This window comes from Delphinus delphis, chromosome 3, assembly GCF_949987515.2.
Source record: "Delphinus delphis chromosome 3, mDelDel1.2, whole genome shotgun sequence".
Taxonomy (NCBI): Eukaryota; Metazoa; Chordata; class Mammalia; order Artiodactyla; family Delphinidae; genus Delphinus; species Delphinus delphis.
The window spans coordinates 47,324,058-47,468,236 of NC_082685.1; the positions used below are offsets into that span (position 1 = coordinate 47,324,058).

At 45.0% G+C, this 144,179-nt stretch overlaps 3 protein-coding genes and 1 pseudogene across 11 annotated transcripts; 2 read left to right on the forward strand and 2 right to left on the reverse strand.

Moving 5' to 3' along the window:
- The first annotated feature begins 5,959 nt into the window (after positions 1 to 5,959).
- On the forward strand, positions 5,960 to 12,781 carry LOC132422390 (large ribosomal subunit protein uL11 pseudogene; annotated as a pseudogene).
- A 6,481-nt stretch (positions 12,782 to 19,262) lies between these two features.
- Positions 19,263 to 49,622, forward strand: CSF1R (colony stimulating factor 1 receptor). The gene is made up of 21 exons (XM_060008544.1): positions 19,263 to 19,410; positions 23,596 to 23,853; positions 24,288 to 24,572; positions 26,276 to 26,412; positions 27,082 to 27,241; positions 31,438 to 31,624; positions 33,978 to 34,093; positions 34,245 to 34,365; positions 34,461 to 34,648; positions 36,341 to 36,456; positions 41,753 to 41,879; positions 41,995 to 42,099; positions 42,581 to 42,691; positions 43,377 to 43,539; positions 45,554 to 45,645; positions 45,735 to 45,832; positions 46,512 to 46,634; positions 46,714 to 46,825; positions 47,450 to 47,549; positions 48,445 to 48,553; positions 48,649 to 49,622. Exons 1-21 carry the CDS (start codon positions 19,362 to 19,364, stop codon positions 48,775 to 48,777), a joined length of 2,886 nt encoding a protein of 961 aa, XP_059864527.1. The 5' UTR covers positions 19,263 to 19,361; the 3' UTR covers positions 48,778 to 49,622.
- HMGXB3 (HMG-box containing 3) lies at positions 24,867 to 108,188 on the reverse strand. 9 transcript variants are annotated; one of them, XM_060008539.2, is made up of 22 exons: positions 107,773 to 107,869; positions 104,974 to 105,112; positions 103,918 to 104,092; positions 99,848 to 100,345; positions 98,600 to 98,698; positions 92,565 to 92,696; positions 88,038 to 88,456; positions 85,130 to 85,305; positions 84,895 to 84,992; positions 82,600 to 82,698; positions 80,899 to 81,048; positions 76,129 to 76,430; positions 75,497 to 75,624; positions 60,813 to 60,944; positions 59,674 to 59,858; positions 55,876 to 56,095; positions 54,498 to 54,631; positions 53,611 to 53,727; positions 51,909 to 52,118; positions 50,505 to 50,968; positions 43,047 to 43,149; positions 24,867 to 25,262 (listed from the first exon to the last, which is right to left on the reverse strand). In XM_060008539.2, the coding sequence occupies exons 2-22, from the start codon at positions 105,108 to 105,110 to the stop codon at positions 24,933 to 24,935; spliced, it is 4,308 nt and encodes a 1,435-aa protein (XP_059864522.1). In that variant the 5' UTR covers positions 105,111 to 105,112; positions 107,773 to 107,869; the 3' UTR covers positions 24,867 to 24,932. The 9 variants fall into 9 exon arrangements, 6 of the variants coding, with proteins under 6 accessions (XP_059864522.1, XP_059864524.1, XP_059864520.1 ...); XM_060008541.1 differs by lacking the exon at positions 107,773 to 107,869 and having other exon boundaries at positions 88,038 to 88,213; positions 88,310 to 88,456; positions 104,974 to 105,267; XR_009518940.1 differs by lacking the exon at positions 107,773 to 107,869 and adding an exon at positions 26,543 to 26,668 and having other exon boundaries at positions 25,062 to 25,114; positions 104,974 to 105,266.
- Positions 108,189 to 118,812: 10,624 nt separating this feature from the next.
- SLC26A2 (solute carrier family 26 member 2) lies at positions 118,813 to 142,708 on the reverse strand. The gene is made up of 4 exons (XM_060008545.1): positions 142,545 to 142,708; positions 129,423 to 129,602; positions 127,024 to 127,720; positions 118,813 to 125,540 (listed from the first exon to the last, which is right to left on the reverse strand). The coding sequence occupies exons 3-4, from the start codon at positions 127,693 to 127,695 to the stop codon at positions 124,020 to 124,022; spliced, it is 2,193 nt and encodes a 730-aa protein (XP_059864528.1). The 5' UTR covers positions 127,696 to 127,720; positions 129,423 to 129,602; positions 142,545 to 142,708; the 3' UTR covers positions 118,813 to 124,019.
- Positions 142,709 to 144,179: the final 1,471 nt, after the last annotated feature.

The window sequence follows — 144,179 nt, forward strand, 5'->3', positions numbered from 1 at the left end:
GAGGGAAGGCCACTTTCTAGAGATTTGCAGTCCATACACTGTTCTCAGCTCTTGGGTTTGAAACCTGGGATATTGACTAAGACTTTGACTTAGGGGTTGCCTGTTTTCATGCTCTCTCTCCCCAAACATCCATTCTCGGGGGCAAGCTAACCCCTCAGAACAGGCACTAAGATGGAGAGTGGTTGGCGGGGCAAGTGGCCCGTGTGCCCAGGTGCTGCCTATATAGGAATAAAGGTTGCTCGTAGCCACCGATTGGCAAGTCCTGGTGCTTTCCTTCATCTCCCGTGAACGCCCAGGTTTTCCAGGTGCAGCCAACATTGCAGCATCACGCAGACCTGAGTCTCTGATAAGACTGCTGATTGGTGTGCGGCCCCAACCATAAAGGCTGGGAAGAAGCGGCAGGCATTTGGTGAAGGTAGTTGTTCCAGCCTCTTCTGGGGTTTTGCTGGCCAAGAAGTAAACTATCTTGAGCACTGCAGCGGAGGAAACCCAGTCAGCCAGCTGCAGAGCCCAGCTTCACTAAGTGCTTGTTTTTCTTCGAGGAAGGACTCCTGGCTGTGCTACCGTCAGCTCTCTGCCGTGCACTGCGGTTATCAACGTTCCTCAGATCAAGAGTAGCAGGTACGTCTGACCTCCACTGGTTTTTCTAAGTTATTTTGCAAAGTAAGAATTTGTGGAAGAGATGTAAACTTATGGTTCAAGGGAGGACCCTCACTAAAACCTGTTCTCTCTGGTGGATTTTAAGGTGGATTCTTTTTGTTTTGTTTTGTTTTTTGTTTTTTTTTTCCTGCGGTACGCGGGCCTCTCACTCTTGTGGCCGCTCCCGTTGCGAAGTACAGGCTCGGGACGCGCAGGCTCAGGGGCCATGGCTCATGGGCCCAGCTGCTCCGCGGCATGTGGGATCTTCCCGGACCAGGGCACGAACCCGTGTCTCCTGCAGGTGGACTCTCAATCACTGCACCACCAGGGAAGCCCTAAGATGGATTCTTAACCACGGCGCCACCAGGGGAGCCCCACACAGCCTTTGTTGGAGGGCAGTTTAACAGTGCCTCACACTTTACTGGACCCACCCTTGGACCCCAAAATCCGGAATGGGTCGCCCTCAGATGATGGCGCACACGCACAACCATCTAGGTGCTCGGATGTGCACCACAGCATTGTTTACAGTGGAGAAAAATCAAGTAACTAAAGTGTCCATTCAGTAGAGGAATGGTGAAAACAATCATGGTACGTTTATCTCATGAATACAATGTAGCAATTTAAAAACTGAGGTAAATCTCTATGTATTGACATGGAAAGACTTCTAAGATGTGTGATTAAGTGCTTAACCCGAAGCCCCACAGTGCAGTAAATAGCATTTACTACTGCTTTTTAAAACCACACAGTATGTCTGAGTGGACGGATGAATGGACCCGTGGATGAGCCTATAGCTGTGTGGACAGAGGTCAGGAAGGGTGGAGCATATACATGATTCGTACCGGTGGCTGCTGCTGGGAAAGGGGCTGTGGTTGGGAGCAGGGTTTATGGGGGGGACTTGCATCCGCGGGGAGAATAGATCCCTCTGTATGTATGACTATCTTGCAGTAAGCACTGTGGGGCAACAGGGCTATAGCGTGCTGCTGGGAAGGGATTCCTGGCACTACTGCTCTCTGCCTGGGTTCTGTACCTGCCAGTGGCCAGCTAGCTGCTCTGCTAATGGCCTTTGCTGTTCATTTCTTTCTAAATGCCCTTTCTTTTTTCTTCCCTGCCTCTGCCTGGGATAACCCAACCCTCCCCAGGCTTGGCATTTATCCCAGATCAATACATTACCAGTTAGCTTCTCTTCTATAGCATTCAAACAAATAAAACCCCACAAATCTACAATAATAATAAACGACATTTATTTCTCTCTCATCTACACCTTGTGCGGCTGATCCTGTTGGACTCTGTAGGGTTCACTCATGCATCTACGTGGCGACTGGGGATTCTGCTCCAGGCTGGGCTCAGCAGAGGTACCTTAGCTGGTGCAGCTCCGCCTCCCATGTTTCTCATCCTCGCCTTAGGACCAACAGGCCAGCTCACTGATGCTAGAAGCATCTTCTTGTGTCTCTCCAGAGATTTGTCCATTTTATCTAACTTGAAGAGATGTACTTAGAGCGTTTTACAGGATTCCCTTATTATCCTTTTACCTAGAGCAGTTTATAGTATTCCCTTATTATCCTTTTAGTGGCTGGTGATGTTGGGGATGATGTCCCCTCTTTGATTCCCGACATTTTTAACTTGTATCTTTCTTGTTTTGTTTTTCTTGAATATTTTATTGATTTTTTTTTCAATGAATGGGCTTTTGGCTTTACTGATTATTCTCTGACATTTTCTGGATTTCATTCAATTCTGCTGTTACCCTCTTTCCTTCCTTACAGTTGCTATGGGTTTAATTTGTTCTTTTTCTGGTTTCTTAAGGTACAACTCAGATCATTGATTATTTTTTCATTCAGTTAAAAACATTGTCTAATTTCCCATGGGATTTCTTCTTTGACTTGTGGGTTGTTTATGAGTATGTTGTTCAATTTGCATAATTTTGGATTACCCAGTTATTGTTCTGTTAATGATTTCATGTTTAATTCTATTATGGTACAAGATATACTTTGTATGATTTAGATGTTTTAACTTTTGCTTTTTAAATGTTTCATGGTTTTTCATATAGTTAAGAATATGGTACATCTTGGTGACTGTTCCATGTGTCCTTGGGAAGAATGTGTATTCTCTTGTGTTAAGAAGAATATTCTCTAAATATCAGTTAGGTCAAGTTGGTTTGTACTTTTGTTCAGGTCTTTTATATTCTTACTTTCTCTGTACTTGTACCATCTGTTACTGAGAGAGATGGGTCACCAGAGATTTGTCGATCTCCACCAGAGATTTGTCTATCTGTTCTTTCAGTTCTCAGTTTTGTTTCATGTATTTAGAAGCTCTCTTCTAAGGTGCACATGCATTTAGGATAGTTGTATTCTTGGATAATTGACTTCTTTGTCATTATGTAATATTCTTGACTATCCCTAGAGATATTCCTTGTCCTGATGTCTGCTGTGTCTGAGATTAATACAGCCCTCTAGGTGTTTTTTTTTTTTTGATTACTGTTTCCATGGAATATCTTTTTCCATCCTTTTACTTTTTGTCTACCTATGTCTTTATATTTAAAGTAGGTTGTTTTTTTCATTATTATTGAAGTATAGTTGATTTACAATGTTGTGTTAGTTTCAGGTGTAAAGCAAAGTGATTCAGATATATATATATATAAATATAATTTAGATTCCTTTCCATTATAAGCTATTACAAGATACTGAATGCAGTTCCCTGTGCTATAAAGTAGGTCCTCGTTGTTTATATATTTTATATATAGTAGTGTGTAGCTGTTAATCCCAAACTCCTAATTTATCCCACCTTCCTCTTTGGTAACCATAAGTTTGTTTGTTATGTCTGTGAATCTGTTTCTCTTTTGTAAATGAGTTCATTTGTATAATTTTATTTTAGATTTCACGTACAAGTGACATACGATATTGTCTTTCTCTGTGTGACTTACTTCACTTAGTATGATAATCTGTAGGTCATGTTGCTGCAAATGGCATTAGTTCATTCTTTTTTATGGCTGAGTGATATTCCATTATATGTGTTCATATATGTATATATATATATGCCACATCTTTTTTTTTTTTTTTACATGATTTCACTTACATGTGGTATCGAAAAAATAGCACAAATGAAATGATTTACAAAACAGAAAGAGTCTCACAGACATAGAGAACAAATTTATGGTCACCAAAGCAGGGAAGGGATAAATTTAGGAGTATGAGATTAACAGATGCACGCTACCATATTTAAAATAAACAACAAGGATTTCCTGTTACAGCACAGGGAACTATATTCAATATCTTACAATAAACGAATTATAAGAAAAGAATTGAAAAATAAGAATATATGTGTTGAAACAAATCACTTTGCTGTGTACTTGAAACTAACACAATAATGTAAATCAATTATACTTTAATGAAGAAAAGAAAATTTTCACTAGAGTACAGACCATGGGGTGACAGGGAGATGTGGGGCTGAAGAGAGCAAAGGGTCATGGTCACAGAGCGTCTAAATGGTGAGACTTGTATATTCTGATCATCTCCTGCTAACAGTGGGATCTGCAGAAGTGGGACACAGGGGGCCTGGGGTTCAATCAGCTCTAATACCAACCAGCAAACCTGCAGCAGGTTCATCACTTCTGTTCTCATCTTCTCAGTTACCATATTGGTATGATCAAGCTGACACATCTCCTGGCAGCAAAGGCAGGAACTAGAGCAACCCAGGGCCCCACAGGGCTAAGGTGCTGAGGACAAAGCTTGCTGTTCTGCTCTCTCAAGAATAGTCACCTAAACGTCCCTCCCCGAAAGAGGAGGCTGAGCTCTTCCTTCCAGGCTAGTGTGTTTTTAACAAGTTAAGTTCTCCAGGTGTTGCCCATTTCAGATGGGTCAGGGACATGCTGGAAGTTGAGAGGCCCTTAGCCTCTTGCAAACAGGCTGGGAGAGTCTTAGGTCAGAGCCCAAAGGAGAAGGCTGTGAGGTTGTTCATTGGCATCCAGGAGAGATGAAGCTTGTTCCACTAATTCTCTCTGCTCTTAGCTCCAGGCTCTGCCAGAGCACAGGACTGTTGGAAAGTGGGAATCCTGACAGGTTCTGGGAAACGACAGGAGGCTATGCCACATCTTCTTTATCCATTCCTCTGTCGATGGACACGTAGATAGCTTCCGTGACTTGCTTGTTGTGAATAGTGCTGCTATGAACATTGGGGCACATGTATCTTTTTGATTATTAGAAAGTAAAGATGAAATTAGAGTTTTTCCAGTTATATCCCCCTGGAATGGGATTGCTGGATCATATGATAGCTCTATTTTTAGTTTTTTAGGGAACCTCCATACTGTTCTCCATAGTGGCTGCACCAAATTACACTCTAAAGTGGGTTTCTTGTACAAAGAAAATATTGGGTTTTGCTTTTTTATCCAGTATGACAATGTCCTTTAACTGGTGTAGAGCTGACCCTTGAGCACTGTGGGTGTTCATCCACCTATTGCTTATCGTCATCCGTCTGTATCCAAGGTTCCTCCTCATCCGGGGGTCAACCAAGGCAAGGCCCTCAAATCTGTCTCCTTGGCAGCCAACCTCATAATAACGCTCTTCCTTCTCTCAAATGCCAGGCACATAGTGTTGGCTCTTATGCACGTTGGGTAGCGAGCCCTTGCTCAGTAATAATTTTGGACTCATGAAGGGACTCAGTCTTGTGACAGCCTGCCTGAGGCACTGTAGCCCCTGGAGGAGTGTGGCCTCACCACAGACCCTGAGTGGCCACCCAGACCAAAATCATCTAGAGGGTCAGCTGTCGAGTTCCTGCTTCCCGGTAACGCTGTGGCCCTCCAGGCCCCTCAGTGCTCCTTTCACTTTTGAGAGAAGAAACAGCTCCGAAATCAGATGTCTTTGGGGGTGAGTAACCTTGTTAAAATGCACCAGTGCCTGTATTGTTGAATAATGTCATCCGGATTGTGGGTTAGAGTCCCACCTTAAGAGAGACACTCTAAAAGGTTGCAGCCACTGAGGTACCAAAGGATCAATCAGGTTAGAATCCCAGTCCCTGGGTCAGAGTCCCATGCCTTTTGTTTGCCTATGTCTGAGTGTTTCCTTTGTTAGGATTCGTTAATAGGGGTTGGTCCTTGGATTACTATAGCAAAACTTTCTGGAACCAGGATTATGGGGGGGTGTGCAGTCCTCTGACCCAGAAGGTAAAAGCCATTGCTCCCTGACTAGAGAGCTTGCCTTACAGAGCTGTCGGGAGCTTTCACCTGTGCCTAATATAATTACCTGGCGGTATTGATAAAGGTGTGTATTCTTAATGAAACCAGCCCATATTACCTTGTTGGGGTGAGAGGGTAAAGGAGAAATGAGGGAGCATGAAGCAGGTAAGTCTCCACCCCAGAACGTAGCCCGTGTCTGGGTTAAAGGAATTGCATACAATTGGACATTTTGGGTTTTCCTCACTGAGAGTTTTAACCCTCTTTTGCATGAGCCAAACTAGCAGGGAGTTAGCATTGAAATACTTTTCAGTGTGTGTGTGTGTGTGTGTGTGTATGTATGTGTGTGTATGAAAGTTTGCCGGAGAAACAAGCATTGGTGGTGATGCTAAAGGCCACATGCTATATGGAGGTCTTGGGCGGAATGTATTCTACCTGGAAATTTCCCAGGCGCTGAGCTGAGCTTCTCTTTGTTTTCTGCTGGGGAGGTAAAATGTTTCGATCATCTACGTGGAAGGTTAAACCCCAACATGCCCACAAAGGAAGTCAGGGCTTGGGTATTTCAACCTGTATACTCCTGAATTCGTCTCTCAAATTCAGCTCTGAGTCTGACAGCCTCCTCACTTTGGTTTCTTCAAGGTGATCCTGTCATTTCCTCCACCTGCCTCCCCATAATGTATGTTTATCCAGGTGGTGCGTGAGACAGAGCCTGGCCTCTCCCAGGCCCCTCTGCAATAGGCACGCCTGCCCCCCGCTCTAGGGAGGAAACTCTTAGAAGCCTCTGACCACCGTGGCTGAAGCCTCGGAACTGCCAGGACAGATTTCTTGGCAGACAGGTAGCACGTGTGACGTTTAGGCTACAGTGCTTGGCAACCACCTTTAATGGAAACCTTTTCAGTGTTCCCTAAGGGAACCTTCACGTCCAAGCTGGCCATCTTTGACACTCTCCATTCGCCTTTGTTTATTCTCCAGGGAATTCTTTTTTTTAATTTTTAAGTGAATGGTATTTTTTTTTTTTTTTGGCTACGTTGGGTCTTGGTTGCTGTGCGTGGGCTTTTCTCTAGTTGTGGCGAGTGGGGCTACTCTTCCTTGTGGTGCGTGGGCTTTTATGAGTGCCTGAGGGAAGGCCATTTTCTAGAGATTTGCAGTCCATACACTGTTCTCAGCTCTTGGGTTTGAAACCTGGGATATTGACTAAGACTTTGACTTAGGGGTTCCTTGTTTTCGTCCTCTCTCTCCCCAAACGTCCATTCTCGGGTGGGGGCAGCTAACCCCTCAGAAGGGACACTAAGGTGGGGCGTGGTTGGCAGGGCAAGTGGCCCGTGTGACCGGGTGCTGCCTACAAAGGAACAAAGGGTGCTCGTAGCCACAGATTGGCAAGTCCTGGTGCTTTCCTTCATCTCCCATGAACGCCCAGGTTTTCCAGGTGCAGCCAGCATTGCAGCATCTCACAGACCTGAGTCTCTGATAAGACTGCTGATTGGTGTGAGGCCCCAACCATAAAGGCTGGGAAGAAGCAGCAGGTGATAGGGAAGATGCAAGCAATGTTTAACAAAGACCTAGAAGAATTAACAGACACCTAGAAGAATTAAAGAACAAACAGAGATGAACAATACAATAACTGAAATGAAAAGTACACTGGAAGGAATCAATAGCAGAATAACTGAGGCAGAAGAACAGATAAGTGACCTAGAAGACAGAATGCTGGAATTCACAGCTATGGAACAGATTAAAGAGAAAAGAATTGAAGACAGTCTGAGAGACCTCTGGGAAAACATTAAATGCAACAACATTCGCATTATAGGGGTCCCAGTAAGAGAAGAGAGAGAGAAAGGATCCGAGAAAATATTTGAAGAGATTATAGTCCAAAACTTCCCTAACATGGGAAAGAAAATGGCCACCCAAGTCCGGGAAGCATAGAGAGTCCCAGGCAGAATAAACCCAAGGAGAAACATGCTGAGACACATAGTAATCAGTGACAAAAATTAAAGACAAAGAAATATTATTGAAAGCAATAAGGGAAAAATGACAAATAACATACAAGGGAACTCCCATAAGGTTAACAGTTGATTTCTCTGCAGAAACTCCACAAGCCAGAAGGGAGTGGCATGATATATTTCAAGTGATGAAAGGGAAGAACCTACAACCAAGATTGCTCTACCGGGTAAGGATCTCATTCACATTCGATGGAGAAATCAAAAGCTTTACAGACAAGGAAAAGCTAAGAGAATTCAGCACCACCAAACCAACTCTACAACAAATGCTAAAGGAACTTCTCTAAGTGGGAAACACGAGAAGAAAAGGATCTACAAAAACAAACCCATAACAATTAAGAAAATGGTAATAGGAACATACATGTTAATAATTACCTTAAATGTGAATGGATTAAATGCTCCAACCAAAAGACAGGCTCACTGAATGGATACAAAACAAGACCAATGTATATGCTGTCTATAAGAGACTCACTTCAGACCTAGGGACATATTCAGACTGAAAGTGAGGGGATGGAAAAAGATATTCCATGCAAATGGAAATCAAAAGAAAGCTGGAGGGCTTCCCTGGTGGCACAGTGGTTGGGAGTCCTCCTGCCGATGCAGGGGACGTGGGTTCGTGCCCCGGTTCAGGAGGTTCCCGCATGCCATGGAGCGGCTGGGCCCGTGAGCCATGGCTGCTGGGCCTGCGTGTCCGGAGCCTGTGCTCCGCGGTGGGAGAGGCCACAGCAGTGAGAGGCCCATGTACCACAAAAAAAAAAAAAAAAACTGGAGTAGCAATACTCATATCAGATAAAATAGGAATATTAAGAATATTACAAGAGACAGGAAGGACACTACATAATGATCAAGGGATCAATCCAAGAAGAAGATATAACAATTATAGATATATATGCACCCAACATAGGGGCACCTAAGTACATAAGGCAACTGCTAATAGCTGCTGATAAAGAGGAAATTGACAGTAGCACAATAATAGTGGGAGACTTTAACACCTCACACCACTGGACAGATCATCTAGATAGAAAATTAATAAGGAAACAGAAGCTTTAAATGACACAATAGACCAGATAGATTTAATTAATATTTATAGGTCATTCCATCCAATAACAGCAGATTACACTTTCTTCTCAAGTGCACGTGGAACATTCTCCAGGATAGATGGCATCTTGGGTCACAAATCAAGTCTCGGTAAATTTAAGAAAATTGAAATCATATCAAGCAACTTTTTTGACCACAGTGCTATGAGATTAGAAATCAGTTACAGGGAAAAAAACGAAAAACACAGACAGACGGAGGCTAAACAATACGTTACTAAATAACCAAGAGATCACTGGAGAAATCAAAGAGGAAATCAAAAAATAGCTAGAGACAAATTACAATGAAAACACGATGATCCAAAACCTATGGGAGTTGTGACTGGTTAGGTCAGTTGGTTAGAGCATGGTGCTAAGAATGCCAAGGTCGGGGGTTCGATCCCCGTATGGGCTATGGGTGGTTTTACTCCTTACCACCCAAGGTGGTTACACGTCTCTAGCTGAGACTTGGAAGGCACAGGTTACTTAAAGAAAAAAAAAATCAACATGTCAAAACCTATGGGATGCATCAAAAGCTGTTCTAAGAGGGAAGTTTATAGCAATACAATCCTAACTCAAGAAACAAAAATCTCAAATCAACAATCTAAACTTACACTTAAAGGAACTACAGAAAGAAGAACAAACAAAACCCAAAGTTAGTAGAAGGAAAGAAATCATAAAGATCAGAGCAGAAATAAATGAAATAGAAACAAAGAAAAGAATAACAAAGATCAATAAAACTAAAAGCTGGTTCTTTGAGAAGATAAACAAAATTGATAAACCTTTAGCCAGACTCATGAAGGAAAACAGGGAGAGGACTCAAATCAATAAAATCAGAAGTGAAAAAGGAGAAGGTACAATGGACATTGCAGAAATACCAACCATCCTAAGAGACTACTACAAGCAACCCTATGCCGATCAAATGGTCAACCTGGAAGAAACAGACAAATTCTTAGACAGGTATAACCTTCCAAGACTGAACCTGGAAGAAACAGAAAATATGAACAGACCAATCACAAGAAATGAAACTGATTAAAAATCTTCCAACGAACAAAAGTCTAGGACCAGGTGGCTTCACAGGTGAATTCTATCAAACATTTAGAGAAGAGCTAACACCCATCCTTCTCAAACTCTTCCAAAATATAGCAGAGGGAGGAACACTCCCAAACTCATTCTACGAGGCCACCATCACCCTGATATCAAAACCAGACAAAGATACTACAAAAAAAGAAACAGACCAATATTTCTGATGAATATAGATGCAAAAATCCTCAAAATACTAGCAAAGAGAATCCAACAACACATTAAAAGGATCATACACCCATGATCAAGTGGGGTTTATCCCAGAGATGCAAGGATTCTTCAATATATGCAAACCAATCAATGTGATACACCATATTAACAAACTGAAGAATAAAAACCATATGATTGGGCTTCCCTGGTGGCACAGTGGTTGAGAGTCTGCCTGTTGATGCAGGGGACACGGGATCGTGCCCTGGTCCGGGAAGATCCCACATGCCGCGGAGCTGCTGGGCCCGCCTGTGAACCATGGCTGCTGAGCCTGCGCGTCCGGAGCCTGTGCTCCACAATGGGAGAGGCCACAGCAGTGAGAGGCCCGTGTACTGCCAAAAAAAAAAAAAAAAAAATCAAAAGATGGGCAGAAGACCTAAAGAGACATTTCTCCAAAGAAGACATACAGATGGCCAAGAAGCACATGAAAAGCTGTTCAACATCACTAATTACTAGAGAAATGCAAATCAAAACTACAATGAGGTGTCACCGCACACCAGGTACAATGGACATCATCAGAAAATCTACAAACAACAAATGCTGGAGAGGGTGTGGAGAAAAGGGAACCCTCCTGCACTGTTGGTAGGAATGTAAATTGATACAGCCATTATGGAGAACAGTATGGAGGTTCCTCAAAAATCTAAAAATAGAATTACCATATGACCCAGCAATCCCACTACTGGGCATATACCCAGAGAAAACCATAATTCAAAAAGACATATGCACTCCAATGTTCATTGCAGCACTATTTACAATAGCCAGGTCATGGAAGAAACCTAAATACCCATCAACAGACGAATGGATAAAGAAGATGTGGTACATATATACAATGGAATATTACTCAGCCACAAAAAGGAACGAAATTGGGTCATTTGCAGAGACGTGGATGGATCTAGAGACTGTCATACAGAGTGAAGTAAGTCAGAAAGAGAAAAACAAATATCACATATTAACACATACATGTGGAACCTATGAAAATGGTACAGATGAACTGGTTTGCAGGGCAGAAATAGAGACACATGTGGAGAACAAACGTATGGACACTAAGGGGTGAAAGTGTGTGTGGGGGGATGAATTGGGAGATTGGGATTGACATGTATACACTAATATGTGTAAAATAGATAACTAATAAGAACCTGCTGTATAAAAGATAAAATTTAAAAATTTAAAAAACAAAACACAGCTCTCTGTATATGCCTGAATGCCCTGTTCCCTTGTTGGGAGATCTACAAACAGAATTAAATGACTTTCTCACCAGAAAAAGTAGGCCTTAGAGAACTCCCAGATCAAGCGTACGCCCTGCAAACTGTGCAGGAGACAAGCCTCAACCAGAAGGTCCTGAACAAATTCTACAAAAGGTTAAGAGTGGATGTTTGGGCTGATGGGAGGCAGGAAGTGCTAAGAGGGCTGACCCAGTAGTGGTAAAATTCTGTCTAGATGCCAAGGCTCCAAATGTAAAGCAATACCCTTTAAAGAGGCATGTGAGGGAAGATACAAAGTCTCTGCTAACCACCTTTCTTAAGCGCCAATTAAACTGACCTTGTCAGATACAAAAAAACTGGTACTGGAAATTATTGTTTTGTACGGGATTTGCGAGTCACTAACCAAGTTGTAGATATGTACGTCTGGTAGTACCAAATCCTTACACTTTGCGTACAACTTTATTTGGAGACTTTTGCTGGTTTACAGTTCTGGACTTAAAAGCTGCCTCTTACTGCATATCCCTAAGTCCTGAGTCCCAGGAACTGTTTGCCTTTGAATGGGACAATCCGGAGATAATATATAACAACTGTATTGTTGGATGGTACTCCCACAGGATTTAAGAATGCCTCCACCATCTTCAGGGAAGTCTTATCCAAGGACTTAAGTGATCTCCCATTAAATGAGGGAGTCTTACTGTGATATACTAATTACTAATAAAAATAAGGGAGCCTCAGACCAAAATACAATCCTCACTTTAAAGTTGCTGGCAGACCGGGGATATAAAGCGTCCAAGGGAAAATTGCCAATCTCTCAACCAAGTGTAAAATACCTAGGATTTGAGTTATCACAAAGACGGAGACCTTCGGCTTGGAGGGGACCAAAGTGCAACTTATTCAGTCCTCCCGAATTCAGGTTCATCTGACCCCAGCTGCCTCCACCCTGCCGCCTAAGTTGGACCCCAACGATACCAAAGTTGTATACCCGAGGTGTGTCAGTGGGGAAGTTTGTGCCACATCTGCCCTGGCCCCCAAGATCTGCCCCTGGGTCTATCTGCAAAAAAAGGTTGGTGAGGACATCGCCAAGGCAACTGGTGATTGGAAGAGTCTGAGGAGTACAGTGAAACACCAGACAGACCCAGATGCATGTGGTACCTTCTGCCTCTGCCCTGATCATCAAAGCCCTAAGGGAACCACCAAGAGATAGAAAAAAGCAGAAAAACATTAAGCACAGTGGAAACATCACTTTTGATTGTCAACATTGCCTGATAGATGCATCATCAATCTTTAGCTAGAGAACTCTCTGGAACCATTAAAGATATCCCGGGGACTGCCCAGTCTGTGGGCTGCAATGATGATGGCTGCCACCCTCACGACATCATAGATGACATCAACAGTGATGTGGTGGAATGCCCAGCTAGTTAAGAACTGCAAGGAGAAATAATTTAATAATGGGATATTTGATAACCATTTTAAAAAAACATTTAGGGCTTCCCTGGTGGCGCAGTGGTTGAGAGTCTGCCTGCCAATGCAGCGGACACGGGTTCGAGCCCTAGTCCGGGAAGATCCCACATGCCACAGAGCAACTGGGCCCATGAGCCACAACTACTGAGCCTGTGCGTCTGGAGCCTGTGCTCCGCAGCAAGAGAGGCCGCGACGGTGAGAGGCCCGCGCACTGCGATGAAGAGTGGCCCCCGCTTGCCACAACTAGAGAAAGCCCTCGCACAGAAACGAAGACCCAACACAGCCAAAAATAAATAAATAAATTTATTTAAAAAAAATGAAACACTTGACATCCAAAGAAAAAAAAAAATTTACTACTGGACCATTAGCTAGGGTGACTGTACCCACCATCAGAAGGCAATGGCGAGGATTCTCAGGAATGGCTAGGTTTTGTCCTATTTGGATCCCTAACTGTGGTCTCATGGCCAATTCCTATGTTAGGTTCTCAAAGGAAATGACAGCCATTAAGCTGGACTGTGGAATGCCAAATGGAGTTCTATCCCATACAAATAATCAACAAAGTCTATTCTAGCAGATTTGACTGATCAGCCTTTAGAAAATTGGGATATGGAAATGTTCATGGACAGGAGCAGCTTCATGGACCAGGGACTCCGAAAGGCTGGGCATTTAATAGTAACTCATCAGGAAGTCCTAGAAGCAGAAGCCCTCCTCCAGGAATGCCTGCCCACAAGGCAGAGCTCAAAGCCCTCACGAGAGCCCTGCACCTTGGAGCAAAGAAAAAGGTAACCATTTATACCAGTTCTATGCTTTCTCTGTTATACATGAACTTGGGGCCATATGGAAAGAGAGAGGTGTACTATTTCAGGAAGGAAAGAAATTAAACATGCAGAGGAGATACTGGCCTTATGAGATTCTGTTATAATGCCAGAAGAAGTAGCCAAAGTATATTGCCCAGGCCACCGAAAGACATAGTTACATAGCTAAAGAAAGTAATTTGGGGCTTTCCTGGTGGCAAATGGTTAAGAGTCCGCCTGCTAAGGCAGGGGACACAGGTTCGAGCCCTGGTCTGGGAAGATCCCACATGCCGCACAGCAACTAAGCCCATGCGCCACGGCTTGTATCTGCACTCTAGAGCCCGCCAGCCACAACTACTGAAGCCCAGGCACCTAGAGCCCATGCTCTGCCATAAGAGAAGCCACTGCAATGAGAAGCCCGCGCACCACAACAAAGTAACCCCCGCTCGCCGCAGCTAGAGAAAGCCCGCACGCACCAATGAAGACCCAATGCAGCCAAAAATAAATACTTACTTAAAAAAAAAAAAAAGTAATTTGGCTGATCAGGCCACAAAACAGGTGGCCCGAACCAAAAGCCCAGATCCCAAGGCCCTAGCACTCATTCTGAGTGTGGACCTATCCCTTTTTAGCCTTGGTATTTGGAAATGGATCTAGAGAGTACAGACGAATGGGGATTTCATGTCGACCCTTGACACTTAGATGGTGATCAGTACCAAACAACCAAAGAAGGCTGGATTGATAGTGAACAGAGACTAGTGCTTATACCTGAGCATTTAATGGAAAGGAAACCATTATGGGAGGGACTCAGCGTATCACTGGTTACAAAAGCCTGTTGATCCACAAATGCAAAGGACTATCTAAAAGGTAATATAAAATTGCCTGATCTGTGCCAGAAACGATCCGTAAGCTGGGCCACACCCAGCAATAAATGGGGTGCAAACCCAAGGGACAAAACCAGGAGATGACTGGTAAATACTGTTATGCCAAGAGCCATGGGACATAATAGACACTTGCTGGTGTTTGTGGACACCTTCACAGGATGGGTCACAGCTTTTCCAGGCTGGATAGAGAAGGCTTCCAAGAAAACAGTGGCCTTACTAAAAGCATTTTTCCCTCATTTTGGTTGTCTCTTTCAATTCAAAGTGACAACAGAGGAGCTTTCATAGCCACGGTAACTCAAGAGTGTCTGGGCCCACAATGGAAGTTACATGCTTCATGGAGACCTCAGTCTGTGGGAAATACTGAAAAGATGAATCGTACCTACAAAAAGACAATCACCAAAATGTCAAGAAACCAACTTAACTTGGGAAAAGGTCTCACCAGTTGCCCTGCTTAGGCTAAGAGTAGCCCTAGAAGCCAGGTCCAGCTGAGCCCTATGAAATGTTATATGGGAGACCCTTCCTTAAGACTAAGTGTTATTAGTCTTGAAAGTGATCATATTGTAAAATAATTAGATACTATAAAACGTGTACAGTTTCTACGTGTTACTGTATCTGCTATACATAAAACGCTTCTAGGTGATGAATGTTTCCCACAGATATTGCCCTGCTCTGCATAAGCTGGGGGATTGGGTCCTCCTCAAGACTTGGAAAAATCAACACCCTGAGGACAACTGCAACCTAAGTGCAATGGAGCCTGCAACGTTCTTCTGGTTACACATTCTTATCTTGTATTTTTAAAATGGCCTCCCACACTCACATGATGATTGCCCAAGACTTAAGAGTTCAAGGTGGGACTTGCAAATATTTTCAATTTCATTCCTCTTATAAAAATCCACGCTCCTAATCAGCAGAAAACAGCTAGAGCAGCCCTCCCCCTATTTCCCTCAAGGCTGAGGAATGTACCAGAAAAAAGGGGGGAATTGAAACAGCACCAAATTAAACTGGTTTGTGTCCTTAAATAGGTTGTTGATCAAACCTATTTAAGGAGCTGTTTTGCAGACAGAGATGGGAACACACGCCTACAGGGTAACCCTGAAACCAATAATAATTAGTCTGTGGAACTCAAAGAATAGAAAGGTTGCCACCAGAGTCCTTTACAAAGTGCTAAATCCTTCGGAAAATCTGGCTTCCAGCAGCACATGTAGCTTCTATGGACTGATTCAAGACTAGCCAATCACCTTCCAAGCTTGAAATTTCCCCAACCCCTTAAATTTTCCCCAATCCTGGAAAGGAGAGAGAGGTTTGAGAGCCTTGCCTCCTGTCTCCTTACCAGTTGACTGTGCAATAAAACTCTTTGTTTCTCAGAAGCCAGTGCCACAGTATTGGTTTCTATTCATGTCTGGCACTGAGCCTTTGCTCGGTTACACCTAGGAGTGGAATTGCTGGGTCACATGGTAATTCTGTGTAACTTTTTGAAGAACTATCAAATTCATTACCACAGCAGCTGCTCCACTTTAAACTCTCACGAGTTGTACAAGGGTTGCAGTTTTTCCACATCCTTTCCAACGCTTGTTATTTTCTGACTTTTTAAAAAAAATTATGGCCAACCTTGTAGGTGTGAGGTAGTTCACACTGTAGTTTTGATTTGCATTTGCCTAATGACTAATGATATTGAGCATCTTTTCATGTTCTTGTTGGTCATTTGTATATCTTCTTTAGAGAAATATCTATTCAACTTTTTTGCTCACTTTTAAATTGAATTGTTGCCTTTGTTGAATTATAGGAGATAACTCTAGAACATATGGGTATATTCTAGATACTTAACACTTGTCTATGTGGTTTGCAAATACTTTTTGCCATGTTGTCTTTTTATTCTCTTGTTGGTATTCTTTGCACCAAAATGTTTAATTTTGTTGAAGTACAATTTATTTTTTTCTTTGGTGGTTTGTGCTTTTGGTGACATAGCTATGAAACCATTTTCAAGTCCAGGTCATGAATATCTACCCCCATTCATTCTTCTAAGAGTTTTATACTTTTAATCTTTGTATTTAGGTCTTTGATCCATTTTGAGTTAATTTTTGTATATGGTATGAAATAAGGGTTCGACTTCATTCTTTTGTATGTGGATATGCAGTTCTCTTCACACCATTTGCTGAAAAGACTGTTTTCTTCCTGTTGAAAGGTCTTGGCACCCTTGTTGAAAATCAATTGACCGTTGATGTGAAGGTTTATTTCTGAACTATCAAGTTTATTCTAAGAATAAATCTCTGTATCTGTTCTTAGTCCAATAACACACTGTTTTCATTTCTTTAGCCTTGTAGTAAGTTGTGAAATTCAGAAGTGGGACTCCAACTTGGTTTTTTTCCAAGATTGATTTGGCTATTTGGAATCTTTTGAAATTCCATGTGAATTTGAGAATCAGCTTTTCCATTTCTGCAGTTAAGTCCATTGGGATTTTGAAAGGGACAGTATTGAATCTATTGATCATTTTGGGGAGTATTGTCATCTTAACAACATTAAATCTTCCAATCTATGAATAAAAGTCTTTCCATTTATTTAGTCTTCTTTCAGCAGTGTGTTGTGGTTTTCAGTATTTATGTCTTGCATCTCTTTGGTTACACTGGTTCCCAAGTATTTTACTCATTTTGATGCTATTTATTTAAAAAAAATCAGTTTTTAAATTTCTTTTTTGGGTTGTTCACTGCTGGCATAGAGAAATACATGTGAGTTCTGTGTGTTGATCTTGTATCCCGTAACTTTGCTGAATACATTTCTTAGCTCTAATAGATTTTTGAGGGGTTTTGTAGATTCTTTAGGATTTTTCTGAATATAGGATTCTGTCATCTGTGAATAGAGATAGTTTTACTTCTTGCTTTTAATTTGGATGCCTTTTATTTCTTTTTCTTCATGATTGCTCTGACTAGAACCTCCAGTACAATGTTGAATAGAAGTGGTGAGAGCCGCTGTCCTTGCCTTGTTCCTGATCTAAAGTTGGGGAGGGGGGCAGGGTGGGCCGGGAGCTTTCAGTCTTTTATCATTGAGTTAGCTGTGAATTTTTTATATATGCCCTTAATCATGTTGAGGATGTTTGTTTTAATTCCTACTCTTTTGGGTGTTTTATCATGAAAGCATGTGAGATTTTGTCAAAGACTTTATGCATCAATTGAGTTAATCACGTGAGATTCTATTCTTGTTCTGTTGATGTGGTGTATTAGATTGATTTTCATGTGTTGAACATCTTTGCATTTCTGGGATAAATACCACTTGGTCATGGTGTATGATCATGTTAATATGCTGTAAGGTTTGGTTTGCTAGTATTTTGCTGAGTACGTTTGCATCTATGTTCTTAAGGGATACTGGTCTCTAGTTTTCTTGTGATGTCCTTGTCTGTTGTTGGTATCAAGGTAATGCTGGCCTCATAGAATGAATTGAGAGGTGTTCCCTCATCTTCTCTTTTCTGAATGAGTTTGAGCAGGATTGGGGTTAATTCCTTAAATGTTTGGTACAACTCACCAGCGAAACTATCTGGTCCTGGGCTTTTCTTTCTTGGGAGGTTTCTGATGATTGATTCCATCTCTTTGCAAGTTAAAGGTCTGGTCAGAGTTTCAATTTCATCCTGACTCAGTTTTGGTTGGTATTCATGATTACTAAAGGTTCAAAACACTTTGCTAAAACACAAATGTATTTACAATGTTTATATATCTAAGTAGATGGAAAGAATGATCATCTTCCTGGATCAGTGTTATATGGGTTTTTTCTCTTTTTTTTGTTTTTTAGTTTCAAGAAGTAACTTTATAACCATGTGAATCGAAATAAGAAGGAAAATACTAAGAGAATCAACTAAAAGGGGTAAACACAATTGCCTCCAGGAAAGGAGGGGGCAGAGAATCTAATCTTGTTAAGAAAAACAGGCTTCCCTGGTGGCGCAGTGGTTGAGAGTCCGCCTGCCGATGCAGGGGACGCGGGTTCGTGCCCCGGTCCGGGAAGATCCCACATGCTGTGGAGCGGCTGGGCCCGTGAGCCATGGCCGCTGAGCCTGCGCGTCTGGAGCCTGTGCTCTGCAACGGGAGAGGCCACAACAGTGAGAGGCCCGCGTACCACAAAAAAAAAAAAGAAAAGAAAAGAAATACAGCAGCACAATTAGGCTCTTTGTAAAAAATAAACTTAATTAATCCACAAAAAGAAAGTTCTTCAGCCAGGCTGCCTGGATTCAAATTCCACCTCTACCATTTGGTATATGACCTTGGGCAAGTTTACAGTGTTTGATCTCCATGAACCTCAGTTTCCCATCTGTGAAATGGGAATGATAACAGTACCTACTCTATAAAATTTTTGTGGGAACCAAAGGAGACAGTGGAACGTAAAGGGCTTGGCTAGTGAGTGTCCTGTGAATGGAAGCTTCTTGATGCTGTTTATTATCAGGCTTGTCCAGACCAACCTAACTTCTCTTTCAGCTGAGCAAGAGCCACCTGGTCACTCTGGAGACCCCCATTTGTGCAGTTGACTGCCTGTCTGACACTGGGCATGTTTCTTCTCCCAGAGCCCCTCAGAGGTGGCTTCAGAAGGGCCTCAAACTTAACCAGTCCTGCCCCAGACTCTAACCCCTCCCCCTGGGGGTCATGGCTCTGTTTTTTAGTTTTTTCTTTCAAACAAAGATTTCCAAACTCTGTGGTTGCCTTGCCTAGCTAAAAGGGGAAGAGGGGGATCAGCCCAAGAAGGAGGAAGAAGAAAACAAGACAGACAGCCAGTGCAGTGGAGAGGAGCTCATGTCCAGTCGTCCTGGTCCCTGCAGAGCCAGTGTCCAGGAATCTAGCTCCCTGCCCACCCCCAAGCCCTGCGTCGGCCTGCCGCCTTCCCCCTGAGGCCATGGGCCCAGGGACTCTGCTGATCCTGTTGGTGGCCACAGCTTGGCACGGTAAGAGCACACCTGGAGCCTTGGGGAATTGTGGGGGGTGACGGGGATGTGACAGAGAGGGCTCCTGCGGAAGGACTCTCTAACCCCCTGCTCCTCACTGGGTGTCCCCACTTCGTGCTTCCATCTCCCAAGCCCTGGGCTGTAGGTATGTGGGTGTCTGCTTTGGAGAGGCAGTGGGGGGAAAAGAGGGTATGGATGGGGTGGAACTAGCCTGGCCAAGGCTGTGGATCCATCCCAGCTCAGATGTTGACTGTCCGTGTGTCCTGAACACGTCCCTGATGCTCTCAGGGCTCTTCAGTGTCCACTAAATAGTCAATAGCAAGTTGTTGGGGGCGGTGATGGACTAGACTAAATGGTTTTCAAACTTCACCGTGCATCCAAATTCCCCAGGGATCTTGTTACGGTGCAGATTCTGACTCAGTAGGTCTCAGATGTGACTTGAGATTCTGCACCACTAACAAGCTCCTAGGAGATGCCAATGCCCCTGGTCCAGACCTACACTGGGTAGGGAGGCCCCAGAGAACCCCCGATGGCTCTGCTGGTTCTGCCAGCCTGTGAATCACTAGGCAGACTAGGCAGGATCTGACTGGGAGAGGCCTGAGAGGCAATGATCCTTCCTTGGGCGGCTTGGGCAAGGGGTTAGAAGGAGACATAAGAGGCTAGCATCCGGGCTTCCCTGGTGGCGCAGTGGTTGAGAGTCTGCCTGCCGATGCAGGGGGTACGGGTTTGTGCCCCAGTCTGGGAGGATCCCACATGCCGCAGAGCGGCTGGGCCCGTGAGCCATGGCCGCTGAGCCTGCGTGTCCAGAGCCTGTGCTCCACAACAGGAGAGGCCACAGCAGTGAGAGGCCCGCGTACCGCGAAAAGAAAAAAAGAAAAGAGTCTAGCCTTTCTGGCCCAGGGCTCAGAAGAGGTAAATTTGGGAGGAGAGAGTACAGGGCAAGAGGCTTTTCCGGGGGAAGGACAGCAAGGGTCTCCTGGGCTAGAGCTCTCCCAAACACAGGCTGCTGGGGCTCAGGATGGAGAGCTGTGGGGCAGACCCCAACCTAACTCCATCCCTCTGGCAGCAGCAGTGATGCAGGATCTCCACCTAGGAGGGTGCCTCACTGGAGGTGAGGGGCTGGGTGCTTGGCTTGTATCTACAGCTGGCCCAACAAACACATTAAATTTTATTGCTTATTTGGAGGGAGCTCAGGGAAGGATGGGGGCTGTGGGTGGGGTGGGAAGGCAGCCCTCAGCTCTGGCCTCCCCACCATCCTGGGGCTGCAGGACCCTGGGGAGTAGGTGCGTCTGGTCCCTGATGAGGAGATGGCCCACTGAAGGTCTTTTTCTGGCCCAGTCCGTCCCACTGGGCTTGCATGTCCGTTCTCTTTTGTTGAGATGTAATTTACACATAGTAGAAAGCACAAATTCTTAAGTGTACATTCGATGAGATGTGACAAGTGTACACACTTGTGTCCCCACCAACTCAGTTAAGATAGAGACTATTCCCCTCACCCTAAAAAGCTCCGCGGGTTTTATTTCACTGCTTTGTCCTGTCCTCCTGCCCAGAACCTGCCTGTGGGGGACTGTTGGAAGGTGGAGGGGCTATCCAGCATCTAGCCTCAAAGGAAAGAAGAGATGGGGACAGCAGGGTGGAAACCTAAGCTTTCAGCCCAGTAGACCGGTGGTGAGTGGCGGGGGGCAGGGGGCTGCTGTGAGAAAGTTGGGGGACAGGATCAGAGCGCGCTAGCGACCGGGAGAGGCGCGCCAAGAGCCTGGGCTGAGGAGGGAGCTCTGCCCCAGGCCTTGGTCTGTGCTGCGTGTGTGTGTTTTGGGAGAGAGGAGCGGAAGTTGGGGCACATCCTGGGAGCTGATGATGGAGAGGGGTCTCCCAGACAAGTGGGAGGGGGTGGGGAGGTTTGGGGAGATGAGACGGTGGGGTGAAGGGGCAGAAGGGGTCCAGCCCCAGCCCAGGGAGGATGGCCCTACCAGGAGCAGGCTTTTTCTTCCTGTCAGCCAAGCCAGCAGTGGGGAGCTGGGGCGGAAGTTGAGGGTGTCAGCCCTGTCCTGCGTGAATATTTGAGATGACAGGATGAAACAAGAGAGATGCCTCTCTGACTACATTTCCAGGAGGCCGAGGCCAGAGCTAGAGGACAGAGCAGGGGAGGGGAAGGGAGTAGGCACCTGTGAGACCAGGCGGGGGCAGAAGCGGAATACAGAATCACAGAATCTGAGACCAGGGGAGGTTACAGGCATAGGCTGTGATCTTTAAAAGTTAAAGACTTCAGCTATCAGAGTGTCAGGACCAGAGGGAAGGCTAGAAGTGTAGCAGTTGAAGCCAGTAACCCAGGTCAGGAGAGTTGATGAGCCAGAGGCAGCATATCACCTCACTGAATCCTCCTAAGACCTCTCAGCGGTGGGAATTGGGATTCTTCTCATTGGATGGAAGAGTAGCCTGAGGGTCAGAGGTTAAGCAACCTACGCAGCTAGCAGGGGAAAACCAAGTTTTAGACCCAGGTTGGTGTGACCCCACGATCCAAGCTCTTTCCTACGATACAACCCTGCCTGGGGCCCTGCACGGCTGCAGCAGTAATAGGCCAGCACCCACTCGGTTGGGACTTGCCAACAGCCTGCCAGAAATGATGTTTGTCCCCATCCCTGGTGTTCAGCAGCACAGGAGTGCTGGCTACAACCCTCAGGTGTTGGCTTTGGTAGTATTCACTCAATCCTTTATGCCGATCAGAAGCTCGGGCAGAGGGGCTGCGCACCTCTGATGGGTACAAAATGAAAACATAAGCCATCCTGATATCATTTGACAGAGAGGATCTTTCCAGTTCTGTCGTCTATGGTGAGGGCGGGGTGGTGGGGCAGTGGATGGAAAGACCTATTTAAGGAACTTTCGTGCAGGACGACGTAGAGTCCCTGAATTTAACTGGTGCCCTCAGGGCTAGCGTGTCCGTGGCCCCATCGCTGGGACAGAAGGTTTAGACTCACTAGGGGTACCTAGTGGGTCAGTGGCAGAGCCAGGACCCACAGCCTGAGATATGCCAATGCCCAGCAGGTGGTACCCCCTGTCCTCGGGGCGAGGGGTTCTCTCCCCGTGGCCGGGAAGCAGAAGTGAGAGCATCTCTGGGAGAAGGGCTGCAGGCTGAGCGGAAACCGGGTCTGGGCCGGGCGCCAGCAATGTGCTTCCGCCTGCACAGGCTGGAGGGCGCCTGGCAGCCCCTCCAAGGCCTTGAATCAGCTCTCACTTCCCTCCACTGCCCCTATTTTAGGCCCTGGAAAAATGCTGACGCTGCAGAGGCGATGGGCCTTCTTCCCGGAGGGCCTGAGATGAGTTTCAAGTTCTCTTTTCTCCTTCAAGAAAATTTTCCTTAAAAGAGATTGTCTCCCTAGTAAACGCAGCAGTGCTGGGATGTCAGGGTGGGTTGCTGGGGGTGGACTAGGTAATAAACATAAGGGCTAACCTTACTGAGTATTTATATTTGGTGACAGGTGATGTTCTAAAGGCTTTCCATGCGTTTAAATCTCCTGGTATCTATCCCAATAAATGGGTACAATTATGGTCCCCATTTTATAAGTGAGGAAACTGAGACACAGAGCCTCTGAACCATCTTACTGTGTTCTAGACCAGACGTCCAATGATGGGAGTGGGCACGACAGAAGATTTCTGAACCTGTCTAACTCTGCTGGGCTAAGATCCTACACTGCTTTTCTTCTTCCCCGTGTAAATTAACTCAGAGGACTCTGCCATGAACATTCCATTCATTTGTTTCTTCCTTTGCTTGTCTGAAGCCCCTTCTTTGAGCTGGGTGCTGGGCTTAGCAGCAGGGATGCAGCCCACTTTGTACATGGGGCTGAAGGAGTCCACTCCTGGGGAGAATGATGCAGTCATTGCCAGTGAGACTGAGGCCAGAAGCTGGGGGAGCCCCCATGGGACAGCGGCTGGGTTGGAGGCCGAGAAATCTCCCATTACTCTTCCATCAGAGACATCAGTCCATCACAGCAGCTTTGGGCTGGGGACCTGAGCAAGTGACCAGAGAGGGGCAGGAACTTGTTCAAGGTGATCCTGCAAGTCACAGCTGAACCCCAGAACCAACATCACCCCTGCCAGGGCAGCACCCATCTCAGAGGCAGGGTGTGGCCAAGGCGGTGTCACCTCAGGCCTCAATTCTGTTTGCCACCCCCCCCCCCCCGTCACCAGGTCAGGGGGTCCCGGTGATAGAGCCCAGTGGTCCTGAGCTGGTCGTGGAGCCAGGCACAGCCGTGACCTTGAGATGTGTGAGCAACGGCAGCGTGGAATGGGACGGCCCCATTTCCACCTACTGGACTCTGGACGCTGACGCCCCCAGCAGCATCCTCACCACGAACAATGCCACCTTCCTAAACACGGGAACCTACCGCTGCACTGAGCGTGGAGACCCCCTGGGGGGCAGCGCCACCATCCATCTCTATGTCAAAGGTGAGGACTGTGAGCCCGCTCCCAAGAGGACTAGCCAAGCAGGTCCCACCACGAATGCACAGGAGGGCTGGGCCCTAATGTTAACAATCACAATAAGCCAGCTGCACATTTGCTGAGTACCTGCCACGAACAAGGACCTGTGGCAGTGCTTCTAATTTAACGTTGTCCTCACAACAATGCTGTGAGGTGGTTCTGTGATTCTGCCCATTTTCCAAAGGCTCAGAGAGGTTGAGTCATTTGCCTAAGGTCACACAGCATTAAATAGTGGGGCTGGACCTGGCTTCAGAGCCCCAAGCATCAGCTGAGCTTCCCTGGTATAGTGTGACCTCAGGCAAATGATCAGCATCTCTGAGCTTCCCTGTCACCAATGTCCAGGGAACTCTTGGCCTGGTGGAGGGAAGGCAGTTGTAACCCTGTATCCCCACGTTCCCCAGACCCTGTTCGGCCCTGGAGGGTCCTGGTCGAGGAAGTGACGGTGATGGAGGGTCAGGACGCGCTGCTGCCCTGCCTGCTCACGGACCCAGCGCTGGGGGCAGGCGTCTCGCTGGTGCGGGTGCGTGGCCGACCTGTCTTGCGCCAAACCAACTACTCCTTCTTGCCCTCGCACGGCTTCATCATCCACAAGGCCAAGTTCATCGAAAGCCAGGACTATGAGTGCAGTGCTCGGGTGGACGGCAGGATGGTGAAGTCCCTCAGCATCCGGCTTAAAGTTCAGAAAGGTGTGTGGGCCGGGAGGGACAGAGAGCTGACGCCTGGCCTGAGGGGAGGTAATGGGGGAGGGGGGGCAGGGGGGGCTTTGTTTCATCTCTTCCTCCCAATCGCGACAGTGATCTATGGGGCATCTACTGGGGCAAGACGGTAAGGTGTCGGGCACAGAAAGGCAGGGCATACATAAGCCAATAACTCACCAGGCAAGGTGGTCTCAGATCGTGAGACAAGCTGTGAAAATCATTGAGCAGGGAGATGGAATAGAGTGTGTGGGAGTGGGGGGGTGGCTCATGGAGAGAGTGACATTTTATTTGAGCTGAAATGTGAATTACGAGAAGGTGGAAACAGCAGAGGAAACAGCAGGTACATAGTCATGAGCTGGGAACAGGCTTCGAATGTTCCAGGAACGGAAGGAGGGCCCGAAGCTCTTCCACACTCTCAGACGTGGATTTCCCACTCAGTGCCGGTCTGGTGCTGGGTGCTGGGCACAGGAAGGGGGGTAGTGAGCCAGGCGATGGGACATCGTGGTGGCAGGTGCGTGGGACACCTCTCTCTGGGGGGCAAAAATGCTGGTGAAGTCTCACTCCTATTGCCCCTTGTCTCTGCTGGGCTGGTGGACGGGATTCTGGTTTCTGGAAGGATTGGTATGTGTCAGCAGGACCCCAGGCTCGTAACCTGGGCTTGAGACAGGAATCAGGTGCCTGTAATGAGGCCAGGATCAGAGTGGCATGGCTGACCCAAGGCCCTGTGCTCTGAGGCCACGTAACTGTCCAGGAAGTCAAAGGACCCCACCCTGTGGGCAGAGGGAGCCATGAAGGCCCTTTCCCTGCACTTTGCAGAGAGAGCGCTGGGCTCTAGTTCGGCCATGACCCTCTCAGTGACCACGGGTGAGTCCCTTAGTGTCTGGACCTTGAGGAACTGAATTAGGTTATGTTTCAACAATAGCAAAAGCTAGAAATATTCATTCAATTCCTACTATGTTTTAGGCACTGGGCTAGCTGTGAGGGATAGCGTCTTCATGGATCTGACATTTACTGGGGAGACAGACGGGAGAGAAAGTCAGTAAATACCAATTGTGATGATGAAGAAATCAAGCTGAAGAAATATGGGGCGGGGGGGTGGCGGATGAGGCTAATTCAGCGAAACTGTGACAGGAGGCCTCTCCGAGGAATGTCTGAGCTAAAGATCTGAAGGATGAGAAGAGGCAGGCAGTCAAAGCGTGGGAGAAGGCATTCCTGGAAGGAAGGGCAAGTGCAGAGTCGCTGGGTGGGAAAGGCTGTGCGGTGGGAAAGGCAGCTGGGGGAGTGGAGGATGGCAGGTGTACACGGGTCAGGAGCGGGGCCTGGGGAGGCGGGAGGGACTTCGGGTTTTATTCTGACAGTGATGATGAGAAGCCACTGAATACTGTCACGAGAGAGAGGCATGATCCTATTTTCATTGCAAAGACCTCCCTTTGGCCGCTGCGAGGAAGGAGGGAGGCCTCCCAGGTGCCTGAAGGGGTCCAGAGCAGAGAAGGAGGGTGAGACTGGGGAGAGGCACTGGTGATGGAGCAAAGGGGACTTTTCAAGGTCTATTTAAGAGACAGGACTTGTCGTGGGGAAAACTGAGGCGTCGGGGCTGCCTCCCAGGATTTGGAATGGGAGCCTGGCCCATGGCAGGAAGCAGAGTGACAGCTCTGGCCTGGATGTTCATGGGTCCCTTGCCCTGACCTCAGTCATCCCAGGACCCCCGACCTTGACCCTGAAGCCTACAGAGCTGGTGCGGATTCGAGGAGAGGCTGCCCAGATCGTATGCTCAGCCAGCGACGTTGATGTCAACTTTGATGTCTTCCTCCAACACGGAGACACCAAGGTCAGTCCCTGGGGAGTCTGTCCATCCTTCTGACATGCCAGGCCCTGCAGGATGCAGCCCCCAGCCCCACCTCAAGCTGGCTCTCTGGGCTGAGGGCATGGCCCAGACCCAGAGAGGGGAGTGGACTCACCCAAGATCTCACTGCCAGTCAGTAGCTGATCCAGAAGCAGGACTCAGGCTCGTGCCGCTAAATCTTGTGGAGGTTGGTGGGAGGAGGCAGTACTCCACTCCCTTGACCCATGACCTTTGCCCCAGCCTGTAGGCAAGAGCCACATGTCAGCTCACTTCTGACTTAGCAAGGGGTTCCTAGGCCACCTCTGAAGCCCAGGAATGTAAGGGTCCTTTCAGAAAAACTCTGGAGAGAGGACAGAAGAGGGGCTCTTCTCAGGAGGAAATGGCGGCTGCTTCTAAGAACATCCTCCCTCCTTGTGCCTACCGTGTGCCAGGCTAGTCCTGTGCCATTTGCCTGCTCCTTCTCACTTACTCTACAACCCTAAGAGCATGGGGCCAGTGTCAGTCCCATTTTGCAGATGAAGAAACTGAGGCTCAGAGTTCAGTCCCTGCCCAAGGAGAGGCAGATAGTAATTCTTAAAGGCTGAGAATTAGAAACCAAATCTTTCTAATTCCTAAACAACCTCAGTATACTATTTCCATTCCTTCTGGCTGCAGCTCACAATCTCTCAACAATCCGACTTCCATGACAACCGTTATCAAAAAGTCCTGACGCTCAACCTCGATCACGTAAGCTTCCAAGATGCTGGCAACTACACCTGCACGGCCACCAATGCCCGGGGCATCCACTCCACCTCCATGGTCTTCTGGGTGGTAGGTAAGCATCAGGGTGGTGGGGAAGGGTCATCAGGGATCCTGGGGTGAGGGGGTGTATAAGGGGATTGAGAGAGAGGGAGCTGATGGCAGGGAAGGAGGAGACATTGTTAGAACAGCTCACTAGAATCCGCTTTTTCTGGGCCTGGTTAAGGAGCCACGACACTGACAGCCCTCCCAGGTCCCCCGCCCCCCGCCCCAGAATCCCTCCCTCCCGCCTTGGAGGTCCTACAGTGCATGGCTGCATCTCATTCCAGCATCATTAGTTCTGTTTGGGGATTGGTGTCCAGTAGCTCCCTCCTGGGCTTCACTGTTCACTCATTCATTCCTTCCTTCATGCCTGGGAAACTCACATCACAGGGACACGTGAACAGACAATGATCACCCAGTGCGGTCATGGGGGAAGTGTGGGGTGTCCTGGGAACACCAAGCGAGACTCCCAACCAAGGCTTGGAAAAAGTGGCCTCTAAGCTGGGACCAGAAGAATGGAGGTGGGTTAGCCAGGCAGAGGGGTGGAAAAGGAAGGGGAACAGCACTGCTGGCAGAGGGAACAGCATATGCAAAGGCTCAAAGGCAAAGAGAGCAAGAACATGTGAGACATCCAGAGAAGCTGACAACAGCAGGGACATGAAGGGGAGGCAGGGATGGTCACAGGAAAGCAGTGCTGAAGGTAGTGTCTGAGGGCAAATTGGGTGGGGAGTTTGCATCATATCCGGTGGAGGTCGTTAAATGTTTTAAGAGGAGAGTGATGAGATCAGATTGCACAGAGGGTCCACTGTGTGGTGGTCAGGAACCCGCACTCCTGGGGCACATTCCAACCCGGCTCCACCAATGACTTAGGCAGGTTCCTTACTCTGTTTCCCCATCTGCAAAATGGGGATGCTAACAGTAACTATCTCATAGGATTGCTGTGAGAATTAAAAGAATATATGAATATATATATATATTTGAAGTACCTAGAATAGGACCTGGCATACAGCAAATGCTAAGTGTGCATGAGGAGATGTTATCTGAGGAGGCTCAGCCCGACGCCATGTGGATTGGATGGGAGACTAGAGGCTGGAGACCCATGAGGGCGGTTAATGCAGTGGTCCAGGCTAGAGATTGCGAAGGGTGCTGGACCACGGCAGCGGCCCAGGAGAGTCTGTCATCCAGAACGATTTCGGAGGGATAATGGACTTGGTGACTGCTGGGATGAAGGGGTGAAGGATAAAGGAGCCAAGATGACTCCCGGGTCTTTGGACAGAGTGATTGGGTGAGAGGCAGCAGCGGCCACTGGGCTGAGAATCCAGAGCTAAGGGGAGTTTCTTCAAGGTGGGGACAGGCTCTGAGTCACTTCAGTCTGGCCACACCTCATGTGTTAAAAGTTATGGGAGCCCGAGGGGAGGCGGGGAGGGGGGAGCATGAGAATCGCTACCCTCACAGCACAAACAACGCATTAGGCTTACGGAAGAACCTAAGCTCTGCTGTGGGCCCATCCTACGCCGGGAGATTTGAGGGCTAAGGCAGGAGAGGAGAACATCGAACCGTCTCCCAGTTTTGGATTCTAATCCTAACTGTTTTCTAGTGCAGACATACAGTAGTCACTCAGTAGATGTTTGTTTTCCTTCACACATGGCCGGATACTTCTCAATGCTGAGAATACAGCTACAAATGAAAGAGACAGAAAAACCCCTGCCCACTTGGAGTTTGTACTCTTGTTGGGAGAAGATAGCAATAAGCAAAATAAATTATAAAAAAGCAAATCAGTTTGATAGGGTTTTCAGTTTAAAATAGGGTGATCATCAAGGAAGATCTTACTGGGAAGCTGACATTTGAGCAAAGACTTGAGGTGGGTGAAGGATCAAGCCATGTAGAATCTTGGAGAAGAGAGCTTCAGGCAGAGGGCAAGCAATGTTGTTAAGGCAGGTCCATGCTCACCACGTGCAAGGAGCAGGTCAGCCAGTGTGGCTGGGCTGGAGCTCAAGAGGAAGAGCGGTAGAAGCTGAGGTCAGAGGTGAAGGGGAAGGTCCCCGTAGGCCAAGGTGAGGACTTGGGCTTTTCCTCTTGAGAGAGATGGGGTGCCATTGGAGGGTCTGAACAAAGGAGTGACATCATCTGACTTGGAGGTAACAAGATGTAACATGGCTTTCTGGTGCTCTGTTGAGGACTGTCTATAGGGAGATGATGGTAGAAGCAGGGAGAGAGGAGGCTACTGCTAGCCTGAGCTAGAGGTGATGGTGGCTTGATTAGGGTGGTAATGGTGGAGGTGGTGGGAAGTAGCTGGAGTTTGGATGGATGGATGGATGGATTGATGGCTAAGGGGATAAGAGAGAAGAAAATAGCCTTGCCCTAAAAGCTCACAAACTCAGAGAGAGAAGACAGCTACCTAAAGGAGGAACCAGATACATGAAGTAGTGTAGATGTGGTGCCTAATGAATGTGTCATCTCAAAGGGCAGCAGAGGGTACCATGCTAAGTGAAATAAGTCAGAGAAAGACAAATATTGTATGATATCACTTACATGTGGAATCTAAAAAAGTACCACAAACGAATGAATATAACAAAAAAAAAGCAGTCTCACAGATATAGAGAACAAACTAGTGGTTACCAGTGGGGAGGGAGAAGATGGGAAAGGCAGTATAGGGGTAGAGGATTAAGAGGCACAAACTACTATGTATAAAATAAATAAGCTACAAGCATATGTTGTACAACACAACGAATATGGCTACTAATTTATAATAACTGTAAATGGAGTAAAACTTTTAAAAATTGTGAAGCACTCTGTTGTAGACCTGAAACTTATCAAATATTGTACATCAACTATACCTCAATTAAAAAAAAAAAAGCAACAGGAATCCAGAGGAAGGAGAGCTCCCTTTAGCCTGGAGTGGATGGGTGGAGTCTCCCTAATGGGTACAAGTCTTGGAGAATGAGAAGGATCTAAATAGAAGAGAGGAAGAATATGGGGTTCCTGGTGCAGGAAATGACTTGAGCACAACATCCAAGGTTGGAATGACTGTGGTGTGTTCAGGGGACATGAGAACATCGAGATGGGTGGAGAAGTGTGTGTGTGTGTGTGTGTGTGAGAGTGAAGTGGGGACGTGGCTAGATGGGCATAGGGAGACTTGAATGAGAAGAGCCTTGAATGCCAAGCTGAATAGTGGAGGTGATGGGGAATCACAGGGAGCTTTTTGAGCAGGAACAACACAGGGTAGAAGAGTGAATTTTAGATGTCATAGAATTGAGTAAGAAGAGGAGCCCTGAGAGATCATCTGGTCTTTTTGCAAAGCCTTGGGATTTTAAGAGGGTATTAGAGTAGCTTCCATGAGAGGCAAAGAGAGGCTGAATGGATGGGGGTTTTTGCACCTCTCCTTTGCCTACAATTCAATCAGAGCAGCTTGATTTTAATTCATGCATTTACTTAGAAGAAACCAGCCAAGACTCTTTCAGTTATAGGTACTAGAAATCAACTCAAACTGGCCTAATCAAAAGAGGAATTATAGCTAAAACCCCCATGGATATGAGCTTCTGGTATCGTTAGATTTAGGTGTTCAGGTGTGGACAAGAATCTGTTGCTTCCCAACTCTTAGCTCTTTATTTTTCTTGCGGGGCAGCACCAAGTTTGGAAACCCCAGTGGAATGAAAGCTTCTCTTTCCCTCGAGTTCCAACAAAAATCATGGAAATTAGAGTCATGGACTCACATGCCTGGCCCAAAAACCAATCACTGGTCCCAAGGGGACAGATTACCCTGATTGGCTGGCCTGGATCACGTGCCCACTTTAGAGCTGGATAGGGAAGCTGCATTGACTATACTACTACTGAAAAAAGGGGAAATGGGTGAGAGCGTATGGAAAAAAAAACACCTGACTTTTTTTTTTAACTGCTAGAAAAATTTCCATAAAGTTATAACAACATAGATATATTCAATCTCTTCATTACATAAATAAAGATGTAGAGGTGCCAAGGAGGATAGGAATTTGCCCACGTTGTCCCAGGAACTCAGTGAAGAAGAGAAGAGTTTGGAGCCCTGGGGGTGGTGGGAAAAGAGATGAGAGAGGGCAAATCTGGGTTATGGGCGGGGTCTGTGTGCCTGGCACATGGTAGGTGCTCAGGGAGGGCCCAGCTGAAAGACTGGCTCAATGGGTGGATTGCTAAATGAACACACACACTGGGGTATCTTCCCACTAATGCCAGATCTCTGTGCATTCTGCTTTCCAGACAGTGCCTACTTGAACTTGACCTCTGAGCAGAACCTCCTCCAGGAGGTGACCGTGGGTGAGAAGATCGAACTCAAAGTCAAGGTGGAGGCCTACCCAAGCCTGCAAAGTTTTAACTGGACCTATCGGGGACCCTTCCTTGGCCACCAGCCCAAGCTCAATTTTGTAACCAACAAGGGCACATACAGGTATCACCTATTAGCTCGCATCTGCATAGCCCACAGCCAGATGGAGCACTTCAGCCGGGAGTCAGGTCACTTGGGTCCTATCTCAACCTTGCTGCGTGACCTGGAGCGAGTCCTTTCCCGTTTCTAGGTCTCATTTTTCTTGACTATGTAGAACCTCGATATCAGTCATCAGTGTCTGAGATGCAGATCAAATTAGTGTATCCCTCTGTCCTATATCCTTGGAAAATCCAATGTCCTCTTCAAGAATTCTACCATTTCTTGGGGGCGTGCATTCTGATGGCCACCCAAGGTCTCGATCTTATGCCTCCTCTTTTGTGACTAATCCAAATGCAGAAGACACCCCCCCATGATTTCCACTCATAGTCACACTCCTAATAGCAATCACACGACGTATCTGCCACATACACAGGTTTGGGGAATAGAGGGAATTAACATCTCTCAGTCACGGATACATCAGAAGTTCTTTAAAAGCCTGTGGTCATCCACCCCTGGGAATTTCTCACCAGCTGTGCTCTTCTCCACAGGCTCAGAGCTCTTCTTATAGAGTGCCGTGTGACTCTGCATCCTCCCGTCTCTCCACTCCCAGAATCCTGCTTATCCCACATGCACAACATTTTAGAAATCTCTTTGTCTTGTCTCCTGTGGACTCTGTCCTCGGGGTCTTACTTCCTCATCTAAAGTGACCTAACCCCAGGTAGTTTTCTAAACAAGAGAGTTTCTTCCCCAAGGAGGAACACTGATACCAAGTGTAAAAATAATAATTTCTTTACCCTGTTCTATTTGAATGAGAGAGTACAGCTCCATCAAGGACAGCGAATATGTGATGTGCGTGTGATAACTTCCCCTGCCTCACTCGTGACACAGACCCCTAATTGATTTTTTTTTTTTTTTTTTTTTTGTGGTACGTGGGCCTCTCACTGCTGTAGCCTCTCCCGTTGCAGAGCACAGGCTCCAGACATGCAGACTCAGCAGCCATGGCTCATGGGCCTAGCCGCTCCGCGGCATGTGGAATCTTCCCGGACCGGGGCATGAACCCGTGTCCCCTGCATTGGCAGGCGGACTCTCAACCACTGCGCCACCAGGGAAGCCCCCTAATTCATTTTTGAACCCTTTCCTAATTCATTTTTGAACCCATCCTGCCAGATGCAGCCTCAGAGTCCTTCTCAACACAGTCTCTAGGCTATATTTCCATCATAACTGGCTCATGAGAGGAGACCTGTTTGCCATCCCTGGGCTAGATAATCCCTAGACATCTTCCAACTCCCAAATTCTCTGGAGTTCTCTTCCTAGCTCCAGAAGCCCAAACCTCTTTGATTCCTGGATTCTTGTGTTGTCGATCATCAGAATCAACAAGGATGTTCCCTTGTCCTTATCTTCCTCTTCCCAGTTCCCTTCTTGTCCTTTCCGGCCAGGATTTCTAGCTTCCCCTCGTCTAAAGCAGAAGTTCTGAATCTGGAGTCTGCAGACCCCTGGAAGGAGGCTGGTCCATGGATAGGTTTCAGGGGTCTGTAAGCAACAGGGACACTGTGGAAAGGAACCAGGGAGATGCCCTCAAACATAGTAATCTGGGGCCATTCAGCACAGGGTAGATAAGCGTGGGCACCAAACAGCCCACGTGATAGGTGTGATTTTGACTCATGCAAAAAGTTAAATTCTTTCAGTTTAAGGAGGAGATGTTAGTTATCTCAAGGATTGCTCTCTGAATACCATGGGGTTTAGTCTAGTAATGGCTGCAGATATTTTCCAGTAAAGAGACAAGTGCCTACAATGAGTCAGGCACTCTATCAGGCACTCTGAATACATATCCTTAGTCCTTAGGTTGAGTGTGTGGATTAATTACTGTAAGTGTCACCCTTACAGAAAAGGAAGCAAAGGATCAGAGAGGTTAAGTACTTGTCTAAGGTCACACAGCTAGGAAAGGGCAACATTAGGACTTGAGCCTTGTTCTCTGGAGCCCACGGCTACATCCTGCCTCTCTCCCCTCTCAAGGCCCCTCTTGGCAGGGTTGGCGCTTTAGGGATGGAAGCTGCCGTGGGTGCTGGCGTCTTCAGCAAGGATTGTTTAGCCCAGTGATGGTGGTGAAAGTAGGTACATTCACTGGGGCCTGTGATGTGCCTCCCAGTGTTGGCATTTTACAGACATCACGTCTACTAAACCTCAGAACAAAAGCGCTTTACGGATGAAAGAAGCAATTAAGGGAATCGGGTTGGGGGTTTTTGTGTGTCTCAGGGGCACTCAGACTGGGTACTTGAAGGCCTTTGTGCCCCGGACACTTTACCAAAAATAAATCCCTTATAAGGTGGTTGTCTGAGCCCACTGTCCTCACCCCAGATGGCCTGCTCCTCTCACGCAGGTACACCTCCACCCTCACCCTGCTTCGCCTGAAGCCCTTCGAGGCCGGCCACTACTCCTTCCAGGCCAGAAATGCCAGAGGCGAGGAGACCCTGACCTTTGAACTCACCCTTCTATGTGAGTGATGGAGTGGGGCTGGGGACACGGGGTTCCTGAGGCTGCCGGGATGGCTGGGCTGGGGGAGAGAAGACTCAGTGTCGGGTGGTCAAGCCAGGAGGCGGGCCTCTGGGGCTGACTCCTCCCTCCTTTGCCCCTCCCTCTACCTCAGACCCCCCAGAGGTAGAGGTCACGTGGACCCTCATCAACGGCTCTAAAACCCTGCTCTGTGAAGCCTCAGGGTACCCCCAGCCTAATGTGACGTGGGTGCAGTGCAGGGGCCACACGAACAGGTAAGCGGGCTCTGGTTGCCTTCCTCACCTGGGTGCAAGGGCTGGGGCAGGGGCCGGGCACCCTGAAACTCTGAGCCACATTCTGTTCTTCCCAGATGTGATAAGACCCAAGTGCTGGTCCTGGACGACCCGAACTCTGAGGTCCTGAGCCAAAAGCCCTTCCACAAGGTGACCGTCCAGAGCCTGCTGGCCACTGGGACCTTGGAACACAACAGGACGTACGAGTGCAGGGCCTACAACAGCCTGGGGAACAGCTCCCAGGCCTTCGGGCCTGTCTCTGTAGGTGAGCCTTTGACCCGCCTGCTCCAGGCCCAGATGGGAAGGGGGCCCAGGAAACTGCCCCACAGCCCCACCCCTGGGAACCAAGGGCCAGAGTTCCAGTGCCAAGCAGATCCCAGCCATACCGAGTTCTAGCTCTCTGCGTGTGACTCCAGGGCCCCTCCTGACCGAAGCTCTCCTGAAGTGGCGAGATGGGGGAGTCTAGAACCCGTGGGGCTGGAAGTAGTGGGGAGAAGGGCAGAGGGGATGCAGACGTGAGATCCAGAGAGAAAGCAGCCTGAAGCAGCCACCGCCTTATCTGGCCCCTCTCCTCCTATTCCTGCACTTGAACTGACTCATTAGTTCATAACTGTGTATTTGGGACTCACTTCGTGCAGGGAGCAATGCCTCCCCGGAGCTTAGTCTGGTGATGTGAGCAGGCGACAAACGAACAGTCCCCTCACCCCCTCCCCCAATCCCAGGGCCGGCCTTGACGGCCTTCATCCCTCCCAGATTCCCTTCCTGCCAGAGACACAGTCCTATCCATTCAGGGCCACTGTCCAGGGCGGGGGTCACTAACGCAGCTGCATCATCTGTCTAGAGGAAGAGGCATCTTTCTCTGCGTTGCACAAAGGCTGCATGTGGGTTAGTTCTCTGATTCTGAGAGGCCCAAGGCTGCACAGGCCCGCAGAACCCTCAGGCCTCTAAAAAGCAGATTCAGCACCCACTGTGTGCCAGGCCCCGGTGAGGCTCTCTGGGCCCAGAGAGGACAGAGTGGGAGCCTCTGCCTGGCTCACAGGGGGCCCGCAGGTGCCCCAGCTGCTGGCCTTGGAGCAAGTGGGGCTGAGGCCCGATTCCACATGCCGCTGCCTTGGCGGCTCTGTCTTGCAGCTGGTGGTCGTATATTACAAATAATAGAGCCAACATTTTATTGAAGGCTTATACTGTGCCAGGCATCATGCTAAGCCCTTTACAGGCATTATTTCAATGAACTCGCCCACCCCTAGGAGGTTAGTACAGTCCTCCTTCCCCCCTGGGGCATGATGAACCTGAGGCCTAGAGAGAAGCCACAGGTTCACTGTCACACCTCCCAAGTGGCAGAGGTGAGGCTGGGCCTCAGACTCATGCTGCTCATCTGGGCCAGGAGGTGGAAATTATGTCCTTCCAAACACATGAAGGGAACTAGGGCTGTTGATCTGGGAAGAGGAGACCCCGGGTCCATGAACCTGGCTTTCAGACTCCCAGAAGGGCTGTGTGGTCCCAAAGGGCACTCGGGGAAGCTGCAGGGAAATGCTGGGGAGGCAGATTTCAGTCTAACCTCTAGAAGGTCTTTCCATCCGAGCTGGCCGGAGGTGTAGGTGGGAAGTCTCCACACTGGGGGAGTGTGCACGTCATGGCTGAGCCCCAGGCCAGGCTGCTGCAGAGGCTCCTTGCACGGGCAGTGGGTGGGCTGTGTGACCTGAGGGGCTCCGCTGGCCACAGAGGCTGCGAGTCTGGGCAGGGTTTGGAGCTGGTCACGAGCAGTGCTAGAGAGGTGGTCCTCCCTGCCCCCAGCTGGGGGAGGGCCTACGGGCTTCCCGCTGAGAGGACTCCTCGTTCAGTCAGTAAGAATTTAGTGGGCACCTACTGAGTTCCAGGCAACTGGCCTGTTCCAGTGGGGAGCAGGGGGTCTCAAAGGCCCCTTCTGCTGCTCACTCCTCTGCCCCACCCTTTCCAGGAGCCTACACGCAGCCCCTTGACGAGCCCCTCTTCACGCCGGTGCTGGTGGCCTGCATGTCCGTCATGGCCTTGCTGCTGCTGCTACTCCTGTTGCTTTTGTACAAGTACAAGCAGGTGAGCCTGGGCAGGGCTGGGGGGCGGCCAGGCACCCGAGTGAGCCAGACCCTGCGGCAGTGCCCCCAGGCTGTGTGGATCCACCCTTCAGCCCCTGTGAATACGAATTCACCTGTCAGCCAGTCATTGAACCAACAGCTCTTTAATGGGCGCCTGCTGTATGCCAGTGTCAGTGGCTGGGTGAGCCAAGCCTCGGAGCCTCTGAGGTTTTGCCCTCGTAGAAGTCTCTGTCTAGTGAGCTAGACGGTTGCTAATCGAATAGCCACGGAAGTGAGGGCGTGGATCACAGGGAGAGATGCTACGGGGAGAGCCGTGGCCGTTGGGGAGAGCATGAACATGGGAACTTGTCCCAGCTGGGGGCTTCCAGGGACACAGAGAGGGTATCATGGGGCCAGGCCTGTGTCTCTGTCAGGTGGCAAGTAAGTTAGTGGAGGGGAAGGCCTGACCATCATCGTCCTCGTCTTTATTTAATATGATTATTAATCAAGTCTGCCGTTAATTGCACGTTGACGTTTAGTGCACTGCCTGTCGCTCTGAGTGCTCAGTCAGTGATGGTGATTTTAGGGGCATTGTTATGAAGCATGTTACCTACATCCCCTCATTTACTGACCTCAACAACCATGGCATGTGGGTAATATCACTACCCCATTTTACAGAGTTGGAAGCTGAGGTTCTGGGAGGTTGAGACAGTTGCCCTAGTCTACAGCCGGTCAATGGCAGAGGCTGGTTTTTTAAAAGCCATTTTGTTAAAAACCCATGGAATCATCTTATTTTACCCTCAAAACAATCTAGAGGCAGGGACTAGAGCAGTCAGCATTTTACAGTAAGGAAGCAGGCTCAGCAAGGTTGAAGGACCCGCCCAAGAGTCCCAGTTGCCTTGCACCCCAGAGCCTGTGGCCTCCACCACTTAGCCTCACTGCCTCCCTACATAAAAGACTACTTCTGGTGCAGTCAGGCACTGAGAGGGCCAGGCCAGAAGGCTCTGGGAGGCCAGAAGTGGAGGGATCTTTTCCGGCTGGCAGGGAAGGGAGTCTGCTTGGAGGAGGTGGCTTGGCGTGGGTGGGACAGGTCTTGGAGAACAGGGCAGGCAGCCAGGGGGAGATGAGATTCAGGGAAAGGATGTCTCTGGGGGAGAGGGTGCTGTGTACAAAGAGGCAGGTGGGGGGGAAGACCAAGGTGAGTTCCGGAAATACTGATGCCTGGAAGAGGACCCAGGTGGGGACAGGTTGGGGGTCTGAGGGGTTGGACCCCATCCTGTAGGTTCAGCAGGTGTGAACAAGGCAGTGAGGTGAGTTAGGGGTGAATAACCCACCTTGTGGGCTCCTCTGCTGCCTTCTCTTCCCCACACCTGCCTTGTGGGTTTTAGTGTGAGTAGAGGACTTGGAGTAGATAGGTAGGTGGTATGTGGGGGGTGCCCAGTGCTTATGTCAGCACACAGCATGAGGAGGCAGCTCTGAGCGCAGCATCCAGGGCCCCAGGTCAAGTCTTCAGGGATCTGGGTCCTGCTCGGACACTGGTTTGCCATGAGACCATGGCTGGGTGACTGCCCTGTTTGGGCTTCATGCAACCTTGGCGGGTGGACTGCCCGCTCTGGGCCTCATTTTCCCCACCTGTTCATGGTGGGGTGGGTGACCTTTACAGCCTCCTCCCGTGACATGCCAAGAGCCTGATGGTCTAGTTTAAGAGCCAAGGGTTGGGAGTTGTGTGGATCTGGGTCTGAATCTTGGATGGGCCAGACAGCCCTCCAATCCCAAGATGCATGAGCTATCTTGAGTTCACCAGCTAACTTCCTCCTGGGTCCAGGGTGTGTAGCATCCATTCAGAGCCCTGTCCGTGCCCAGCACCCTGCTCAGTCCTCTACACGCCGTCACCTCGGTGAACCTTCAGCACAGTCTGGTGCGGGGGCTGCCATTATCAACACCATTTCACAGATGGAGAGACAGAGGCTTAGAGACACCAATTTTCCTAGAGTCCTAGAGCCTGGCAAGGCGGGATTCAGACCCAGATCCATCCAACTCCGCCCGCCTCCGGGGACAGAACTTCACTCTTTGTTGTGGCCTCCCATTCCTTCTCTGCGCAGCTCTGTTGCAAAGTTCTTCCTTATATGGAGCTGAAAACAGCCTCTCCGTCCCCACAGAGCTGCCTCCTCAGCCCTGCAGAGATTCTAGAGAAGGGCCCAGTTCCCCTCCAGCCCTTTCTGCCTTGGGCCGCCCAGCCCCCTTGGCCAGCCGTGGTTTGGGGACACCTTACGTTCTCTTCACGGGACCATTTTTGGAACATGTACTCCAGTCACCTCTTATCCCATTTAAGAAACTGAACTGGCCCGTGAGCTGACTCAAGGCCAAGAGAAGGAGGGCATCCCAGGGGTCAAGATGACCATGCCCTGCCTCAGGGCTTGTTGTCCAAGTGTCCTCTGCTTTGCTCCACAGGGTTCTGAGTCTTGTCCCTTCACTGGGGACTCAGCCTGGCTTGTCCTCACTACTCAGGCCTGAGGGGAGCGGTGGCCCCACTTGAGGGAAGAGTTGCTTCTGTCTCAGGGCTGACTCATCGCCTTTCTGGCCCCCAGAGAGACCACAAGGGGGGCCAAGGGGGGAGAGAAAAGGGCAGAAGTCAGCAGGCTGGAAGGAGGAAGGACATGGGGAAGAAAGGATGATGGTGATGGGGAGGACAGGAGGAGACGGGGAAGCCACTGGAGAGGCTGGAATTCTGGGGGTTGGAACTGAGCTCTGGGGATTGGGAGGTATGTGGGGGAAGCACAGGAGGGTCCCCAAGATTTCCAGTGGAAACTGTTCAGATCTCCCCCTTCCTGAGACAGAAAACATCCACCCACCCAAAACAGCAGGCCTGGATGGGGAGTTGTGGGGACTTTGATGATTCCATGCCTACCTCGGTCACCAAGGGGAAGTGGCCTGGGCCTGTTGTGAGCATTAAGTGAGATGACGCACGTTGAGTGTGGAGCCCAGCGCCCACTCACAGGAAGTGCTCGGGAGACGCTCACTGATAGCATTATACTCCGAGGCTGCCCATCCTGGCCTCCCCATTAGGGTTCTCCTTCAGAGGAGAGGCCCCTCTGGGTAGAAGCCCCCGGGAGTTACACAGAAGCCCTGTCTAGGGATAGCAGAGGCTGAGAGCTAGTGTCTGCTTTCCAGGAAGAGGGGTGGGGATGCCTGAGGCAGGCGTGGGAGAGCTGCGTCGTCCTCCAGGTATCAGGTCTGGGATTCAGAGAGAGCGCTGAAGTTCCAGCCAGATAGCCAGCTCGCGGTGGGCTGGGGAGGGGCTGACTCAGGCCCAGCTGCGGGGCCAGAGGAAGGAGAAGTGGCAGGGGGGGAAAAACCAGCTGTCACCACAGTGGCTCCTGGAGATGGAAGTGGCCAGGCAAGGTCAAGGAATCCCTCCCGGTTCTGTGTCCATCCTTTGTGTTGGGAAGGCACCCACACACAGGGTTTGAATCCTCTGACACTCCGGAAGTCCTCTTCCTGTCCCGTTTCAGACTATCTGCTGAAACTGTAACATGGATGTCCTTAGGTTCACCGCTAGTCTCTCGTCCTGAATCAGGACCTGGAAATTCTTCCTCATGTCTAACTGCAGTCTTTCCCCCCGAACTACCATCCGGAAGTCCTTCCCTATGGCTATCTGGAGTCTTTTCCCTTAACCTGGTGAGACTTGTCACCCTCCTCCCCAGCACCCACTTTAGCTCCCCCTGCCCGAGTTGGGTGCCCCATGTAGGAGCCCAGCTGCTAAGCACAGCCCAGCTGGTCCCTGTCCCCCACAACTGACCGGAAAGCGAGCTGGACTGCTGACCCGAGGCCTCAGTGTCCTCCACCGCCCCAGCCCAGCTTCCACTTTCCACCTAAACTCTGTCTGCCATCAGCACTTCTCATGGGTACCCCTGGCATGATGCCCCCATGCAGCTGCCACCAGGGGCAGGAAAGAGAGAGGCAGCCGCTCCTCCTCTGCTTATGCTCTGCCGCCAGCTGGCTGGTTGGAACAGCGTGGAGAGCCTGAGGGGAATGCAGGTCCTCCAGACGCCCGCTGTCTTGTACGTGGGGTCTCTCTCTGTTGGTCCTTGAGCAATGTAGAGTCGGATGCATCGCTCGCCTGCATCGAGCCTCAAAGGGTTCCCCTTGCGCTTAGAGAACTCACTTGCTGATTGCAGCCCTCAAGACTTTCCTGCCTCCAGAACCGCCCCCCGCTCCCCTCCAGCCACACGGCACCTTCCAGTCCCTTAGACTCGCCAAGACCTTTCCCACCCCCAGGCCTCCACTCCCTGCACCCGCGAAGTGCTTCCCCTGCTGCTCACGTGGCCAGCTCCCTCTTGCCTCCTCAGGGGCCCTCCCTGACTTGTGTTCAGTTGTCCCCGGCGCTCTCTGTCCTATTACTTTGCTTTCTTATCTCCATAGCGCTATTCGAAAATTTCCTACATATGTATCTGAGTTGATTGTCCGTCTTAGCAACTAGAATGCAAACTCCAGGGGACAGGGACTCTTGTTTTGTCAAACTCTGAATCAACGATGCCTGAAACAAATAGGTACTAGGTGAAATATTTGGATGGGGATAATATTCAGCCTTAAAAAGGCAGGAAATGCTGACATAGGCAACAACATGGATGAACCTTGAAGACATCATGCTAAGTGAGATAAGCCAGTTACAAAGGGACAGATCCTGCATGATTCCAGTTAAATAAGGTACCTGGAACAGTCAGATGCAGGAGATAAGTGGCTGGGGGCTCGGGGGAGAGGGACACAGGGAGTTGTTGTTTAGTGAGTACAGACTTGAAGCTTTTCAAGATGAAAAGAGTCCTGGAGGTTGGTTGCACAACAGTGGGACTGTCTATAACACTACTGAACGGTATACTCAAAACTGGTTGGGATGGTAAATTTTGTTCTTACCACAAGTGAAAATAAAACAAACAAGTAATAACTGGATGGGAGGATGGATGGATGGATGGATGGATCGATCTACAGTTCCACCCTCCCTCCTGGCTCAGGAATTACTACCTTACCAGAGCTGCCAAAACCCTCAGAGGTGGTCCTGTCCAAATCTTTCAATACACAGGTAGGGAAACTGAGGCTTGGAGAATGGACGGTCCCATGGTAAGGCCAAGCCAGGCAGGGACGGGGCTCTCGGTGCCATGGGCATGAGATGACACAGCCCCTCTCACCACGTCGCAGGCCACACCGACCTCCTCCCGTTGTGCGGTGGGACTGCCCAGCCCCTGTCCTCCCGGGTCGGGATGATGTCCAAGACCCACCTGCCAGGCCCAGCTGACCCATGCCTCCTCCCTCTCCCTCTGCAGAAGCCCAAGTACCAGGTGCGCTGGAAGATCATTGAGAGCTACGGGGGCAACAGCTACACCTTCATCGACCCAACCCAGCTGCCCTACAACGAGAAGTGGGAGTTCCCCCGGAACAACCTGCAGTTTGGTGAGCCGGGGTCTCAGCACCCAACACGCCCTCCTGTCACAGGGCCAGCGTGGGTGGCAGGGAGCCTGTGGGCCCTTAGGTGCCCCGGGACCTAAGCAGGCTTTGTGTGTGGCAGGTAAAACCCTTGGAGCAGGTGCCTTTGGGAAGGTGGTGGAGGCCACGGCCTTTGGTCTGGGCAAGGAAGATGCTGTTCTGAAGGTGGCTGTGAAGATGCTGAAGTGTGAGTACAGGAAGCAGCTTTGGGGCAGCGGGTCGGAGGTGGTATCTGCCAAGGGAGGGTCTGTTCTGTCGTCACAAGGGCATCACCCACATTTTCGGCCTGTCAGGGCCTGTGGAACAGAGCCTGGGATCGGGGGTGAGGACTCTCGGCTTCCTTTGTGAGCTCCCGGCTCCCTCGAACTCCTGGGTGTGGAAGGGCTTCTGCCTGAGCCTCGAAGGGGCTCTGGTGCACAGGGGCCATCCTGGCCTATGGCCTGGCCACAGGTTGGTCTCCTGCCACCCCAAATCAGCTCAGTAACAGGCCATCTCTCCTCTCTCTCTCCCCGTAACTCCCATCGTGTGTCCTCACTTCTGCCTCTTTCGGCTTCTGATTGCTTTGGGGCTCTGGGTCCCCTCTGCTTTGCTCCCCTGGGCGCCTGTGTGCATGGCTCTCCGTGTCCTGCCCTTTCTCTGTCTGTGGGACCTGTGGCCCCATCTCGCAGCCACGGCTCACGCTGACGAGAAGGAGGCCCTCATGTCGGAACTGAAGATCATGAGCCACCTGGGCCAGCACGAGAACATAGTCAACCTTCTGGGAGCCTGCACCCACGGAGGTAAGGGGCCCATCGTGGTGGGGCCTCTTGGGTGTCTGAGGGTCCCAGGGCTACCTCACTCCATCTTCCCCGTCCCGTCTCCACAAAGTGAAGGTGGGATCCCTGTCTCAGCAACCCTTGAATTCCGAGGCCAGATGCCTGGGCTGGTCAGAAGCTGCTTATGGATGACAGGCTGTTCTGTGAGATCTGATCAGTGGCTCTCAGACATGGGTGGGCATCAGAGTCACCTGGAAAAGGAGAAAAGAGTGCAGATGCCTGGGCCCTGCTCCAGGGAGTCTGACGCTAGGGGTCTGGAGTGAAGCCCTTCAAATCTACCTTTTAGGAAGCCCCCACTCAAAGAGGCTTGGACACTCACCACAAGGCCCACAGAAGTGCCCCAGGGCCTGTTGGGACTCTCAGTCCGCTCCAGTCTCTTCTCCTCTAGCAGCTTTGACTTGTGTGGAACTGTCACAGATTTCCTTCGAAGAAAGAATTATTCAGCTACGGTTTTTTGGAGGTTCCTCTGCTTTAGACAGTTGGGTCACTGAGGTCACCCAGAAAGCAGGGAGGACTGCTTATAGACAGGCAGGATTAGAACCCGGGGCTCCTGAGTTCCAGTCCAGGTTCTTATTGCCCCCGCCCCATGTTCCTGTCCACATGGGGTGGTGTGCTAGGGGTGCACTGACCCCACTCTTGGCTGCTCTAGGCCCTGTCCTGGTCATCACTGAGTACTGCTGCTATGGTGACCTGCTCAACTTTCTGCGAAGGAAGGCTGAGGCCATGCTGGGACCCAGCCTGAATCCAGGCCAGGACCCCAAGGCAGGCACCGGCTACAAGAACATCCACTTGGAAAAGAAATACATCCGCAGGTAGTATCCTGGTGAAAGACAGGAAGGAGGCCAGGACTGGGAGGTGGGGCCCCCATGTCTGTCCCCGAAGTCAGCTCCGGGTTGGGTGGCTTGCGTGGCCCTCACCTTCCCGTTTGTGCTGTGCGGAGTAGCCACCCATATTATGTGGGCAACTCAGTTTTCCTCCTATTTATTCCCATCATCCAACAAATATTTGAGCCCCTACTATGTTCTGGGAGTATTGAGGGCAAAGATGGGCCGCTCATAGTCTGGTGGAGATGGGCATTAATGAGATCATTATCTTATCATACGTAAAAGATCAACCAAGATCCGTCCGGGGCCCTCGCCAGCGATGGGCAAATCTTGGGGATAATGGCCCTGTTTCTCCCATAGCATGTGCTGTCGGGGGCTGGAGGGCACCCCATTCCACTTTTGAGTAGCCATGCAGAAGTGGGATAGAGTCTTTTGGGCGTTGAACGAGCAGGGGCAAAACAGCATAGCTGTGGCCAGGTCCCTGGTCCACTTGGGCCTCAGCTTCCCCCCCAGCCATCAGGGGTTGAACCCCTCAGGGTCTCTCTGCTCTCTCGTTCTGTAATGCTGTGATTTCTGGAAGCCACCCAGAGGCAGATGGACAGAGCCACATTGGGGAACCAGAGAAATGAAGTGGCCTTTGTGTCACACATGAGTCAAGGGCAGAGGCGGAGCCTGGCTGGATTCTGCTCTGTTGACTCCTTGTCCAGTGCTCACCTGAGCTACACTGATCTCCTGGGAGTCTTGGACTCGGGGCTTGTGAGGCTTCAGGGCCAGGCTGCTGGGTCAGAACAAGGGTATATATACACTGGGCTCCTATCCTACCAATGTCAGCTACCAAACCAGGGGAGGCAAAAGGGGAAGGAGGCCATTTCACTCCACCCAGTGACCTCGAGTATGGGGGCTGGCAGGATTTTCTCTGATTTTCTGACACCCTTTTGAGTGGGTGGCTCACGCTGGGCCTCAGCAGGCTGGAAACTCAGGCCAGAGCAACTCAAAATGAGAACTGAAGTCAAGTATTAGCTTCCATCTTCAAATCTACAGATGGGGAAAGGATTCCGAGTCGGGTGATTTCAAGGGCAAACGGCATGTGAACCAGTCCTACTAATGAGATCCCAGGCTACCTTAATAGAAGTACACTTTCTAGACCAAGGGAGTGGATAGTTTAATGGTCAAACCATAAATAAAGCACTAGGTTGTTTTTCTGGGAACACGAGAGCAAGGACATCGTCAAGGTGCACAGCTGTATCACAGAGGGAGCAGCTGAGAGGTCCTGACTCCTATCTGGTTGGAATATTAGACGCAGTGGTGGCTATTCAATGTGGAGCAGTGCTCCTCAACCTGAACAGCCACCCGAAGCACAGGCTCACAGGCTTCTGAGAGCTGTTAGGAATGTACAATCTCAGGCTGCATTTAAATAAGATTCTCCAGGTGATTCACATGCACATGGGTAAGTTTAAGAGGCACTGCTCTAGACCAGTCCTCAACTCTGGCTACACACGGGAGTTGCCTGGATTAACGTGTAAGTGGGAATGACTGGGTTTTACCACTAGAGTTTCTGAAGTCTTTGGTTCGATGGTCTGAGTATCTGGAACTCCCTGGGTGATTTTAATGTGCAGCCAGAAGGGAGAGCCGTGATGTAGACAAGAGGGCTCAAAGAAGGGGCCCTGGAATATGCTCGAAGCCCTGCTGGGCTGTTCCAGAGAAGAGGGAGATGCTTCTGGAGGGCAGAGCGAGGACCAGGAGGAGGAATAACCCGGGGGCAGATTAACATTAGGAACGGTGGAGAACTTTCTAACAGGCAGAGCTGCCCAAAGAGAGAACAGGTTGTAAGCTCCCTCACTGGATGGCCAAGCAGAGGTCACTGATCAAAGGAGGTGTCAGAAAGGGAAGTTCAAGTTGACCCTGAGGTCCCTTCCTTTCTCTGCTGAGTGGCTGGGAGAGGCCTGAGCTGGGCAGTGCAGTGACAGGCACTGAGCAGCCCGCGGTCCCCTCTCCTATGCAGGGACAGCGGCTTCTCCAGCCAGGGTGTGGACACCTATGTGGAGATGAGGCCCGTCTCCACTTCTTCATCAAATGATTCATTCTCTGAGCAAGGTGCGGAGGAGGTATCAGGGCTGAGGGAGACGAGAGGGGCTGCTTGGGTTGAGGTGGGGAGGCCGCCCTGACACCTCTCCCCACACCAGACCTGGACAAGGAGAATGGGCGGCTGCTGGAGCTGCGTGACCTGCTCCACTTTTCCAGCCAGGTGGCCCAGGGCATGGCATTCCTCGCTTCCAAGAACGTGAGTCAGAAAACAGGTCCCTATGATGTGTGGTCACCCGGGGTGTGGGGGGCGGGCGGGGTGGCAGGGGCAGCCAACACCCCGTGAGGCTGGATGGGTGAGGACAAGGGGGAGAAAAGGGAGTGTGTGAAGGGGGCCGTCCTCCTTACAACACAGGCCTGGGAGTCTAGAGCCTGAATGCTGGCTCTGCCGCTTGCTGTGTGGCTTTGAGCAACTGCTGAACCTCTCTGAGCCTAGGTTTCTACACCTATAGAAACGGGCACAATCGTAGAATGGCATGAAGGTGGAATTGGGTTACAACGTGTGCAGATGTTTAGGGAAGGGCCTGGAACTGCAGGGCCCTGAGGGTGGCAGCTCCTGCTCCTGTTAGGAGCCCCAGGGCTCACTGCTCCTGGGCCCGTGCAGACCATCTAGCTCTGAGGCAGCTCCTGCCACGCAGGGCCAGAGTCATGATGGTTTCTCAATACTGACTGTATGCCCACATTAAATTTTCCTAGACCTGGGTCTTGGTAGAAGGTAGGGACAGGATCCAGGGTACAGGACCAAAACTGATGCCCACTTCCCCGAGGAGGACCCCAAGCCTTCTGGGTGGGGTCCTGGCTGTTCCTCCTGCACCTTGGGCTCAGATAGCGGGGGGGGGGGTGGTGGTCAAGACTAACCCTACAGTGCTTTCCCTCAGTGCATCCACCGGGACGTGGCAGCCAGAAACGTGCTGCTGACCAGTGGCCATGTGGCCAAGATTGGGGACTTTGGTCTGGCTAGGGACATCATGAATGACTCCAACTACATCGTCAAGGGCAACGTGAGTGCTGGGAGGGCTGGGCCAGGCCGGGGAGGGGTGGTGACCCAGGGTGCAAGGTGACTGGGGTCTGCTGTGCCAGGCCCGCCTGCCCGTGAAGTGGATGGCCCCAGAGAGCATCTTCGACTGCGTCTACACAGTTCAGAGTGACGTCTGGTCCTACGGCATCCTCCTCTGGGAGATCTTCTCACTCGGTAAGCCGCTGGCGCAGTGCAGGCTCAGCGTGGGGCTGACTGGTGCTTGGTTACCCATGGTGTCCTACACCTCGTGGAGGATGCTAGTCCAGGACACTTGGTGGTCAGGGCAGAGCAAGGGCTGCTAAGAGTGCAGGGATGGGCGAAGGATCTTAAAACCAAGCGTTGCAGCTCCGGAGTGGGCGGGGCACACCCTCTACCTCGACAGGCACTCCCTCCAGGCGGTGTCCTCACCTGTCTGCTTGTGCAGTTGCTGTTTCCTAGAATGCTGTTTGCCCTCACTCTCTGAAACATGCATGTCTTTGAAGATACAGCTCCCATTTCTGGAGCACTAGGCAGAGGAAGTTGGGCTAAGCCCTTCAATGTACTCCTCTACCAAGCTCTTATTCCAAAGCTTGTGCTGGGATTTTGTGGGTGTGATGAGGCCTGGCTGAAGACTTTCAACGTCCTAGAAGCCTAAGCCGTTTGCAGTGCCCGGCATATAGTAAACGCTTGTTAAGCGGAGCTGCTGTTCTATTATCGCAGTCCAGCTGGGACCCTGCACAGCCAGCCCTGCCAAGATGTGTGGGGGAAGGTGACGGTGAGCACTGAATATGGTCTTTTCCATGATCCTGTCCTTTGCAGGCCTGAACCCCTACCCTGGCATCCTGGTGAACAGCAAGTTCTATAAACTGGTGAAGGACGGATACCAAATGGCCCAGCCCGCGTTTGCCCCAAAGAACATGTAAGTGAAGGACCCCAGGGAGGAAGAATACCCCGGGATTTGTTGGAAGTGGATGGGAAGGTGTGTGGCCTGTCTTTGCCGTCCACAACGTTCCAGGGTCAGGCTTCCACTTGCCCACAGTGGACTAAGACCCCTTTTTATCAACTTCAGGGTTTCCACTGGTTTCCCAGGTAGCACGGGGGACATTCTCAAAGAGGGCTCTCAGCTGGGGCCGGCCCTAAGACGGATGATGAATGTTTAACTCAGACTCTGTTGCTATGACCTCAAGAGGGCTCTCTCTTTCCTTCCCTGTCCTGGAGCTCTGTGGTGGTGGCCAGCCTCTCACTCAGCATAGCCAGCCAGCCGCTGCAGCCTCTTAACTGCCTCACGCCAGCCAGCCCACCCCAGGCTCCTCACTGGCTCCCTGCCCTCACCACAGCCTTCCCCCACACTCGCTGGCCCATCTCACCCACTGCATCTTTCTCCAGCCACTGTCTCTCCACGGCTGCTCCCTCTATGCCACCCAGGTGCTTACTGCCAAGGTGGATGCACTCAGCCAGCTAGCTCCTCAGCCACTTAAGTCCTACCATCAACTGGCCTCTTAAACCTACCTGCAGGCAGCAGGAGTGCCCCTTCTTCATCCTAGGAGCTTGGGCAAAAGAGCGTCTCTGAGCTTTTTTCCTCCTCAGTTACCACGCCCATTTTGACAAAAAGCCCATTTTGACAAAAAGCCCCTTTTCCCGGGGTTACTGGAAAGATTAGATAATGCACACCAAGGGCTTCGCACTGGCCTTGTGCAAAGCTCACTTCTGACTTGGTTTTGGGACCTCTGCGGGGCAGGACCCTGTAGTGTGTGTGCGTGCGTGCACAGACATGATGAGTCCCAGGCCCACAAGTAGCTTCTGTCCTGCCTCAGATACAGCATCATGCAGGCCTGCTGGGCCCTGGAGCCGACCCATAGACCCACCTTCCAGCAAATCTGCTCCCTCCTTCAGGAGCAGGTTCTAGTGGATAGAAGAGAGCAGGTGAGTGGTGCCAGGCTCAGGGTGGGTGGCTGGTTAAAGCTGGGCCTGACTGATCAGTTCTGACCGTCCCCTGACACCCCCCCCCCCCCACCCAGGACTACAGCAACCTGCCAAGCAGCAGCAGTGAGCCGGAGGAGGAGAGCTCCAGCGAGCACCTGGGCTGCTGTGAGCAGGGGGGCGTTGCCCAGCCCCTGCTGCAACCCAACAACTACCAGTTCTGCTGAGGAGGTGGTCACAGGGCTGTACTCTCTCCCCTCCTCCATGGATGGGGCACCAGGGGGAGAACACAGACTGTGCCCTTGGTCATTTCCCTCAACAGCCCAGCCCTGAAACTCGGGAATGTGGGAGCTACAGGAGGTTGGAGAGAACCCCACTCCCAGGGCCTGGGCCATCACTGCCAGTCAGGGGCTGGGGCTCAGTCCCGCCCCCCGCCAGTTCTCAATGCTGTGGCCTCGTGTGTGCTACGCCAACTGGGAAAATACCCAGCTCACTCTTAGCCTGTTCCCGCTTCCTCCCCTCTTTCCCTCCTGTTTCAAGGGAAATGGACTGGTTTTGTGACTGAAGTCCCCAGGAGCTGCCCAAACCTTGAGGCAAAAACAAGGCTCCCTGGCCCTTGGCCGAATGGAAGAACACCTGCTGCGTGGATCAAGGAGAGCAGGCCGGTGCTCAGGGCTGCACTGGTTCAGGCCCTTGGAGCAGGGTGACTCCTCTGTAAGAATCTAATTGTCCCTCTCTGCCCTCTAAGCCTTCTCTCCACGGCCCCACCCACCCTAGGTCTGGTATTGCTGCAAAGAGCCAGGTGGCAGCTAAAGGTTGGGGTGCTCTGTCCGGCCCCGCCCCGCCATTCTGAGCTGGAAGGCAGGGGCCCCGTGTGGCTGGCCACACCAAGCAAGCAGCACACGCTCCAGGTTGACTCATCATAACTAACAAACAGTCACGCTGTGGGATGTCTCTGTCAGCATTAAACTAACAGCATTAACACAGCTGGCCTCTGGTCTTTGTGCCATGCGGATTCCCGGGGACCTCCGTCCATCCTTCCGCGGTGAGTGCCCAACCCCAGCACCTCTGGGGCCCAACCACACTGAGCTGCATACAATGAGGCTGGAATGGACTCTTGTTGCACCCAAACCATATAATTTAATAAACTTTATTCTGGTCGGGGAAGAGGGAGGGGAAAAAAGCCACCTATTCCACTCCTCTCAATAAATTAAATAACACGGCCAATTCCCGTGCCCTAAGCAAACTTTGGGCACTTGAGCCAGTCCTGCTGTTTCCTTACGGCCCAGTCTGCTTACCCTTCACAGAAGGGAGTTTTTCCTACTGCCCCCAGGTTATATCATGCTCACGGGCCACACCCCCTCTGTGACGAGGGTCCAGAGAGGATGCAGGCTGCAGCAGCAGTGACCAGGAAAGGAGGAAGGGGCTCCTCTTCCTCAAAGCTTGGGGCAGGGAGGCTAGGCCTAGAAGAGAGTTGTGGCTCACCCTTTCTCAGCTGCCCCCAGATGTGGGTGCAGAGGGAATGCATTCCTCCTCTGGGAGAAGGACCCCTGGAGCTAATGAAGCCCCCAAGGCCCCGAGTCAAAGGCAACAGGCCGCAGGGGCTGGAAACGGTGTCCCTGGGTGGGAAGGGAAACCTCAGCAGCCTTGGCCCACCCAGGACCTCCACCCCCACCCACAGGCGCCCCTGGGAAGCCAGCAGCTACCTGCCTTCTCTCAGCCTCCCTGCCCCTTTACTGAACATATGGTGCCACCCAAAGAGTGTCCTGGTGCCTGTCCCGACCCCCAGAAGGTTGAGAACCAAGGACCCTGGGCTCCACCGTGCTCAGGAAATGGAAGCTCTTTGGTCAGTCCCAGCATCAGAGGCTGGTCCCCTGGATGGATCTGCCTCGGGCAAGGGCCTTACTATGGCTTGAGAGAGATGGTGCGGTCCCTGCACAAGAGCCCGGCTTACTCTGCAGCTGTGGCCACCTCCTCTTCCTCAGCGTCCTCCTCCGTCTCCGTCTTGATCTGAGCAACCCCGAGGCGGTACAGGGTGTCTCGGATGACCACCTCGCCAGGCTGGCAGCTCTGCACAATGTCATGGATCTGCCGGTTGACAATCTCGCGACTGGTAAGGAAGTCCATGAGGCGGTTGTAGAGGTAATAGTGGGTGGCATTGTCAAAGGCAATGGGCCGCTGGCGGACGCTGTTTGGTTTGCTGTCTGCAAAGGAGGACAGGATGGCTGCGTAGGGCGCCAACTCAGGACACAGGGCCAAGGAGTGGTGCCCAGCACTGGGGTCGCCAGGACTGGGCTGTGTGCCTGCATGGACGATGCGCCGTGTGGCAGTCTTGGTGACCGGGTGCTGGACAGAGTGCTCAGCCTCCGACATATCCACCGTATAATGCTGGTCCAAGAGTTCTGGGCAGGACACGCTCTACAAGGGAGATGATAAGCCACTGTGACGTGAGGGAAGATTAAGGTCCAAGCCGTGGGTGAGCCAGCTCTGTTTAAATCCTACCGTCACCACATAACACGTTTCCCGGGGCAAGTCCCCCTTTCCTCCTCCCCTGTGCCTCCGTTTCCTCATGTGAGAATGGGGACGGTAACAGTGGCCACCTCCCAGAGCAGATGCTGGATTACCTGAGCTAATATTTATATCTGCCTAAGCAATCAGGCTGGGGCTGCAGGGGAACAGGAAGGAAGTGGTTCCCACGGAGGCTCAGATGCCTCACACCAACCTTACAAACCCAGTGAGCCCCATGGACTAAGGCAGAGGCCAGTGAGGACAATGATGGCCCCTTCCTATTACCAGTCCTAACGTCTCTTCTAGCCAAGGGCATGTGCCCGTGCTAAGAACCACAGCCTGATACAGTGCACCAAGACAAAGACCAGGGCTCTGCCATTCATCTGCTGTGTGACACTCGACAGGTCCATTTTCACCTCGGGCCCTTACTTTCCCCTTTTAATTAGAGGAAAGGGGTTGACATGGTCAGCGTTTTCTAAGCCACTGTGTCTCTAGATCACAACACAAGGAGTGCCACACAGCATATTCGGTCAAAGCCAAAACAGGGCTGGTCTGGGCCGTTAGTATGTCAGCATGCACAGTGTCCTCAAAGGTGGCAATTCTCTAGGCTTAACTGCAAGGTGACCCCTTTGACCCCAAGATACCTGGGGTCACCCTGGGCACCCTAAATGACATGCTGTGGCCTCACACACACGCATGGGGTGGGTCAGTAAAAATTTGTGGAGTAAATGCTGGTTCCAGAGCACTGAGACAAAACACACTGGTGGAGAAAAAAGGTGGTGGACGGTTCGCAGAAGGTCTTCCCAACGAACCAGGGGGATGCGTCCCAGTTCCTCAGAAGGGAACTCACCACAGGCGGCTCCGTGGGGCTGGAGAAACAGCCCTGATTCCTCCCCCACATCTGGTTGGTCAGCTCTGGGTAGCAGAGGTCAGCACACAGGGCCACTGGTGTGGCCATGTCGACCACATACACAGGAGGCCAGTGGCGGGAGGAGACGAGCAGATCCACATGGTCGAGGGCACTCTCGCCCCGCACGAGATACTTGGAGCCACACACCACCTGGTGGGGAGATGGAGAACAGCAAAGGGTGAAGCAGCCAAGCTGCTGACAGACTGAGTCAGGTCCACCCGCTTCCTCCCAGGAAGATGGACAATCAGGTTTTATGACTGAGGCCACGCCATCCTGCCAGAGCCCGTGACATTCTGCTTCCCTCCTACTTCTGGCCCTAAATGACGTCGCCAGCTCACTGCAGCCTGGGAGAAGAGCTGGGAGCATCCGAGCCTCCAATGAGGCTGAGAGATCCCCCCCCATCCCCACCCACCAAGGCATCACCTCCAAACCCCACCCTCCCCATCACCCCACCAAACACCAGCTAGTCCAGTGGTTCCCAAGCTGCATGGCACCAGCAGCTAGGAGGAAGTTCCTGGGTCCCACTCCAAATCTACACAATTAGCCACTGAAGGTGGAGTCTAAGCATGTGTATTTTGAGCAGACCCTGATGGTGCTGTCCAGATGAGAACCCCTGATGAAGGTACAGCCTTCCGCAAATCCCCCAAATACCACTCCACTGCTGGGCAGCTGTGTGTCCACTGGAGAATTCTGCCTCTACCTCCCTACCTTCACACCTACCAGTCCTGGCTATCGCCTCCAAGTAATACCACTGGCCCACCACAGCCCCGAGACCTATAGCTCTCACATCCCTGTGTTGTCAAGGGCTTCTCCTGAGATGAACCCCAGTCACATGAACACAAGGCTCTGAGCAGCCTCTGACCTGCCAGGGGTTGTTGAAGGAGTTGACGACCTGACTGTCTTTCGACAGCTAGTCACCCTGCCCCACTCAGTGAAGTGGAGGCTCTGCGAAGCCGTCTTCCCCATTTAGCACTGTTCAGGGGTTTTTCTACCCTGGCATCTTCTTGGATTGGGACGACTGTGTCACACAGGGCACAACCTTCCCAGTGCTATCCTGGCGCCTACCCTGTGCATGCTCTCTACGGGCCTAAGGAGTGATCTTCTTAGAACCCAGATCAGACCATTTCCCATTCAAACCATCCAATGGGCCCCTCTCATCACTCTCAGAAGAAAACCCAAACTGTTACTCTTGCCTCCAAAGCTCTACATGAACTGGCCTCCGGGGACCCCTCCCCGCTCAGGACATAGTGGTCACATCCCTTCCTAAGCTTTACATGGGGCTCTCAGCCTCCTCTGGCTGCCCTACAGACAGCAGGTCCCTCTCCGCTACTTTCTATCTCTGGTCCTTGTCTAGTTCCTACAGAGCTGGTGCCACAAGCCATGGTGACTTTGTCTCTCAATATGAGGTCACCCAGGGAGGAATGACATCTTCGCTGCTCACCTTTGTACCCTCAACAGCTGAGGCAGGGGCCAGCGTACGGTAGGGTGCCTAACACTCACTGGTGGTGACCCACAGGAGCTATTCCACAGCTGCCCAGTGACCTAAGTGCCAGCTCCAGGATGAGCTGGATCAAGCAGATCCTCTGTGTGGGCAGCTGACATGGACAATTGCGTCCTGAGTTCTTCCTCCTTATCCTCCTACCTGATGGGGGCACATCTTGTAGATTTTACCCCCTGTGAGATGAGGTGGGGGCTGTCGAGCTCTGGCTCCATTCTGAACAGATTCGTAGAGGGCCAACAAGGAGAAGCAGAGCTGGTCCTAGAGCACAAGGACAAGATTAAACACAGCAGTGAATGCTAAGCGACCAGGCTTGGTACACAGCACCAAATGCTCACTCAAAGCAAATGGATAAACTGTTAAGGCCAGATTGGGCCTTGGAGCCTCACCAGCCCAATGTCCTTTAGGTACATATGGGGACGCTGAGGCCCTGTAAGCCAGCCAGACTGACCAAGCTGCCAGACTCTGAGGCCTGGGTTCTCTCTATTTTTTTACAGGGCAGGGAAAGTGTCAAGGAGGAGCCAACATTTGAGTCTGAACTTGAAGCATAAGATTTTCAAGAGCACGTTAGTATGAAGGGAAGTACATAATGTATGGATAAAATACACACACCCCTCCACGTCCTTCTCTATGGACGCCATGGCGCTTGTTTTCTAAGAGCCTGGATAGGTGATAACTAGACACTGCAAACTTCATGAGGTTGGTATTTTGGTTATTTCCACTTTGCAAATAAGGAAAATGAGGCTCAGATGTGTAAGGCAGCTTATCCGAGGCCACACACAGTTAGCAGGAGAGCCTGGATTCCTGAACCTGAGTCTGGACCCACTGCCTCAACAGAGGAACTGCCTGGATGGGAAGGCCTTGAGTGCATGTCACAATCTGGCTGCTGGCTATCTCCCAGGCCTCCCTGCCCACCAAAACTCTGTGTCCAACACAAGTGCCCAGTCACGGGTATTCATATCCCTGCCCAGAAAAATGGCCCACCAGTCTGCTCCCAAAGTCCCTACCCGCAGCGCTGCCCTGAGACTCACCCTGGAGTCTTCTGCCCCGAAGGGGATGCCACACTGCCTCAGGAGGCAGTGCAGCTCCTCCTCACTGTAGGAGCCGATCTCCTCAAGCTTGCAGGTGCCCTCCTGGAGTAGCCGTACCAAGGCACCGCCATTGCCTGCAAGAGACGTTGTGCTAATGGGAGGGCGCTACTGCCAGCCACCTGAGGTCCTGCGAAGTCCCTCATGCACGAGGATGGGAACAAGGGGGCCTGGTCCACAGTCGAGCAGGCTTTGCCCTGAGCACTGCCCTGGGGGCTGGGAGAGGGGGACTCAAGGCAGGTCTTAAGCTTCTACAGATACCCGAAGTCTCTGAGAGCCAGCTTTCTGCCTTTGAACATCTAGGGGAGATACCCTGCAGAGCACCCATGCAAAGAACCCTGAAATGGGTCAGCTTTTAACCTTTTAAGTTTTTCCAGAACCATGATCTCAGATTCTTAACACAACTGCAGCAACATGAGGAACAGTAATAGCTCTCATTTTAAAAATGCTCTTTATACACTATGTTCCTGAACCTGATCAACAGAACTATGCAGGGGCCTTACTTATAAAATCAATTTAGCAGATCATATCCAGGATTTTAAAAATGAAATAGAATAGAAAATCAAGCATGTTGCATTTGGTAAGGGAAAGTACTGCTTTATGAAAGTTGTTTTAGTTACAGATATACACAGACGTGTTACTTATATGACCATCACGCTGAGTCATGATGTAGAACCTATTGCTTACTCTGAGTTGCAGTTAAAAAAAAAAGTAGGCCATCACTCTAACTGTATTAGTTCACTTAATCTTCACAACAACCTAGGTGGTGGGTAGCAATGTCATGCCCTCTTTGTAAATGAAGCAACAGAGGCTCGGGGCAATGAAGGGATTTGGTGGAGGTCACATGGTCACTGAGGAGCATAGCTGGGAATCAAACCCAAGTTGTCAGAAACTGACGCCCTCAAAAGAGCTAGCCCAGGGCTTCTCAACGTATAAGCACAGAGCATCTAAAAAACCATGTGAAAGAGCTGTTTAGAAGGCAGACTCCCTGCCTCCCCCTACATCTCTCAGTGAGAATCTTTGGGGCTGGAGCCCTACCATCAGCATTTTTCAGAGGGTTCCCACTGCTCGGTGTAGGGCATCCCAGAAGGCTGACAGTGGGCTATGTGGGTCAGTCCTATACAATGTGGCTGGCAGCTCTTCAACACTCTGCACATGACTTTCATCTCCAGGGGATTTTGTCACAGGTTGTCATTATCTTTCCAGAAAGAGCCCTCCAGGTGGGCCTGGCCCCCTCTCAACCATACATGCTATCTTGCCATGGACAATGTTCCATACGCGATGGGACCCTTCCCTGACCCCAGCTACCAGGTGGCCTTACCAGGTACTGGCTGCACATCCAGGTTTTTGTCTTTCTCAGTGTTGACGACCACAGCTCCTCTCATGAGTGGTGGGAAGAAGGGGGCAATAACAGAGGCATCAAACTTGGTGATAGGGATGCTGGCGGGGAAGGCCACCTGCTCAATCACTTCTGTCTCCATCGTGGCCCAAAAGTCCTCCACATTTACCTCACTAGAGGCCAAGAAGTCAGGCCAGGTGAACTAAAAGGTCAGGACAAAAAGGTCAAACTGTAGGAGCCACAGAACGTCAGCAACACAACAGCCTACCTTCTCCATACAGGCTGAGCAGGGGGAAGGAGTCAGACAGCCACACACTGCCGGGATACCCCCGAATCTAACATCTTAGTGCCAAACTGCTCCTTGGCCTCATTCCTTTCTCCCACACCACAGCACTCCCCAAGACCTAAGTCTCTTCTGCGTCTATGCCTTTATTCATGTCCTCTTCCCTGCCTCGCCAGGAGAGGGCAGCTACCACTGCCTGTCATGTGCCAGACACCGACTAACTAACTACTACTATACAAGCCTGAGGGTGCCTGAGGTGAGAGCACTGGAGCGAGGGGCGGTCTGAACGAGAACGGGAACAAAGATCTAGTTCCAAAGCCCAAGCCCTTAATCCTTATGCCTGGCTGGCAGGAATCATCAGAATAAAACTTAGTGGCACTCCACCCACTTGCAAGGCCCTGTTGATCCCTCACCTCCTCCCGAAGGTCCTCCCAGACCATGCCAGCACATGGCTATCTCCTCTACGTGCAGCATGTACTTACCTACTGTAGACATTTAGCACTGCGCTACTCAATTTTTCTTCTTGTAAGCACTCTTATGCAGCCCTCAGAGTGAGACCCTGATCCTATTACCTCATCAGAATCATTTGCGATACTCAGCAATGCTGATATCCGGGCTGCACCTCCATCTGTATGAACTAAATCCCTAAGGCTGCATTTTTAAAAGATTCCCTAGGTGAGTGGTTCTCAAAGCGTGGACCCGTGGCATGAGCAGCACCTGGGAACTTGTTAGACATGCAAATGCTCAGCCCACTACAGACCCACTGAATCAGAAACCCTGGGGGTGGACCCCAGCAAGCCTCTCACACTAAAGTTTGCAAATCATTGCCCAATGTAATTCTTATGCCCACAAAGTCTGAGAACCATTGCTCCACATAGAGACGTCTCTTATCAGTCCAGAGGGTCCTCCTCTACCAGTCCCCAAGAGGCGTGCCCAACCCTACAATCTCCTCGTGGACGTTTGTTTTGTTCAATACCTTTCTGTTTTATTTCACTGACTTTAGAACACCCCCAGCCTGCTCTCCTCGTACGCACTACCCAACTCTGCACTCCACACACAAAAAGGAGAAAAAGTCCTGGTCTCTAGAAAGAAACACCCAGAAACAAAGATGAGAAGAGACACGCATACGTAAAGTGAAGGGAATGCTACTCCATTCTGTGAGGAGTGAGCCTTGATCGGAACAAGGCGGGTACCAGGCAGTACTAGGATATGTGAGTTTTTGCAGGGAGGCGGGCTTCTGTCTATTCTAGAGAGCAAAGAGTCAAAAGCCTGTGACCAGATGTGTTTAAAAAACAGAGCTCTGGGGCTTCCCTGGTGGCACAGTGGTTGAGAGTCCACCTGCCAATGCAGGGGACACAGGTTCGTGACCCTGTCTGGGAGGATCCCACATGCCGCGGAGCGGCTGGGCCCGTGAGCCATGGCCGCTGAGCCTGCGCGTCCGGAGCCTGTGCTCCGAAACGGGAGAGGCCACAACAGTGAGAGGGCCGTGTACCGCAAAAAAAAAAAAAAAAAAAAACCAGAGCTCAGGGTCCCAGGAGGTACTGGTGAGCATGGTGGTGCTTATGAGCTCAGATTCTGGAGTGAGGGAGCCAGACCAAGGTCAAATCCCAGCTCCACCCCTTCCTGACTGGATGAGCTTGGGCAAGCCCCCTTCATCTACAAAAATATCACAGGGTTGAGAAGTCAGCCAGAAAGTAATGCACTGAGTACAGAGTAAGAACTTGGTATATGTAATAAAATGCTCAATAAGTCATAGCTGCACTATTAATATTTCCATTAGACAAGCAGATTTGAATGAGTCTAGAAACAGCCTCTTTGTGAGATAACACACAAAAGCAAATTTTTTTTACAGTTCATTTTACCTACAGGGAACACTTCGAAGGCTCCAGTAGCATTATGCTTGTTTTCATATATCTCATTATACACCACCACCCTCAAAACAGAACTATTTGATCACCGTATGTACTTATTTTTTTAATTGGGAAGAGAAAGAGGAATATGCATTAAATCCCTCATATGCTCAGCTGGCCGTGTCAAAATACACCAGAGCTTTTCTCCAGAGGTCCTGTACCACTCCCGGGGGCAAACAAGTGAGCTGCAGGTCCAGTGCTTAAAGAGTCCCTGTGGTAGAGTTCAGACATGGAAAGCTACTACTAGCATGCTCACGGGGCACTCCACACCTACGCAGGCAGACCAGACCTCTCAGCATGAAGATGGGAAAGAGTTCACCTATGGGATTTTTGAAAAATTCCCTGTACCAGGTTAAATAATTTTCCCTATTAGTCTTAGTTTGTGAAGAGTTTTATCATAATGGGCGCTGAATAAAAAAGAAAGCCTTTTTTAGACATCCACTGAAATAATCATATGGGTTTTCTCCTTTAAACTGCTAAGTACTGAATTACATTAGTATATTTTCTAATGTTGAAACAATCTTGCCTTCCTGGGATAAGCTTAGTCATGATTTTATTTTACTCACTGTTGGATTTGTTCTGCAATTATCTTATTCAGAACTCTGACATCTATATTCATGAGTACTATCAGCCCAAATTTTCAGCTTATATTAAATGTATGGTTTTGTTTTCAGTTATATGGTCTTACACAACGACTTATATCCACTTTTGCTATTCTTCTACGACTGGAATCTTATTTCTTGGATAGTTGTTAGAATTAATGTATAAAGCCATCTGAGTTTGGTGTTACCTTTGTGTGAACATTTTTTAGTTAAGAACCTAAGTCAGATCAGTCCACTCTTCCTCAAAACCCTTCACGGGCTCTCCATCTCACTCAGTGGAAGTCCTTACAATGGCCCGGGCCACCCATAGCCTCTTGAACCTCACATATCCAACCACTCTACACCCTGCTCACAGAGCCAGCCACATCGGCCACCTTTCTGTTCCTCAACCACGCCCAGCAAACCCTCTTCAGATCCCATTCTTGCTGCTCCCTCTGCCTGGAATATTCCTCCCACTGAAAACTACACGGGCTTCAGAAGGCTCTACTCAAATGCCCTTGTGTCAGACAGGACTTCCCCGACTACCCTCTATAAAGCAGGAGCCCCTTCTTCCCACAATACTGCTCTCTTCCTTACCCTGCCTTACTGTTATTGTTACTTTAAATTAATGTATTACATATAATATATATTAATAGTATTTTAATATAATACACACAATTATTAATGTTTGTGTCCTGTCTCCCCAAATCAGAAAGTGAGCTCCATGAGCTCAAAAACTCCGTGGGTTTAACTGCCATTTCCCAAATGCCTAAAAAGTGCACCTAGAGTTCATGTTTAATAAATCTGTTGTTGAATAAGTAACAGGTGCCTCCATTTCCGCCTGGCCTGCCTTACATGAAAGCCTGGGAACTGGCAAGAAAAAGCTACTCACCTCACCCAGGAAAGAACCAGAGCCATCTGCTCCTGGAAACACCATGTAGGAAGGTGGCTGCCAAAGTGTGCAGACATTTCTAAAGGTCACCTGTGGTGACCAAGAGGCACTTACCTCCACACTCTTTAGTGCCAGCACGTTTTCTTCACTCCTCTGGGCAACTTCCACTTTGGGGGCCACACCACAGATGCCACAGATCATGTCATTGTAGTCTCGGACAGTGAGGCACTCAAAAGCCCAATAGCCATTGCACAGCAGCTCCTGCAGCTGGCTCAGCTCCTCTGAGGTAAGAGTCTTCTCTAGAAGGAGAGCAAGAGCTCTGAGAAGTTCACAGAAGAAGACCTGGAGGCCACAGGGGATGAGCAATGGCCAGCAAGAATAGCAATTCTGCAAGACTGCTTCTCTCCTAAGAACACCCAAGAGTACTAACCACCAAAGGGTCAGGCACCCTAGCCATTAGGTGTTCGGGTAGCAACTCAAAGGGCAATTCCAATGAGAGTTATAGCTGCCCTGTACTCAGCACCCACTAGGACCTAGATGCTATGCTGAGAGCTTTGAATACATTCTCTCATTTAACTCTCACATCTTTATGAGCCAAGAGTATTATTATCCTCACTGAATAACTGGAAAAACTGAGGCACAGAGAATAACTTACTCAAAACCACACTGCCACTAAGTGGTATAGTGCAGACTCAAACACAAACCTGTCTGACCCTAGAACCTTTCCTCTACTCCATCTGACCTCATAGCAGGGAAGGGGCAGGGGGCCTGGATTCTGTAGGAAGGGATGGAAAAAGCATAAACAGAAAGAAATGAGGAAAGCAAAGGGAAAAATAATTTCTAATAATAAGGAGGGTGGTGCCCACCTTCATGTCTCAGCATGAGCCTAGGAAATGGGAGCAGACCTCCAGAGGCTGTGTATTCAGAATGAGTCTGCTTAGCATGTAGTAACGCCAAGTCTACCTATGACCAAAGGATGAGCTTCTATGAAGTCTGTTTAATCTTGTGCTGAAGGTCTCTGAAGTCTATTTAATCTTGTGCTGAAGGTCTCTGGATACACGGAAAGACTCATGCTTTCCAAAGTTTGGCATTCGTAAAATTCAAGAGGAGGAGTGTGTTAGGAAGTCAAGAATGTCTTCTTTTCAAAGTATCAGACTCTCCTCCAAGGTAGTTATATTAACGAAAGCCCATCACTGAAAATTCCCAGGGAGCTTAGAACTAACCTTGGGGAAATGGAGGAAGCCAACCTTTACCTGTCTGATCCTGCACTGACTTCAGAAGAGTGCTGATGGATACTCTGGGGTCCTCTCCCAGCTTGATCTGGTTTCGGATTGCAAAAAGCAAGTCCAGGCTCACTAGCAGCTTGTTTCCCACATTAAAGAGACCTGCAGGTTAAAAAATGGCAACAGAGACATTCACTGTTAACAACATCCACAACTGCAAAAAACAGGAGACTAACTAAATGCCCACCGATGGGGGAACATTAAAAAATAAATTGTGGTACATTCATAAAATACAAAACTAGAGGTCACCTGCTAGTTGGTAACCTACAAGCAGCTGTGAAGGAAACTGTTTAATTGGATCCCACTGTACCCAGAGCACAGAGCAGCCTTTTCAGCATGCAGGGGCTGCTCAGAAACCTTGCCTAGAAGATGGCAGAAGAGAAGAACATGAGCTCATCTCTTCTTACGAAAACACCAAAATCACAACTAACTGCTGGAACAACCATCAACAAAAAAACCCACTGGAACCTACCCAAAAAAGCTATCCTACATCCAAAGAAAGTGTAGAACCCACAACAAGATGGTAGGAGGGGAGCAATCACAATAAGATCAAATCCCACACTGCCAAATGGGCGACCCACAAATTGGAAAATAATTATATCGTAGAGGTTCTCCCACAGGAGTGAAAGTTCTGAGCCTCACATTAGGCTCCCCAGCCTGGGGGTCTGGGAATGAGAGGACGAGCTCCCAGAGCATCTGGCTTTGAAGGCCAGAGGCGACTGACTGCAGGAATTCAGCAGAACAGAGGGAAACAAACTCTAATCTCAGAGGGTGCACACAAGGTCTTGTGCACACCAGGACCCAGGAGAAAAAGCGGTGACCTCCTAAGACCCTGAGCCAGACCTACCTGCTGGTATTAGAGGGTCTCCTGTGGAGGCAAGGTCGGCTGTGGCTCACTGCAGGGACAGACACTGGTGGCAGTAATTCTGGGGAGTACTAATTGGCATGAACCCTCCTGGAGGCTGCCATTTTCTCACCAAAACCCGGCCCCACCCAACAACCTGCAGGATCCAGTGCTGGGATGCCTCAGGAAAAACCACCAACAGATCAGGAACACAGCCCCACCCATCAGCAGACTGACTGCCTAAAATCTTCCTGAGCACACAGCTGCCTGCTAAACACACCCCTTGACACAGCCCTGCCCACCAGAGGGACAAGACCCAGCTAGACCAACCAATGTGCAGCGACCAGTCCCTCCCACCAGGAAGCCTGCACAAGCCTTGCAAACTGGCCTCATCCACCAGGAGGCAACAGCAAAAGCAAGAAGAACTACAACCCTGCAGCCTGTGGAATGGAAACCACACTCACAGAAAGTTAGACAAAAACGAGACAGCAGAGGAATATGTCCCAGACGAAGGAACAAGATATAACCCCAGAACAACTAAGTGAAGTGGAGATAGGAAATCTACCCAAAAAAGAATTCAGAGTAATGATAGTAAAAAGAATTCAGAGTAATGATCCAAGATCTCGGAAAAAGAATGGAGGCACAGGTGAAGATAAAAGAAATGTTTAACAAAGACCTAGAAGAACTAAAGAACAAACAGAGATGAACAATATAATAATTGAAATAAAAAATACACTAGAAGGAATCTATAGGAGAATAAGCGAGGCAGAAGAATGGATAAGTGAGCTGGAAGACAGAATGGTGGAAATCACTGCTGCAGAACAGAATAAAGAATAAAAAGAAATGAGGACAGTCTAAGAAACCTCTGGGACAACATCAAATGCACCAACATTTGCATTATAGTGGTCCCAGAAGGAGAAGAGAGAGAGAGAGAACCTGAGAAAATATCTGAAGAGATATAGCTGAAAATTTCCCTAACATGAGAAAGGAAACAGTCACCCAAGTCCAGGAAGCGGAGAGTCCATACAGGATAAACCCAAGGAGGAACATGCCGAGACACATAGTAACCAAACTGACAAAAATTAAAGGCAAAGAGAAAATATTTAAAGCAACAAATAATATACAAGGGAATTTTCGTAAGATTATTACCTGATTTTTCAGCAGAAACTCTGCAGGCCATGAGGGAATGGCACGATATATTTAAAGCGATGGAAGAGAAGAAACTACAACCAAGAATACTCTACCCAGCAAGGCTCTCATTCAGATTTGACGGAGAAATCAAAAGCTTTACAGACAAGCAAAAGCTAAGAAAATTCAGTACTAACAGACCAGCTTTGCAACAAATGTTAAAGTACCTTCTCTAGGTGGAAAAGAAAAGACCAAAACTAGAAACAAGAAAATTACAAATGGGAAAGCTCACTGGTAAGGGTAAACATACAGTAAGGGTGGGAAATAATCCACACACAAATATGATATCAAAACCAGCAATCATGAGGAGTGTACAAATGCAGGATATTGGAAATGCACTTGAAATTAAAAGACCAGGAAGTTACAACAATCTTGTTTATATATAGACTGCTATATCAAAACCACATGGTAACAGCAAACCAAAAGTATACAGCAGATACACACACAAAAAAGAAAAAAGAATCCAAACACAACACTAAAGTTAGTCATCAAATCACAAGAAGAGAACAAAAGAGGAAGGGAAGAAAAAAGACCTACAAAAACAAATCCAAGACAATTAACAACATGGCAATAAGAACACAGATATTGACAATTACCTTAAAAGTAAGTGGATTAAATGTTCCAACCAAAAGACATAGACTGGCTGAATGGATACAAAAACAAGACCCATATATATGCTGTCTACAATAGACACACTTCAGTTCTAGGGACACATAACAGACTGAAAGTGAGGGGATGGAAAAAGGTATTCAATGCAAATGGAAATCAAAAGAAAGCTGGAGTACCAATACTCATATCAGACAAAATAGACTTTAAAATAAAGACTATTACAAGAGACAAAGATGATCAAGGGATCAATCCAAAAAGAAGATATAAGAATTGTAAATATATATGCACCCAACATAGAAGCACCTCAATATATAAGGCGAATGCTAACAACCGTAAAAGGAGAAATCAATGTAACACAATTTAATAGTGGGGACTTTAACACCCCACTTACATCAATGGACAGATCATCCAGACGGAAAATCAATAAGGAAACACAGGCCTTAAATGACACATTAGACCAGATGGACTTAATTGATATTCAGAGAGCATTCCATCCAAAAGTAGCAAAATACACATTCTTTTCAAGTACACATGGAACATTCTCCAGGATTCATCACATGTTGGGTGACAAAGCAAGCCTCAGTAGATTTAAGAAAACTGAAATCATATCAAGCATCTTTTCCAACCACAATGCTATGAGATTAGAAATCGATCGCAAGAAAAAAAACTAAAAAAACACAAACATATGGAGGCTAAACAATATGCTACTAAACAACCAATGGATCACTGAAGTAATCAAAGAGGAAATCAAAAAATACCTAGAAACAAACGCAAATGAACGCACGATGATCCAAAACCTATGGGACGCAGAAAAAACAGTTCTATGAGGGAAGTTTATAGCAATACAATCTTACCTCAGGAAACAAGAAAAATCTCAAATAAACAAGCTAACCTTACATACCTAAAGCAACTACAGAAAGAATAACAATCAAAACCCAAAGTTAGTAGAAGGAAGGAAATCATAAAGATTAGAGCAGAAATGAATGAAATAGAGACAAAGAAAACAATAGAAAAGAACAATGAAACTAAAAGCTTGTTCTTTGAGAAGGTAAACAAAACTGATAAACCTTTAGCCAGATGCATCAAGAAAAAAAACGGAGAGGGCTCAAGACAATAAAATTAGAAATGAAAAAGGAGAAGTTACAACTCACACCAGAGAAACACAAAGGATCATAAGAGACTACTACAAGCAATTATATGCCAATAAAATGGACAACTTAGAAGAAACGGACAAATACTTAGAAAGGTACAATCTCCCAGGACTGAAGCAGGAAGAAATAGAAAATATGAACAGACCACTCACAAATACTGACATTGAAACTATGATTTAAAAACTCCCAACAAACAAAAGTCCAGGACCAAATGGCTTCACAGGCAAATTCTATCAAACATTTAGAGACGAGTTAACACCTATCCTTCTGAAACTATTCCAAAACATTGCAGAGGAAGGAACACTCCCAAACTCATTCTGAGGTCACCATCACCCTGATACCAAAACCAAAGATACCACAAAACAAAACAAAAAGCAAACAAAAAAAACCACAGGCCGATATCACTGATGAAGATGCAAAAATCCTCAACAAAATACTGGGTTGGCCTAGAAGTTCCTTCAGCTTTTAAGAAAAAATTAAAGACGCATTTTTCATTTTCACCAAGAACTTCCTTGAACAATATATTCAGCCTTTCGTTCCACTACCTTCTGCCATTTTTCAGGCAACTTCATAATTCCATCTTTCCAAAACTTTTTACCTTTTTGAGCAAAGAACTGTTCCAGGTACTTTTTACAGTCTTCCAGGAAACTGAAATTTTTTTCCATTAAGAGAATTTTGTAAAGACATAAACCAATGGAAATCCAAAGGTGCAATGTCTGGTGAATATAGTGATGAATGAGAACTTCCCAGCCAAGCTGTAACATTTTTTGCCTGGTCATCAAACATGTGGTCTTGCATTATCCTGATGGAAGATAATGCGTTTTCTGTTGACTAATTCCGGACGCTTTTTGTCAATGCTGCTTTCAGTTGGTCTAACTGGAGCAGTACTTGTTTGAATTAATCGTTTGGTTTTCAGGAAGGAGCTAATAATAGAGGACCCCCTTTCAATCCCACCCATACACATGTCACCTTCTTTACATGAAGACCGGCTTTTGGTGGTGGTTGCCCCATGATCTCTTCCGTTCCACATTATCGTACAGTATCCACTTTTCGTTGCCCGTCACAATTTGTTTTAAAAATGGCAACGTTTTTACTGTTTAAATAGAGAACTGCATGTGGAAGGTTTTTTGTGCTTGGCTTATGCGGAACCCGAACATCAAAGTGATTAACATAACCAAGCTGATACAAATGATTTTCAATGCTTGATTTGGATATTTTGAGTATGTCGGCTATCTCCTGCATGGTATAACGTTGACTGTTCGCAATTAATGTCTCGATTTGATCTCTATCAACTTCAACTGGTCTACCCAACCATGGAGCATTGTCCAGCGAGAAATCTCTAGCACAAAACTTTGCAAACCACTTCTGACACATTCGATCAGTCACAGCACCTTCTTCATACACTGCACAAATATTTTGCGTTTCAGTTGCGTTTTTACCTTTCTTGAAATAATAAAGCATAACACGCCAAAAATGTTGCTTTTTTCTTCCATCTTCAATATTAAAATGGCTACGCAAAAATTCAACAATCCTGATAAGTTTTTGTTTAAATGAACGCTGATATGACAGCTGTCATGATACAATCTAACGGAATTGTTTTGAATGAAGTTAAAGACAACTAAGGGCTACTAGAGCCATCTTACGGAAAAACACAAACGAGCATTTTGGCCAACCCAATACTAGCAAACTGACTTCAACAATACATTAAAAGGATCATACGCCATGATCAAGGGGGATTTATTTATCCCTGGGATGCAAGGATTTTTCAATATCTGCAAATCAATCAGTGTGATACACAACATTAACAAACTGCAGAATAAAAACCATATGATCATCTCAATAGATGCAAAAAAAAAATTTTTGACAAAAATTCAACATCTATTTATGATAAAAACTCTCTAGAAAGTGGGCCTAGAGGGAACATAGCTCAACATAATGAAGGCCATATATGACAAACCTACAGATAACATACTCAGCAGTGAAAAACTGAAAACATTTCCTCTAAGATCAGGAACAAAACAAGGAGGCCCACTCTCGTCACTTTTAGTCAACAAAGTTTCGGAAGTTCTAGCCATGGCAATCAGAGAAGAGAAAGAAATAAAAGCAATCCAAATTGGAAATGAAGTAAAACTGTCACCATTTGGAGATAACATGATATTATATATAGAAAATCCTAAAGATGCTACCAGGAAACTACTAGAGCTCACTGATGAATTCAGTCAAGTTTCAGGATACAAAATTAATACACAGAAATCTCTTGCATTCCTATACACTAACAACAAAAGATCAGAAAGAGAAATTAAAGAAACAATCCCATTTACCATCACATCAAAAAGAACAAAATATCTAGGAATAAACCTACTTAAGCAGGCAAAGGAGCTTTACTCTGAAAACTATAAGACACTGTCAAAAGAAACTGAAGGTGACACAAAAGATAGAAAGATATACCATGTTCTTGGATGGAAGAATCAATATTGTCAAAATAACTATATTACCCAAGGCAATCTACAGATTCAATATGCAATCCCTATCAAATTACCAGCAGCATTTTTTACAGAACCAGAACAAAGATTTTTAAATTTGTATGGAGACACAAAATACTCCGAACAGAGAGTTAAATCACAAGGGAACCCCCATAAGGCTTTCAGCTGATTTCTCTACAGAAACACTGCAGGCCAGAAGGGAGTGGCAAAATATATTCAGTCTTGAAAGGGAAAAATTTGCAATCTAGAATACTCTACCCAGCAAGATTATCATATTTAGAATAGGAGGAGAAATAAAGAATTTCTCAGACAAGCGAAAACTAAAAGAATACAGAGATACTAAATCTACCCTGAAAGAAATATTGTAAGGTCTTCTCTAAATAAAAAAGCAAGAAGATATAGGAAAAAGGAAATCACAGTTGGAAAGTAAATCACTTAAATAAGCCAGTATACAGATCAAAAATAATATCTATTTGTGAAAGTGACGATAAACACAAGGAACAGCAAGAGGATAGGCATGAAGATGTAAAAGGGACATCAGAATCATAAAATCTGGGGGACAACAGTAAAAAAATTTAGCTTCTTTTTTTTAAGAATGTGTTTGACCCTATATGTCTAAAGCAAGCGGATATAGGAAGGGGTTAATGTACTTGAAAAAGAGGGTAACCACAAATCAAAAACATACAATAGATTCACAAAAAAACAAAAAGAACACAAGCATAAAATAAAAGGAAATCATCAAATGACAAAAAGTAAAACAAAAAGAAAGGAACAAAAAAGAAAAATAGAGCCAGGAGGAAAACAAGGTTTAAAATGGCAATAAATACATATTTATCAATAATTACCTTAAATGTCAATGAATTAACTGTTCCAATCAAAAGACAGAGTGGCAGACTGGACTAAAAAAACAAGAGCCTACAATATGCTGCCTATGAGACCCACTTTAGGGCAAAGGACACACATAGATTGAAAGTGAGGAGATGGAAAAAGATATTTCATGCAAATGGAAATACAAGAAAGCAGGGGTCGCAATACTCATATCACACAAAACAGACTTTAAAACAAAGGCCATAAAGAAGATAAAGAAGGACATTATATAACGATAAAGGGATCAACACAAGAGGATATTACACTCATTAACATATATGCACCCTATACAGGAGCACCTAAATACACAGAATATTAACAGACATAAAGGGAGAAACTGATAGGACTACGATAATAGTAGGAGACTTTAACACCCCACTCATATTAATGGACAGATCTTCTAGACAGAAAATCAATAAGGCAACAGATTCAAAATGATACAACAGAACAGTTAGACTTGATTATTTCAGGATATTACATCCAAAAAACTCAGAATACACATTCTTTTTGAGGGCACATGGAACATTCTCGAGGATTGACCACATACTAGGGCATAAAACTAACCAACAAATTTAAGAGTATAGAAATTATTGCAAGCATCTTCTCTGACCACAATGGCATGAAAGTAGAAATTAGCCACAGGAAAAGAAATGAGAAAAAAACGATTACATGAAGACTAAACTACGTGTTACTAAAAAACCAATGGGTCAATGAGGAAATCAAAAAGGAAATTTTAAAATGCCTTGAGGCAAATGACAATGAAAACACAACCATACAAAATCTATGGGATGCACCAAAAACAGTTCTTAGAGGGAAGCTCACAGCTATACAAGCCTTCCTCAAAAAACAAGAAAAATCTCAAACAACCTAATCTACCACCTAAAAGACTTAGAAAAATAAGAACAAACAAAACCTAGTCAGCAGAAGGACGGAAATAATAGAGATGAGAGAAGAAATAAAATAGAGATTTAAAAAAATAGAAAAAAAAAACGAATAAAACCAAGAGCTGGTTCTTTGAAAGGGTAAACAAAATTGACAAACCTCTGGCCATTCTCACCAAGATGAAAAGAGAACCCAAATAAACAAAATAAGAAACAGAAAAGGAGAAATCTCAACTGATACCACAGAAATACAAAAAAACACAAAAGAATACTATGAACAATCATATGCCAACAAATTCAACAACCAAGAAGAAATGGACAACTTTCTAGAAACATACAGCCCACCAAAACTGAATCAAGAAGAAACAGATACTTTGAACAGATCAATCACTGGAACTGAAATAGAATATGTAATTTAAAAAACTATCTACAAACAAAAGTCCAGGGCCAGATGGCTTCACAGGCAAATTCTACCATACAAAGAGAAACTTTTACTGATCCTTCTCAAACTCTTCCAAAAGACTGAAGAGGAGGGAACACTCCCAAAGATATTCTATGAAGCCACCATCACCCTGATACCAAAACCAGACAAAGATACCACCAAAAAAGAAAACTACAGGCCAATATCTTTGATGAACAAAGATGCAAAAATTCTCAACAAAACACTAGCAAACCGAATACAATGCATAAAAAAGATCATACACCACAACCAAGTGGAATTCACCCCAAGTTCACAAGGATGGACCAACATACAAAAAATAAATGTGCTATACCACGTTAACAAAAGAAAAGACAAAAACCACATGATCATCTCAATAGATGCAGAAAAAGCATATGACTAAATTCAACATCCATTCATGATAAAAACTCTTACCAAAATGGGCATAGAGGGAACATATCTCAACATAATAAAAGCTATTTATGACAAGCCTTCCTGCTAAAATCTGGAATAAGACAAGGATGTCCACTCTCACCACTTCTATTCAACATAGTATTGGAAGTCCTAGCTACAGCAATCAGACAAGAAAAAGAAATAAAAGGTAAACAAATTGGAAGGGAAGAGGTAAAACTGTCACTATATGCACATGACATGATGCTATACATAGAAAACGCTGGAGACTCCACACAGAAACTAACAGAACTGATAAATGAATTTAGCAAGGCAGCAGGATACAAGATTAACATACAGAAAGAGATTGCATTTCTTTACAACAACAATGAAATAGCAGAAAGGGAATGTGAAAAAAACAATACCTTTTAAAATCACACCCCCAAAAAACCCAAAATACAAAACTTAGGAATAAACCTGACCAAGGAAGTGAAAGACTTATATGCTGAGAATTAAAAAACATTAATAAAGGAAACTGAAGATGATTCAAAGAAATGGAAAGATATCCCATGCTCTTGGACTGGAAGAATTAATATTGTTAAAATGGCAACTACCCAAAGCAATCTACAGATTTAATGGGATCCCTATCAAATCACCCAGGACATTTTTCACAGAACGATAACAAATAATCCTAAAATTTATATGGAATCACAAAAGACCCAGAATTGCTAAAGCAATCCTGAGGAAAAGGAACAAATCAGGAGGCATAACCCTTCCAGACTTCAGACAATACTTCAAAGCTACAGTAATCAAAACAGTGTGGTACTGGCACAAAAACAAACAGATCAACGGAACAGAACAGAGAGCCCAGAAATAAACCCACACCCCCATGGCCAATTAATCTTCAACAAAGGAGGCAAGAATATACAATGGGAAAAAGGAAGTATCTTCATCAAGTGGTGCTGGGTAAGTTGGACAGCTGCCTGTAAATCAATGAAGTTAGAACACACCCTCACACCATGCACAAAAATAAACTCAAAATGGCTTAAAGACTTAAATATAAGACAAGACCCCATAAAATTCCTAGAAGAGACTGTAGGCAAAACATTCTCTGATAGAAAGTGTACCACTATTTTCTTAGGTCTCCCAAGGCAACAGAAAATAAACAAAATAAAAACAAAAATAAACAAATGGGAGTCCGCCTGCCGATGCAGGGGACACGGGTTCGTGCCCCGGTCCAGGAGGATCCCACATGCCGTGGAGCAGCTGGGCCCGTGAGCCATGGCCGCTGAGCCTGCGCGTCCGGAGCCTGTGCTCCGCAACGAGAGAGGCCACAACAGTGAGAGGCCCGCGTACCGCAAAAAATAAAAAAATAAACAAATGGGACCTAATCAAATTTACAAGCTTTTGCACAGCAAAGGAAACCATAAACAAAACGAAAAGACAACTTATGGAATGGGAAAAAATATTTGCGAACAATGTGACCAGCAAGGGCTTAACTTCCAAAATATACAAACAGTTCATACAACTCAACAACAACCAAAGAAAAAAACCAAACAGCCAAATCAAAAAATGGCTAGAAGACCTAAATAGACATTTATCCAAAGAAGACAGATAGATGGTCAATAGGCACATGAAATGATGTTCAACATCACTAATTATTAGAGAAATGCAAATCAAAACTACAGTGAGGTACCACCAACTCACACCAGTCAGAATGGCCATCATTAAAAAGTCTATACACAATAAATGCTGGAGAGGGTGTGGAGAAAAGGGAACCCTCCTACACTGTTGGTGGGAATGCAAGTTAGTGCAGCCACTATGGAAAAGAGTATGGAAAACTAAAAAGATATTACCATATGATCCCACGCCTGGGCATATATCTGGAAAAAGACGTAGTTCAAAAGGATACACGTGGGCTTCCCTGGTGGCGCAGTGGTTGAGAGTCCGCCTGCCAATGCAGGGGACACGGGTCCGTGCCCCAGTCTGGGAACATCCCACATACACAATACACTACTCAGCCATAAAAAAATAATGGCACATGCAGCAACATGAATACAACTAGAGATTACCATACCAAGTGAAGTAAGTCCGAAAGAGAAAGACAAATACCGTACGATATCACTTATATGTGGAATCTAAAATAGGGCACAAATGAACCTATCTATGAAACAGAAACAGACTCGGACACAGAGAACAGATTTGTGGTTGCCAAGGGGGAAGAGAGGTAGGGGAAGGATGGACTGGGAGTTGGGGTTAGTACATATTACATATAGACTGGATAAGCAACAAGGTCCTACTGTATAGCGCAGGGAACTATATTCAATATCCTGGGATAAACCATAATGGAAAAGAATATTTAAAAAGGATGTATATATGTATATAACTGAGTCACTCTGCTGTACAGCAGAAATTAACACAACATTGTAAATCAACTATACTTCAATACAAAATAAATTTTAAAAAAATGATATTTCAGTTTTTACCTATCAAATTGACAAAATGTAAAAAATTATAATACTAATCTACAAAAAGTTCCTAAAGTTAATAAGTGAGTTTTGCAAGGTCACTGAATAAAATCAATAGACAAAACCCAATTGTATTTCTATACTAGCACTGAACAGTTAGAAATTGAACCATGTCATTTAGTATAAGCTAACAAAATATGTACCGGAACTATATGCTGGAAACAACAAAACACTGATGAGAAAAACAAAAGAAAATGTAATAAAATGGAGAGATAGACCATGTTCACGGATTGGAAGACTCAGTATCTTTAAGCATGTCAAACATCCCCAAACCGATATACAGATTTAACACAATCCCAATTAAAATTCTAGCAGGGGGGCTTCCCTGGTGGCGCAGTGGTTGAGAGTCCGCCTGCCGATGTGGGAGACGCGGGTTCATGCCCCGGTCTGGGAGGATCCCACGTGCCGCGGAGCAGCTGGGCCCGTGAGCCGTGGCCGCTGAGCCTGCGCGTCCAGAGCCTGTGCTCCGCAACGGGAGAGGCCACAACAGTGAGAGGCCCGCGTACAGCAAAAAAAAAAAAAAAAAATTCTAGCAGGATTCTGTAGACACTAACAAGCTGATTCTAAAATTTATATGGGAATGCAAGAAACTAAACAGTTAAAACAATTCAGGAAAAACAAGGTTGGAGGATTCACACTACCTGACTATAAGACTTACTACAAAGCTGCAGTAATCAAGACAACGTGCGGTATTTGCTAAAGGATAGACAGCATAAACCAATAGAACAGGGTGCAGAAATAGACCCACACATACATGGTCAATCGATTTCCAATAAAGGAGCAAAGGCAATTCAAAGGAGAAAGGACTACTTTTCAACAAATGGTGAAAGAAATGGATGTCCAAATGGAGAAAAAAACCTTCAATCTGGGCCTCATACTTTATATAAAAATCAATTAAAAATGGATCATAGACTTAAATGTAAACGATAAATTATAAAATTTTTAGCAGAAAACATAGGAAAAATACTTATGACCTCCACCTAGGTAAAGACATCTTAGCAATAACATCAAAAACAATCTCTAAAAGAAAAAAATGATGAATTGGTCCTTAATTAAGAACTTTCGCTCTGTGGGAGATTGTGTTAAGAGAATGAGACTACAAGCCACAGACCATAATAAAGTATAAAGTATCTGCAAATCACTTATCTGACAAAGGACCTGTATCCAGACTATATAAAGAACATTTAAAACTCAACAGCAAGAAAACAACCCAGTTCAATGGGCCAAAGATGGAACAGGTACTTCACCAAAGAAATACAGATGGCAAATAAGCCCATGAAAAGATGCTCAACATCATTAGTCATTGAGGAAATAGAAACTGAAACCACAATGAGTTACTACTACACACACCTATTAGAATGGCTAAAACACACACAAAAAACTAGACATTACCAAGTGCTGACAAGTGAGGCAAACTGGAACTCTCACCCATTGTTAGAGGGAATGAAAAATGGCAGCAACATTTAGGTAAACGGTTTGGCGATTTCTTATAAAATTAAATATACACTTATCACATGGCACAGCAATCTGACTCCTAGGGTATTTACCCAAAAGAAATGAAAATTTTTGTTTACACAAAAGCCTATACATGAACAGATGTAGAGAACAAACATACGGATACCAAAGAGGAAAGGGGGGTGTGTGTGGAATGAATTGGGAGATTGGGATTGCCATATATACACTATTGATACTATGTATAAAAGAGATAACTAACGAGAACCTACTGTATAGCACAAGGAACTCTACTCAGTGCTCTGTGGTGACCTAAATGGGAAGGAAATCCAAAAAGGAGGGGATATATGTATACGTATAGCTGATTCACTTTGCTGTATAGTAGAAACTAACACAACATTGTAAAGCAACTGTCCTCCAATAATAAAAAAAAGCCTATACATGAATGTTTACAGCAACTCTATTCATAACTGCCAAAGACTGGTAAAATCCCAAACGTCCTTCAAGGAGTGAACAGATAAATCAAGTGTGGTGCTCCACACAATGGAAAGCTACTCAACAATAAAAAGGAACAATCTACTGATACAAAGAACAATATGGATGAATTTCAAAGGCATTACACTTAGTGAAAGAAGCCAAACTCAAAATGGTACTATAGATTTGTATGATGCTCTGGAAAGATAGAACTATACGGAATGAAGAAAACATCAAATGGTTGCTAGAGGTTAGGGGTGAGGGGTGGGTTTGATTACAAAGGGACAGAAAAAGAATGTTGTGAGGTGATGGAACTGTTCTATATACTGATTGTGGTGGGAGTTACACAACTCAGTGCATTTGTCAGAACTCACAGAACTGCACAACAGCAAAGCAAATTTTACTGCATGTAAATTTAAAGTTAAAATTAAAAAATATATATATAAACCCTAGGTATTACAGGCTGAGACAGACTGCAGGGAAATGGCATTCTCATTAACTGCTGACAAGAGCATAAAGTAGTACAAACTCAATCTGGCAAAACAAGACAATAAAAGCATGAATTCAAAATAAGGCACCATAAGATTCTGAAGACAAGGAGAGTAATAAATACTCTTTAATCTTCAGCACTCCATTCTACATATAAAACCCAAGATTCAAATTTTCAGAGTGGTTGGTACATGGTCAGTGTTCAATGAATGATGCTGATGAATGAATGGAAGGAAAGGGTGAATATGCAGCAATTCCACTTTTGGGCATTTGCCCAAAGGAAATAATTAAGGCTGTACAAAAGACTTAATTATTAAGAGGACTATAAAATGCAACATCACACACTCCTTAAAAATGGTCATGTATTTCTCCACTTGCTGGCATAGGAAGATGTCCATGATACATCACTGTATTTAAAAAGAACACTCCAAAACAACATCCAGCACAGCCCCACTTTTGTTCAAAGAAAAACTATAGATCTATAAATCCTATATCTTCTTTTATTCTGCAGGGATGAATAACACATCTGAAAGACTACAGAGCACAATATTAAGTGTTCATCTCACGGCAGTAGGATTACTAGTGATTTTTAGTTTCTTTTTACTTGTCAGCATTTTGTTTTTTCCACAACGAAGATCTGTTATTTTACAATTAACTTTGTTTAAAGAGCACTGATAAGAGAGTCCTAACACTTCTGAGATAAACGGAATCTTCTGGGGCTGAGATATCCAGGAGGAAAAACCACCCTCTTCCTCAGAAGCCCTATCTGAGAGAAGATCCAGTCTCAAAGGACTAGAGGTCTGACCCACAGACGCTGTTCTCAAACATGCCCTCTGAGGGAAAAAAGGCTGGCACCCACCTGTATAGATGTCCATGAAGCTGTGCAGGGCCAAACAATGGGGATTCAGACACATCTTCACCTGGGCAGTCACCACCTGCAGCCAGCTGGCTGTCAGCAGCCAGCACTCCTGGGGCCCGGCCAGGGAGCTAGTACCAAGAACATCAACAAAAAAACAGAAGGGAAATCAACTTACTGCAGTTCCTGGGCTCAATGATCAATGGCAAAAATCCTCAAGACTTTAAATATAGTAGGCAAATGAAGGTGTTGGACCTTGCGTTCCAAGGATTTTCTAGGTGGGTGTTCCCACTTCCCTGGACTGGCCTATAGAATCACCCCTCAAGTTAATATAATTCTGAACTTATAACCCAATTTAACCAACCCCAATGAATTCCCAAATCCAAGCATTATGCCAGGCAGTCCAGAAGTAAACTAAATCCTAAGTTGGTGATAGTAACATTTCAATAGAAATGATGGATAATCAGTATTATCATTATTATTTTATTTCTGACAATTGGAAAAGTAAAGGAAACCTTAAGAAAAGCTGAGAAGAACATCTTCAAAGGTTATAGCCTTAAAGGTATTTGAAGGGGCAGTACAGGCCATGTAAGATGGGGCAGCTCGGGAAGGGTAAATCTGAAAGAGGTGCTTACTTTTGTCCCCCTTTGAACAATGGGCTGCTACAGAGAAGGCACTGCGTGGATGGAGACTCATAATAATTCGACCAAGAAGTCTGCTCGATGGTGACTGTCTCCTCACTCACGTTGGACAGGACGAGTCGAGAGCTATTGAGTTCATGAATCAAGGCGAAGACCTCAGCCAGCTCTGACTCGTTCTCAGGAATCTGCAGGACTTTGCGCAGCAGCTGCAGCGTTGACTGGCGCTGGATCTCCCTCTGGGCTGCGGTCAGGGGCTCTGTGGCGCTCAGCACATCCGAGAGTGGTGAGCTCGCCTCCTGAAGAGAGTGGATTGATCACTAAGCGCCCAGGACATAAAGAGCCAGCGTGAGGCCAAAACCATGAGTGGCAGAGAGATGGGCCCATGACTGAGAGCTGGGAAACCTAGGTTCCTAACCAACTCAGCTAATAACTCACTGTGTGACTCACGGCAAGTGTTTTCTCTCTCTAGCGCTGTTTCTCTACCAGTAGAACGAGAGGATTATACGCACCTCTTGGTAATGGTTTCAAGAGTCAGCTCCCATTCACCGGGTATTGGGTTTGGAGGATAACAGTCCAGGGGTTCAATTCTGGTTAGGCCACTGAACAGCTATATATATGGGTGACCCACAGCAATTTACTTAATCTTTCTGAGCCTCAATTTCCTCACCTACGAAATGAAGGATCAAAATACTAATAATCTCCTAGAGTTGTTGTACAGTAAATGAGATAGTATTGCAACAAAAATTCTATGAATGGTAATTATGATTTATAAACAAGTACCTATACAGCTTAAAGCATTTATCTTTAATAGTGTGTGGCTTCTTGGTACAAGGGAACTTTATACACCAGTCAGAGGCTTCCAGGAAACAAGGTTCTGAAACACTCACTGAAACAGGTCCTTCTGAGGCAGGTCCCTTTTCAATGGAGGTCCCTCCCTGATCCCTTGTGCAAATGCAGTGTGAAATCAAGCCCTCCTTCTTGCTCCCAGAGTCCACTCCTTTATTGCAGATTTCATTTTCTCACAGTTGGTAAACCAGTCCACTGCCCTGCTTATTTACTGATTCCCAATACCACCATGAGAGCACACAAAAGATGCTACTTCATATTTGCTAGACACATTATTTTGTTTTATAGAAGTTAACTGCTTAGTAACAACTTATTACTCAGTATAACTACGACAACTCGTCTCACTATCTGTAAGTTTGGTTACCTATCTTTCCCCCCAACTAGACTGTAAGCTCCTAGAGGGAAGTGGCCATGTCTTATTCATCTTTGTAGCCCCCAAAGCCTGACCAATAATAGACATTCAATACATGCTTGCTGAAAGAAAGAATGAATGAATGGCTGTAGAAGAGCTGAGTGACACTAGAATGAGTTGCCCCAGGAGGCTGTGTGTTCCCAGTCAGGACTATGTTGAATCATGGGCTGGAAGATCGGTTGGAAAGCGTACTATCCTTTGGCTCTGAGCCACAGATGAAAGATGGAAAGGAATGAAGATCATTCCAGCCCAGAGATGTTGTGGTCTTAATTACAGCCACTGGCAACAAACTGCACAGGAAATGTATGGTCACCAGAGGACTCCAAAGAGAAGGTACACAAAGGACCTTGGGTTTCTGACCAGTGTTTTATTTTGTGGAAAACAAAAATTATATTTTGCTTCTCCAAAATTTAGAGAATTAGAAGGTGAGGGAATGTCTGAAGATGAGGGTCATGGTGGTAAGCAGCTACCAGTTAGCCCAAGATAGAAGAATATAGTAAGAGTGGGATTTGAAACCAATTGGCAAAAGGTGCCTAGATAACTCCTGTCTAACCTGGAAAGTTAAGTCACCTCATCATTCCAGATCTAGAGACCAACATCCATTTTCACACTGTAAGTCACATCAACAGCTACAACGAAACAGGAAAAAGTAATGTTCAGAGCCATCTACCTACACAGAACTCAATTCCATTCCATAATCATGGACTGACACATTATATATGTAAGCTCCAGCATTAGAAGTATGGGAGCTGGGAATTCCCTGGGTGGTCCAGTGGTTAGGGCTCCTCGCTCTCACAGCTGAGGGCCCAGGTTCAATCCCTGGTTTGGGAACTAAGATCCCACAAACCACGCGGCCAGTGGGGGAAATAAAAAGTAGTAGTATCGGGGCTTCCCTGGTGGCGCAGTGGTTGAGAGTCCGCCGGCAGATGCAGGGGACACAGGTTCGTGCCCCGGTCCGGGAAGATCCCACATGCCGCAGAGCGGCTGGGCCCGTGAGCCATGGCCGCTGAGCCTGCGCGTCCGGAGCCTGTGCTCCGCAACAGGAGAGGCCCCAACAGTGAGAGGCCCACGTACCACAAAAAAAAAAAAAAAAAAAGTAGTAGTATGGGGGCAACAGACACACCTGTCCTACAAGTAATCTCGGTCTCACAGGGAGCTAACAGAGAGTCAAGACAGGGTGTGGTCAATATTTTCTATTTCTCTATGCTTCCTTAGAACCTTTATATCCACATTTCTACAGAGTTCTAATCAAACTACCCATACCATCTAAATTTTTTCACTTATTAGATCATAAACCATTTCCATTTTGCAGACTAATCTTTATATTTATCTTTTTATGCAACATCTTAATATTTAGTTATAAATATATGTTATAATTTATTTTATTTCAATGGTGGACACACAGGTTATTTCTAATTTCATCTGCTGTAATTACAGAATGTATGATGTTCTAGATGGGCTTTAGTTCAGATATTTTGTTTAATTCTGTCTAGAAATATGTATTCTCATATTTGTCAAAAACATGTGCTCTGAATTTGATTCTCAACACCTATCAAGAACCACGAAAATGTGTGTTGTGTGTGTGTGCACCAACAGTTTTACTCTGGGAAACTGACTTAAGGAAATAGTTTAAACAAACAAAGGATGTCTGAGTAATACAATGTTATAATGTTTCTTCATACTTCATTTAAATTCTGGGAATGGTAGCATAACTTTATTTTTTGTAACTAATGCTTTACTTTTTTTTTTTTCTTTTTGCATTTCTATAACCAAATAATTGACATGGAGTTCATTTGGGGTGTAAGTTGTAGATCTAAATCAGTTTTCTTTATATTACACTACAATCATCCCTATTTATTAAATAACATGCACTTTCTTGAAGGAAAAAAAAAAGACAGGGTGTGGTCGATGCTTTTAACGTGAAGCGGAGCACATTAAACACATGGAGAAGCCAAAAGGAAAGCTCACTGCCAGCAGAGGGCACCGTGTGGGACAACAGAATATGATGGAAGGTATGGAACCATTTTACATGCAATTTCAAGGGTTTACAGACTCCTTTAAGCTCAATTCTGAGTGTTCTCTAGGGCTCATGGCCCTGAGAATAAAATGCCCAGATCTAATCCACCTTGCCTGCCTTGTTTTACTGACGGGGAAACAAAAATTCAGGAGAGGGAAAGCGAGCAGCTTAGGGTCACTCCCAGGCAGGTCTCTCAATTCCTAGTCTCAGTGTTTTTTTCCTTTACTTTAGTTCCACTTCCCTTTCTCACAAAGATGATAACCTCAGAACACCATCTCAAGCACAGACCTGAAGATCAAGGGGGTGAGATTCATCTGCCAGAAAGCCCCTCCCCTCCATATGCACAGAAAACTTAGCTAGAGGCAGTCCCCACCCCCCTCAGTCCTGTCCACTCCCAAACTCCCTGACCTCCTGACATAACCTTCTGGGTCTCTCCCTGACTCAAGAACATTCAGTGTGACCCCACTGCCTAAAAAATAAACTGCCAGGTCTTAGCATTAAAGATCGTCCATGATATGGCCCCAATCTGCCTTTCAAGACTTGTTTTCCATAATCCTCCCCACACACTCTCTCCTCTAACCCAACGGAACGAACACCAGACTCCCTACCTCTTCACTTCTGCTCATACTAGTCCCTGAGTATATGGCATGCCTTCCCCTTCCACCCACATCCTGCACATCTTGTGAGGTGCAGCTGAGATCTGGAGTAACCAGGCTCCATCTTGGATCCTGACCTGTTGTTCCGCGTGCCATCCTCTTTCCCTGCAAAGCGGATGAATGACATCTCTCTTCTTACCCTCATCCTAGTCATTCTATTCCCTGCCTTAGGTACTACATCTTTCTGTTCACTTAAAAAAATTCACATGTGGAAATTCAGAGGCCCTCTGAAACTGCCTATTTTCCCGGGTTCTAATAAACCAACAAACAACAACAACAAAAAACAAGCCCTAAGAAGCCAAGTGGAATGTGTTTTACTATCCAAACAGTTTGGCCCAACTTCAGGGAGGAGGCCTGCCACACTGCTAGAAGGAAAGCTTTGTGGTTGGCCAAATGCTCTGCAAGAAACCTGAGAAGCAGTAATCTCATCTACAATGTCCTGGGGTTGGCACTCTGTATTTACCAAAATTCTATTTACAGGCCCTTCACTAGCCTCAGAGCTAAAAGGATGTAACCCTTCCACCCCTCTCTTCTTCAGAATCCTCTTTAAGACCCATGTTGGCTTCCCCCCGGCACCCCCGTGAATGAACTTTTGGTCCACTGAGCTAGAAGGTTCACAGAGATCAAGGTATCTGGTCAGCCCCCACAGCTTGGCAAAGAGGACAAGGAAGCCCAGAAAGAAGGCACTTGCCCAGGTTCAGAACCTGTAACTTGGTTCCAGTTCGGGTGCTAACTACTACTGTGTACTAAGAAATCCTTTTATTTCTCCTAAAGCTGGTCTGCTAACAGAGCCCAATCCAAGGCTGTGGGGCGTGTTTGGGGAAGGAACTCACGAGAACCTTGGCGGTTTTCTCAGTCCGGTCTTTGGCAAGGTTAAAACCACAGCTGGGACAAATCCGCGGTTTATGCCGATTGGTGTAGACATAGCTACAAGAGGGATTCTTGCACTTTCCCCGACCTCTTGATGTAGCCAGGCCCAAATCCTAAAAAAGTAAGACTGCAGTTCAATTCTACAAGTCAACTTACACCTGGGCAGAGCCGAGAATCAGGATGACCTGCTGTGGGTAAAACAGAGAGGGCAATCACAAAACCAGATTTAGACGAACTCTCCAAGAGCCTTGAAGCAAGACACTTTTTCTGCAGCTATCCCCTTTCAGTCTTAATACAGCCTAAATAATTGTGGCAAGTCCTTCCCTATCTGTGAAACAAGTGAGTTGAATCTCAAAGGTCAGAAATTCAACTGCCTTCAGGGTCCAGGCAATCAGCAGAGTGAAACAGGCCTGTTCTAACAGAGTGCCAGAGACTGTGGTGAACCAAAGATTTCAAGCTCCAATGAAGATAAATTGTGACTTCTGGACTATTTAAGCTCAAACCTCTGGCACCTAGACTCCTACGACAAGCTACAGTCTAATTAGCCGAAGAGAAGGTCCTGGGCAGTTCCCACCAGATGGTATCCCTAGTGGCCTCTCATAGCCAAACGGAAGAGATAGTGAAGGGATGGATGGCATGGAGAAGGTAGTAATTAGGTCTTTAGAAGAAGAAGCCTGAGCAGCTCTCTAGGATAAGAGAGACACTCTCCCCAAGGATCAGGCCAGATGAGGCACTGACCCACCATACTATGCGCTGTCTTGTTGCTACTGAATCCTAGCACAGGGCATGGCACAGAGCAGGTGCTCAATAAAGTTTCTGAATTTTTAAAAATCTAGCTGCTTTCTCAAGATCTGTGTATCTTACTCATCCAGGGAAACTGCCAAATGATACCTGGCTGATTGGTACCTTAAGGATCAACAAAACTAGAGAACGTTGAGCAAGAGAAGCCCTAACATGCTTTCTAAACCAACAGAGTATTTTACAGACTGAAAACTGAGGACCAGAGAAGGAAAGAGCCTTGCTCAAGGTTAGATGCCATGCTAGCAGCAGAGCCAGAACCACTTTTGGACTAGGTCTTTCGACACCCAGTGTTTACTCCACTGCTCCAGGCTGCTTACCCTGCAAAAGGACGACCCCAGAGTCACACATTCATTTATTGGGATGTTAACATGTGTTATGTTAAAAATAAAAGTGGGGGAGGGAAAACCTTGGTGAGAAACACCAGGCTAAACAAAAGTTGCTTCACTAAAGCACTTCTCAAACCCTTTCAGATACTAGTACTGAATGTGACTGTTTTAGGGAGGAAAAAAATACATTTCTCGAACTTATATGTAGACCACACTTTTGAGGCTAAAAGGTCCAAAGGTCCAAAGACTGAATGTTGAAGCTAGACTGGATTCTCATCTCCAGCTACTCTCAAAAGAAGTATCCTGGTCTCAGCTGGCCTACACTTCATGGATCTCATCTGGGAAAAAGAGCAAACCTAGATGATTCACCCAGTAGCTATCATCTGTACCCACTGACAGGATCTTCAGAATCTATGATCTAGCCCTCACCCTACTCTCACTCCCAAGTACCACTCCCCACCCACCTCAGACTCCTACTCACTCTCAACCACACAATCAAACCACCTCTATGTCAACCCATCACCTGTCTGCACTTACCAGTGTGACGGTGCAGCTATACTTATATGGAGGAAACATATCAGGCTTGACCTCTACAACTTTCACCTGAGATGTCCTGTTGGCTGGGCCATTTGGTAGCTGTAGATCAAAACAAATTATTTTAGTGCTTCTGAACCTCAGTCAAACTCCTGAGGTCCTGTGTCCTGAAACAGCTTGAGGAAACAGTTGCCCAGGCATTTGTAGAGCTACGCTCCAAATGAGCCCTCTGGAATGCTAGTCAGCAGTCACCAGCCCACCAAAGGTTGAGTGTCACTTTCAACTCCAGGGGTTCCCACACTCTTTTGCACAGCTTCTAACACTGCATATCAGAAACACTATGAGTCTGATTTACAATGTAATAGCTCTGTACACAACTATGTGGTTGAATTATGCTGACATAAAGAAGTCTGGGGAATTCCCTGGTGGTCCAGTGGTTAGGACGCCACACTTCCACTGCTGGGGGTCTGGGTTCAATCCCTGGCCAGGGAACTAAGATCCTGCAACCTGCAACCTGCAACCTGCATGGCACGGCCAAAAAAAAAAAAAAAAAAAAACAAGAAGTTTGAAAGATTATTCACTAAAGTGTCACAGGTTGAGGGAAAGATCATGGTTGTTTTCCATTTTACCACTATCTATAAAAATTTTCAAATGTTCTATATGGAATGTAAAAAAGAAAAGATGACGAAAGCATTCTAAATTAAAAATAATTATTCTGTAATAATGAATTTAAGTTAATTTTCAGAACATAAGATTTCATGTAACTTAACGGGTTTAAGACTAGTAAAAGGGTTTATGGCTTTTTAACAAATACCCAATTTGCCAATTAAAAGGAAACTACACAGAAGACTGGGAATTTACACACATGAAGGGAATCTAAGGGCTGGAAATCTAGGAAGCAGCTGAAGCAGACTCGATTACCGTCCTTCTATTCCCCAAGATCACACATGCACCCAGTGGTGACACCACATTTGGGTGAAAACAGATCAACCTTCAAAGTAGAAGCTGGCTGATAGCCTTGTTGGGGCAAATTTAGAACTATCAAACAAAAGCAGTTCCCTGACAGAGAGCACATGGCAAGGGAGATGGCAGACTTGATACTCCTATTCCAATTTGGTCCATGTCAGGGTTTTCAATTTCAAACTGAGGGATTGTGAAATTAACTTAATGGGCTGAAACCAGCATTTTGGAAAAAGAAATGGAAAAATGACTGCATAAAATAAGGGCATAGCTTCATTAAACTTTTCATGTGTATATATATGTATATATTTACCGGGCTGTGATGTAGAAATGTGTTTGTTACTGACGGCTATGCTCTCAAAAGTGCTGATTTAGGGATCTTTGATCATATTCAAGTCACAAATGGCGAAACAACTAAAAAAAAAAAATCTAATAATAAATATACTTGAACACATGCAATTTTGACACCTGAGAAATCTTTAATAGCTCTATCATTAAATGGAATGAACTGTACTGGTTACAAACCAGTACATGGAGAAAGAGCCATGCTTTTAGGTTTAAAAATTACATTTAAAAGATAAACACAGACTAATGCAGGAAAGAACTTGGCTGAATGAGCGCACACCAGACCATCAATAACAGTTATTTCTGGGTGGCAGGATCAGAAGAGACTTATTTTCTTTCTGCCTTACCTGAATTTTCTTTATTTTCTATAACAACCATGCATTCATTTTTTCTAAAAAGACATGACAACTAAATGCAGCATATAAGCCTAGATCGGATCCTGTTCTAACGTAGAAAATGCTATAAAGGACACAACTGGGTAAAACCGACGAAACTGGAATACAAATGATAAAGTATCAATGTTTCAGTAACAGAATATCTCTAGTCTTAGGAAATACACACTGAAGCATTAAAGAGTAAAAGGCCATGTTACCTTTAAATTATGTGTATTTTAAACATACATATATACACACACACACAATGGGGAAGACAAATGAGCACAAATGATAATGCAAAATGGGCTAATATGTTAACAACAGGTAACTAGGTAAAGAGTACATGGGTGCTCTTTGTACTACTTTTACTCTTGCAAGTTTTCTTGTTTTAATTATTTCTAAATAAAAATTTTAAAACATGCATTCATTTTTATAACCAGAAAAAGAAACTAATTAAAAAACAGATAACTCATTCATGCTAACCCTCCTCCCACAGTTCTACCAGTGTTAAGAATAGGCTTTTTGCCTATGGCTTTGAGACACTCAATGGAAGTCCTGTTCTCGGAGCTGTCAGCCGCCCCCCCAACAGATGGCTCCCCCTCTGCGGAAAGGGTCTTACCTTCACCTCACCAGTGCTAGATGGCTGTTGGATGGGCTGGCCCAGCTGCTTCAGCGTGCTTGGCTTCAGGCCACAAGTCCTCACAGAGGGAGTCTTATCTGAAACAACCAGGAGCCAGACTGGTGACTTAAGTGCATTCAGAGTCTCCCTAAGTCTCTCATCTCCATGCTCAACCCCCACTCCTGTCCCCTTCCCTTTAGAGAGTCCCTCCTCCCGAGTCTGTCCCAGACCTTACCACTCAGGGGAAAGGCCTGCCTGGCCCTGGGCAGTCCCATGCTGCTGCCTCGACCCACGTTAGCTGGGGCTGGAAGAATTGCTCTCATGGGTCTTGCTGCAGCCAGTAACGAGGGCTTGCCCCGTGCTCTGCCTTTAAGCTCTGGGGCTCTGGGCACAGGAATAAGCAGGTCAACTCTGAAAAAAAACAAGAAGGGAGCTCTCCTAGAAATTCCAGACCAGGGGGAAGAAAACCGAAGTGCAATCTTCAGATATCACTTTATTAGAATAATGTCCTGGTTAAACTGTCAGGCTTTAGACATTAATTAAACCATTAAATAGCTGTGTAACCCTGGGCAAGAAATCTTACTCTTCTGTTTACCTCGTTTGTAATATGCAATTACATGTATTTCATGGGGTCATTATAAAGATAAAAAAGTGCAAAACAGTGCCTACAGTGAGGGATATCAATAGCTACTGTAGTTATAACATCTAATCTGCCTCTAATCAGCCCAAGTATTTAAAGTGTATCAGTCTCCCACATGAGGGCGGCTGAGAGACCCTGGGGAACAAGGTTCATGTTTTCTTCATCTTTGTAGCTCCAGTGTTGAGCATAAAGTCTGCCCATAGAAGGCCTCAATACACATTTGCTAAAGTGCTTCACCTGCCCCAAAGTGCACAGCTTCATTCTCTAAGGACACGGAACCATCTCAAAGTATACTGTTAAATTTTAAAAGACAAGATGTCAAAGTATGTATGTTATGCTACCATTTGTGTAAAGAAAGGTGGGGGGGGCTTCCCTGGTGGCGCAGTGGTTGGGAGTCTGCCTGCCGATGCGGGGGACGCTGGTTCATGCCCCGGTCTGGGAAGATCCTACATGCCGCGGAGCGGCTGGGCCTGTGACCCATGGCCGCTGAGCCTGCGCGTCTGGAGCCTGTGCTCCGCAATGGGAGAGGCCCATGTACTGCAAAAAAAAAAAAAAAAAAAAAAAAAAAAAAGGTAGGGGGAAAAATATATATCACACACACACGCACACACACAGCTGACCTTGAACAGCACGTATTAGGGGCACTGACCCCCACAGAGTCAAAAGTCCACTGATAACTTCACAGCCCTCCATATCCAGGGTTCCACATCTGGCAGATTCAACCAACTGCACACCATGTAGTACTGTAGTACATACATACTGAAAAAAATCCACGTGTAAGTGGACCCACGCAGTTCAAGTCCATGTCTATTCAAGAGTCAACTATGTACATGTATATATATATGTGTGTGTACACACATGTATTTTTTCCCTACCTTTCTTTACACAAATGGTAGCGTGACATACATACTTCGACATCTTGACTTCTAAAATTTAACGATATTAATTATAAACACACATACACTCCTATTTGTTTGCATATACTTAAAATTATCCCCCCAAACACAGAAAGTTGGGAATATTGTCTCTGGGAAATGGGAATGGAGCACCCAAGGACGGGACTGAAAGGAGATTTGTTTCAGTGTATATTCCTTACACTTTTTCAGTCTGAACTATGTGAATATATTTTCTATTCAACAATAAAAGTTTTTTTACTCGTAATAATATAAACCAGAATTTCTAAACCTTGGCACTACTAACATTTTGGGCCAAATAATTCTCTGTTGCAAGAGGCTGTCCTGTGCATTGTAGGATGTTTAGCAGCATCCTGTGGCCTCTACCCACTTGATGACAGTAGCACTCCCTCCCCAGTGGTATCAACCAAACATGTCTCCAAACATTGCCACAATGTCCCCTGGGGTACTGCTCCCCTTTGAGAACCAATGATATAAACAAAAAAGAGCCTTCCATTTTAAGACCATAGCTGCCTCTGTAAAGGAGCTACATACATGGAGAATTCAGTCAAGCCTCTAAGGTGAGAAAGCCTTCAAGGAAGGGAGGAAAAACAGCCCACACTTACAGACCTCTCCTATCTGCAAGGCACTGGGCTGCAAGCTTTACACACAACCTTTTTCAGGCTGTGTGGTCAGCCATTGAGGATACGATTCTTTTTTATAACACCCAACTCAAGATTTTTCAGAGGGGAAAATGGGTATGAAGTGACTATGCCCACGGTCAAACAGAAGCCCTGGACAGAGTCACAACCAGAATTTAGTTCTCTGACCACCAGGACAGGAATCTTTATTATATAAAGATGCCCTAATAAGGCTTCTCTTTTCAAATGCAATATCCAGAATTGGACACTAGGTTTGTAACATTGCCCACAGCCTGTACCAACAAGACTCTGTAATAACTGCTTTAGGGAGACTGACAAGAAGAGATGTATAAGGGACGGGACAGCAGTGAATAGACAGCAGAGTGCAGGAGGACAGGCAAATAAATGTCTCTAGGCCTCAGCTTCTGTATCTCTAAAATACAAACCATGAATTGGGCTCTGCTATCTCTCTCAGGAATGCTGTAAGGATATGGGACAAAATAAACACAGGGCACTACGCAAGCTGCTGTTCTAAACACAATGCTGTAATATATAAACACATTGGGGGACTTCCCTGGTGGTCCAGTGGTTAAGAATCCATCTTGCAATGCAGGGGACGCTGGTTCGATCCCTGGTCAGGGAACTAAGATTCCCACATGCCGCGGGGCAACTAAGCTCACGCACCACAACTACAGAGCCCGCATGCCACAACTGCAGAGCCCACGTGCTCTGGAGCCTGCGCACCACAACTAGAGAGCTCGCATGCTGCAACTACTGAGCCTGCACGCTCTGGAGCTCACGCGCCACAACTAGAAAGAAGCCAGCGCACAGCAACGAAGAGCCCACACGCTGCAACAGAAGATCCCAATGTGCCGCAACTAAGATCTGACGCAGCCAAAAAAATAATAAATAAATAAATATATAAATGTTTTTAAAAATAGGGGGAAAAAAATAAACACATTGGGTTACCCTGTAGGCTTTTTAGGAGCAGGGAGTGAATTGGAGGTGCTGGTCCCCTCAGCTGGTGGTGGCACGTCTAGTCCAGGACTGTCATTCTCAGTTGTCCCCAGAGAGACCTCACGCTGCACACCACTCTTGACCACTGGCTTCTTAATGACTGCTGTACCACGATTCCCAGGAGTTTCCTTGACCAAAACATGGGCATCTGAGATGATCACTTCCTCCCACTCATTCTCCTCACCCACGTCTCTTTGAGGAGCTATACTTAGGAGCTGGCTTACAGCTTCTGAGTTCTCCAGAGTCAGTTTGGAAGAGTTTTCCTTAGCAGAATTTTGCTCGGAGGTGAGAGGCTGCTGATTTCTTTTAACCACAGAGCCTTTGGAGGAGACTCCAGAAGTCAGTTCCACTTTGACTTTGGCTGGCTTTTCCTAGAAAAAAAAAGAAAACCTTTCATGCATATAGCATTTTACAGTTGACAACACATTTACAAATATTCTCCCATTTGACCCTTGTAACAATAATGTATGAGCAACATATAAGAAGCTGAGGCTGAGAAAGGAAGAGGCTGACTTCAGGTCCCAAGTATAAAACTGGCCTGAACCTAAGTCTTCTGATTCCAGTTCCCTTTCACCACTGCATTCAATGTCCGAGTTAGGATAAGCCTATTCTAATAAATTTCTTAACGACATGTTTCTTCAAGTTTCAGCGAACAAATGCTGACATTGTTTTACCTCGACCTTTGATTGTTCAAGGCCCTCTCCTTTATGTCTACAAAGAGGCTGATATACTGCCATATTGGGCCTAGAAGTATTAGGTTGTTTACCTTGGTGGTCCCTTTATGAGACTCACTTAATCACAATGTGGTCACAATGTCGCAAAGACTGAATGCTTGCAACTCCACTGGGGAAAACTCTCATCTTTTTCCCAGATTTTTTCAGGTTGAGTCCTAAAAGTCAGCGTAAGGCTGATTTACACATACACCACAAACTTCTCACTGGGTCAAATCAGATCACACACGTTAATTACATGCTAGAAAAGGTTCCGACTCACTAAAAATACCAGCTGCTGCTATCTCAGACAGACCCGAGGTTTACATACATATATGTACACACGAACACTTAAAAAAATTTAACAGTGGACTTCCCTGGTGGTGCAGTGGTTAGGAATCCGCCTGCCAATGCAGGGGACACGGGTTCAATCCCTGGTCTGGGAAGATCCCACATGCCACGGAGCAACTAAGCCCGAGGGCCACAACTACTAAGCTTGCACGCTAGAGCCCGCGGGCTCTAGGGCCCCCATGCCACAACTACTGAGCCCACATGCTGCAACTACTGAAGCCCACGTGCCTAGAGCCCGTACTCCACAACAAGAGAAGCCACCACAATAAGAAGCCCGTGCACTGCAACGAAGAGTAGCCCCCGCTCACCGCAACTAGAGAAAGACTGCACGCAGCAACGAAGACCCAACACGGCCAAAAAAAAAAAAAAAAATTAAGTGTTCATCTCTGTGGTAGGTCTCAAAGGTTTTTTCCTTCCACGTGAATAGTGAAAGGCACTATAAACTAGGAGACAAAACACAAAAGCTGCACTCTGTCTAGGCTCTGCTTCAACCTAATTGCTTATGTCACCTAAGGCAAGCTTCATCTGATTCCTCATTTCCCATTATGGAATAAGAGAGCTCTGTGTTTGTCAACAGCAGCAAGATAGCCTTTTGGGTGGCCCAGCTCTTCATGGTGGAGGTGCAGGACCCCCTGCACTTCACAGGAAATTCAGCATCTGTGCCCAATGCCATTAAATTTCAGTATTATCTCCCAGTCACTGACTATCAAAAACCCCTTACATTTCAGAAGTCCCTCTGGGCAACACGGTGCCTCTGGTTAAGAATCAATATAGACAACCTTAAGAAATCTCCAGTAAAGCATTCTCAGATTCTAACACACAATTACAAACCATGAGGACAAGAAAAATTCCAAGTAAACTGTACTGAGCTTACTGACTGCTAAAGAAGGAAGAGTCAGCAGAAAAACAGGAGACAAGATAAACTAAACCCCTGAGATGAGAACTTTGAGCAGAACACTGCCCACTAAGTAGGCTATAGACAAAAATTCTTTGCAGGAAGACTGGATATTTAAGCAATCAGAGCAAAAAACTCCAGCTGGTGATCTCACATTTCCTTAACTCAGCCTACCCTTTTTAGATGTCACTTTCTTTCAAGATGGAAGGCAAATACTACCAGTTCCTCGACCAGAGACCTCAATTACTGCTATCAGAGAGCCCACAGTAATGAGGCCTTGAGCTATATACCATACCTTGAGCCTTATATACCATCTTTTGTTCCATCCAACTCACTGGGAACTGTGCCACGTTGCTTGGGCTAATTTTAGCCAGTATGAACTCCAGAACAATATAAGAAAAGGTGAGTCATTTCCTGACTGGCATGGACACATTTGGAGCTTTTAGAAACTATTTATAATTGCTCTTTCAAAAATCAGAACTCAGGAAATCTTAAGATTCTGCAGGTAAACAGCACAGCAATGCCTGAGAAGTATGGTTTAGTGGAAAAGGCGACAGCATAATTAGCAATGTGAATGTAACCAGTCACTTCTCCTGAATCTCTTTTTCCTTAGCTGGAAATTTGGGAGTTGAGCTAGCTGATAACCAACGTCACCTTTATCTCTAAAATTTTAAGTGCATTGATGCTACATTGTTACCTTTTTTCTTCTCACACTCAGGTATTCTGTTCCTATGAGATTTAGAAATCACAGTATCTGCTCTTTACATGGTAATTCTTGCAAAAACCTTTGGGAAGAATATTCTGACTTAGCAAGTAAAGACAGGACAAGTAGCTAAGAAAAAAATTGTTTTCATGTCATGAGTTTGATCTCAAAAAGAGAATGGCTCAAAAGTTATTCAATCAAAGGGGGAAAAAAGGCAAAATGAAAAAGGAAAGAAAACCAAAGTAAAAACAGAATCTGAAGCAGACTAGGCACAGGATCGGTTACACTCTTTCATGCAAAAGCACAGGAAATAAGGTCATTTGACAGACCTGCTGTGCATCAGTGAAGAAGGACCAAGGAGGAGTCCAACAACTATCCAATTCAATCTTCCTACTGCAGCTGGGGAAGTACATTTTGGGAGAATAATTAGGGTAGGAATAAACGAAATGGCTTCACAGTGCACACTAAAAACTCCACAAGGCCCTAGGTACTTCCTGCCCCTTGAAATGTTAATTGTCTCTACTGTTGCTGTTAATATTAATTATATTGCTGCCAACAATGGAAGCAGTGAAGCGCTACTGAGGATTGAATATTTAATACACTAGGAATGTGCCATCCACTTCGCATGGATCATTTCATCTGACCCCTCCAATAACCCTAATGAGGTAGGCACTATTGTTAACTTCCATTTACAAATGAAAGGAAGCCTAAATCAAGAACAGAGACATAAAATGACTTGCCCAGGGTTACAAAGCTAAATACTTGGGAAGTAGGGTTTGAACTGAGGAAGCTGACTCCAGAATTGTATTCTTAATTATTAACCTATTCTGCCTCCGAAATCGGTGCTATCCTGAACTCCAACACTCAGCCAGAGGGCAAAAGTCACCATCCAGTAATTTTCTGAGAGTTGTTCTGTGGAAACCGCCCAAAGGAACTTAAGTATGCTGCTATTTAAGTTTTCTCTACAGAACTGAGTTTGGACCATGAATCAAACACATGACGAACACAATCCTAACCTAAGCTACTTTCACAAAAACAACGCCTTCTTTCCTCTTCTATCTATCCAAATTCTACTCATGTTTCCAAACCATCTCCTCTATAAAACCACCTGACTATTCTAGTCCTTTTGTCCCTAAATAATTTATATCAAAAATGTGGCAAGTATGTATGATTCATGTAGTCAGCATACAACAGGTAACGAACATGTGCTGAACTGAACGTCACAGGGGCTCAGCTGTGACGCTCATTTATTTACTGAGCATCATTTATTTGGAGACAGAGGTATACATCTGGAACGTTAAGCTATGGGAGACCTGAATATCGGGTTAAAGACCTCCACTTTTAATAGGAACTATATGAAACTAAAAGGACTCTGAGCTAGGGAATGAGATGTGCGCTGTGCGTGTGAATAGCTAAGCAGTCAGTGTGGAGGGTGGATTGTTAAAAATGTAACCCTAACAAGAAATGAATGATTTAACATGGTGTAGTCATTCATGGAAAACTATGAAGCAATTACAGATAATGTTTTTGAAGAATATTTAATGGCATGATATGTTAAAGGAAAAAAAGGCAAGATACAGAACTTGTATATCCACAGAAAAAGACTGGAAGAAAATATACTGAAATCTTAACAATAGCTTTTCTTTGGATGGTATGAGATTACGGATAACATTTTATTCTTTCTTTTTAAAAAGAAAGAAACTGACTTATTTGTGTCGTCAGAAAATTAAATGAATATTAATTTAAGTCATCTGTTCTTAAAGGGAATAATAAGCCTACTTTGTGGGGTTTCCAAAGCAGTGATGGCCAATGAACTTTACCTTTGGGATCCACTTCCCTCCTAGGAAGTTACCACAGGTAGGGCACTTAGGTGGTTTGTGCCTCGTGACATATGTGAAGGAGCAGCCTGGGCTGGTGCATGTCCCATGGCCCCGTCGGGTGTACGTAGTAGTCTGTGTTTAAAAAACAAATAAAAAAGAGCAAGTCAGAATCAACACCACAGTCTAATCTCTGTCAGATCCTGATGACCATTATAACCACAACAATGCCAGGAGGATACCAGCTTGCAGAAGGTTAGCCAATTCATGGTATCTTAAAAGGTCAGAGTTGGAAAGGTCCTAAGATACAACTAACTAGTTCAGTTTTTAGAAATGGAGAAAGTGAATTCAAATGAAGAAAGACAGCTGCCCAAGGTTACAGAGTTAGGTACCAGAAGTATAAAGGTAAGAAGAGTTGCAATTAATTAAGCAAAGTACCACACAGTGCTAAACACTCTACCAATATCTCATTTAATGTTCTCAGCAATGCTATGAAGTATTATTACTACTGAGGTTCAGAGTATTTAAATGCTTTGCCTCAAATCATGTAGTGACTCAAGGACAGAGCTAGACCTAGAAGACAGATCTTATTGATTCCTGGTCAAGATTACTTCCACGCATCCTGCTGCACCCTCTGGCTCTCAATACTTCAAAGAATTTGCTTCTTCATTCTTGTTAGTTAAAAATCAGAGAACCTAGGACCTACGGTTCAAAGATATAAAAAAAACAGTCCAGTCGCTAAAATAATGAGAGGGAACTCCAGTTGAAACCAGGTCCTCTGACACTCCACAGAATTTGATCATCTGCATACAAATATATTCAGCCACTGGCTTGCACCATCTCCGATGATTTCCCTTTGAACAGAATGTATTACATTTCAGCTACAAATAGAAATTAGCCACACTCCATTTCTTGATTAATGCTGGAAAGAAAACACTTCCCTGTCAGATTTGTTCTGTCGCTTATGGTTTACTCAGCTACTAATCCCAACCTCCCTAGCCTGGCCAGAAAGCAAAAACTTCCCTTGGGAAACACCAAGCTGCCTCTAGGCTACCTCTGGCCAGAACACCTAAGGAAAAGGTGATTATGACAGTGATAGCAGGTCAAAGATGAGTGTGAAGTTGTGTGGCACCAAGGAAAGAGACCAGGGTTTGGGTTCCAATTTTGTCACTGACATACTGAATGAGCTGGGGGTAAGTCATCTTAGCTCTTGGGCCCTTGGTTTCCTCTTCTGTAAAATCACCTGCCCTTTCTGCTTAATGGATATATCCTGAGGAGCAAAAAGTTTGTGAGACTATCATTAATGGGTAAAACATTATATCTTATCTTTTCTCAGACTGTGGCCCCACGTGGAATATTCATTCTGAATACACCCTCAGAGCAAAGTTAGTGCTATAAATAAATTACCATGAATTTGGAAATACTCCTGAACAGCAACTTATAGAAATGACTTTAGGAAATAATGCTAGTGTTCAAGGCTGATGCTGCCTTCTTAAGTATTTCTAGAAGAGCCTGGCTGACACTTATTAAACCATGAAAGAATACAAATTTCCAGAACAGGAAAGGCTCAGGAAAAATAATTAGTTTATTACAACTTTCTTATCGAAGAAAGTATTGTTTATCCACAGCAGGGGTTTTAGAGGATAAGACAGATTGTGACAAGTTAAAGCTATGTACTATTAATCCTAAAAGAAACCAATACAATAACCAAGACAAAGTTAATAGCTCATAGGCCAACAAAGGAGATAGAATGGATTCATAAAATATACTTAATTATTTCAAAAGAAAGTACAACAAAACAGATAGGACCAAAACAATAACAACAAATAGTAAGAGGACTGATTTAAACCAAACCACATTAATAATCACATTAAATACATACAGCCTAAATACTATAATTAAAAGGCAGAGATCATCAGATAGGTCTTGCTCTTAGAGCCAAACTATATGCTGCCTACCAAAAAAGGTACAGTAGAAATACAAAGGTACAAACAGGTCAAAGGATGGAAAAAGATATACGTTGCTAATAACAATAATCAAAAGAAAGGTTGATATCAGAACTAAGTAGATTTCATAGGCAAGAATACTGCCAGAGATAAAGGTCATTTCATAATGAAGAAGCATTCAGTTTATCCAGAAGACGTAACAATCCTCAATGTTTGTGTACATAATAACAGTCAAAATACATGACACAAAAACTAATAGAACTGCAAAAAGAAACAGATAAATCTACAATGACAGATGGATGCTTTCTCTCAATAATTGACAGAAACAGTAGACAGAAAATCAGGAAGGATACAAAATCAATAAGGAACACTATCAATCAACTCAATCTAATCTGAAATGTATAGAACACTCCACCCAACAGCAGGAATACATATTCTTTTCAAGTGCACATAGAACATTTATCAAGACAATCCATATTCTGAGCCATAAAATAAACTGCAATCAATTTAAAAGGATTCAGGCCTTATAAAATACAAAGTTCTAACCACAATGGAATCAAATCAGAAATTGATAAAGACAGACACCTGGAAAATCCCAAATATCTGGAAAATAATTAAGTAACTCATGGGTTAAAGAAGTAAGTTAGAAAATACTTTGAACTGAATGAAAATGAAAACTGCACCGTATCAAAATTTGTGGGATGGGCTTCCCTAGTGGCACAGTGGTTAAGAATTTGCCTGCCAATGCAGGGGACACAGGTTCAAGCCCTGGTCCGGGAAGATCCCACATGCTGCCGAGCAACTAAGCCCATGAGCCGCAACTGCTCAGCCTGCACTCTAGAGTCACAAGCCACAACTACTGAACCTGTGTGCCACAACTACTGAAACCCGCACACCTAGAGCCTATGCTCCGCAACAAGGGAAGCCACCGCAATGAGAAGTCTGCGCACCACAGTGAAGAGTAGCCCCTGCTCCCTGCAACTAGAGGAAGCCCCACGCAGCAACAAAGACCCAATACAACCAAAAATAAATAAATAAAATAAATTTATTAAAAAAAAATTTGGGGGGGATGCCACTAAAGCAGTGCTTAGAGGGAAATGAAGCACTAAGCAGCTATATTACAAGAGAAGCTCTCAAATCAATGACCTCAGCTTCTACCCTAAGAAACTAGAAAAGACCAAATTAAACCCAAAGTAAGCAGAAGAATGATAGAAATGAGTAAAACAGAAAGCAGAAAAACAATAGAGAAAATCAATGAAACCAAAACCTTGTTCTCTGAGAGCAATAAAATCAGTAACCTCTAGCCAAGCTTATCAGGAAAAAAGAAAGAAGACCCAAATTACCAGTATCAGTAATGGAAAGTAAACTCACTACAAATTCTATAGATATTAAAAGGATAAAAATTCCACAAAACTTTAAACATAGAATTACCACATGATCCAGCAATTGTACTCTTGAGGTATATACCCAAAAGAACTGAAAGCAGGGACTCAGACATTTGTACACCAAAGCTCATAGTAGCACTGTTCACAACAGTCAAAACGTAGAAACACACCAAATGTCCATCAATGTTTATGAATAGATAAAAAAAATATAGTATACACATGCAATGGAATATTATTCAGCCATAAAAAGGAGTGAAATTCTGATACATGCTACAAGATAGATGAACCTGAAAACATTATGCTAAGTGAAAAAGTCAGACCAAAAAGGAAATATTTGCATGATTCCACTTATTTGAGGTACCTAGAACACACAAATACTAAGACAGAAAGTAAAATAGCAATTACCAGGGCTTGGGGTGGAAACAGGTGGGCTGGGGAATGGGGAGTAACTATTTAATAGATACAGAGTTTCTGTTTGGGAAGATGAAAAAGTTCTGAAAATGGTTAATGGTAATGATTGCACAACATTGTAAATACATTTAACAGCACTTGAATTGTACACTTAAAATTGATTAAAATGGTTAACTTCATGTTATGTATATTTTACCACAGCTTTTTAAAAGAAGAATAAGGGAATGTTTTGAACAATTTTATGTCAATAAATTTGAGAATTCGGATGAAATGGACAAATTCCCTGAAAGACAAACTATCAAAGCTCACTCAAAAATAGATAATCTGAATAGTCCTATATATATTTTAAAAATCGGACTTGCCATTATAAACTTTCCCACAAAGAAATCTCCAGGCCCAGATAAGTTCACTGGTAATTCTAACCAAACATTTAAGGAAGAAATAATGCCAGTACTACACAAAACTCTTCCAAAAACAATTGGAAAAGCAGAAAATATTTCACAATTCATTCCATGAGGTAAGCACTACCTTGATACTAAAACAAGACAAACACTGTACAAGAAAATTAGAGACCAATAATATCCCTCGTGAATATAGATACAGAAATTCTGAACAAAATGTTATCAAATCAAATCCAATAATATATTAAAAGGATAATACATCATTGCCAAGTGGAGTTTATCCCAGGAACACAGAGTTGATTTAACATTTGAAAAATCATATTAATCACATTAACAAACTAAAAAAGAAAAAAAAACCACACGAAAAATTTTGACAAAATCCACCATCTCAAAAGACACACAAAAAATCTGAAAAATCCAACATCCATTCCTGATAAAAGCTCCCAGCAAAAGTAACTTCCTAAACATGATAAAGGTATCTCTGAAAAACCTACATCCAATATTAAACCTAATGATGAAAGACTGAATACCTTCCCCCTAAGACGACGCATAAAACACAGATATTGGCTCTAACCACTTCTATTCAACGCTGTACTGGAGAGGTCCTCAACAAAACCATAAGACAAGAAAAAGAAATAAGGAATCCATATCAGAAAAGAAGAAATGAAACTATTAGCAGACAACACTGCCATCTATGTTAAAAATGCAATAGAATCTACGAAAAGGCTAGCAGAATACATGAGTTTATTAGCAAAGTTGCAGCACACAAGTTTAATAAGGAAAAAATCAATTGTATTACTATATACTAGCAGTGAACTATTAGAAATTGAAAATAGTTTTAAAATACCATTTACAGGGACTTCCCTAGTGGTCCAGTGGTTAAGAATCCCCCTTACAATGCAGGGAACGTGGGTTCGATCCCTGGTCGGGGAACTAAGATCCCACATGCCGTGGGGCAACTAAGCCCGGGCACTCTAGAGCCCACTGGCCACAACTAGAGAGCCCACGTACTAGAGAGAAGCCCACGTGCTGCAATGAAAGATCCTGCATGCCGCAACTAAGACCCAATGCAGCCAAATAGATAAATATTTTTTTAAAAATAAAATACCATTTACAATATCATAAAGAAACATGAGATATTTAGGAATAAATCTCAGCCCACATGCTGCAGTGTGTGATGGAAAAAACATTTGAGAATCAAAAGACCCAGGGTCCTCGTTCTGCCTTGTTTTGCAGCCCAGTGGCCTTGAATCAGAGAGAGAACAAGTCCTTTCTCTTCTCTGGACCTTTTTCCTAACCTGCACAATAACAGGATTGAATTAGATCAGTGATCCCTCAATTTTTCTAAAACACGTATGCTTCAGAAATTTTATTTTATTTATATATATTTTTTGCGGTACCCGGGCCTCTCACCACTGTGGCCTCTCCCGTTGCGGAGCACAGGCTCTGGACGCGCAGGCTCAGCGGCCATGGCTCACGGGCCCAGCCGCTCCGCGGCATGTGGGATCTTCCCAGACCAGGGCACGAACCCGTGTCCCCTGCAACGGCAGGCGGACTCTCAACCACTGCGCCACCAGGGAAGCCCTGCTTCAGAAATTTTGATAAAAGCCATGGAACCTATCCCAGGAAAATACTCTCTCAAGGAGAAAAGTTTGTATGTAACTTGAGGAGTTCATGGAGGTCCGTTGAACTGGACCTCCTTGAGGAGGTTCCTGCGGAGGTCCATTCACAGACCCTCCCCCACTCCCTCACCCCCAGTTAAGAATACCTGAACCAGAAAAACCTCTGAGATCTTTGCCAGTCCCAATGTCCTAAGTTTGTTAAGACTTTTAGAAAACTACCTGGAAGAGAATTCTTATGGAGCCTTAATCTCCTTGAACTCCCCACACACTGACCAGTTTGATGGAGGTGGGGTTCTCCACAACCGAGTAGGCAGGAAGAGGCAACATGATGAATTGTGCAGCTGGCGCAGAGGAGCTAATCTCACTGGAATCCTGTAGGTACGTGGAGAGAAGAAAGTTTTATTGAGATGGAGTGAAGAACACCCAGGACCATCCACAACACTGAAGACCAATCAAGTCCAATAACCATAGATAATGTGCTTATCCAACGGGCACATCAAAAAAATGAATTAATCTATAATTATCTCAAAATAAAAGTTTAATTAAGAACAAACAGAGACAGAGAAAACCAGTACCACAAGGAATGTGCTATCCTCATTTTACAGATGAGAAAACTGAGGTTCTGAAGAGACTCAGAACCCCTAGATCACATAAGCAGTTAGTGAAAGAACCCAATTCTTCTGACCCTGTCAAATGTTCTTAGCGACCTATTAATCTGCCTTAACTAGTGGCATGCTTCATCATCATAAACAGCACTGCGGCAACAAGTAATAAAACAGATTTACGCCTGGCACAGAATCCTCTGCAGGGCTATCTGCTCTCATCCATCTAGGCCACAGGGGCCGCCGCATGCTGGTCCTCTTAGCCTAAGCAGAACAACTACCTCTTTGAGGATGCCATCGCACCCGGAGTAATAGCATGGTGGCAGCTCCCCAACTCTCCACTTCCAGGGGACCAGGCTGTGGAATCACGGAAATCACTGTTCTTTCTCCTCAACTGGGCATGACAGGAAAGCCACTGGGGAGATACCTCCCTCTTCTTTCTCAGCTATTAGTCCCATCAACCTGGCCCTGAAGAGAACTTCCTTCTTCCTACTTACTCTGTGCCCAACAAGACTATTTAAAAAAATTCTCCTGAACAGTTCAAGGTGCCATTGTGTTTGCTGAAACAATCTTAAGGGAACATGAAATTCTAACTAATACTAATAGCCAAACAGATCCTGGCTCTGACTCATGGACAGCCCAAATATCATCCCCATCCCTCCTGTTAACGTACCTTATCTCATGTGAAGAAAATGTTGGCTATACTGGGCAAGAGGAGTTGGTGAGGGTGCCTAAGAAACTGAAGCCTGGGGACTTGGACCAAGCCTGGGGACAAAAAGGTTCAAGAGAACTGCAGTCCAACTAGAAGTGCCACACCAGTATTCTTACTTACCACTATTTCAGAATCACACTGCATGGTGCTAGCTGCCTTTTTAACAATCCCAGGTAAAGCAAAATCATCAGAACCAAAGTCACTTACCCTCATGACTGTTACCACTGACATGCTCTCCCCAATCTGGGGGTGGGGCACAGCCAGGCTTCCAGTGGGGAGGTCTGGTGAGCCGTTCACTAAGGTCTCTTCAATTACCAGGCTTGTCTGGTAAGGTTGGTGGCTCTCCCCTACCTCCAGGGAAGCCTCATTTAGGAGCACATCCGGGCCGAGGATCTCTGAGGTGGTGATCTCCTGTACAGCACCTGGCTGGGCAAGGGCTCCCACATCCTCAGCTAAGGCCTCCACAGCCAGACATTGTTCTGCCATGCCTGCATGGCTGGGCACTGTCTCCAGGGCAGTGTTGGACACAAGGGATGGTCCTCTAGGGGACATTTGGTTCTGGGCCACACACAGCTCTAGCTGAGAACAGCTCCGCTCCTCCTGCAGGCTGCTCTTTGGGATGATGATATAATCTGAGCGAGGGAGGATCTTGCGGAAACCTGGGATGTCCGGAACCACAGCGGTCAGTGCAGAGAGTTTAGAGTTCTGAGGATGAAAAAGCCAGGTCGGGGAGACAAGCAGAGATAAATGGAATAAGACCACATAGATATATACTTATAAGCCTTTTTTTTCTTCGTTTTTTTCTGCAAAGGAACCAGAAAGACTCCATTCTCTTGACCTAAGACTTAGACAGGGTCAGCCTCTGCCAATAGCAATGTCATCTTCATCTGAATCACACTTTAGCCAATGTAACTTACTCACTCAATCACATAGGAGACAGATAACGTGGATTAGATTCGAGAAAGGGCACTGATCTTGGCATCTTAAACTGTGAGCTGAAATCCCAGGTCTGGCATAGTCTTAAACAAATCCTTTCCCTTTTTTTGGCCTTGCTGCCCCATCTGTAAAACGAGGGAGCTGAATCTGGCTATCTATGAGTTCCTTTCCAGCTTTGATACTTTAGGATTCCAAAGTAGCTGAAGATTTAGATACCAGAATGTATAATGCTCAGTGAAACCTTTAAAAGCATCAAATACAAACCAACAGGCCATGTTGGATCTCAGGGCAGCAAGCAAGGATTCTGATATCACTGGCTTCTTCCAGACTTGCAAAGAAGAGAATGAACAGATCACAAAGCTATCAATCAATAAGAAGGCTTCACGAGAGAATGTGTATAGGGAAGTGGTTATCTGATAAGCACTGAATATATTGGGAGGTGATGGGGAGGGAGAAGAATATAAATATTAACAATGACCTAGGATCTTAAGGTTCAGAAAATAATTTCCTGGCTTTTAAAGCAATACTACTAAGTTAGGTACTATTATTATTCCCACTTCACAAATGAGGGCACTGAAGCTCAAGGAGGATAAACTTTCCCAAAACACATAATTAGTAAGTAGTAAAGGTGGGACTCCAGGCCAGGTCTTCTAAGGAGCAAGGAGACCAGGTACTAGAAGCACAGCCCTGCATGGCTAACTGGCACCAAGAAAAAGGTGCTTTTATTTTTTTCAATTTAAACTGAAAGTTACCCAATGAGGAAGATAGAAAAGTTCAAAATGAACAGATAAGTGAGAACTGAAATTAAACAGACCAAAAAATAATTTCAGAAGCATCATTTAAAAGGAGCTAAGTCAATTACAAAAGGATCCTTAAATAAATCAAAAGCAAGAAGTCAATGAGACTACTTAGGGTACAAAGGAAGCAGTCAGAGATGAAAGTTAAAAGAAGCACTGAGATGAAACATGAAAGCAGACTGTCCAAATCCTTTATGGAGCCTTTACCGGAGAGATAATGAAGAAATGATATTCTCAAGTCACGCTTTGAAGCAGACAGGTCAAGAGAACAAGACTAAATGGTGGCAAATACATAGGTTGGTCTGGACTTAATCAACAAATCCAAGCACAAGAAACCAGGGCAGCATGAATGGCAGTCATCTTACAGACTGTAAGGAATGACACTGGAACCATAGGCCCAGCCACTTGGCAGGAGACCTGAAGGGCTGCCAAGGAGACAGCCTGCCCCAAGGCCTCTGACAGGCTCCCTAAGTATGCAGGCAGGAGGGTCCCACCTGTACACCAGGTAATCAGGGAGAGGCCAAACAGCATATAAAGCCTGTCTTGGTACATTCCAGATGCTCATTAAATGCCACCTTTTCTTATTATATGGTCACTGGACATTTAATCTACTCAAGAGTGTTATTTACTCACCAAGTCAGAACTCAGCTAGGTGTTTTACATTGTCCATTTTAAACATTGTGAATAGATACTATTATCCCCATTTTACAAATGAGGAAAGCAGGACTCAAAGGTTAAGTGATTCTTCCAAGGTTACAGCTAGTTAATATTAGAGCTAGTCTATTAATGATCTTGGGGGTATTGGTAAAGATGATGGTAGATATAAATTTACATATGGATAAGGAAAAATCATTGTAGATGATCTACTTAATTTTTTTTAAAAAAGCCTTAATAAGGACCTATATTAGTGTCTGGTTTTAAAAACCATATCACTCCAAGATTAGGTAAAATTTTCTTATATCATGGGCAAAAAGTTTGTGACCTTATAAGGGAGAAACCAAAAAAAATATGTGTACCTTTCCTTGACTCCGCCTCCCCCTCTCCACAGGGATTGTTTCCTAGACTCACAGTTTACAAACAAATCATCTAGAGGAGAAGTACAGAGTGGCATCTCCAAGACTGTACGTAACACAAAGCTCTTCCAAGAAGGTAAATGCCAAGCCAACAAGGACAAAATAATCTAAATGGCATAATCAGTGGCAGATGGGCTCCACTAAAGGAAATACAACCCATTCTGCTATAACATAGCTGTTGCATTCCTGAAGAACCTTTGCTCTTCATTATAAAAAAAGAAGTTAGAGACAATTGTTTCAATTGAAAAAAAAAAGAAGTTAAGGTTAAAAGGTTTCAGCTTGCAATAACAAGGTTATTTTTCCTGCAGGAATTTCAGTTAAAAAAAAAAAACAGCAGGGCTTCCCTGGTGGTACAGTGGTTAAGAATCCGCATGCCAATTCGGATGGGTTAGAGTCCTGGTCTGGGAAGATCCCACATGCCGCAGAGCAACGAAGCCCGGGAGCCACAACTACTGAGCCTGCGCTCTAGAACCCGCGTGCCACAACTACCGAAGCCCACTTGACTAGAGTCCGTGCTCTGCAACAAGAGAAGCCACTGCAATGAGAAGCCCGCGCACTGCAACGAAGAGTAGCCCCCACTCGCCACAACTAGAGAAAGCCTGCACGCAGCAACGAAGACCCCACACAGCCATAAATAAATTAATTAAATTAATAAATTAAAAAAAAACAGCAGTGTTAACAGTTGTCAGTCCATTTTATTCCTGTGAACTAGAAATAACAAAATGGCTGACAGACACAAACCTAAGTGCTTCCTTGCTTATTCTTTAATCCAAGCACTCAAAGGCTCAATGTCCTCCATCAATTTCACCTTTAGCCTTCCACTTTTCCTTCTAGCACAGTTCAATACCACCAGTAACCAGTGGTAACAAAAGAACGTTGCCTTAAATAAAGCAGCTGTGTCTACCTCTAAACTTGCAAGCCTAATTGCTGATTACGTTATAACTGACAGTGGTGAGCACAACACAAATTAATTATACTTACACTCAACAGATAACATGAAACATGGTGTAGGGAAAATGCCTGTAGAAGCTACTCTATAAAAGAAAAATAACACTAACTACCCACAAGGACAAGTGGCTCCAAGTTTTGCTAAAATTCAGAAAAGGAACCTAAGGCTCACTGGAGATCATGTACTGCTGCAAGCAAAGAGTAGAGAGTGCAGGGCATGACCGAAATGGAAACAGACAGGGAGTTCCCTGGCAGTCCAGTGTTTATGACTTGGCACGCTGCCATGGCCTGGGTTCAATACCTGGTACCTGGTCAGGGAACTGAGATCCCCCAACCCACGCAGCAAAGCCAAAAAAAAAAAGAAGCAGACAATATCAGACTCAAGAAAGGTAAAAATGACTCAACTCAAAGTTTTCCTAAGAAGAGAGAAGGAAACCGGAGAACAGGGGGTTGGACTCCCCAAAGCCTCACCACTAAGGCAATGGAGGTATTAGCTGAAGAAGAGGAAAAAAAAATTACTTACAGGATCCAAACCTTCTTTCTCTAGTTTGGCTTTCTCCAAGTAGTAACTCCTCTCGGCCACACTGAGAAGCCTCCAACTCTCACTAATCTTCTTATTGATCTCAGATTGAGGGAGGTGGGGGAGCTCCTGCTGCACTTTCAGGTAGATGTCATAATAGTACAGAAGGTAAGCAGACCTGAGGAAGCAAGGACTTCTTAAGGTTTTCCCTCACTCAACCAGTAAATACTACAATGTTTGAGTAGTGAAGAGCTAAATACAAAACCTAGCTTTTCATTTCAAAAGCATTTCTCTAAATAGAGACTGAAGCAAAGAAACATTTAAATAACACCCCCAAAGGGTGAACAGGGGGAGGTTTCTCCCTCCAGAAACGTGGAAGCAAAGGCTTGTCTGGTCTACTTTTCCATGACCACATTTTCGGCAGGGCTTAAATCCCAACATGGGCAAAGATAGATAAAGGTGTCCCGTCATTCCACTTTCAGGAAAAGGTTAATTAGAGAACTAATTATCACTCACACCCTACTCTTCTACACAGCCTTTGGTCATCTCACTGGTCAACAGCACCTCGCCAAGGCTGAGGGAGGGAAGCAAGCAGAACTATCAAAGTGACCCAGTGCTGGGAGCCTCAGCAAGAAGTCTGGAGTGTTCACAGTTAAGGGGGAGCTTAGAGCTGCAATTTGGATATTCTTAATAGATATCATTGGCGCTATTTGTAATTCCAAATTTTTATTGATGTCCTAATTAAATATTTAAATAACAATGGCATTAATAATAAATACAGTGGTTCTCTTGTAGCGAGCTTCCACCATTTGTATGTATATTTCCTGCTAAAGCCTAGAAACACGACCAAGATTTGGACAGGAATGGCAACTGCTGGCATCCATCAGCCACTTCCCACTCTCAATCACCGTTTCCCCCCAACCCCACTGCCCATCAGGAGACTTCAACAAATGACATGGCACTCTCAGTGAAACTGGACACAGGCTGAAGTCTTCTTCAACACAGCTCTCCAAGCAGCTTCTGTTTATAAATGCCAGCTATCAAAATGTGTTGGCTAACCTGGGTTTCTTGGCCTTTTCTCCATGTATTTTATACTTTTTCTTCTTCTTGGGTGGCCCAGGGGAAGTGTAACAGTAGGCTTCCTCAATTTCCTCCATCACGACAGTTACCTCAGTACCATCATATGATGCATCCATGGCTAGAGGAAAGTCAAACATAAACAAGGTTCAAGAACCTACCCTAAAGGGGAGAGCGGCCTCCTGATCCAATGATCCTTATCTCTGCCAGGGCCTTAAGACTCAGTCACTTGCCAAACTCATCAGATGGATCCTAAGAAGCACCTGGGGAACCTACTAAACATTCAGATTCCAGGGTTCCACCTCAGCCCTTCTGAATCAGAATCACTAAAGGGTGTGGCAATCCATGTGCTTAACACGTGCACCTGGTGAGTCCTCTGACTAGGCAAACCTGGAATCACTAGCTTAGAGAGCCCTTTCACTTTTACTCACTCATGGGATGCTCAGTAATCCTTCAACTCAAAGATTAGCCCCACATTGTAAGAATTCCATATGGTAACAGGTAAATACTTGGCCAGGAGTCAGTTCTGGACACTCCCTCATGGCATCACCTTAAGCAAAATGCTTCACTGATTCACTCATTCATTCAAACGTGTTAAGTGCCAATATGTAGCAAGTTTCTTTACATTCTGCCAGTTTGTATGACTTTGGGCAGGTCCTCTAGCTGCTTTAGGTTCAGTTCTCTCACACATTAACAAGAGATGTCTCACCCACCTTACCACACTTATAGTGATAAGGCTCAAGGACATAACTCCATTTGAGAATAGTGCTATACAAAAAGGGTTCATTATTAAAGATGAATCATCTCTGCCTGAGATGCTTAACGACCTGCCCAAGGCCACCACACCCAGGAACTTGAAAGGCAGATTTTTTAGTTCAAAAATCCAACTGTGAGCCTTCTTCCATTATACTATACTGCTCCCATCTCCACCCACAACCCTCTAAACCAGCACTGTTCAAAACACTTTTTGTGATGACAGAAATGTTCTTCATCTGTGCTGCTCCAATACTGTAGCTACTTATGGCTACTGAGCACCTGAAATATGGCTTGTGTGATTGAAGAACTCAATTGATTTCATTTTATTTAATTGTAATTGGTTTAAATAACCACACATGGTTAGCAACTACGGTACTGAACAGCTCAGGTCTAAACAGTAATCTGACAGACTGATATTAACTCTCTAGCACTGGCCTAAGAAACAGAAAACCTACTAATAGCTTTTCCTAGGGAAAGGAAGGCATTAAAAAAATTCAATGACTAGTTCAAGAAGAGTTAGTTTATTTGTGGCCACATTCTAAGTTGGAGTTTTACCCACAGACTCAATCCTTGGGTTCAAGAAGAGTTCGTTTATTTGTGGCCACACGCTAAGCTGGAGTTTTACCCACAGACTCAATCCTTGGATGGAGAAAGGCTCCCAAAAACCACTTGAATTTTATGAGAGAGAAATAATATAGTTGCTCTGGGAAATCTGTCAGAAGATAATTTAGGATTCTGGGAAGAAGGAGCTGTGTAAGTAAATACAGAACTGATAAGTGTATTACAAGGCCTACTCACATCTCATTTAGAACTCACTCCACAAATGATGAGGTATCTGATAAAGTATAATGAGAAAAAAAGCACTGTGTGTTGAGTCAAGAGACCAGGATCCAAGTCTAAATTCTAACCATGCGATCTCAGATAAGTCTATTCCCCTCCCTAAATTTCAATTGTTCCTCAAGTGAGACTGAAGAGGCTGAAATCAGTGGCTCCTAACTTTTTGAGAGGCAAGAATCCCTTTGAGAATGTTGTAAAGCAGGAAAAACCCTCTCCCAGAAAATGCAGACAGGTGTTTCACCTATAATTTCAAAGATATACCTGAGGCTAAGAACACGTTATTCCTAAGGTTCTTTCTAGTTCTGTACCATGTCTAAATGATTTCCCTTCCCATTGGAAAACAAAACAAAAACAACAACAAAAGAACCCCACTGCATTCTGTTATAGTGCAACTCTGGAGAACATAACCCACAACTTGGCTCGGTAAGAGATAGGCCAGTGCCTTCATTGGGTAAGGGATGCTAGGGTTCAAATCAAGGCTATGTGGGGATGTGCTTTTTTTGCCTTTCATAATTGACTTCTCAGGCCTTGAGTCTTGCAGAGAAAAGCAATACTGCAGGAGAGCTTCTGTAAAGAATGACATACAGGGTTTTAGCACCCAGAACAAAACACAATCATTACAATCATATTGGGGTAGGGGCAAGAAGAGACTGAGTTTTGGCTTGTTTGAGTAGCCCGGTTTAAGCCTGGGTCCAAGAGTATTTTCAGATCCTAGGCCTCAGTACAGCAATGCAAAAAAAAAAAAAAAAAAAAAAAAGGCACGATAATATAAAGGTTAAAACCAAGGGCTCTGGAGGGCAGAAAATCAGGGTACTAAATTTAAGTTACGCATTTTAACAGGACGCGCACAGAGCTCTATGACCTTGAGCAATCTACTTACTCTCTCTAAGCCTCAGTTTTCTCATCTGTAAAAGAGAAGTAAGGCAGTACTTGAAATCTGTGACACGCTTTCACCGTCCTATCAGATCCTCCTCGGAACCTCATTAAATGGCTTCTGACAGCTCAGCAGTCGGCCATGGTCGGCCTACGGGCCTTAGATGTCCCAAAGGTACCGAATGCGGGAGGTAGAAACTAAGGCTCACTACTCCTACTTCGTAGAAGAGGCAACAAGGCTCAGAGAGCCGCAGCTCCCAGCTCGTGGGCGCCCAGCCGGTGCGGTGCGGCGCGGCGCTCGAAGGTGGGACTTACCCGGAGAAGCGTGCAAGCCGCGCGGCTCACATTCCCGGAGGCGCCCGGCCAGGGGGCTCGACGGGGGGGCTGGCCAGCGCACTCGCGCTCCCCGCTGTCGGAGAGAGGCGGCTCCAGTCGTGGCAGTGGCAACAAGGAAGTGGAGACGAGGACTCGCGCGCGCATCCCGGGGGCTAGAGGAGCCCCGGCCCCGCGGCCCCGCCCGGCGACACACGGCACGGAGTCGCGACAGCCCCTCTCTCTCCCCTTCCTCGGAGTCGTGATATGGGGTTGTAGAGGGCGGGTGTGGGAGCGCAGGTTCTCTCTGCAGGCTCTTCACCGACGCCTGCCGAGAGCCCCGGGGGTCAAGCCCCGGGGAGCCCGAGGAAGACAGCAGGCACACGGGCGTCGCCGCGGCACCGGTTCAGCAGCAGCAGCAGCAGCAGCACACCTCGGATCGCTAGGAAAACCCGTCCCGGCTGCCCTCGCGGCGCGCCGGAAGCGGCCGGCTGCGCGTGACTGCTTGCGACCCCTTGCGCAGGCGCAACAGTCCAGCCCGGGCTGAGGGGCGGGCCCCTAGAAACTGCTTAGAGACTTAGAAGGGGGCCGCTAAGGCGGACGGACTACTTCCGGCTAGAGGTTCCGGGAGGAGGAGGAAGCTGCGGCCGCCCACGGTGGGCGCCCTCAGCCCCCGGGCGTTGCCGTAGGGCGTTCAGGTAAATAGGGCGGGGCTGTGGCGAACGTGAGGGGTCGAGGCTCCGCCTCGCTTGTCAAAGCCACGTCTGGCCAGCAGAGCCCGAGCACCACCCTCCCAGCACGGAGTTCAAGGCCTGCCCCCAGTCCTCTTCACTCTGTCCCGGCTTGTTCAGGACAGGGTTCTTCTTAGTGCCGCATGAAGACGTCCTCCTCACCCCAGTAATCTGCCCTCAATCCGTCTCTCCCACCGTCCCACACTCAGTAATGGTAGTGAGTGATTCAAACGGAGCTGAATGACCATGTGGAGAGGCTCTGGAATCAGATAAGGATTGTCTTGTCCCTTCCCGCCAATGTCACAGATGGTGCCACATTCGTACAAGTCCCCTCACCCTCACTACCTTGCAAGTGCATTTCCAATCTGCCTACTTTTCTCCATCTACCACCGTCACCAGTCTTCTCCTAGTCACCGTCATCTCCTGCCTGGACTGGGGCAATTTCTTCCCATCTCCTCTCTTTTCCCTCTACAATCTATTCGCCACAACACGCAAATTGATCTTTTTGCACTGTAAGCCTGATTAGGTCACTCTCTGCTTAAGACCCTCCAGTGTCCTCTTGTTTACTTAGAATAAAATTCAAACTTATCTCGACCTACAAGACTTTGGCTTGGCTCTTGATTCATTCTTTCCACATCTCTTCTCAGTACTGGTTGTTCCCAGAACAAGCTATATAGCACTCTGTGGTGTTCAGAATGCTAGCTTTGTGCTGAGCCTCCTCGGGATTGAATCCCAGTCCCACCACATGTAAGCGATATTAAGCATGGAAAGTAACAAATTATGATTACAAAGGACCAATAATTGGTTCTCATTTCAGTAAATGGCATCACCATCCACTCAATTGCTCAGTGCTCAAGCCAGAAATCTGGGAATTATCCTTGACTCCTCTTGCACCTCACATCCAGTCCATCAGCAAGATCCGCAAAAACATAGTCCCAAACTGACTACTTCTTACCATCTTCACTATTACTCTATCCAAGCCACCATTATCTCACATCTGGACTCCGGCAACAGCCTCCTAACTAGTCTCTTTCTTTTTCTCTGACACCCTTCCATTCCATTCTTCACACAGCAGTCATCTTTCTCCTTGCTTAAAATCCTCCAGGAGCTTCTTGTTGCACTCAAATTAACATATCCCAACTATATATGGCCTACTAGGCTAGCCTGCATTTACCTTCAGATTTAGGGCCACCTCTTAGGAAAATGGACTTTACCTATTAGGTTCTCCACCTTGCAACCAAAAGACTCTTTCTAAAGTGCAAATCTGATCATGTCATTCCAAAAACAAAAAACAAAACTCCAAAGGCATCTTATTGTCCCAAGATCCTTGTTCTCTTCTCCAAAGACTTCTTTTTTTCCTGATCACGTCTTTTTATTTTCTATAGTACTTCATTGCCTTTACACATGTTTCCTTCTATCTCAGGAATTCCTATTTGTTTATACTTTAAGTCCCAACATCAATATTTTTTCCTCTTTGAAGTACACTGCCTATCTGTGTCCCACCCAGTTGATCATCCCACTTCTGTCTTCTCGTCCACAGTACTCTGTAACCTCTGTTATAGCACTCCATACTCTAGTTTTGTCTTCCCTGGTAAGCCCCTCAATGGTAGGCACTATGCTGCATTCATCTCTGTATGGCTGGCATCAAGCACAGTGCTTAGCACACAGAGGATGCCATGAATGGATAGACAGATGTGTGGGGGTAGTGACAAAAGTCAGTCCTTAAAAAGGTACAGTCACAGCCTGAAGCACAGCAGCTTCTCTTGTTCTTTGAGGACTCTCATGATAAAAGGTTTAAGCAGGCAGTTACCAAAACTGCTACTGTTGGGTCACGTTTATTTCCTTCATAGCACATATCACACTCTGTAATTAACTAATTTATCTGTTCACTTATTATGTCCCTACACCACATTGTATTATTTCATAAGGGCAGGGACCTTGACTATGTTGTTCTTCACTGTGTCCTTACCACTTGGCACCTGTAAATATTTATTAAATGAATGTGTGGCTATGAGAAACATCTTCTGGCAATGAAAAATCCTTCCAAGCCAAGCAGCGATAGAGCTATGAAGATCTCACTGTGGTGGAATTTCAAGCAGGACTATGGAGTTGCAGAAATAGCACTGATCTGAGTCAAAAAATCTGAGCTGTATGAACCTGGGTAGGCCCCTTCCCTAGGCCTCAGTTTCTGTATCTTTAAAATGAGCCAGATAATAATTCCTTGAATTTATACAATGCATTGCTATTTGCAAAGCTCTTTTACCATCTGTTACTTCAATATAGTCTCACAATAGACAGACCAGACACTGTTATTATTTTTACAAAGGCTCAGAAAGTTTAAGTAAACTAGACTATATCTCTTTTATTTCAAACATTCTATGAGTCTGTATAAATAACCTCTACAAAAAATCAGTAGCACGATCCTATCTTCTCTTGGCTTTGGCCTTATATTATCATTTTTCTAATACAATTTTTAAAAATCTGAACCCATCTTTTAGGGGGAATCCATTATCTTTGGTTCCTGATAGGCACTCCATTTTGTCTTCTCAGCTTTCCTTACTTGTGGCAAAACAAGCCTAGAGGAGGAACAGACACAGCCCTGGTAGTTGTGGTCCGGCCCTCATTCTACAGATATAGCAAACAAGGGGAACAAGAAACGTCGGCAGTTCTCCCCAGAGGAGAAAATGAAAGTTGTGGAAGCTGTGGACTCAGGCAAGAGGAAAGGCAATGTGGCAAAAGAATTCAGAATCACTCCTTCTACTTTGTCTACATTCTTAAAGGATCGTGCCACATTTGAAGAAAAGGTGCGGGAGGCATCTGTGGGACCTCAGAGGAAAAGGATGAGGAATGCTCTTTATGACGACATTGATAAGCTGTTTTTGCTTGGTTTCAAGAAATCCATGCCAAAAACATTCTCGTGACTGGTTCTGTCATTTGGAAAAAAGCACTAAACTTGGCCAACATGCTTGGCTATGACAATTTTCAAGCAAGTGTGGGCTGGCTGAACAGATTTCATGATCGCCATGGAATTGCTTTGAAAGCAGTCTGTAGAGAGCATAGTGACAGATTAATGAATGGTCTAGGAATAGATAAGGTTAATGAGTGGCATGCAGGGGAAATTATAAAACTAATTGCTGACTACAGCCCAGATGATATCTTTAGTGCTGATGAGACAGGAATGTTTTTCCAGTTGCTTCCCCAGCACACACTTGCTGCTAAAGGGGACCATTGTAGAGGGGGCAAGAAAGCAAGGCAGTGGTTGACAGCACTCTTTTGTTGCAATGCTTCAGGGACTGAAAAAATGAGACCATTGATTGTTGATAGGTCAGCCAACCCACGTTGCCTCAAGAATGTCCATTCCCTCCCTTGTGACTACCGAGCCAACCAGCAGGCGTGGATGACACAGGATCTGTTTAATGAGTGGCTGATCACCTCGGTGCTTTGTGACCGCCTGGAGGGGTGGGATAGGGAGGGTGGGAGGGAGGGAGACGCAAGAGGGAAGAGATATGGGAACATATGTATATGTATAACTGATTCACTTTGTTATAAAGCAGAAACTAACACACCATTGTAAAGCAATTATACCCCAATAAACATGTTAAAAAAAAATGAGTGGCTGATGCAAGTGGACGCCAGAATGAAGCAGGCAGAACGCCGGATCCTCCTGCTGATTGACAACTGCTCCGCTCACAACGTGCTTCCACGCTTGGAAAGGATTCAGGTGGGGTATCTGCCCTCAAAGTGTACTGCCGTCTTGCAGCCACTGAATCTTGGCATAATTCATACCACAAAAGTGCTGTATAGGAGCCACCTGCTAAAACAGATCCTCCTCAAGCTCAACAGCAGCGAAGATCAAGAAAAAGTGGACATCAAGCAGGCCATTGACATGATTGCTGTGGCATGGTGGTCAGTCAAGCAGTCCACAGTGGTGAAATGCTGGCAGAAGGCAGGCATCATCCCTGTGGAATTGACAGATTCTGAAGTAGATGCAGCAGCCAGTGAACTAGATATTGCCATTGAAAAGTTGCGGCACTCAGTGACGATTGCCACCTGTGTCCCAAATGAAGTAAATTTCTGGGACTTTGTCACTGCAGATGATGGTCTCATCATGTCTCAGGAGCTGCTGGACACAGGTCATCCAGGACATGGTGGCCGGTGAAAGTACTGATGAAGCTGGAAGTGAAGATGAGGGGGAGGCACCTCTACCACAGCAGCCAAAAGTCACCACCACAGGGCTTCCCTGGTGGCGCAGTGGTTGAGAGTCCGCCTGCCGATGCAGGGGACGGGGGTTCGTGCCCCGGTCCAGGAAGATCCCACATGCCGCAGAGCGGCTGGGCCCGTGAGCCATGGCCGCTGAGCCTGTGCGTCCGGAGCCTGTGCTCCGCAACGGGATAGTGAGAGGCCCGCATACGGCAAAAAAACAAAAACAAAAAGTCACCACCACAGAGGCCAGCTCAAGTGCACAGAAACTTAGACGGTTCCTTCCCACTGTGTAGGTGTTCCTGATGCCATTTTTGGACAGCTAAATGGCATAGATGAATATTTAATGAGAAGAGTGACACAAACTCTTGTTGATTCCAAAATTACACAGCTCCTCTAAACAAAATAATGTAGAAATTAACTGCCTCTTTTAATTTAGAAGATGTAGTTTACAAGAATAAATATTTATTTAGCTAGGATATTGAACTTAAATTTTAAGCAATATTATTGTGACAACATTCCAGTTTTCTGAAATAATCAGGAAACTTTCTTGAATGGAATTTGGGGCCAAAGACTTTTCATTTCTAACAAGTTCCTAGGTGATGCCAATGCTGATGTGGTCCAAGGTCCATGCTTAAGAACCACTGGTCCATCTGGATTCTAGCACTTCTCTCTTTAGCTGGCCATCTGAATACTCCCAATCACTGACTGTCAAAAAAAAAGAAAAAAAAAGTATCAGCTGTTCTTACTCCAGAACTGTTAACTCCTTCCTGCTGATTTGGTAACTCCAGAACCTTCTTAGCTATTCTCTTGAATGCCCCACCAAGTACTCAGTAGGGGTGCCTCTGTCTGTGCCAAAAGACTTAACAAGAGCCATCTAGCCTATCAAAGCATCTTTTAATACTTCAGGATTATTATTAGTACGATGCTGGGGTACAGGGAAATAAAGTGCCTGAAAGAGGAGACATATACAATCTGGAAGATGTGGTAAATATCAGAGAATGCTGTTAATCACAATCATGGGAGAGAACATACATCCCAGTGTACCTCTCAAATCCAGACAAGGTGAGAGGAACATTTGAGAGAGATGACATGTGTGAGAGTGTTTGGATTATTTGGATAATCCACAGTGGTCCTCTCCACACCTGTGGATAATCCAGCCTCATGTCGTTAATGTTAGCGCACACTATGTTTCCCTTCACTAAAATCACTTCATAAATCACCCTTATTCCTTTGTGTTTGTTCTTCAAAGAAGTCTGCTACAGCAGAGTTGATTTAAGTTATTTAAAGCTGTATAAATTTATCATCAAATTTATCTTAAAGTTTTTCTCCTATAAAAAAGGCATGCTTGGACTTCCCTAGTGGCTCAGTGGTTAAGAATCCGCCTGCCAATGCAGAGGACACAGGTTCGAGCCCTGGTCCAGGAAGATCCCACATGCCATGGAGCAACTAAGCCCGTGAGCCACAACTACTGAGCCCATGTGCCACAACTACTGAAGCCCGTACGCCTAGAGCCTGTGCTCCGCAACAAGAGAAGCCACTGTAATGAGAAGCCCACGCACCACAACAAAGAGTAGCCCCGGCTCACCATAACTAGAGAATGCCCCCATGGGCAGCAACAAAGACCCAACGCAGCCAAAAATAAAAATAAATAAAAGTAATTAATTATTTTTTTTAAAAAAGGCATTCTTAATATCCTTTAAAATCCTAGTATCTATTTTCTAATGAGTCAGATAAGTGTCAGTTTCATTTTTACAAGGTACACACAAGACCTGTTAGCGTTGTAGTGTAGTTCCCTGCCCCAGGTTAATTTTGTGGCTATTTCAGAAACCCACAGCAATTCAGTTATTCTTCTTTCTGTAGTTACTTAATTGAAACATGTATAAAGCAAATTAATCACAGAAAGTACTGCTTCCACGCTGAACAAAACAAAAAACACCAAAAAATAGCAGACGTTTGAAGAGATGTGTATTTAAAGCTTATTTGGGGTATTTTTCCTTTTAACGAACTAGTATAACTTGAATTAAAAGTACTATACGTATTTTAAATTATTAACACATAGGAAAGGAAAACAGTGTCTTCTGGCTAAGTCACGTGGTTCTGATAATGTAACTGCTCTCATCATCTGTGTCAGGATTACTGACAAAATTTCTAATTTCTTCCCTCATCTTTCTCCTGAAGTCCATTTTGCGCATAATGTTAGATCTCTTTCCCCTGCCCAAGTGTCTGTGGTGGATCTCAAATGCCTACAGAAATAAAAGACTATTCATCTGAGTTTTAGCCCTCTCTGGAGTTGACTGCTTGGTTGCTCAGTACAATTTAGTGTGTGTGTGGCCCCACCATGGGCCATTGTCTTCACTCCATACCCATGTCTGCTAGTGTGCCTTTGCCTGAATGCCTCACCCTGTTTTCTACCAAGCTGGACCTTACACATTCTTCAAGAACTAACTGGAGTCCTCTTTCTTCCAGCCTTTCTTGAAGACTCCAGCACCTGCTCTACCCTTCTCTCCCTCAACTCCTCAGCACTTCTGTCTCTAAACTATTCAGTTAAGCACTTAAATGTTTTGCCAATGTTCTGTGGCTCTTTAGACTGTAAGCTCCACGACAGCAGGGACCACTCAGCCTTTGTAACCTTAAAGGTGCCTAGCACTGTGCTGGGAACATCATAGGCACGTCAGTAAACATTTGTGTATAAATTGACACACAAGTCATGTCAAAGCCACCTTATTTTTAAAGTTGCATGAAGCATTAATTCTACTAGAAAATGACATGGAGATAAGGTAGGGCTGTCCTCTATTTAAAAGGATTTGCAGAATTTTTCCATGAATATCATTGCTCAAATATTATTCCAGTCCAGGGTATAATCTATTCTTTGATAGTGAAGAATTCTCATCTATGGAGTTAAACCTGTTTCCTTCCACAGAAAGTCACTGCAGGATTCTCCATTTCTACAAGACTTTAGTGTGAAAGGCTTTGTCTAAGTGCTTTGCATATAGTAATATTCAGTAAGTATGTACTCAAACTTGGTTTTTTTTTTAAAAAAAGAAATCTCACATTCTTGACTCATTTAACATATCATATGAATTATATCCAAGTAGATGGATATCACATCCAAAAGAGAACAAAGTCTGCAAAGTCTGGTTTATATCAGGTGAAAGTTTGCTTCTCTTGGACATAAGGGGTTTTTTGACACTTTGTTTTTTAAACTAAAAAAGGTTGATATTATCCTTTCTTGGTCTGCTGTCTTTATCAGGCCCTCTGTGGCTTCTCCCTGACTCTCTGTTCCCTCCAATCCCACTTGAGGATATAGTTTTGTCCCATTTGACCAATCTACTCTGTAAGCCAACCTTCTGGGACTAAGGACCTACCTCAATTGTGCTGTCATGAGGATAAAAAGGTATACCTGGCACAGACTAAGTGTTCTGCAAATGCTGTCTGTTGTCATTACTATCCATCCTATTTGGAACCTTACCATCTAGAGGCAGGGACCTGCCTTACCACTAAAATATCTTGGGGTTCATTGTTCCAGAACCACACAGACTGTTCCTAAGGGCTCTTTCATTAAAAAGGAAGGAAGCTAAGCCTTATTGATTGCCTATTTATGTCAAGCACTATTTCACTTATCATTTAATCTTTCCAGCAAATCATAATACCAAAGGATAGACAGGTCTCCAAATTTGCAGACCTATTAACTGTTCTGCTACTGGGGCCATAGTTGTCTTTGAAGTGGGATGTGGTAGAGCATATTCCTGCCACCAGAGGGCAGAGGTGAGCTACATAAGGGAGACAATTCAGCCAACTGAAGAAACTAGGAGCAGCCACTTGTAATTTCTCTTAGTAGAGACTGAGAAAGTAGTCGAGAAAAGAGAGGAGAGACATAGGATGTGGGACTTGTTCAAACAACTGACTTAGAAATAACTGTACCTCAAACTACCCAATTCACCCCATTATACACACCTATCCCTTCACCTGCTGATAACCACAGGCCATGTAATTGACCCTGGGCAGATAATTGATGTGCCCTACAAATGAGCCAGTGTTAGAGAAATAGCCACCCATCAAACATATCCATGCCTTCAGTAATCACTGAAATGTTGGACCTTATAAAATACCCACTGCTGGCCAGAGAGGCTCTAAGGATGAATTAAGTTCATGACCCTACCCTCAAGCAGTCCAGTAAGCAGAGGAGATAGATGAGAGGGAAAAAATAATAATAGAGTGGTAAATGCCGTTTTAGAGAATAGTCAGAGAATTTACAGGAGTAGAGACAGAGCCCAAAGGAGCCCCTGCATGAGAGAAGAGGAATTCAATAGGAAATGTTGCCAAGAGCAAGGGACACTTAATATGAAGTATCTGGAAGGAGGAGTAGGGAGTTAGGTATATGGGGTGGGGAAGCAATTCCTGGCAGAAGGAACAGCATATATAAAGGTCTGGGGTATTACAAAATGGCCCATTTGGGAACAGTTAAGGTCAGAGGTAGGTATGTCAAGCAAAGGATGTGTGGTAGGACAAGTGACTGGAGATGTAAGCAAGATCATAGTTTTTAAGGTCTTGTGGGCTAAAGCATTCATTTTGAACTTACCCTGAAAACATTGGAGAACCACTTACAAGTAGCAAACGTCAAATTATTTTTTAGAAATTGATTGATAACTAGTGTGGAGGCTGAGCTGTAGAGATACAGGTAAACTAGTTAGGCTATGGCATCATCCTGAACAGAAATGATACACACTGAGGGCACGAAAGAGATGTTGGATTTGAAAGACTCTTGCCAGGTAGATGGATTTGGTGTGTGAGTTGAAGAGGAATACTCTAGAATTTCCCAGGATTCTGGCTTGAGTAGCTAGCTCATGCCATTATCAAGATAGATAAAACAGGAGGAGTTTGGGTGTATGTTGCTTATGAAATGCCCCTGGGCATCCAGGTTGAACTGTCCAGTAACAGCTATGGAGATTTATATATAGACAGATAATGCTGGTTGGTGTTCTAGAAATGTCAGGCTGGAAATCATGTTTGGCTGCCGCTAGCATGCATATAATAAGGTAGTTGAAGCCATAAGTGTGGATGTGGTCATCTGGGGAGAGCTTACAATGCAAGGTGTTTATGATATGGGGTCCATGAACCAGCCTTTTTAATAATCACGTGTATGTATATACATGCACATGTGAATATTTCTCCAAGAAAAGCCATACTTTCATCAGTCACAACTGGATCTGAAAATTAAAACCTTAAGCAGTAGTGCTATATGAGAGACAAGGCCAAGGACATAAGCATTGAAAGGACAGATGGGATAGCACAATCCTCCAAGTTGGTTGGAGGAGATGCTAGAGAATGAGTGTGTGAGGCGCTTCAGGGGCTCTGGATCCCAGATGCTGCATGCAGACAGAGTGGGTGCACCCTCCTTCACTCTGTGGGTAAGGATGAGCTTAGAGGCAGAATGCTCAGGGTTACAGAAATACTGCAAAAGGAAGACTGAAAACTGTCCTTAAGCCTATACTCCCACTCCCACTTCTACAGAGTTGAGAAGCAGAAGAAGGAGGACATTCGAGAGAGGCTCTCCGCAGGTATGGGGCGGGGGGGGGGGGGGTGGGGGCGGGCGGGGGTGGTGCTGATTAGTCCTTACAAAGCCGTGTGCTCCAGTTAGGAGCTGCACGCCCACTTCTCTCACTTAGCTGGTATAAGGTGTTAGCCTCAATGTACTGATGGGGAAAATGTGGCTCAAAATTCAGTGTTAGGACAGTAGTAAAACATAAGCCAGATTTGGGTTTTCTGATTTCAACACAGTATGGAATAGGAGTCATGCAACATAAGAACTCGAAGGGTCTTCGAGCAATCTAGTTCTCTTCCCTCTTTCACCGATGGAAAAATTAAGTCCCCAAAGGGTGAACTGACTCACTCAGGACCCCAGAGCAAAAAGGAAAGAACTGGGTTTCTTTATGCTTTAAGACTTTCTGTAAGGACAGATACTTTTGTCTGATGGGGAAAATGAATGACTGAATCACCCTCCAAATATAAAGAGATAGTATTGTAAAGCTCACTGGTGACCTGAATGTGTTCCTTAGTTAGAAACCCTGCCCCCTTACACTTGAATAATTTATACACAGTAGTATTTTATTAGCATAACAATTTATTAGCAGACAAATGAAATGACACCTCTAGATCACAACACATATAGGATCTTATATAATAAACAATCACAAATAGATCCCAGATGAAAAGGATCTGCTATTAACCAATTCCCCCTCTCCTGCAGTAGACTGTAATCCATCAATAACTCATCCTCATCCCATAGAGGGTTAAGCGAGATTTATGTGGAATAGCATCAAGGCACTTGCTTTAATTTAAAAAGATATACATGGTATGAAACATATTCCCCAAAGTCATTAGCCTTGAATAAATTGTAAAAAAAAAAAAGGCAGTATACTTTTTTAGTGAATAAACAAGACTGAGATTTTAAGTTCATTCACCTCTCACCCTGATATTGTCTTGATTTGTATACAAAATTGCAGAGGAGACCAAAAACGGTAGCGTTTTATACAGACTGGTTTGTTCACACTAATTTTTGAGAAATCATGGCAGCATCAGAACTCAAACAGTAACTTCCCAACTGATTTGAATTGAAAAGGCAAGAGCAGTTTCATTCCAAGTAACTTATTTTAGGGATGGGGAATGGGGTGTGGGAAAAGAACTTCCCTAAAATAAGTTTCTTAAAACTGCAGCTAAAAATCCTTTCTGGCTAAGGCTGCTTGTCTGTTTGCCAAGTGAAAACCTTCAGTTAGAAATTCTGTCATTGGTATTTTTAAGAAGATTATAATTATTTGGCCAATTTCGGAGCCATAATTCAAATCCAAGAAAGGTTATACAATGTTCCAGCATAGATTTACAAACATGGTAGCTCCCATAAAAGCATTTAGTGTCCTTCATCATTCCAGTTTTCATAATTCAATATCTCCTTCCTATTTTATATCACTAGGAGAAAAATAAAATACATGCCAAAAACTCCACTATTTGGTATAACTGTATTTAACATGTTTACTTTAAAATTTCAGGTGCAAAACCCTTTTTTAAAAAATAGTCCTTGTCAGGATAAAAATAACCTTATAAAAATAAATTTCTCCCACTCCTACATCTAAATTCTCCATTTCTAAAGTTACTAACATTCAAAAAAAAAAAACCCTAAAATTGTATACTTACAGTATTTTACTTTAATAATAGGCTATGATAACAAACTAGCTGGTATATTATTTTGGCCTATTGCATTATAATTTTCATTCTTGTTATTAGCACTCAAATGAATGATTCCACTCATGATTATCTAAAATCCTTACACCAAAAAAAAAAAAAAAAAAAAAGCCAAATTAGTTCAGAGCCTAAAAGCCTTCTAGATCCAATTTCTTCCTTTTTGCAGTTCTTAAAGCCCAATTTCAAATAAGGCATCACTAGAACAGATAAAACAGTAGAAGAAAAAAAGAGAAACATTAAAGAACAGAAAAATTAAGCAAAGTCTAAATCCTATCGGTAGGATTCTTACCTTGTCACTGTACAATCATTCCTTGAACAGACCAGGGGCATCCTTGTTCGCCTCAACTGCCTGCCTCCTGCTCAGACCTCAGTCCAAGCTCAGCTTAGCCCCTCCATAAAGCACCTCCAAGTGTCGCCATGTGTTACTAAAAGAGTTAGCATAGAGCCCACCTACTGGATTTAGTACTGTAGTCCTAGCACCTGGCCCAGGGCCCTAGACTCCTGCATAGGTCCTCCGGAAGTATTTGAGGTATTGTCTACATTGATGTTATGGCTCATCTATAGCAACACACAGAGGAAAACAATTCATTAAGAACATTAATAAGGATCACAAAGCTTGAATTTATCATAATAACTTCTAGGCTCAATTTAAGTTCCCAAGAAATTCACTGTAACACTTTTCTTACTTTTATATTAAGATCCGGGCTAACACCCAGACTGTGTGATCTTAAATGACAAATTACTAAGAGAATACCCACGCAGAGAATTACTGTTCTTGTTAAAATGTGGTCATTAGCATTAGAATAGCCTAATGAACTCATCTGACACCCTGACACAGTTCAAAGATCACCATTTACCATGCTGTAAATTTACCAACAAATTTTGGCTTCAGTCTACTAACGTTTAAAAGCTAAGTCAGACTATCCAAATTGTGTTTTCCTTTGATCCTTCTTTAAAAAAAAAAAAAAGTCAACTAGGCATCTGTCAATTTTACTACCATCAGAGGCTACAGTCACTCAGTCTAGTGCTCTGGAGTAGGTCAACCTGGGCTTTGGCCCCAACCTTGGCTACCAGCTCTTTCAGCTTTGGTGAATCTGTGCCCTCCCCTTCTGGAAGCAGAATCCAGTTCTGAGCTTGCTTTCAAACTAAGGTGAGGCTCTTAATCCTGGTCTTCCTACTGTTGTGCGTGGCTAACCAGGGATTGGATCCTAGTCAACTGAGTCCCTCTCTTTTATCCCTTGTTTGGTCAGAGATAGTCTTTTCAATGGTCTATTCCCTTCATCTGTCTCTTGAATGTTACCCTTAGTCTCTCAGTGCACTGGCCCACTCCACCCCTCTGGTTGTTTTAACCATCAAGAGTGTACACATATTTCAATTAAACGACCAATTTAAGATATTCAGAATTTTGTATATTTATCAATAAGCAATGCAAATATGCTTCATTTAGACTCTAAAGTTTAGAGTAAGCATGATATCTTCGTATCATTAAAGTGTGTAAAATATCACCTAATGAATTAAAGTCCAAACCCTTGAGTAAGAAAGCAAACGAAAAATGTTAGTTTCATTGGTGAATTAGATTTTGGTTTCAGGTTTGATTCCTTTAAATACCAGCAATCAAAAAATCTGAACATGTAAGTATAGGCAGACTTCAAACCAGGCAGAGAAGGTAAGATTTAAATTCTAGTGATACCTTAAATATTTTTACAAATGGCTTTCAAGAGCAGAATCTCTTGTTTGTTTGGGTAGGTGGCAGAAGAACAAACCAGAACACAATTCAAGAATCTGCTAACTGCATAAAGTTCCAGAATTGCTTATATCCACGTTATGGACAGAAATGGCACGTAAAAGACAAACCCTGTTACTCTGTTCTTTTAAGAGATTTTCCAAATTCTATGGTTTTTTGTGGGGTTTTTTTGCTGTGTTAGGGTTTGCTAAATTATAGAGTCGTCTTGAACATGTACTCATTACTCTGTCACATGGCACTGGATATCTACAATGATCTGGATTCAAACCTGGCTTGTGGAGGTACAAGAGGGGTTAGAAACAAATGACAACCAAGACACTCTGATTTTACTATTACTATTCATAAGACTGGAGAGAAACAGCAAATACTGGCTACAAACAATAAGCAAAAGACACAAATACAAACAGCAGTTAACATTTCTGAAATTCTAGACTTAAGTTCTAAAAGGATGTTAAAACTCAGAACACTATTACATTTAATCATGCTGTCAGTCACCTCAAAGACAGAAATCTAGCTAAGAAATTGCTTTGTTTTAATAACAGAAAGGCATTTTTCATGTAAACTGATGGGCAGAGCTCTACCAAAAGAAAAGCAACACTTGCAGTTTATGGAGCCAACAAGAAAGATGGTTCAAAGTCTTCCACTCCAATAGGTGCCCTACACATAGGCTTTGCTTCTTATAAATATTTAAACTGTTTAGAATGTAGGAGTGGGTTAAAAATGGTTTTTCACTTTTGCAATTTTTATCTTGTTTGTTTAAAATGGTGTGCTAAATGTTTCAATTTCACATCAACTAGTCCTAACTTTGGAAAACCTGTGTGTTTTTTTCCACGCCCTTAAAAGTACAGATACAGAACTATAAGCTTTCAATGTCAGACATACTTGCTTTTCAAAAGGAAGTATTTCTGGGCCAAAACCTGTGACCAGCTATCATAAATAATACACCCACAGAACTTAGGTTGTATAAATGTGATGCTTCTAAATTCTCTTACATAATAGTTTGAGGTGGCCTAAAGAGTTAAATGCTGTCACTGTCATCAATATTTATTGTACATCAATAGGGTACATGGCAGTAAGCATTAGCTTTGTTTCACTAAAACATCTACAATTATTGATGTTCTTTTGGAAGCACTCTTATCACTTCTATGAATTCTTTTCCATTGGTTATAATAAATTTTTCTTGCAGAGTAAAGATGAACAGCAGCTTCTCAAATATGAGAAAGACTGTCAATTTCTAGCTGACCCTTGCTAAAATACAATGAGAAAGAAAAAAAAATTCACTGCTAAATAAACAGTCTTAAGGGAAGCTATCAATCATCCCTTTTTGTAATTTGTCCTGAACAGTTTGCCTCAAGCTCATTTAAAAGGCTACATAAAATTGCTGAGTCAGCATTTTGCCTTTTATCTGGCAAACTTGTCACTCACTGGTAATCAGACATAGCAGTTTAGGACAGATTCCATGGGAAACACACTAAATGACTGAAAGTTAAAACAGAGCTTAATGGTAGAGAAATACTCAGACACAGGGACAGATAGGGATCACAGAAGAGACAGAGGATTCTCATTATGTTGGCCGATTATGAAGAGCTCTTTTCTTACCTACTTACCCTAAACAAAAAGGCTGACTAAAAACATCAAATGTATCACCAAGAGCGTTCTGTATAATATGGGGCTGGCTGGTAGGATTTCACAAACCTGCTCAGCCATGAGACTCCTGATAAGACTGTGCCCGAGAGGAATGGTGCTTTCTTATTAAAAGCCAGAGATCCGACTGCCATCTGGGGGGCAAAGACAGGGAATAGAGAATTACAAGTGAGAACAAGCTTGTCTAGGTACTACCGTTACCCCAGAAGCCTCTTGACCTGCTGTTAGGAGAGCACACACAACATTCTCTCCCTACTTCCTTTCTACTCCCTCTCCAAAGAGCCATGCCGAACAGGCTCCAGCACTTCTTATGTAAATGCCAACTTTATCCCTTTACCTCCTGGAGAAGGAAGAGTCCAGATGCAAATCTCCTAAAACAAGATGGTAATTAAGTTTTGGGGCTACTTTACAGTTCAATTCAATAGATATTTATTTAATTCCAAGAATACTCATATTTGCAAGAAAGTTTAAAAGCACAGTATTTTCTTCTTTTTGATTCTGCCTAACTAAAAGCTCTGCTGCATCCGTGTATCTACAAAGGCCATCACTTTCAAAGGAAGAATTCTGTCGAGCCAAAAGGTTAAAATTTCTAGTGTGCAACAATTTCCAGTTCCACAGTATAAAATGTTAAAAAACTTGAAATTTTAACCTCTGGGGCTAGACAGTGTTCTTCCTTCTATTTACTTTCTCAATCAATCACTGGAAAAACTCAGACCATTGGGAACATATATATCTTTCCGATTTTGAGAGTCTTCTGCAAAAGTCATTGCTTCATATACACTATAAAACAGAAGGTTTTCTTCTTCCTTTTTGCAGTACTCTCCCCGGGCCAGGGAATCCCTCACAGAGGGATTGCACTGAGCCAGCAGAACCTGGATGCCAATGGCTTCATAATCTCTGCGAACTTCTTTCAGTGTATGGATCCCTGCTGTATCTAAAAATTGTATTGCACTACAGTCAACCACTATGGTATGGAACTCTAAGGGATCATGGGAAAGTTGCACTGAAACTTCATCCCGGATTCCACTGAGAGGTGCTGTTTCCTTTTTGATCTTTCTCTTTACTGCCTTCTTCTGAGCTGCCTTTACTAAGACTGGGTTGAGAGTTTTTTTGTATAAGGAAGATTTAAAATATTCTTTGTTTATGTAATAGAGAGGGGCTACAAAGCGGAAAATCTTGATGCCTGGCTTAGCCCGAAGGTTCTTGTAGGCAGACATGGATTCAAAGATTTCAGACTCTTCCACCACACCAAGCAATGAAGTCTTTGGCTTCTGAGTGCGGAGGATGACACAAAACAGAGAAAAACAAACCCCAACGAGCAGGCCTATTTCAGTACTTATCAGTGCAGAGGACAGCATAGTAACAAACCAGATAACTGTATCCATTCTGCTAATCCTCCACATCTCCGGCAGATCCTTAAATTTACGTAGGGCTCCCCGGAGATTCACAATAGTGATCACACCAAGGACACTTTTCTGAAGGGAATAGAATAAAGGAGCTATTACCAAGAGGACCAACAAAAGAACCAGAGCTGTCACCACACCAGAAAGCTGACTTTGACAGCCTGTGGATTCTTTAACCAATGTCTTTGCAAGAGCTGCACTAGTAGCAAAGCAGTGGAAGAAGGAAGGAATGATATTGCAAAAGCCGATGGCATACATTTCCTGATTAGCTTTGACTGTGTAGCCATGTTTCTTGGCAAACATCTCAGAAAGTGATACAGTAATAGCGAACCCAATGATAGAAATAGCTATTGCGTCTACAGCCACATTAGGAATTAAGTTCCAGTCCGGTGCTTTGGGTGGCAAAAACCCAGTGGGAATATGTCCAGCAATACTGGTATTGTATTTCTCATTTAGTTTTCCAAAATGAGAGGCTAATGTGGCTGCCACAACAACAAAGAGTTCAGTAGGAATAGGTGCCTTAAGTTTGGACTTGAGGCGCTCATTGAGTTCTTTGGTTGGCAAAAGAACCAAAAGGCACAAAAGGCTGGTGATGAGATCACAGATATTGGTCTTATGGATGTTTCTGAAGATATGTATCCAAGTAGTGATGAGTGATCCCACGCCACTACTCCGAGGAAGGCTGAGTCCAAGGAGATACTTGGCCTGAGATGTAAGAACTGTGAAGGAGGCACCAGTGACAAATCCACTCAGCAAGGCATCTGAGAGGTAGACTGAAACAAAGCCCACTTGAAAGAAGCCCATCGCTACCTGGAAGGAAGGATATACAAGTGTTAAATATAAATGGAAAAGAGCTTCTAAATCCTGTATTCCCCTTGTATTTCTTTGTGTGGAGACATACCATCAGAGCACCACAGAATGTCAGAGCTAGAAAAAAAACACAATCATTTATCAATCCTCTCATTTTACAAAGAGAGGTCTCATTTTACTGACACTCAGAGGGCTAAGCAACTTGCCCTTACTGACTAGCCCAGACAAGAGCTTAGGATTCCTACCTTCTTGCACAATGTTTCTTAAACTTGAATAAGGTTCAGATCGCTTTGAAAAAGAAAAAAATTTCTCAAGGATCCATGAGAAATCATAAAAACACAAGTTGGAAAAATTCTAATTTAAAAAACATGTATTTTTCTTTAAATTACATATCATTACCGTAAAAGTAAAGTTTTAACTGATAAAACAAAAAACTAGATTCACATCAAAATAGAATCACACTTTAAAAATTATTATAGAATTCTTTAATCTAACTTCAAACTGAGAGACTATTTTCATCCAATGCATATGTGCTTATGCCATACTGCCTCCCATGTTAATTCTATATCCTCAAAGACATAACATTTTCTTTCTTTCTTTTTTCTCTTCCCAATAATTCCTCAGAATTCTATTGCACCATTCCTCATTCTTGGTGAGGCATACTAACAAAAAAGCACAAATGAACTCTGAGGAGCACAACTCTTCTGCACACCAGCCCCTTCTCCCTCTCCTTCTATCCAAGCACCTAGTAAAGTGAGCTACTCTTCCCCCTCCTACATTGGTTCCACATGTCTGTAACAGAGAAGAGGTTTAATGTTGGCACTGACTCCTGAATGCCAAAAGGCAGAGGCATGATGAAAATGGCAGATTAGTGGATTCTATGGGAGACCCAAAAGAATTTCATTTCTAATCCTTCTCCTGGCTGATAGCATGAAATAGTGGTCCCCAACTTCTTCCCTTCCCAGCAGTCCAGGAAAACTACTATCTTTAGTGAAAGTCACTCATTAGACCAGCAATTCTAGAACAAGGGGGGAAGTCATCTGTAGTTTGAAAAACTCTTGCACTCTTCCTCTCCCAACCCCCATTCTGTTGCCCTCTTCCCTGTTAGTGCTGACTCCGCCAATAACCAACCACAAATAACTTCAAGCAAATCTGATAGTTCTCGACATACAAAATTAAGAAGTTGTACTAGGTGGTCTGAGGTCCCTTTCTGGTCTGAATTTTTACAATCAAATAACTGAATTCTGGCTGACTGAAATTCATTGGTTAAGAGGCTGCCTAGGGTTGAGAAAATAGAAGCAGCCTTCTCTTACCTGTGGAGTCAAACCAGGGTTTAAATTTTGGCTCTACCTCTTCCATATCCTGAGCATTCAATAAAAGACAGCTTTAATTATTATGATTGCTAAGTTCCCTTACAGATCTGAGACTTCATGCATAGTGATTTCTTTTGCCAGAAACAACCACTTATTCCACTGTTTCTTACCTGATAAACTCCAGCCATAAAGGTTACAGTGCTGCCAACTATAATTGCATAGCAACTTTTGTCACATATCTTGCCTGATGGCTGGCTTAATAATGTGCTCTCATTTGAAACCACTCCTAAAGAAGAAGTAACATGGGCAGTGTCGTAGCCAGCTTTGTATAGCTCTCGGTCAACTACTTCACCAATCATAAGGCACAGTACTCCAAAAATGCCCACAGAAATGTGACGGGAGGTACCCAGTAGGAAATAAATGAAGCTGGCAAAAAAAGATGTGTACAGACCATAGACAGGTTCTTGGCCAGCCAGGAGAGAATAAGCAATGGATTGGGGCACCAATAAGATGCCCACAATCAAGCCAGACATCACATCTCCTAAAATGTTTTTCTTCAGATTATATTTTGGGAGCCACTGCAAAACAGGAAGGAAGCCGAAAATGATATTTCTGGCTTTGGTTGAATTGCACTGGCAACTCTTCTCTAGTTTTTTGATGACAAATTGCTTGAAGTTAGTATCCGGTTTCTCTTGAGGCTCCAAATGGATCCTAGCATGAGGTCTGCATTGATCATTGGTCTCAAATTGCTGGAAGTCATTATGTGATTCCTCTTCATGCTCCAGATGGATCCTAGATGGAGGACTGTATTGGTCATCTTGCTCTTTATTTTTCAAAGACATTTCTGGAGATAGATGTTTCAGCCTCCTACCCCAGAGAAAATACGAGGGTTAACTGATTAAGTAATTCTCAGTACTCACACATTTTAACAGTCCTACTTGTCATTCATGAGAGTTAAGAGGAGTTCACTTGGGGGTAGTATCTTATTCACTTTCCTTAGTTGAGCCTCATTTGTCTTGATCCAGGAAAAAAGAATCAGACCAAGTTAAAGCAAATAAGTCACTGAGTACAGGACTTCCCAAAAGTATAAACTATCAAGGATTCTTCTCCATCTCTGCCTGGCTCCCCCTGAAATTTTTTTCTCGAGAAACAGTACTGGGGTAGCCTGTCTCCTCCTTTCTATATGCTACTAACAGTCTTATTTTCAGATTTTTCACGCCCATGAATACTGCAAAAGAGGATCTGGTCTCAAACCTTGACACCTACCTTACCTGCAAAAGTCCCTGAAACAAGGAAGATGGTTTTTTTGTTTTTGTTTTTTCAGGGGGTGGGTCCTTTTTAAGATAACCTACTAGTTGTTGAAAATAAACAGAAAGAAAATGTGAGTGACAGAGTAAAGGTATGTTTTGAGAAAAAAAAAAAAACTAGCACAGAATGCATTTGTGTCTTTGAACAACATGCTCTGGTTTGGTAGGAAAGAAAAGAGAGAAGCTGATAAGAGACTGCTGAAGGAAAGAAACATCAACAGCATGCAGTAGGCTGATGCGGCAAGCGTCTGATCTCTGAAAGCTTTTGTTCTATTCTACTTTGTTCTAGTATAGAGTCATATCTGCCCTAAGGGCAGGATCTATTCATGCAAAGAAAGATTCGCTTTACTATCCTAAGTATACACTCTAAAACATGAGCTGAATAGAGGAATAATGTTGCCCAACACTTCAACTAGGAGGAGATCCAGGTGATACTGCATCTCCGGGTCCTAAACTATAAAACTACAGCCATAAGACCCACCGCTAAGAACTACAGGAAAACAAAGAAGGTAAAAATAAGCAAAAAGAGAGGAGGGACAACAAAAAATAAGTCTTGTAATAAGAGTAAAAGAGAAGGAAAAAGAAACAGACCTTCAGAGGAACAGAGTGTAAACTGCCAAACACTTCACAAATCAGTGGCTTTGCGTTGGCTGTTTGCTTAGCTTAGAATGGCCATCCAACTCTCTATCAAGACCCCAATCATTTTTAAAACCCAGTTAAAATGCTCTCTCTTCTTCAAAGCACTGACCCCAGCCCAAATGAATCTGTGTCCCATAGCACTTCACGCCTCCATTACAGTACTAATCATACTTTTGTATTAGTTAAGGAAGAGTCTCTCCAGGTCCTGGAGGAAAGGACATCTTGTTCATCATTGTAATCATCAACAATGTACGGTAACTCTGAGATAGCAGGCTTACAAAATATTTGAATGAAGGAAATAATAAATGAATAAACAAATTTATGACTGTGGCCAATAAGAGATAAAATATATTAGACAAAGGACTCGGGTAGTTTCCTGCCTCAGAACTGACAGAAAGATAGGCCCTTGTGAGGTTCTATAAGCCTAATGTTGCCAAGATGCCATAATCCAGGACCCATGACCCATTCAAGAACACAATATTTGTAAAAGTAACACATTAATTTTGTTTAGGACAAAAGGGCTATAGCTGGTCATCCCACTGAACAAGAGTAAAACAGTAGTTACATTGATGGTCTTGTTAAATAGATAAGGAAGAAAAGAACAGATTTAGATGACCACTTACCCTGGGAAAGTCAATCAGATTGGTGAATACACACAGCAGCTCTTCATTCCTCAGTGCAACTGGCCTATAACTCTCTTCTCACTTCCTACTTTCAGGCCAAGCTAGTCTGAGTGCATTCCTTATGTCCTTCTATTTTGGAATAGTTCTTAGTGAGTTCTGGGCCAAAACGCTTTTCCAAACCTAAAAGAGGCATAAGAAAAAACTAACAAAATTCAAATCTCGCCCTATATGGCAGCTAGCTGGAAAGTAAAAAGATAAAAATTAGTACTAGAAAGTGCAACAGGATGATGGAAACTGTAAGAAAGAACTGAAATGTAATACTAAAAGTGAAAAACGTGGTAACAGAGATAAAGAATGCCTCTGACAGGACCATCAAACCTGACAGAGCCAAAGAGAGAATCAATGAAATTGAAGATAGGTCAACAGACATTACCCAAACTAAAACAGAAAAACAGAATTTAAAAAAAAATGAAAAATAATAATTTAAGAGAAAATCCAAGAGCTGTGGGATGTATTAAACAAACTAACTTATGCATAATTAGAATCCCAAAAAGAGAAGACAGAGAATGGGTGGAAGGAATATTTGAAGACATAATAGCCAAGAATTTTCCAAAATTAATGACAGATACCAAACTATAGATCCAAGAATCTCTGAGAATACCAAGAAGGACAAATACAAAGCCAAACCAAACAACACAGCACCACACACCTACACATATCATATTCAAACTGCTGAAAACAAAAGACAAAGATAAAATTCTAAGGACAGCCAAAGGAAAAAAAAGAAAAAACACACTACATACACAGGAACAAAGATATGAATTACAGCAGACTTCTTATTGGAAACCATACAAGCCAGAAGATGGAGTGATACCTTTATCACAGAAATATAACTGTCAACCCAGAATTCCATCCCCAGAGAAAATATTTTTTGAAAGATGAAGAAGAAATAAAAACTTTCTCAGACCAACACTAAGAGAATTTATTGCCAGCAGACCAGCACTACTACACACACACACACACACACACACACACACACACACACCAGGCAAAAACTCAGGTCTACACAGTACACAACAAATAAAGTCTAAGAAATGGAACAAATGAAAACAATATTTATTTTTAACTAAAAAAATCTTTAATTGCTCTAAAAAAAATAACTAACGCAAAAATAGAAATGCATTTTTACAGCACATGCAAAATAAAATGCACAAAACAAGAGCACAAAGAATGGTAGGGGGAATTAAGAATTGTAAGGTCTTATACTATATATGAAGTAATATAATACTATTTGAAGGTAGGCTCTGATTAAAGATGTACATTGTAAACTCAAGGGTAACCAATAAATTTTTTAAGATATAAATAATAAGCTAATTGTGGAGACAAAATAGAATCATAAAAAATTCTCAATTAACCCAAAAGAAGAATGAGACCCAAAACAGATAGAACACATTGAAAACAGCTAGCAAAATGGTAGAATTTAATCCAAACATATAAAAAAAAAACCACATTCAATGTGAATAGTCAAGGCTTCCCTGGTGGTGCAGTGGTTGGGAATTCGCCTGCCAATGCAGGGGACATGGGTTCGATCCCTGGTCCGGGAAGATCCCACATGCCAGGGAGCAACTAAGCCCGTGCGCCGCAACTACCGAGCCTGCGCTCTAGAGCCCACGAGCCACAACTACTGCAGCCCGTGTGCTGCAACTACTGAAACCTGCGTGCCTAGAGCCCGTGCTCCGCAACAAGAGAAGCCACCGCAATGAGAAGCCCGTGCACTGCAACAAAGAGTAGCCCCTGCTCACCGCAACTAGAGAAAGCCCCTGCACAGCAACAAAAACCCAATGCAGCCAAAAATAAAATATTTTAAAAATGTGAATAGTCTAAACATGCCAATTAAACAGATTGCCAGATAAGATTACAAAATAAGACCCAACTATATGCTGTCTATAAGAAACCCACATTAAATATAAAGATATAGATAGACCATAATAAAGTGAAGTGTCTTGACCAATTTAGTTATTCATTTAGCTTGTGTAAGTGACTGAGCCAGATAATAAAATCCAGATTTTAAGACTCCAAGAATAGCTCTTTTTTTGAGCATGTTACTATTCCTATCACCTACCTAATTAGCTTTCTCTAACTTCAGGTACTTCTAAACACTTTGAAATTCAGTTATCCTACACATCCCAGTTTCACCTACCTGCTACCCAAAATGACCTGGCACTGACATCTACAAACTTGTGCCCAACTCTCCTTTCTCTATACTCATGGCCATAGTCCTTTTCCATCTCCAGCTCTCAAAAAATTAGGTATTCACTCACAAACAGTCCTAGAAGTGGAAATGATTTAGCCATAAGTCTGAATCCAAAAACCATCTATAGTCTTTTATTGATCCTAGTCACTCCCTAAAATTCTCCTCAAAACTACTTTTTTCCCTTTTTTCAAGGCTACTTTAAAACCCCAAACAATATAAAACTACATTAAAAATTATCTTAAACTAAAGTGTAGGTATGACCTCCATATAAATTAAGCTCCTTGAGAGCAAGCTCTATTCTGTTTCATCTTTGTATCCCCTGAAGTGTCCAAGTACATGCTTTCGAAAATAGAAATGAAAATATTTGCTAACCAAATAACTGAAATACAGAAAAAGTAGGATGCAAAGCAATATTTATTTTCAGGTGGAAATATCTACTCTGGAACAAATTTTTCAAGTATCCCTTTTTGCACAAAAATCCTCTCATTCCCCCAAGCCTGTTACTGCTTTCAATTACAGTACTCACCAATTGCTTCATGAAAAATGAAGTTACAGTGTTTATCCTTGAAATACAGTCTATAGCCAGACTCCCATTTTCATAAAGTTGGAATACATACTACATATTCCATGAAATTCAGTAAAATAGGATTCTCCTGTATCATCTAGGGTAGTTTCTCCCTTTATCAACACTGGTAATTGAGAGTGAAGAAGAGAAAGGTTCAAGAAGAAAACACTTGAACCTTCCACATTACGTTGCAGGAACTGGAGGAAAAAATCAACAAAACATTTGAAAAATACATTTACATATTCATATATTAAAGTATAATGGCAGTTCAGGCAACACAAAAAGGAAAAACATTTCTGTACTTTCTTCTTTAATTAGGCACATGCGGTGTGACTACTTAGAAAGCTGTCTTATCCGGGTGACTAAACAGCAGCACTGGCACTGTTTCCCGTGTGAATTACTGAGAGTCTAAGAGAACTGAACTAAAAGAGAGGGATATCCCTTCTATGTAAGCCTGACAGTGGTCAGCCAACTTCTTTTGGAAATTTTGCAGATATAAAAGAAACAATGTCTACTTTTGGTAAGTAATTACAGCATATAATTTTAACCAATAGTGCATATGAAACAGTTTTGCAATTTGTGAAACCGAAATGCCTTTTTGGAAGGCAACAGTGTTCAGAGATTGGTAAAGTCTGTCTTTGAAACATAACGATTCCATATTCATGCTCTGCTCTGTGTATGTATGCCACAACTCACTGCTAAATAAAACTGAAGCTGCCAACTACTAGGATCAGAGCATCTAAGCAGGGAAGAAATCTGCAAGAGACAGAGCAGTTTAGAAAGGCTTCCTGGGAACAACATATCTCACCTGGGATCTGAAGTCTGGGTCGGAGATGAAAGAATGAGGGAAGGACTTGGAAAATGGATGAGGGAAAAGAAAACACAACTAGCAATAGTTCTGGGGTTGGAGGGAAAGAATGAGAAATAGTATGATACGTTTAGAGCACCAGATGCATATGGGAGATCAATGAGAGAGAAAATGGCAAAGGTACCTAGGGGAGATTCTGGAAGGCTTTTATGCCAGGTTAAGAAAGGCAGACTTTCACCTGCAGACAGTGCATAGGCGCTGAAGGTTTTCGAGAAAATCACTTACTGTATCACTCATTTGACAATAATTATCATATTACATCTTCTGGTCTGTTATGCTATTCAATTCTTTTTCAAGCAAGCAAGTAATATTTTCCTTTTTTGCCCTTTATGAATAAAAATTAGTTTAAGATTTTTTTTTATTTTTATAAATTTTTTTATTTTTATTTATTTATTTTTGGCTGCACTGGGTCTTCGTTGCTGCACGCGGGCTTTCTCTAGTTGCGGCGAGCGGGGGCTACACTTCATTGAGGTGCGCGGGTTTCTCTCATTGTAGTAACTTCTCTTGCTGTGGAGCACAGGCTCTAGGTGCGCAGGCTTCAGTAGTTGTGGCTCGTGGGCTCTAAAGTGCAAGCTCAGTAGTTGTGGTGCACGGGCTTAGTTGCTCTGCGGCATGTGGGATCTTCCCGGAACAGGGATCGAACCTGTATCCCCTGCATTGGCAGGTGGATTCTTAACCACTGCGCCACCAGGGAAGTCCCTAAGATTATTTTAGAAAAAAAAAAACTAAACCATAAACAGGTAAAACCAAGACAGAGTCTCCATTTACACTATTACATCTGATCCTCCAACTCACTGTTGTCAGACAAGTTCAGGGAAGATAACAGCATTGTAAGGCCCGGGAAGTTAAGGATGAGCAAAGGCTTCTGTATCCATCTCCATCCCACTTACAGGTGCTTGCAACCAGCACAGCTGGAGCCCAGGCCACTGTTCCTTTGCCCTAGACTAGGAAGTTAATACTGTGAGAGGACTGCCCCCCGCCAGAAATGAAAATTCAGACCCATCTTTGTTCTGTGAAGTGCCAACAAGCCTTCCAAGGATGGATTGGTTAACTTTCTATGTGAGCTCCTAGAGACTGGGTACTGGCCTGCTTATTACTGTAAGCTAGCCACTGTGCTAGACACAATGCATCAGAACCTAGACTACAAATCTAGCAGTCAATATTTCTCTTCCTTATCCCCACCCGACTCCCACATACAGTCCATCAGGAAGTCCTGTCTTCTCTACCTTGAGTAATATATCCATCCTCTCCCCACTGCCCAGAGTATCTGGAATCCAATCACTTCTCACTACCCTCCACCATCAGATCTCACATGGGCTACTCCAATAGCTTATAACATCTGAACCCTGCCCACCTCTCCACCCTCATTTCCTACTGGCCTTCTTGCTGTTCCTGGAACATGGCAAGTTGATTCCCTTCTTAGGGTCTTTGCACTTGCTCAAGTTCTCTGCCTGGAACAATCACACCCTCAGATCTCTGCAGGCCTTTTCTCATCCTTCATGCCTCAGCTTATATATCCTCTCCATACAATGGCCTTCCTTGACCATCCCAAATAAAATAATACTGCCACTCCATCATTCCCTAAACCCTCATCTAGCTTTATTTTCTTCACAGCATTTTCATAGAGACTTTTGAAAATTATATTATGTATTTAAACTTTTAAAAAACTATTATTTATAGTCTTTCTCATATCTACTGTATCCCCAGTACCAAGAACAATGCTTAGCACATAGTAGGAGATCAGTAAATTCTTACGAAAATGAATAAGAAACCCAGTTTCTACCCACAATCAGTGGGTTAAGACAGATTTATACACAGATAAACTATAACATTCTAAGTGCCATAACAGAGGTTTGGCATACTCTGAGAGAGCAGGGAATAGGCTGTAGGCCAATGTGTGGAAGTTGCAAAGTAAGAAAAGAAAGGAAACTCAGGCAAGTGAAGGGTCCCAGGAAAACCCAAGACCCAGGAAGAAGTCACCTAGATTGCCAGATTCCTGGGGTGAAACTGCATGAGGTAAGACTGGAGTGAGGGACTTCCCTAGTGGCGCAGTAGTTAAGAATCCACCTGCCAATGCAGGGGACACGGATTCAATCCCTGGTCTGGGAAGATCCCACTTGCTGTGGAGCAACTAAGCCTGTGCGCCACAACTACTGAGCCTGCACCCTAGAGCCCGTGTGCTGCAACTACTGAGCCCACATGCGGCAACTACTGAGCCCGCATGCTGCAACTACTGAAGCCCACGTGCCTAGAGCCTGTGCTCCGCAGCAAGAGAAGCCACCGCAATGAGAAGCCCACTCACCGCAACAAAGAGCAGCCCCCGCTCGCCGCAACTAAAGAGAGCCTGCATGCAGCAATGAAGACCCAACGCAGCCAAAAATAAAATTAAAAAAAAAAAGACCGAGTGAAAGATCAGTTTCTTATGTAATCCTTTGTCAGCCTGGACTTCATCCTGTAAACTATGGCTGACAAAGGCATAAATTCCAAGACAGGGCAGGAATGGAGGTTTGACATTTCAGTGGTGCAATTAGACACAAGGTGGTGCTTAAAGGAGATGGACACGTCTAACATGAATTCTGTTAGGTGGACCACACAAAAGGATAGTGCATGAGAATATGGAGGAGGAAATGGAAAGATAAGAGGCAACAAAAAGGTTGACTTATATTTCATAGGTTTGAGATTTCTATTAGATATCCAAATGAGAATGTCCAGTAGGCAATTAGAAATGGGAGTGTCAAGCATAGGAGAGAAGCCAAAATTGAAAAAATAAATGGGGAGGGGAAGAGTATATAGGTCATCAGCACATAAATAGAATCTCATTTTTCTCTGAATTCCCATTGTTTAGATGCTCAATAAATGTCAGATGAATGTATGCTTTATCTTCCCAACTAGATTAAAAATTATTCAAGGAGATATTTTATGCTTTTTGTGAACTCTCACAACACCCTGCATAGAACTGGGCACCCAGGAGGCACTTAATAAGTCTTCTGTTGATGCATAGAGTGGTTTCTGTTTTTAAAAGTTATGTTAACAAAAAAAATTTTTTTTTCAAAAAGAATTAACTGACTTTTGAAAGATAATTAATACATTGCGCTGGGAATGTAAAACGGTACAAACACTGTAGAAAACAGTTCGGTAGTTCCTCAAACAGTTAAACGGAATTACTATATGACCCAGCAATTACACTCTTAGGTATACCCTCAAAAGAACTGAAAACAGGGATCAAACAAATACTTGTACACAAACGTTCATAACAGTATTATTCACAATAGTCAAAAGGTGGAAACAACCCAAGTATCCGTCAACAGATGAATGGAAAAAAAATTATGGTCTAAGCCACACAATGAAATATTATTTAGCCATTTGAAAGAAATGAAGTTCAGGGATTTCCCTGGTGGTCCAGTGGTTAAGACTCCATGCTCCCAATGCAGGGGGCCCGGGTTCAATCCCTGGTCAAGGAACTAGATCCCACATGCCGCAACTAAAAAAGATCCCACATGCCACAACTAAAGACCCAACGCAGCCAAATATATAAATAAATATTTTAAAATAAATAAATAAAAGAAATGAAGTTCTGATACTCTTCATCTACAACACTGATGAGTGAAAGAAGCCAGACACAAAAGGACAAATATTATATAATTCCACTTATATTAAATATCTAGAATAGGCAAATTTATAGAGACAGAAAATAGATTAGAGGTTACCAGGGACCGGGAGGAATGGAGAGTTATTGCCTAATTGTTATAGAGTTGCTGTTTCAAGTTTTGGGAATAGATAGTAGTGACAGTTACAAAACATTGAGAATGTACTTAATGCTACTGAACTGTACCTTTAAAACGGTTAAAATGGCCAATGTTATGTTATATATATATATTTTAACATACAGAAAGCCAGGAGAGAAAGCATAGTATTGCAAGGTTCTTACACTATACATGAAATGGTATAATATCACTTGAAGGCAAACTGTGATAGTTAAAGATGCATACTATATTGGGACTTCCCTGGTGGTGCAGTGGTTAAGAATCCGCCTGCCAATGCAGGGGACATGGGTTCAAGCCCTGGTCGGGAAAGATCCCACATGCCACGGAGCAACTAAGCCCATGCACTACAACTACGGAGCCTGTGAGCTACAACTACTGAGCCTGCATGCCACAACTACTGAAGTCCACGTGCCTAGAGCCTGTGTTCCGCAAGAGAAGCCACCACAGTGAGAAGCCCGCGCACCACAATGAAGAGTAGCCTCTGCTCGCTGCAACTAGAGAAAGCCTGCACGCAGCAATGAATACCCAACACAGCCACAAATAAATAAATATTTAAAAAGATGTATACTATAAATTCTAATGCAATCCCATTAATAACGAAGAGTTATGGCTAATTAACAATGGAGATAAAATGGAATTACAGAAAATACTAAATAATCCAAAAGAAGACAGAGAAGGGGATATAAATAGCTACTACATAAAATAACCTCAATCTAAGGTTTGCAGAAAACTTGAGAAGTTTTTTTTTTTTTTTTGGCTGCACTGGGTCTTTGTTGCTGCGCGCAGGCTTTCTCTAGTTGCAGCGAGAAGGGGCTGCTCTCCGTTGTGGTGCACAGGCTTCTCATTGCGGTGGTTTCTCTTGCTGCGGAGCACAGGCTCTAGGCGCGCGGGCTTCAGTAGGTGTGGCAGGCGGGCTCAGTAGATGTGGTACATGGGCTTAACTGCTCTGCAGCATGTGGGATCTTCCCGGACCAGGGCTCGAACCTGTGTCCCCTGCATTGGCAGGCGGATTCTTAAACCACTGCACCACCAGGGAAGTCCCGAGAAGTCTTAGCATTAACCTAATATTAATGTGAACAAGTCATCTACCAAAAAAATCTCTTCTCCTAAGTGGAAAATTCCAGTTAAACTAGGCTGGAATAGGTGTGGACTATATAGTTCAGAAATAATTTTCCAGTACTCACACAGCTTATAAGTAGTAGAACCATGATGAGAATCAAGACCTGTCTGATTCAAACCTACTCTCTGACTCTGGACTGCTTATTTTGAAACTTTTCAAATATTCAGAAAAGTTGAAAGAATGATACATGGAACACTTATTCACAATCCACCCATTTAACAATATACCAATTGTTAATGTTTTGCTACATCTGCACTACTTCTGCACTCTTCATACACTCAGGTTGGTTTGTTTGGGGGTTTTTTTTCCCTCAACTATTTGAAAGTTGATGACATACTTCAGCCTTAAACACTGAATTGAACCAATGTTTTTAACCACCATCCCATGATGCCTCTTCTTCAAAAGAAGCATTCTGTAACAACATGGCATCAAACCATTTGGATACACTCTTCAAAAATCTGCAATGGCTCTCCACCTCCTACTGAAATATAGTCAAATAACTTTAGTATAGTCTTCTCTCTGTGAATGAGCCTGCAACTGCCTTTCTCTTGCTTCTTTTCATGCACCAGTGTTCCAATCACCAGTCCATGAAAATACTAATAAGCATCCTTTGCCCTTTGGGACCCTTGCTCATGTCGTTCCTTCGGTTGGGGATGTCTTTCCCTTCTATCTCCATCTATCTTGGTCCTTTTTCTAATCTTTTAAGTCCCACCTCAAATGACTAGCAGAAGGGGGCTGAAACTTCTTAGGCTATGCTTCCCCAACACATGACATATAGCTATTTAGCACTCAAGTTTACATGTGTCTCAAATGAGAGTACCACTTTAGGGCAGACACCAAGTCATCCTCGTGTCTACATAACCCAGAACCTAACACAATGCCTCCCACTTGCTATGTATGGTTACAGATCTATGTTTATTGAAATGAACAAACAGGTGAAGTTTCAAGTTAATATAATGAAGCCAAAAAAATATTCCTTGTTTTCCAGTTATCACAAATGATTAACAATGCCCATTTATTTCTGTGATGCAAAAAGAAGAACTACCACAAGGCTTATATCAGTAGTAAAAGCACTACGATATATTTTTTCTTGTATAAAGCCCAATATAAGACAAAATAATAAAATACCCAAGAGGAAAATAGCTTAATGTAAAACCATGGTAAAATAATTAAATAGTTCCTTGCATAGTAATTCACTGCTTTCAAAAAGATTTCATCTAAATAAAAAAACCAAAAAAAGAAAGAAAAAAAGAAAAAAATTTTAATAAAATTTTAAAAAAGATTTCATCTACATCTCCCACTTGCCTCCTCAGTAAATCTGAGAATCAGAGTATGAATTCCTATTCTCCAGTATGAAAAACATCAAAGTTTAGTCACTTGCTCAACTGGTAGGACCAGATTCTCAGTCCTCATCTTCCAATTTCCAAGCTTAGATCTCTTCTAAAATACCACATGACCCCCAAATTTATTTCCTTGCTAAGAGCTCTTAGGAGCTAGTTCAAAGCAATAATTTTATGGCCAAGTGCTCTCCTCATTTCTGAGCCTATTATTAAATTTAATATTTAATACAGTTCATAGTTCTATCCCCAGTACCTTGAAACATGTAGAGCACCTAATAAGTGCTTAACAAATATTTGTTGAGGGAACGGACGAATAACAGTTTAAGAGCTAAGTGGTAAAGGGCTTCCCTGGCGGCGCAGGGGTTAAGAATCCACCTGCCAATGCAGGGGACACAGGTTCGATCCCTGGTCTGGGACGATCCCACATGCTGTGGAGAAACTAAGCCCGTGTGCCACAACTACTGAGCCTGTGCTCTAGAACCTGCGAGCCACAACTACTGAGCCCGCATGCCACAACTACTGAAGCCCACGTGCCTGGAGTCCGTGCTCCACAACAAGAGAAGCCACTGCAATGAGAAGTCCAGCACCACAGCAAAGAGTAGCCCCCACTCATTGCAACTAGAGAAAAGCCCGCACACAGCAACGAAGACCCAAGGAAGGGAGGGAGGGAGGGAGGAAGGAAGGGAGAGAAAGAAAGAAAGAATCTGCCTGCCAATGCAGGAGACATGGGTTTGAGCCCTGGTCAGGAAAGATCCCACATGCCGCAGAGCAGCTAAGTCCGTGCGCCACAACTACTGAACCTGCGCTCTAGAGCCCGCGAGCCACAACTACTGAAGCCTGTGCGCCTAGAGCCCGTGCTCCACAACGAGAGAAGCCACCGCAGTGAAAAGACGGTGCACCGCAATGAAGAGTAGCCCCTGCTCACCGCAACTAGAGAACGCCCGCGCGCAGCAACAAAGACCCAACGCAGCCAAAAAAAAAAAAGAATAAAAAAATAAATAAATTTTTAAAATATATATTAAAAAAATCTTAAAAAAAAAAAGAGCTATGTGGTGAAGAAAAATCAGTTACTCCTCCCCCTCCACCTCCATACACCATAACCAAGTTTGTGTCAAGAAATTAGTCTGGGGCTTCCCTGGTGGCGCAGTGGTTAAGAATCTGCCTGCCAATGCAAGGGACACAGGTTCAAGCCCTGGCTTGGGAAGATCCCACATTCCGCAGAGCAACTAAGCCCGTGCGCCACAACTACTGAGCCTATGCTCTAGAGCCCTCAAGCCACAACTACTGAGCCCACGTGCCACAACTACTGAAGCCTGCACACCTAGAGCCCGTGCTCCGCAACAAGAGAAGCCACCGCAATGAGGAGCCTGCGCACCACAACAAAGAGCAGCCCCCGCTCACCTCAACTAGAGAAAGCCTGCCACAGCACCAAAGACCCAACACAGCCAAAAATAAATAAATAAATAAATTTATAAAAACAAACCAACCAAAAAAAAAATACTAAAAAAAAAGAGAAAGAAATTAGTCTGGCAATCATCTACCTGGGGGTTTATACTCATTAAAAGTAATATCAATGCATAAAATGACCCCTAGTGAATCTAATCTAGTCGCCAAATCCCTGAATAGGTCATCTCTAGATCTTCCTCCAGGAGGCAGCAAATTATAGTACAATACAATGATATCAAACATGAAGATCTGTTAAAATGCAGCTTCTCAGACAAATCCAGGGATGAGATCCAAGACTGCTCCCTGGGTGATTCTGAGTCAGTGGGCTGAGAGCCTATTTGGAGAATCACTAGGTATGTCCTGGAGTCAGACAGATCTCTATTCAGATCCCAGCTAAACTGTTCAACAGCTGTATGGCACTGACTGAAAATTTTCATTTTACTCAGCATTAATTTCTCACCTGTAAAATGGGGATAACATTACTCAACTTGCGCTGTTGTTTTAAAACTAACCCAAGTAAAGTACCTAGCACAGCGCCTGGCACATAGCATTTGCTCAGTAAATGACAACTACTAGTCTCCGTCCCTTGAGATTACTGAAGAAAAAAAAAGGGGGCTTATTTCTTGCCAACAGCTTTGGGCCCACCATTTCTTCTTTTTTTTTTTTTTTTTTTTTTTGCAGTACGCGGGCCTCTCACTGTTGTGGCCTCTCCCGTTGCGGAGCACAGGCTCCGGACGCGCAGGCTCCGGACGCGCAGGCTCAGCGGCCATGGCTCACGGGCCCAGCCGCTCCGCGGCATGTGGGATCATCCCGGACCGGGGCACGAACCCGCGTCCCCTGCATCGGCAGGCGGACTCTCAACCACTGCGCCACCAGGGAAGCCCCCTCCATTTCTTCTTGACTCAACTTTCAAAGACAAGAACTTCTGCTTAACCCAATACTGGATCTCACATTAGTTCCAGATTTCACACAAAAAGCCTCAGGGACAAGGAGGAAAAAGGTACTAGAATGAGTGCCAGAAAGGAGTTTAAGTCCTGAATGCGTCTAACTCACCGTGATCCCCAATCTGTGCAAGGAAGGGCCCAGCCTAATAGTCTATGAGTTTGGTAAAGCTGGGTACAAGTCCTAGCTCTGCAAATGATTTGCTGTGTAATTTTCGGCAACGCTCTGTCCCTCTGTGTCCTTTCAGTGTCTCCATCTATCCAGTGAAAGAATTGCAACTTAAGTCTATGAGTCTTGAAAAACTAAAGGTCCTGATTTGTACTTAACCAGGTGTGTGGTTTTAAAAACCAAGGTAATCAAGTCCTCTCTCCTGCTCAAGCCTCAGTTCCCCCATCAGTCTAAGGTGGTGGTGGCGGCTCTTATCTCCTTGGTCCTGCTGCCAGATATCTGGGTTCGAGAAGGCGCTACGAGGACTCTGGCGGAAGAGCCGCACCGTTACCAGCGGGGAGCGGGGCACCCGGCGCGAAGTGTTGGGTGGAGGATGGGCAGCCCTCTGCCGTCGGAGTTGGGTCGGGATCACCCGGGTTGGGGGAGTGGGGCTTTGACGCTGGCCCTGCCTCCGCCCCTGCCGACAGAGGAAACAACTCCTACGCACACCCACCTCGCACGGCCCAGCTACGACCGCCCGCGGCTACCGTTGGTGCGCGCTTCCTCCCACCACACCTGGGTCAGAGGCGAGGACGACCCCAAGAGGGGCCCGCTGACCACGGGAAGGCCGGCACCGCTGTCTCCCCCGCGTCTCGAGTCCCTCCCCTCTCCTCACCTCTGGAGTCTGGGCCGCCCCGTGCGACCTGGATCCAAGGCGCGTCCTCTGCCGCGGCGGGGCTGAGGGGATAGGGTGACGCGGGCAGAGGCAGCCCACTCCCGGGCCGGCCTCCCTTTAACCCCCCAGCCCCCTTGCCCGCCCATCGCCCGGCCCCTGGAGGAGGCGGGGCCCAGGGGAGCTGCGAGAAGGAACCTGCGGGGAGGTGCTGAAGGCGACTCTAACCGCGAAAGTTCAGTATGCACAGTCACGTGGCACCGCGGAAGAATGACGCGGCTGTCAGCCAATGACGCGGCCAGGACAGGCAAGGGTGCTGCCCCTTGGCCGCTTTCCTCCTTGCGATTGGCTGCCCTGTACAGAAGGAGCCACGCGTCCCTTACGGAGATTCCTCCTGACCTTTGCACGGCGATGAATCATCTTCGAAGTAGGCAGATTGCTGGTTCTCTGCCTTAGCCCCGAGGGTATTGCGAGGAATCAGTATCAAGGGAAACGCGGAAATGATCTAACGAGAGCTGTAAACTGCTCTTTGTTTGCGAGGGGTATCGTCTTCATCTTCGATTCCTTAGGACGCGCGTTCCCACCCACCCTCCTTTATTGATAGATAAATGGAGGCCCTGAATGGGAAAAGGTCTGCTAGAAAGTTAGAGGGGCTCTTGCCCCAGTGTAACTTACTTTCCACCAAAGTTCCCAATAGCCAGAGGCTCTTTTTAAGATGTAAAAGAAAAAATAAATATGAAATGCAATTCCAATCCTCGTTTAAAATCCTCAGTGGCTTTCCCTGACATTTACAGATAATATCAAATTTCTCCCTATGCCCCCGAAGCCCTGAATGCTCTGGGCCCCGGCCCATTACGCCTCACGCTCCTCACGTGGCATCTCTCCCTCCCTCAGCCCTCTCCTACCCATCCTGGCCTCCTTTGCTTGCCAAGCTTGTTCTCTTTCCGGACCTGAACACTTGTTCCAGTACCTGGTTTCTACTTGTCTCTCAGGTCTCAGGCTAAACCCCCAACCGCCCTTTCCTCAGCGACTTCCTGCTAGTCACTTCCTAGCAGGTAGTCTTGATTTAATTATCTGCCACGAACTGGGCACTATCCGATATAGAGTATATGTTAATTTGTTCACTTTTCCTCTTGTACTGCCTGCAGAGGCCCACAGATGACGATAGGGTAGATGGGAGTGGAAGAGAACCGATGAAGGAAGCAGCATGGTTAACTTCCTTTTCTTCCCTTTCCCATGAACTTCTTCACAGTCGTTTAAGGAACTCCCTTTCTTAACCTGAGATGAGCCTCAGATTCTGTCACCCACCAGATTCAGAACTTCCAAAGTCACAAGCCATATCAGAATCAGAACACTTGGGTTCTAATCCTGGTGCTGTCCCTTACCTCTGGGGACAAATCACTTAATTGATGTTCTCACCTTTCCAAGGGTAATTAATGGCCCCACACTCAGAGTCCTGGAGGGGATCAAGTAAAACAATGGGTGTTAAAGTACTTTGTCAACTCCCTATAAGCTGCAAAACAAGCAGAATGACAACAGTTGACAGTTTCTGGATATTTATCTCTGGATGCACAAAACTTCACATTTATTATATTAAGCCTCACAGAAGGTTTTGAGGAGGTGCTATATTGTGAATCT

Coding starts and splice junctions, on each gene's coding strand:
- HMGXB3 (XM_060008536.1), bottom strand. CDS start 105,131: ATGTTTGACTTTCCTCTAGCCATGGATGCATCATATGATGGTACTGAG. Junction 88,457..92,564: donor GAGGGAAGTGGATCCCAAAG/GTAAAGTTCATT, acceptor TTTTTTTTCTAG/GAAAAGCCAGCCAAAGTCAA. Junction 43,150..50,504: donor GAGGTGGCCACAGCTGCAGA/GTAAGCCGGGCT, acceptor CTTTCTTCGAAG/GAAATCTGTGACAGTTCCAC.
- CSF1R (XM_060008544.1), top strand. CDS start 19,362: ATGGGCCCAGGGACTCTGCTGATCCTGTTGGTGGCCACAGCTTGGCAC. Junction 19,411..23,595: donor GGTGGCCACAGCTTGGCACG/GTAAGAGCACAC, acceptor CCCCGTCACCAG/GTCAGGGGGTCCCGGTGATA. Junction 31,625..33,977: donor ACCAACAAGGGCACATACAG/GTATCACCTATT, acceptor CCTCTCACGCAG/GTACACCTCCACCCTCACCC.
- SLC26A2 (XM_060008545.1), bottom strand. CDS start 127,695: ATGTCTTTGAAAAATAAAGAGCAAGATGACCAATACAGTCCTCCATCT. Junction 125,541..127,023: donor TTATGGCTGGAGTTTATCAG/GTAAGAAACAGT, acceptor CCTTCCTTCCAG/GTAGCGATGGGCTTCTTTCA.